This window comes from Opisthocomus hoazin, chromosome 8 (assembly GCF_030867145.1).
Source record: "Opisthocomus hoazin isolate bOpiHoa1 chromosome 8, bOpiHoa1.hap1, whole genome shotgun sequence".
Lineage (NCBI taxonomy): Eukaryota > Metazoa > Chordata > Aves > Opisthocomiformes > Opisthocomidae > Opisthocomus > Opisthocomus hoazin.
Genome location: NC_134421.1, coordinates 37,400,771 through 37,544,949, shown reverse-complemented (window position 1 = coordinate 37,544,949; position 144,179 = coordinate 37,400,771).

Here is a 144,179-nt window from a genome sequence, read left to right as displayed (position 1 = left end):
TTGGACAACTGATGCAGTGAAATAACTCACACTCCTAAAGTACTGATTATGCTTTCCTTTTTTTGGTGTATCAAGACCCATATAATTAAATAAATTAGTGGATCATTCTTTGGTTTTTTTTTTTCTTGCCTTTAAAAAACGGATACATAAAATTACGCTCTGCTAAATCCTATATAAGTTACAACCGGAGCTAGGAAGAAGAAGGGATTAATCTCTCAAAGGAATTAATTATGTTTTCTAGTTCAAACCCGTTTACACAATTATGACAGGATATGATTGCGTGCACAAACACATATTTTAAGGAAGTTGGATAAAGAGTCTATTCCATGCTTATCAAATTCTCACATGGAGTAGTAGTTATACTGTGAAGAATGAGTGTTTTTTTCTGTAGAACATTCACATGTCAAAATCAAGTTTGAGTAAGATATTCTTAACCATCAAGACTGGTCACATGTCAAAGACAAGTTTGAGTAAGATAATCTCAATCACCAAGATTGGTCACAGTGTATTAGTAGCAGTTCTTGTTATTAACTTTATTGCTAAGGATGAAAAGGGAGGAAAGAAAAAGAAGTATAGCCCTGTCCAGAATACAGAAGGAAATACAACAATGATAGTTGAACACAAGTGGCTGGAAAATCGAACTGTAAGCAAGTCGTTTGGGATATTGGACAAGAAATGGGCTGTACATGTGACTGGTCAAATGGAAGATATGATAGAAATAGCAGCAGTACAGAAACCACCACAAAACCAATTGTGATGGATGATAGAGGAAAATGAGCTATTCTCTGCTACCACACATCTGATTGATGCTGAAGTAGTGTAGGACAATAACCCTCGTCCTGTTTGCTCTATTTATGACATCATAAAGCATAGGTGCAACCAGGTTAGTAAGCCATAGACTTCCTATTTGGGGTCTATTAGCTTTTACTCATAAAGTAGTTCAGGTCATTAATATCAAAGCACTTGAGCAAAATATATATAAAAATCCGTCTTGGATTATGGCTGTAATAATAAAGAAACTAGTTTTAAATTCTGTTACAAAACAACACAAACCAAAACACAGAGTTTAATAAGCCAGATCCCCAAAACAATTCTTTCATTGACAACCTTGAAGAAAAAGGTTTCTTATTACTGCAAGGGGGATTTCAGAAGATCAAAGTATATCAGGAAGGATATTTTTTAGAGCATAGAATTTAGAACTTTAAACTACGTTACAAAAAAACAAAAAAATCGGTGAGCTCTACTCCAAATCCACGACATCAGTGAGGCATAGTGGTGAATACAGATCGACGCCTGAGCATCAGAAAGAAAATATCTATGTCCCTGAAGAGGGAAGTTGAGTTAAAATTGTTGGAAAACATTGAGGTTACATCTTAGAAAGCAGAGAGTTTAAGGAAATGACATCAAAAGCAAGATGAAAATATTCAAAAATTAGATGAAAGCTGAGGAACTTACACAGGCATACAAGAATAACACGTTACTGCAGTGTAGGAAAAATAGTAAAATATAAGAAACATACAGACAGAAAAAACTCCTGAAGACCAATGAAAACATCTAAAAAAAACAAACCCAGAACTGTGAAAGATAAGTAAAAACACGCATACTGTTTCAGGGCACAGAAGACTTCATTTTCTAGAGAACAAATCTAATACGGTCTGATTAAGCACACTAATTATGTTGCATGAATTAAAGAAATTTTAAAAAATATTCAGCAATGGAACTGGGAAAGAGAACTCTGAAAAAATGATGAAGACTGGATGTATCTTGTAGCAAAGATAAACATAACACCTTCACGTGATCTTATCAAGAGAAACCACACAGGAAAACAATGTTAATTACAAAAAAATAGTTAGATCATAAGAAAATTTCTAGCTCTTGACTGACCACATTTCCCAGTGTTTCTGTTATCTGAGATAACTCAAATCCACATCAATGAATGAGGGACTCAGATCAACTGGAGTACTTCTAGCTATTTGGTTTGGATTTTTTTTTGTGTGTGTGTATTTTAAAATTCTATTTTGAAATCTATATATACTGTAGAATACAGATCAGTATTACCTGAACTGCCTAGCTGAGTCTGACTATATTGTTTGTTATTCTTTGACCCCAGATCTATGGCTCCATTATAGCCATGCTTCAATAAGACAAGTAAAAATTATTTTCTATCGTCAAAATGCTAGTCAGTTTAAGTGCCTTCTGAAACACGGTAACTGAGACACCCCAGAGTTCTCATCTGCCCTTCTTTGGCAATGTTTTTGGTCTTAGAACTATTATAGCAAGAAATGGGTTCCACCCTCTCTTCTATAGATCTCTTCTAAAGAATGCTAAATGTGCTCTCAGTGTCCTATCAGACTGGGTTATTCTGAGGTCTGACACATGTATGTAACAGGCACATGCATACCTAAGCATTGTAGAGGACCTGGAGCAAGGGCATATCTTGGTGCACATCTTTCCATATAAAAAGTGTCTAAAAATATATGTCCTTAAAATTAGAAACTTACAAAAACTTCCAGGAAGGCAGATACTCAGTGTACCTGGATAGTCCAGCAGTATTGTGAAGAAGGCACTTAAATTCTACCTGAGTCCCACGCTGGTGGTCTGGAACATACCACAAATCTTTCAGTGAATCAGGAAGACTGTTTTATTGATCCTATAAACTATATTGTTCTATATGAACAGTTATGGTGTTGTTGGGAAAAAAATCTGGCCAAAAAGAAGTTAGAATTGATTAAACTATGATCTCAGAATGACAGATTTAACAAAGCACAATGAATACCTTTTATTTTTTTTCTGGATTTTCAACAGATTACTGTGGTAAAATCTGACTATTTTTGTTTGTTTGGATAATAATCTGAAACTTGGAACGAAATTTCCCATCTAAAAATGAAGGATCCTGGTTCAATATATTTTCATTTAGATTGTTCTTGTACTTGACCAGACTTCTGACACCTGACAGGCTGCAGAGACCTAGTAGCTCAGCAGGTCAGAAGAGAAGCATTAACTGTAGAATCAAGCCCAAATATTTTCAGGACTGATTTTCTGTAGGTAGATGAGATGCTCTTAGCTGAATGAACTGAAGCTGGGTGAGGAATTCATGTCTTTTTTTTGTTGTAAATGAAAAAGAATTAAGAAAAAAAATATATTCTTTTTAAAAATACTTTTGCACATCATTTAAGGTCTGGAGGACCTCCCTTTCCTTATCTGCCTTTACGTTGTTACATTGATGTGATCTGTGATGGGTGTTGTCTTCGTACAGAAACAAAGTTACCCAGAAAGGTAGTATGTGGAGTCCTGGTTGGACGAGAGGGGACATAGCTTGGTGCCACTGAGCAACCCAGGCTCTGTACCGGAGATAAGCCTGGAAAGCAGTGAACGCGGAACACTGCTGAGAAAGTAAAATGGCGAACACGGAACGCTGGCGCAGGGGGACTGCCGCACTGTCGCTTCCTTCCTCCTCGCCGCTTTCTGCCTTATCTTCGCTTCCGCATGGAGATGACGCTCTGCACCAATAGTAGTGAGTAACGGCAATTTTGCCTTGTATGGTTGGGAGTGACTGACCAATAAGAGGCTGTAATTGTTTTGCTATATAAACCCTGTTTTGCTGACTAATAAAGGAGAACGATTTTTACTCATATTGGGACAATATCGTTACTGCTGATCCGGCTTCCCACTCCAACAGTAGTAAATGCCCCATCCCTGGAAACATTCAAGGTCAGCTGGAACAGGGTTCTGAGCAACCTGTTTTAGTTGATCATGTCCCTGCTCACTGAAAGGGGGTTGGACTAGCTGACATTTAAATGTCCTTTCCAACCCAAACTTTTCTATAATTCTGCATTATTTCTTCTGATCAGTCTACATTGCAGTGACAGAATAACTTTCCATCTTAACTCTGGCATTGTCAACTCAACATCAGGTAAAGTAGGAGTAACCCATCAGTTATATTATCTCTTGTCAGATGCTCTAATAGAAAGTCTTTCGTTACTGTCTGATCAGAAACCTAGTGTACATAAAATGATTGATTTACATCTCACTACTTATGGTTGTTCCAAAGGACGAAACAGCTGTTGCTTGAGTGGAACAGTGAAGATTCTAATGATGCTTATATATGCTAAATACCAGGCTCAACTCTTATCAGACAATACATGGGATTAAACCAAAATATTTGAAAGATCCAGATACATTTTTCTTCTGAATGTTAAATATGAGATTAAATTTGAAAAATAAAGGTTTTGTGGAAAAAAAGACATATTTTTTCTTATTCCACTCCAAATTACACAGTTTGCCTCTTATGGAGTTCTCCTACTGGTGTGTAGTTATATCTTTTTTGAGCATTACTAGTACCATAATTATATCATCATAGAGATCACCAGCTTCATTTTTCCCTCCTTTGTTTCATTCCATTATTACTACTTGAAGCTTCACTCCTTTATTGAGATATTGGGGTACTTAAATTTATTTAAAGTCTCCCCTTTAAATGTTGGGAATTTCTTACTAGGATTGTTAAAAACTTTTCTGCTTGTACTCCTCTTGTGCTTGTCTTGAGTGTATAATACCTGCACTTCATTCTTTTTCGTGTTCAAGAAATTTTTAACGTGAATCACAGAATCACAGAATCACAGAATAGTAGGGGTTGGAAGGGACCTCTGTGGGTCATCTAGTCCAACCCCCCTGCCGAAGCAGGGTCACCTACAGTAGGCTGCACAGGACCTTGTCCAGGCGGGTCTTGAATATCTCCAGAGAAGGAGACTCCACAACCTCCCTGGGCAGCCTGTTCCAGTGCTCCGTCACCCTCAGAGGGAAGAAGTTCTTCCTCATGTTCACAAGGAACTTCCTCTGCCTCAGTTTGTGCCCATTGCCCCTTGTCCTGTCACTGGGCACCATTGAAAAGAGCTTGGCCCCATCCTCCTGACACCCACCCTTCAGATATTTGTAGGCATTTATAAGGTCCCCTCGCAGCCTTCTCTTCTTCAGGCTGAACAAGCCCAGTTCCCTCAACCTCTCCTCGTAGGGGAGATGCTCCAGTCCCCTCACCATCCTTGTAGCCCTCCGCTGGACTCTCTCCAGTAGCTCTTCATCTTTCTTGACCTGGGGAGCCCAGAACTGGACACAGTACTCCAGATGGGGCCTCACCAGGGCAGTGTAGAGGGGAAGGAGAACCTCCCTGGACCTGCTGGCCACACTCTTCTTGATGCACCCCAGGATCCCATTGGCTTTCTTGGCAGCCAGGGCACACTGCTGGCTCATGGTTAACCTGTCGTCCACCAGGACACCCAGGTCCCTCTCCGCAGAGCTGCTCTCCAGCAGGTCCACACCAAGCCTGTACTGGTGCATGAGGTTGTTCCTCCCCAGGTGCAGGACCCTGCATTTGCCCTTGTTGAACCTCATCAGGTTCCTCTCTGCCCAGCTTTCCAGCCTGTCCAGGTCTTGCTGAATGGCAGCACAGCCTTCTGGTGTATCTACCACACCTCCCAGTTTCGTGTCGTCAGCAAACTTGCTGAGGGTACATTCTAACTCTTCATCCAGGTCGTTGATGAAGAAGTTAAACAAGACTGGGCCCAGTACTGACCCCTGAGGGACACCACTTGTCACCAGCCTCCAACTAGACTCAGCGCCGCTGATGACAACCCTCTGAGTTCTGCCATTCAGCCAGTTCTCTATCCACTTCACCGACCACTCATCCAGCCCACACTTCCTCAGCTTCCCTAGGAGGATATCATGGGAGACTGTGTCGAAAGCCTTGCTGAAGTCAAGGTAGACAACATCCACGGCTCTCCCTTCGTCTACCCAGCCAGTCATGTCATCGTAGAAAGCTATCAGATTGGTCAGGCATGATTTCCCCTTGGTGAATCCATGATGACTACTGCTGATAATCTTCTTTTCTTCCACTTGCTTGATGATGGCCTCCAGGATAAGCTGCTCCATCACCTTACCCGGGATGGAGGTGAGGCTGACCGGCCTGTAGTTCCCTGGGTCCTCCTTCTTGCCCTTTTTGAAGATTGGAGTGACATTGGCCTTTCTCCAGTCCTCGGGCATCTCTCCTGTCCTCCAGGACCTCTCAAAGATGATGGAGAGTGGCTCAGCAATGACATCCGCCAGCTCCCTCAGCACTCGTGGGTGCATTCCATCGGGGTCCATGGATTTGTGGACATCCAGATCACTTAAGCGATCCCTCACACAGTCCTGCTCGACCAAGGGAAAGTCGTCCTCTTTGTAGGCTTCTTCTCTTACCTCCGGGGCCTGGGATTCCTGAGGGCCAGTCTTAGCACTGAAGACTGAAGCAAAGAAGGCATTCATTAGCTCTGCCTTCTCCGCATCCTCCGTCACCAGGACACCCACCTCATTCAGCAGCGGCCCCACATTGTCCCTAGCCTTCCTTTTGCTGCTGATGTAGTTGAAGAAGCCCTTCTTGTTGTTTTTGACATCCCTTGCCAGCTTCAATTCCAGGTGAGCCTTGGCCTTCCTCGTCGCATCCCTGCATGCTCTCACTACGTTTCTGTACTCTTCCCAAGTGGCCTGTCCCTCTTTCCACATTCCATGGACCTTTCTCTTCTGCCTGATCTCCACTAGAAGCTCCTTGTTTAACCATGCAGGTCTCCTGCCTCCTTTGCTAAATTTCTTTCTCAGGGGGATGCATTGCTCCTGAGCATGGAAGAAGTGTTGTTTAAAGAGCGACCAGCACTCATGGACTCCCCTGCCTTCGAGAGCCCTGGCCCACGGGATTCCTCCCAGTAGCTCCTTGAAGAGGGCAAAGTCAGCCCTCCTGAGGTCCAGGGTTTTGATCCTGCTTATCGCCCTGCTTCCTCCACGCAGGATCCTGAACTCGACCATTTCATGGTCACTGCAGCCGAGTCTACCTCCAACCTTCACATCCTCCACCAGTCCCTCCTTGTTTGTTAACACAAGGTCCAGCAGCGCACCTTTCCTTGTTGGTTCCTCCACCACTTGCATCAGAAAGTTATCATCGATGCTCTGTAGGAACCTCCTGGATGGCGCCTGCCTAGCTGTATGGTCTTCCCAGCTGATGTCAGGGTGGTTGAAGTCCCCCATGAGAACCAGGGCTTGTGACTGTGAGGCTGCTTGCAGCTGCCTGTAGAAGGCCTCATCAACCTCCTCCTCCTGGTCAGGTGGCCTGTAGTAGACACCCACCGTAATGTCACCCATGTGAGCCTGTCCCTTAATTCTAACCCACAAGCTTTCAACTCGTTCCTCATTTCTCCCCAGGCCAAGCTCAATGCATTCCAGTTGCTCCCTCACATACAGAGCAACTCCCCCACCTCTCCTTGTTGGTCTGTCTTTCCTAAAGAGTCTGTAGCCATCTATGACAGCATGCCAGTCATGCGAGTTGTCCCACCACGTTTCTGTGATGGCGACCAAGTCGTAGGCGTCCTGCTGTATAATGGCTTCCAGCTCCTCCTGTTTATTGGCCATACTACGTGCATTGGTGTAAACACACTTGAGCTGGGCTGTCAATCTCACCCCTGGCCTTGGCACTCCAAGCCTAGGCTCATCCCTAGTGAGCTGGGCAATATCCCCTTCCCCCTTCGAACCTAGTTTAAAGCCCTCTCAATGAGCCCTGCCAGCTCGTGGCCAAGAATTCTTTTTCCCCTTTGTGATAGCTGAGTTCCACTTGTTGCCAGCAGGCCCGGTGCTGTGTACACCTCCCCATGATCAAAGAAGCCAAAATTCGACCGATGGCACCAGTCCCTGAGCCACCTGTTAACCAGGTGAGTTTTCCTGCCCCTTTCAGTGCTGTCCCCTGCCACTGATGGGATGGAGGAAAACACCACCTGCGCCCCTGATCCCTCAACCAGTCGCCCCAGTGCCCTGAAGTCTCTTTTGATGGCCTTGGGACTTCTTTCTGCTACCTCGTCCCCGCCAACCTGCATTACCAAGAGGGGGTAGTAATCAGAAGGCCGCACCAGACCAGGGAGTTTCTTCGCAACATCCCTAACCCGGGCCCCAGGGAGGCAGCAGACTTCCCTGTGGGATGGGTCCGGTCGGCAGATCGGGCCCTCTGATCCCCTCAGAAAGGAATCACCTATGACAATGACCCTCCTTTTTTTCTTAGTTGAGGCAGTCGTAATCCTTGGGGCTGTCTGATTCGTTCTAGGCAACCCCCTGGATGGAGCCTCACCTTCACCCACATCCTCTGTGGCCGGTCCCTCACATTCCAGAGCCCCGCATCTGTTGCTGAAGGGCAACTGGGCAGGTGAGGGAGGCCGGGGGGAGATTCGCTTGCCACCCCGAGCAGGGACCCGTTTCCAGTCCCCCCCATCTCTTAGGCCCCCTCTTTCTGCTCGGTGGCAACAGGGTAGGGGGTTCTCTGCTTTCTGTGGAGCCGCCTCCTGCTGCCTCTGCCTCAGGGAGGGCAGGGTGCAGCTCCACCAGTCGATCTCCCTCTCACACTCCCGGATGCCTCTCAGCCTCTCCACTTCCTCCTTCAGCTCTGCCACCAGGCTGAGCAGATCATTCACCTGCTCGAACCGAACACAGCCGTTGTCTCTGCTGTCCTCTGGTACGAGCGCCAGGCTCAGGCACTCCCTGAAGCCAGAGACCTGGACACCCGCGTTCTTGCGTGGGGCCTCCGTCTGGGTCCCCACACTCCTTCGAGCAACAGCTTTACCACGGTGGTAACCATGGCTAGAATATCTCCTGGAAGAGCGATGCCCACTACTTAAGTTGCCAGAAGGGGCGGCTGTACCCTGCCAGTCGCCTTCCCCTCTCGCCCTGCCCGCGCAAACTGCTGCGCCGCTCCCGGGCTGCTGCGCCGCCTCTGTTCGCCCGCGCTCCTGGTCGCTCGCGCTCCCTGGGAGCTGCTCTTATCCCTGAGGGGGTTTGGCTGCTGTCACACTCGACTCCGCCCCCGCTGAGTCAGAGCTGCTGCTGGTTGGCACTTCCCGCTTTCCCGCTGAGGGGGGGGGCTGGGGTCTCCTCTCTCTCTCTCTCTCTCTCTCTATCTCTCTCTCTCTCTCTCTCTCTCTCTCTCTCTCGGCGCTTTTTGCCGCCTCGCCGCTGCGGTTTTGCCACCGGAGAAAGGGTCCCTCGGCGCGAGCCTCTGCTCCAGAACCCTTCACCTTCAGTAGCTTCGCCGAAATCTTATAGGATAGTTTGTATTTTCCTTCTTTGCTCAAAATGTAGAAAAAACAACAGAGCAGAAAAATCCTTAAATATAGTAAGAAGAAATACTTTCTGCTTTCAGGAAAAGCCGAAATTTGTTACATCTTTTTCTTCATCTTCATTTCTTGTGTAGCATTTATCCAGTTGTGTGAAACATAGTTTCCTTTGAGTACCTTCTTGGTCACTGTTCAATATAGGTAAGTGAAGAATTGATTTTTTTTTTTCTAAATTGTACTTGATCGCACATAATAACCTTATGAGTCTGAAGCTACACGAGAAATACTGGTGCAGTACAATTTCTCCCTCTCTAAAGGGGCCAAGGTGTTAGTAGAGGCCCCTACCACAGAATCAAAATCTGCTGTTTTCAGTGTCCCACCCACATTGTGAATTTTGATGATTTGAGGTATTATATTCACTACCAGTAAATTTATAAATATTAAAAAATATGACCAAGCGGACACCGTAAACCTAGTTTCAATCCACAGGGACCCAAGTGAAGCTTGGTGTCTTAGCTGCTACACTGGCAAGTCCCCCATTGCCTTTTATGCTCTCAAATACATTGCGGTAGGAGCATTCCTAATCTCTATAACACAGCAAAAAAATTGAAAAGGAAATCAGAGTGTCCTTGGAGTAGTGATATCAGCTTGAGGTAGAAATCCTCACTGAGGGAAGACAGGTAGACATTAAAAACATAACCATATAATTCACACATCAAACTACAGAGAAAGCGTAATTTCCATTCTTTTGTAGTGAATAGGTGCTGAGCTCTTCGTTACGGCTATATTTCAAACCTCAGCCCAAGGTCCCCTAATGTCCAAACTGTGTGTATGCATGGCTTGGGGGAGAGTTAGAGTCTCCCAGAGATTTGCTTACATGCAAGCTCAGCCAAAGTAATGTCTACTCAGTTTATATCTATTGACATAAATCGTCTAATCTCTTATGGACATAACACCTAACGGGTCAGACAAATAGTACAAACTCCTTCACAGGAGGTTAGGTGCAGCGGACAGTATGGGACACACAGCCTTGTTGAGCTGCAGGCGCATTTGGGTCTGTGCTGCAAGTGAAGAAACTTCATCACTGTGAAAGCACTCCCATCTGTTGTCCACTAATGACTGTAACATTTAAGCAGAGCTTGTCTCTGTGAGATTACTCATTACTCCATAGAATCATGTCGCGCTTGTCACAAAGACAGGAAAAGAGGAAATGACAGTCAAAATCTTTTGCTCAGAGAGTCAGTAATTATTTGACTTCTCTTATTCCCTCTAGGTTTGACTGTTGTTTTTTTTAATCTTGTCCTCTACAGTGGTTTGTGATTACTTCATATTTTCAACTCTTCTTCATAATCACTAAAGCTAGAGACTGTTTGTCTTAAGAAAGAATTCAGAAATGAATGAATAGAACATCTTCTAAAAGAGGAGCTGTTATTCCAGTGTGACCTAATTTAATCTGAAATCTGTAGTTTATGTGCTGATGTCTCTTGGCAGATCTTGCATATATTTTGCTAATTTAAAACTCCACATATTAGTCTGAACATAGACTTTATCACCACCCACTTGTTATCATTTTTGTGCACTGATCCAGTCATATCTTCAGGACTGCAGTAGCATCTAATATTTCTACTCAAACTCTTAAGACAGAAATAAAACAGTTTTGTTCAATGCTGTTCTTCAGCATCTCCATTTTTGATTACATATTTTTTCATGTTTCATTAAAGATATTCAACACCTATTCTCAGTGACCAGCTTTGACATCTGACTATGTTGTTCATCAAAAGAAGTTATTAAATTAGCTTTGGTATTAATTTCGATTTGGGATGTCTAGCTTAGGCTGATCTTTCACTATTTCAAGCCAAATAGCTCAAATGTATTTGAAACACTATTCTGCCTAGATTAACTGTTTTGGTAAACTTTTCCTCAGTGGGTTTTCAATGTTTTTAAATTAAGCCTCAAACATTTACAAAATAATATTTTTATTAGGAATGTATCTTCTGTCTTTCTGCCACATTTTGGCCTCCTGAGAATAAGCAATCTCAAAGGAGAAAGAGACTGGACACAACCTTTAAAGATTCCTTCCAACCCAAACTAGTCTATGAACTTTCTGCAGCTTTTCTCAATTGCGTTTCTACAGTGTACTGGGTTTGCATCTACAACCAGGTCACTGAACTGAAAGCAAGTATTTCTCTCACATGCATTGATTCATTTGTTAGTGTCCAACCAATATGAGATGGAGGGATGACCAATTTGAATGGAACCAAATAAAAGACCAGAGGATAAGCATATTGCAACAGTGTTGGAAATTAGAATTTGAGATGAAGTTGGAGGCAAAAGGAGAAGCAAAATTGCAGACAGGATGTTGGGGCTGACTGTCAGGGAGGAAAAACTGGAAACTGGGCTAGATCAGTCTGTGTTTTAAAACTAGAAGTCTAAGGCTGATTATCACCTTTAAAGCATTCTGAAAGTGATTTCAATACTAATACTGTAAATTTCTTGTTTTCTTTTTATGTATCAATTTCTCAATTTTTCTTACACCAAAGCATATTCTTCTCACATGTTTAGGAGTCTTGAAGTTTGCTTATACTTTCATGGCCCCCATTTTGTGATTTCTTTTCTCCATTAAGGGATAAATTAGAACTTTGTGTGGGGTAATTTATACCATGTTAGTGTGGGTGACTAACAAAAGTGGGATGAATTGCCTTTAGGTATTTCTCTCCTCTTTGCTTGCAAAAGGACTTTAAATTATATACTGAGATCTCACACCTAACTCATAGATGGCTAAATGAGATTAATTCCATTCCTATTGTTGTTTTATTGTGCAGATCTGCAGGTGTGCTGAGATCTGGACCACAGAAGTCAAGTTTATGCCTAAGCCTGCAAATGGAATATTGCATAGTATCCTTCATCTCCTCTTGGCTGGTGTAGGTACCATGCTGCTGTGTTAAGTGATCAGACAAAAAGTCCCCAAAATCACGGCACAACAAAACAATGCGGAGGTTCAAAATCAGGAAGCAGACACTCTTGTTCTGTATAGAAGCAGTCAATGAGGTAAATGAAGCAATGTTTCTTCACGGTTTTCTCGGGATCCTGGTATTTGTTTTTGCGATCTGTTCATATGTTGCAGCAAAGCTTACTCCCTCTCTTGTGTGGTACATGCATTCAGTGACTGTGATGTTCAGATTCAACAGAAGATGCAAGGGCTTAGGTAAAAATTTAGAACGCATCCAAGGTTATGAGTGGCTTGTAAACATTACTTTCACTAATTCTGTTTTTTTCTTATGCTCAGGGCTATGATACATCTGCAATGGATGCACTTGGCAGGAGCAATCCTTTATAATACTCCAAAAGCAGACATACATGAAACAACACAAACCACATACATTTTTAATAATTGATGTTCATTCAGCATTGGCAAGCATTGATTATAGGCTTAAATGGAAGTTCTTTGCAATATTGATTTGGATGCTTTTGACTTGAAACTGAAAGCTGAGTGCACTTAATGGAAGTCAGTCACATTTCTTAAAAATTAAGCAGTCATTAAGTTTGTGTGATTCACTACCCTGTTTCTGTGGGATAGACTGTATGTCCTTGAGGAAATGTCAAAAACATGTTAAATGTTGCAACTTTTAGAAACAGACAAAGAGAACAAATAGTCACAAAAACTTGCAATGTGTTCTGAAATTCTTTTTGTAATATGTTGGGAAAGACAGATGATTTGCTGAAGAACTAGCTTTTTAAAGAAAAAAGGAAAGGAATGAAAGCAGGAAAGGAGGGAGAGAGGGAAAATTGGTTCTTAGTAGGGAAAGCATTGTTCCAATAGGTTTTTACTGCTGATGCTGCTGCTTTGTACCAGTGTCACAGCTGTTCTGAATCCTTGGCTGAAAAATGCAGAGTTACAAATGTGCCTAAAGACAGGGAAAACAGCTGGATGGAGCACTCAGGTAGTGGTTACTACATTATTGCAGCGCCATGTCTGATTGGAAGTGACTAGTGGCTTTTGGAGATTATTCTGTTTCCATGACATGTCTGAAATGTAAGCACAGATTTCACTTGACATTAAGCAGTGCTTCAAGAAGTTTTTTTTTTGTGCTAGTTTCAATAATAACACTGAGTTTCCTTTAAGAATGATCGCCACTTCACTCTCCAAAGTAATATTGAAAAATCTCAATGAGATGTCAATGTAGATTAATCCTTACTACTGGCTTCAAAATTGTTAATAGGAAAATGAATATTGCTTGATGTAACTTCACTTCATAGTTTATTTGTAACTGAATTTATTTTTAGAAGACATCTAAAAAGATTGGAAGAACGCACAAATACTAGAGTTGTTCAAATACTAAGAGAAAGCAATCAAAATTTATCAGAAGTAGTCAGCATGGATTCACCAATGGGAAATCATGCCTGACCAATCTGATAGCTTTCTACAATGACATGACTGGCTGGGTAGACGAAGGGAGAGCCGTGGATGTTGTCTACCTTGACTTCAGCAAGGCTTTCGACACAGTCTCCCATGATATCCTCCTAGGGAAGCTGAGGAAGTGTGGGCTGGATGAGTGGTCGGTGAAGTGGATAGAGAACTGGCTGAATGGCAGAACTCAGAGGGTTGTCATCAGCGGCGCTGAGTCTAATTGGAGGCTGGTAACAAGTGGTGTCCCCCAGGGGTCAGTACTGGGCCCAGTCTTGTTTAACTTCTTCATCAACGACCTGGATGAAGAGTTAGAATGTACCCTCAGCAAGTTTGCTGATGACACAAAACTGGGAGGTGTGGTAGACACACCGGTAGGCTGTGCTGCCATTCAGCGTGACCTGGATAGGCTGGAAAGCTGGGCAGAGAGGAACCTGATGAGGTTCAACAAGGGCAAGTGCAGGGTCCTGCACCTGGGGAGGAACAACCTCATGCACCAGTACAGGCTTGGGGTGGACCTGCTGGAGAGCAGCTCTGCGGAGAGGGACCTGGGCGTCCTGGTGGACGACAGGTTAACCATGAGGCAGCAATGTGCCCTGGCTGCCAAGAAAGCCAATGAGATCCTGGGGTGCATCAAGAGGAGTGTGGCCAGCAGGTCCAGGGAGGTTCTCCTTCCCCTCTACACTGCCCTGGTGAGGCCTCATCTGGAGTACTGTGTCCAGTTCTGGGCTCCCCAGTTCAAGAAAGATGAAGAGCTACTGGAGAGAGTCCAGCGGAGGGCTACGAGGATGATGGGGGGACTGGAACATCTCCCCTATGAGGAGAGGTTGAGGGAACTGGGCTTGTTCAGCCTGAAGAAGAGACCTTATAAATGCTTACAAATATCTGAAGGGTGGGTGTCAGGAGGATGGGGCCAAGCTCTTTTCAGTGGTGCCCAGTGACAGGACAAGGGGCAATGGGCACAAACTGAGGCACAGGAAGTTCCGTCTGAACATGAGGAAGAACTTCTTCCCTCTGAGGGTGACGGAGCACTGGAACAGGCTGCCCAGGGAGGTTGTGGAGTCTCCTTCTCTGGAGATATTCAAGACCCGCCTGGACAAGGTCCTGTGCAGCTTGCTGTAGGTGACCCTGCTTCGGCAGGGGGGTTGGACTAGATGACCCACAGAGGTCCCTTCCAACCCCTACTATTTTGTGATTCTGTGAAAACAGTTTTGCAGTTGTAATTAATCATTAAATCCTTCTTTACTCATTCAAATGAGGTTTTCAAAAGGAGATTTGACAGAGTACCTCTTTTCTACTGGTTAATGCACCCTGATGAAGTGTACATAAAAGCTGTATAGACACTTATTTTTGTTTGAAAGGTCACAGAGAGAAAACTGAAGAAATAATTTTAAAAATACATCTCATAAAAGGGGTAAAAAGCTGGTAGACTGTAACGCATATCTAGAAGCAGGAAGAAACCAGGGTGTAAGGAGATACAGTCACCATTTTCTACCTACCAGCTATTTAGTCCAGCCTTCCATTGTAGAGAGTTTGTTCTAATCTTTTCATCTTCTGTTGTGAATATGACAGATTGTATGAAAGTTTTCATCAAATGTGATGGAGTAAATAATTGAAAATATGAGAAGACTAGCACACTGAAAACTTGGTTAGGTAAGACATTAAGGGGTGACTGCCTTTGACAAAGAATAAAATTTTTGTCTTCAATTAACTGAATAAAAAAATTTGAAGGGTTTAGCTGTTCTGGTAACATGGGCTTTGCTAATATAAAGCCCATGTGACTCTCTAATGAAGTTACAAATGTGTAAGAGACAAAAATAAATTGCACTGATTTTAAACCCATGAAATAACCTGTCATACTTGTACTGCAGGGTACTTGCAAATGGCATACGAGTCAAATGTGTTTAATAAAAAGATGTACCTTCTACGTCCTTTGATCATATCATTTTGCCAGATAAGGCTTATGAAAACAACAGGAACTTCTTTTGCCTTGTTTTTTCGCGTTTTGACTTAAAAAATAAAAGAATTGTTAACTCCATGGCAGAGAATTTCCCTAATAACCCCAGCATGACAGGCAAAAGTCAAAATCAGCAACATTAATATATATTAATGAAACTTCATCTAATTTAAATCTAATCTGACGAGTAACCTTATTTCATGGTCATTAGTGTTTCAGTCCTGTAAAATGCTCCTAAGTAGGGCTCTAAATCTTAGAGATCCATTAAGTACTATTGATGTTGAATGCAAGAAAATTGCCACAAGTCAGCTGCTGAGTTTAAGTGATCCTTTTTTTCTCTCCCCAAATTTTGTGGAACAGCATTCTGGCTGCCAAGTGATGCAGCCAACTAGAACACCAAGTATAATATTTTACTAGAAAAGTGACATTTAAACCCATACCTGTTTTGCTGAGGGCTTAACAAATAGCCCAGAGTTATTTTCTGATTTTTTTTTTTTTGTAAAAGCCTGCTACTAAAATCCCTAATACAAGAGGAAGTGATATTTTCTGTGGTTTATTTTCCATACTAATATAATAAGTAGGCCAAGGTGATTAAGAATCCCAATGTAAAAGTATCTCTTACAGAGCAGAACTGTTTATTCTGTGCTTTTAGTGACTCCACTTGAAACATGTACAAAGGGACGCAGAAGGTCAAGAAACTGAGCGCCTTATCCACCCGGAGTTTAATGGCTGATTACTTCAGGTTGTTTCATTTTTTCAGTGGTTGGATGGTTGTCCTGTGAATCCAATGCTGGAGTGAGGTCTTTAATAAAACTGGATTAACACAGATTAATGTAATGGAACTGTTCTTCCTTTCCTGGCACCTATGGCTGTAAGATTTAAAACCTATCCAGCAGTAACTACATGTTCACTTTGGGCTCATATCTGATCTGGGGCCTGATTCACAGTAGGTTTATAAAAACTCATAGTTGGAATTGAAATGAGTTTGACACACTCATTTTGATGATGATACGGTGCTTCTGAAAGGCCAATTACTTTATGAAAGTACCTACACTTAACAGACAAACTTCCTGACAAGGCTGGCTTCATTCACCCTATGACTTAAATCTTCAGTTTGAAACAGAACTATTTGCACCTAATATCTGCACAAGGTAAAGCATTTTGTGCACAAGAATGGGGTTGCTGTGAGAGAAATTATCACAGAAATCTTCAAAATGAAATCACCGAGTAACACTAAGTAATAACAGTCGTCAGACCTCCTAGCTTTGCTGCTTACCTCTGCAATCATCACTCTTCTCCTTAAAATAGTTACATTGTAAATGAATGGATTAGATCTGAAAATAAGTTGCATGATTTTTTTCCAACAATAAAGGAATGTTGTAATAAATCATTCTATACCAAAACAGTTATTTTTTTCCTCTTATTTTGTTATACAATATTTTGTTACACTTTCTCAGTAAGTCCTAGAATTTTGAACAATATTCATTTGCTGCTATTTGTGTTTACAGTGAAATACTAGTGCTTCAATAAAGCCTTTCTATCTCAGTTGACAATGGAAACATCATTGCAATAAATGTATATATTAGGAAAACAGGAAAGATCCTAAATGATTTACTGTTAGTGGACAAGAAGGGAAACAGCACTAACAGTGAGGAAGAGAGGAACAATTGAGAATGAAGATCTTTATATCATCAATTTTAAAATTAATATTTTTAAAAAATTTAATTACAAATTAATGCAAAGAAACACACAACAATAGCAAAAACATATAACATGCTACTGCTATATGATTCTATGATTCTGTATCTGTTAATACGAAGGTTACTTCATAATTTGGATTTAGGACTTATACCTAAGAACATAAAATGTACCTAGCACAGTTTTGTAAGCATCACATCTAATTAAATTCCCTTCTGCAGTTTCAAATCTATGTGCTCTAGAAATGCTGAGCCTATGTGGCCATAAAAGGGAATTAAAAACTCAGTTCCCATTACTCTTATGGATAGCGATTTGAAGTAGACACAAGTAAGAGGAAGCATGCGGTGTACACAGCTTATTTTCTCTCCATTCTTTACCCCAAAGCAAGGAGTCCTGAAGGGAGACAGAATGGACAGTAAACTGGTCCTCATTTACTGAGCAGAGAGTTGAACTGGTACAAATAGTGTCACAGCCTTCAACTCCCGAGATCAGCCCAGTCCCTCCTACAACCTTAGGCTCTGTGCAAGCTGTTGTGAATGTCACCAGGTGTACATAGCCCTGAGGTACAACTGTTTCTTAATTATTTCAATGCAATTTGCTTAAGACAATGTTAGAAAACAGCAGTCATAAAATCTTGAGACCTTGTTTGAGGAGGCCACAGGGTGGATAAGAAAAGAAATGGAGTTCTCTATGCCTGCTCTAGGCTTCTGAAGGATTGCTTTTCTGAAGGACATTTACACAAAAATGCTGATGCCCTAAAAATCTGGCCTATGTGCCCACAGGCTAGGAATGAAGCAAACTAGAGAAAATTGCTCATAAGGAATTACTCTTCCTCTTCCTTCCCCTGTTGTTTTGGTTGTCTTAAAGACTGTATATGCGGTTTGAATTTAACAGTCTGGACTTATCTGGACTCAGCCAAATACAACATTTATGCACAACATAATCTTGCCTCCCCCTTCAGAACTTCAGAAATGACCTGCAATGACCATGCTGTTTTACAGCTGACATGTTGCCCACAGACGGTCCCTACCAATATATGGCAATGATAAGTTCATGAAGTAGACATATCATCAGCAAAGTTTATGTTTTTTCTAGTAATTTTGAAGAGTCTATGATGTGTGTGTCTGGTGCATTCTAGGGCAGACCATTTATGCCTGTTTTTTCCTGCTAAATACAGGTAACATTCAGTCTGGAAACCATGTAATATGACTCTGATTTTGATTTAATACACTGAAGTAGTCATGTAGGGTCATGTAGTCATAGAAGGACACGTAGGATCACATGAAGTCCAAATGAATGTGGGTGTAAGGGAGATAAAGACTCACCCATTACTATTTCTGTAGTAAATTTTTCACTACTGCCTTACCTATCAGCATGTTTGATTAACAGAGTTTAATTTCTTCCAATTCTCATAGTCTTTTCATGTTCAGAGCATCCATTTCAGATCAGACAGACAAAAACACAGTTGTCTTCATGCATCCATTCAGAAATACCCCAAGTTATTTTCGTGGAAAGAGTCAGGTCAACATTAGAAGCAAGGCTATCCAAATAGATCAGCCTGCAGTTTTATACTTTGAATGATAATTAATCCAATAACAATTGTTCTTAACAATGACAATGACATTGGTCTCCACAATAACTTGCATAGATGACTTTTCATTACTCAGCGTCTTTGATTCTCCTTTACTAGAAGGTAACTAAATGGAATACCTTCTAACACATCTCCACACAAATGCATTCACTTTCCCAATATATAAGGCTACTAATCAGTGTAGATTTATACTAGATTACCTAAATAACATTAATTATCTGAAACAGCAGAAACCCTGCCTACATTTCAGACAATTACTTACAAAGCTGAAGCCTGAAATTTCACTGCTATTAGATAACTTCAAGCAAGCTCATGTGAGATTCCATCAAACCTGTGTAACACGTGACAGAAAACATGTTATTGTTCTACTGAGGATTATGATTACTACATTGATTAGGAAAGAAATCACATTATCTCTATGCAATGATCTCTTCTGCTGTTTTTTCAAACTGATATCCTAACTGAACTCTGTCATGTTCATAATTTCATAGGCCTTTGGAAGAAATCTTGGACAGAATGCTGCGTGTATCTGATTTCATAACATTTTCCGAACCTGACATTCTTTTCATGTGGATTTAGTCCAATGAGAACCGATTAATCTTTTCAGACTGCCTAAGATTTCATTAAATTGCTAAACTAATAATTGCATCTGTGTCAGATTGTACTTTAGGGTAAAGTTAGCTGTTAAAGGACCTTGACCCTGAAGTCTCATCTATTTTAGATTCCAATTTAATGAACACATTCAAACTTCATTGCTTAATTACGTCACACATCAATGAATTTTGCATTTTGATTAGGTAATAATTCTGTGTTATTCTCTGGATCACTTGAGGATATGCCCATGAAACATTTAAACGATGCTGACAAGTTCCAAGAAGGGCATGTATATGTGCTTCAAACTCATTAACATTTGTTTTCTGTCTGCCCAGAGGTATTTGTATTTCATTTTGTAATAACATAGACATTCGTATTGTTAGTCTCTCTTCATGCTTTTCAGTATGTTTTATACTTCTCAAATATTGCTTTATCTTTTTCACTGTGCAATGGTGACCAGAGTACAGCTGTACCAGTCTGATAAAGCTTTGTAGGGGATGGGAAGATATTGGTCTCATAAGTCTCCAGTTTTTTATTTTATTTTGAAAAAAAAGACACTCAACGAATTTCAGTAGTTCTCTCTGTTATCTTGTTCTTAGTTGAGGGACTTCCCAGCTTCAGGCCTTTATATTTCTTGAACAATATATTATTTCTGGAACTTGCTCTACTTTTCATGTTGTTCTATGTGTTTCCACACATTATTTATTTGACGAATGGCATGCAGAAGGCCTCCAGCATAAAAATTTCAGTGAAGAAACAGTGCAATCAAAACAGTGGATGCTTCATAACTTTGCTTTTCTTCATCATAGAAACAGTCACAGCTAAAGACGAAACTTAAGATATATGGAATGTGGAAGAACACTGGCAAAAATGAGGTATCTTGGTTAAAAGTTAACTTGGAAAAAATGCTCACTGAGCCTGAAATTCAGATGGTAGGCTTGCCACACAGTTGGTGTGGATGGTCTTTTCATAAAAGCCACGTGCAGGAGCAGCATAAGCATAGAGAATTTCCTATAAAAATCAAAGTAGTCAACCTGTTTTGCTGATTTTCACTAGTTTAAAAAAGCTGTGAGGCCTAAAAAAGACATTCTATATCTTTTACTATAGATCTCTATTCCAGGAAAAGCAGCATCTGATGTGCCATACTGAGAAGAAATATTTCTGGTCAGCAAAGCAAATACACTTGCAACTTCATGGAAATAAATTATATTTGATTTGTTACAATTTATAGTTCATAGAAATTAATCTCTATAAAATAATTATATTAATTTTCCTACTGAAAAGAAGTTTTATGATTCCACATCTGCAGTTACAGTTGTTTCAAACTTTGTAATGTTTTCTATCCTAGCAACAGGTGGTTTACTTATTTGAATAGATCTTGTTTACATTTATAATCCATTTTTTTGCAGTGTGTCTTTAGCCTATCACGGTACCTTGGAGGATGTCAAGCTCTGTAATTACAGAATCTCTTAACTGAAGAACACTAATAGCAGTCATTGCAACTGTCAGCAGTTTTTCACTTTTCACATGAGGACACTGTTTTCTAATTGGATTAAGTCTGGTTCTGGCTGCAATCTCTGCAAGCAGTAGTTAAAGAAAGAACTGCCATGTCACACCTGGCTTGTGGGCTGGAAGGTGATGAACACAGCAAATAAAGTATCATTTAAAGCACAACCCATGCACATAATTAACTATGCCTTATTTCCTTGATTGAAAATCTGCTTATCAATGATAATAGCTCAACTAAAACACAAGGTAGTATTATAAGGTAGATACTGACATTACCTGAATAAGACACTGTTTAAATGTGCTGAGTGAGTTTCTTTTATGTGGCATTGCTGTCCCTTTTGACCAAACAGTCAGGTAACATTCAGGGCCTTGCAAGTTTTTTTCCTGCAGTGGAAAAATTGAACAGACTGAGATATTGTTCTGATACAACCCAGGCTACGTCTAAAGTTTCTGTTTTTCAGAGCAGTACCATCAAATCTCAAGAGGTAACTGCTCTGGCAATCTAAGACTGCCAACACCCTGCACAGAAAGTTTTAATTTCTCTTAATCTCAGGAGTCCTTTGTCAATGTTTAGCATCTCTTGATTTCTGTTGATTTTACAATTTCCTGTATCAGTACCTTTGTTCCCCATGCATGAATGCTGATAAATAGATACCACTAAATCAATTCTATTCCCTCAGCATTTGCAGTAGGAACAGCCTCTTGTCATGGTTACTGCTGCTTCAGTCATCATTAGCATTTAACTCCACCCTTATTGACCCTGAGGAGAAAGACAACATAAATAAGGTTTATGACAGTTCAGTGATCAAAGACAAGCTTTTGGTGAGCTATACAACCTCTGGGATAACAATATAGCTACACTGTTGGGTGATTTCTTGAATCTTTATAGTTCCTAATGAGACATGGATTCAAGGCTTATGTTCAATAGTACTGCAACGGAGGATAATCAAGAAGTGATGACTCTGCAGAGGTTTGGAAATTCAATCTAAAGAAAATTCAGGCTAAGGAACACTCACCTGACAAGGATAAAGAAAAAAGAAACAGATGACAGAGCCTAGAATTTGTAAAAATAGTTTTCTTACATCATGCAGTGGGAGTATTGGGAGAATTTCAAGATGGGTTGAGAGGTTACAGACAATAAGAGCTAAGCTTTATTTGCAACTAAAATTGTAATAGCTAAATTCTTGAGGAAGCCATAGAAGAGCTAAAGGAGAAGAATTTACACTTCCCTTTTCTAAACACTAAAAGGAAAAAAAAATGGTTTTCATCTTGGCTCTGTTTTGGTCTGTGTTTGCAGCCATCAAACATTTTGAAAGAGTAGCTGTATAATTTAAAATACTACCATATATTTTCCATAACTCATCCAGCTACTGAGGGGCTAAAAGCAAATCAGCTGAGGCTTGTTATTTGTCCAGCAACAGTTGAAGAAGATGTAGTTGAAGGAGGTGGCTACTCAAGAGCTTGAGAGCCACTGTGAGAAGCTCATCAACAGTGATTCAGTAAAGTCACTCTGAGGAAAACCATGAGGCTCTGGAAAGGCCTTGTCTTGCTGTCTAAAAGACTAAAATAATTTTCTGTTTCCTACTGCATTGCAGAAAAGTCACTTTCTGTCAAATATGAAAAGAATATGATGTAGAAAGCAAATGCAAAACTGGTTCATAAAGGGAGTAGTGTGCTCTCTCTGAATGCAGATGGAGCTTAACAGTCTCTGTGTAAGGGATAAAGTCTGTTGATGTAGTATGAGTTAGTGATTTGTCTTTATAATGCATTTTCACTTTCTGGAAATTTATGAATGTGTTTACACTGATAAGATTAAGCCTGACAGAAATACGCTGCCCTGTGATCTCCCATATTTTTGAATGTAAGAACAGTCTATGAAATAGTTTTGGCCCAGGCTAACAAATATCCTCCCAAACAGTTCCTAAACACAACTCAGAAGCAATGTCCAATAAGCATTTGCATCCAGTTTCTGTGCTCCAGGAAATTAGAGGGTTTAATACTGTGGACACAGGTCATTCTGTGTCAGCTATCCTCAGACACTGAGAATTATTCCAGGCACACTCAATTTTCTGGCAAGGTTATGTACCCACCTCTACATAATATTCAAAATCATATCTTCTTACTCATAAATTTCCTTTTAAAACTTTAAGCTTGAACTCTTAAGGAACTCTGGGATGTTTGCTTTTCAGTAGTTTCTCTGGAAGTACTAACACCTGACCACAGAAGAATTGCCATGTGTTGTTAAATTTGCATCTATAATATGAGCTTATGTATCATGTGTATAGGGTGTGTCAGCTATCTTGTCTGAAAAATTTTGTCCCTAATTTTTCACGTTAAATGCTAACATTTCTTTCTGCAATGCTCATCCCGGCGCCTCCTGAGTAGCTTCTGCTCCACTGCAGATTTGACTTCTGTGTATTTTGATAACTTTCACTGGTGATTCCTTGCAAACATTTTTTTTTTTTCATAAAATGACAAAATGGCTTTTTAGAGCCATGGACTAGGTCCTTTTGGTAACTCAGCTGTTGCAAGTGCTTTGTCTATAGACCATGACTTGCAATTTGCAATGTACTGTGTAGGCAGCAGTTTTACAGGTACTTGTCAATCTATTTTACTGTATTCCTTGCCCTTGCTATTTTTTGTCTCACATTGGTTGTATTCCGTCTTTTGTTTTATTTTCCTTGTATCTCCCAATGTTCTCTCCTTTATTTAAGAAAAAAAGGAGCTTTTACAGGTCAGACCCAACAGATTAAAGGGTTTCATACTCCGGTATTACACATATAATGAATTCTGTTAGACCACGTGAGTGTTGAAAGCTCTTAATTTCACTGTAATTTTATCACTGCAATAAAAGGTCCTCTAGTGTTGGACTACTAAAGTACTGCTGTAGAAGACTCCTTACATAACTTGATATGACGATGTGTATGATGTGCTTGGGGTGTTCAGTTAGGCTCTACTTAATATACTGAGATGCTGGTTTACATGGGCTACAAATTATAGATATATCTATGTATGCAAGTATACAAATACTTATACAGTCAAAGTTCAATATTCCTTTGCACAAAAGTCTCTGGTAAGATAGTCTGTATTTAGAAGATCAACAGTCCATGAAAGTATGCTATCCTCAATAATCATATTGTATCACATCCTCTTCATATTTCAGAAGATTTGTAGTGCTCCTACATATCAGGGGAAGAGCTGAAAAGAAGATGTATGCTTAGTTTATTTTTAGTTTGGAGGTTTTTTCAGGGGGGATGACCCATGGAATCATGAAAATGGCTTGAGTGGAAGTTGTTAAAATCTAATCTGGATAAAAAAAAACATCTTCCAGATACATGAGGACTATACTTTGAGGTGGTATTTTCAGCTGATATAGATAATAAACTTTTAAAAGCAGAGCTGTAGGAGATCGAAGACTACTTGCAATTTATGTTTCAACAACAAAATAGCTGCCGTAGAAGAAACAAGTGAATTCTGAAAATTGTCAGTGAAGTGTTTTGTCACTCTCTGAAGAGGAATCAGTTTGTATTGAAATTATGTTTTTGTTATTTTATCATGACTGAAACACTTTATGTTGATATACAAATTTATCTTCTTTTCTGCTTTTAAGAAGAAGAAAGCTCTCTAATAATTTATTTTTTGGTTCAAGGGAAAACTTGGCCAGGAAAATCATAACCCCTTTATCAACCAGTTTTAATGAAACAGAAAATCTTCCTGATTTATATATATATATACTGAGTAATGTAGTTATGCTTTGAAAAAATAAACAAATGGGGGGAAGTCTGTCATTATACCCTCTGATACTCTCTGCTTATGGTTATATGCATATTAAGTACAACAAATAGCTAAAATAAAGAAAAAAAGGTCAGCCCTTGAAAATTCTAGGTTCATTGATATATTGCAGGTACTGGTCATACAACATGAGGAAATCCAGCCCTTCAAGAGTTGGCAGTTCACCTGCAAAACAGCAAATAGGTACTTTAATTTTATCTCCAAAATGTATATAATTTCAATATCTTATTGTAGTAATAAAGTTTTAAATTAACTGAATACTAAGGAAAAGACTCTTACAAACCACAAAAACTAGATACGAAAAAGCAGAAATGTATTTCACAATAAGCTGATGGAGTTTTCAACACATAAGTATCTATTTCACCAGTAAGTGATACGAAACTATTGTTCTCAAACATCTATATTGATCCATATGATGTATACCAAGGAAAAGACTGACAGTTATTCAGACCTATCCAAAATTTTCAGCTATTTTCATATACAGACATCCAGGATGCTTAGAAAATTTTAAGTGACTAGTTCTAAATGTTCTGTTATCTTCAGTGGTTTCTTCTTTTGCTTTTCCTAAGAGTACTTTACTTTCTATCTTAAACTAATTTTTACATTTTTTTAATGCAAATCAGCTTTTAATGTCACTTTACAAAAGATCCACCATGACACTGCTGAGTGTGTTTGAATTTTTAAAGCATAATCTTTTAAATTATGCTCTTCATACAGGGAATTTTTTGCGTATTTTCTCCCCTAGTAAGTTTACTTCAAAACCGTATGAAACTTTCCATATCTGAAAATCCTCAAGAGAAGCTGACGAAGACTGATTTTTCATCTTAGTCCTCTCCTCTTTTCTCTGCATCCTCCTATTATCTATCCTGAAAAATGTCTAACGATCAAATTCTGGTTCAGCTCTGTAATGATCCAGTTCCTCAACTCCAGTGAAGCAAGATTTCTTGCTGGGAAAAAATACTGGGATTCAAGATATTCCTCTTTTGCAACCAGGAACTTATCTGGAGGTTTCCAGCCTTGAACTATGGCAAAGTTGTGTGTCAGGTCTCTCTCTCTCTCTCTCGCTTGCTCTGTTATAGCCCGGATGAAAACGCTTGCAGTATATTGAGCACTAAGAAATGTGAAGTGTGATGGAGTGGGAAGATTCCCTGAGAGTAAATTCAATGCCAAAGAATACAGTGAACAATTCTATTCTCTGTTCAACATAATAATATGTTTACATAGTATGTGAATACTTTAATTGGAAGGAAATGTTCCAAAGGCAGTATTATAAGTGGTTTCTTTACCTCATAAAACATTTTGTGCTTTTTCCATGAAAAACAACATCTTTCATACAAATAACAACTGAAACCATTAATTAGTCTCAATTTTCATTAAATTATGTTCCCTGTTTAACAGTGATTAAATTGCAATAGCTAGATAAATTAAGATACCAACATTTAATTTAATTAAATTAAGTATGGTGTTACTTCTTATTACCACTGTGAATGACTAACACAATGGAACTACAAATGTCTTTGCTTTATCATTTATTAAATTCTTTGTGCATGTAAGTGTACTTTATCACTAAAAGAAAATTATTAACAGGATATTAACATCATTTCATTTAAAAAAAAATATTCTTCATTTGAATTTCAAAATATTTTCATACCTGGAAAAGATTATGAGGAAAATACTTCACATTTTCAGTCTTGAACTCGGGACTCCTACATTTTTGTCAAGATACTCTTAAACCAAAGAGTATTATATACCTTTTAAAAAAATTAAATCTATTTGTTCTGGTACAGAATTCAGTTTCTTTGAATCTGACTTACTCTGATTCCATGAAAAAGTCCTTTAGCTTGAAATAAATATTATGTTTCAAAATTCCACTTTGGAAAATTTACCTTTAACTGTTTCTTACTATTCTGCTTTTCTTTCTGATAGCAGGAATGCAGTACTTTTCAAATTTGCATTTCACTGAGATGTTTCTTCTCAGAGATTACAGCTGAAGAAAGAGCACATCAGCTTGTTTGCATATATTCATGAAATCCAAATTTCACTTATAAAAGAGACAAATGGGGAAATAGTTCAGTTATAAAAGAGAAATGAAAGGAGCACAAAGAATTACCTTCATATTTGCCATTCTTTTATACAAGGATAAGACATTTTCAACAAGATTGAAACCCAAACTTAAAATATTTTCTTTTCATCAGTAATACTGTGCCTTTAAGAAAAACATATATGGTTTTTACTGCTACAAGTTAACACGGAAATCAAGGTATCACATTTTAGAATGAAAATCCACTTTAAATAAATACTCAAAACAGCAACATTTATACAGTCAAACAACATCAAGGTTTATTCTTACTGAGAAGGTGAGCACAGAGCTCAGCCTGTGCATTGCTTACTCCTTCAGTTGTCTTTTCCAAGTTCTGGTTATTGTCAGAGACACAGCACTGGCCTAGATGGGCCACTGAATTGAAACTGGGCTGGTATCGTAATTTTCATAAAGTTTTCGGGATTTCTTTCATTTTCGCCTTAAGGTTCTTTCTACTATTTTTGATTCTCTTCAGATCTCTTTAAAAAAAACACTATTTCTTTGGCAGCTTTCCAGACACCAGAGTAACAACACATATAGGTAGAAAAATGTGAGTGGAATGTACATTTTGCCAGAGGATACATCTAGATAAGCCCTGAAATCAAGGAACTAAGATCAGGAATTACACTTTTGAAGTTGATCATTCAATAGTCCCCATGTGAAGCATGAAAATAGAATTATTTTGGATTAAACTAAACTGGGAGATAAGCTCAACAAGATTGCCACTAATGGGCATTCTTTTCAGAGGATCAAGCTAGGGCTAGTCCAAGTTGGAGACACATCAAAACGCAAGTAAAGCAGATTCTGGGTCTCACACACAAAGTATTTGAGTTTACAAATTTGACCCAACTACACCACAAAGTTTACTAATGTAGACACGGTCATAAAAGTACCTAATTTTGTGCAACTCTCAAAGAGTGAGTAAAAAAACAATGCAGTGCCTGTGTGCATGCTAAGATTTCTAATATGGACAGTTTGGAAGATTTGAGCTACAGTTCAGAACTTTTGTTATATTTTCTCACTATATCAAGGTCTGATGTTCAGAGACATTTCAGAAGTGCAATAAGCATGATTAAGTCTTTCCTGGCAACAATAGGAATGGAAAAAAATATTTTTTTCTGTTTATTCATTTATTTTAGTAAACTGTCTCACGTTAATTTGGCAGAAAATAAAACCCCTTGCTTTCTAACGCTCTTCACCGAAGTGAGAGGCTAGGTGCGGCTAGATTTAAATTCTGAGTGATGTTCAATTTGCCACTACCAGTCCAGTCGCGTTTAATACGTATATTAAACTACCACAATTCTGGATACACTAATAGCAGTCTGCACCTTCAGTCCAGTCGCGCTCATGAACTAGCACGGCCACATTGGGTCACGTTCAGTGAGAAACTGTGACAACTGGCTACTGAAACAGTGCGGTTTTATTTGTGCAACAGATATATAGGTTTTTTGAATTGCCGGTGATACTGACTGTCTGCAAGAAAACACGTGCAAATATAAAACGCGTGAAAAGATTATAAATAATACAGCCTGGCTATAGAAAAGCGCTTAGTTTAAGTCTCACCCAAGGAGTCCCAAGGGGCGAAGAAGCAAGGCTTAGCCCATCGGCCAATCCCAGCTGTCGGAGGCAGTGTGAGGTGGAGTTTCCCTTGACTTGCTCACGGTGTTATCTTCTTTTCCTCCGAAGATCTTCTTCTCCGAAAATCCCCCATTTCCCTGGCTATTTTTACATCCTTTCTACCTTTAAAGTGGAGTTTGAGTGACTGTAGTCATACATACCTTTTATCATGATTGGTGTAAAATTTTCTCGCTTCACGTTTAAAGGTATAGTTTATGAAAAATCGAGAGCGCAGACTCAAAGAGGAGTGGTCGCACCTCGGAGGCGGGTAGCCTTCGGGATGGAGGTGTGTTTTGGTATTAAAATGATATTAAAACAAGCAAAGTTCACGAGAGGGTAGCACTTTGGCAAGGTTTCAAAAACCTGTTGACTCAGGGGGCCAGATAAGCTGCTTATCAGTTCTAGAGAACCATTTCTTCCCACTTTATTATCACAGAGCAGGGCCATGGAGTCTCTGCTACGTTCAGTCCTCTATGGTACATTGCAGGGAGTTGCTGTTTTAATGGATTCCTCGCATGCCTGCTGCAGCTGTGTCCCATCCTCAGAGCTCCTTTTGATTTCATGCTTTCCGTCAATGGGGGAACACTGCTACATTTTTCATATAAACCTTAATTCTCAGATCTAAAACCTTAATTTTACTAATAATTCCACAAACCGAGAGGACAAACATAGTACTAGAGTACGTTAGTCAAATTTTGGAAAAACGGTGTAATATTTTTTTAGAAGGGAAAGTTCAAAATTTCCTGCTAAACAGACTGGTGATTCCAAGCTCAGTCCCTAGCAAAAAACTGAGAATAAAAAGTAGTTTAAAATATTTTTTTAAATAATTAAATAAACAAATACTATTACAAAGTGAACTTTATTTAAAAAAACACAACATCTAACCAAATATCCCCCTCACCCTCTCATAAAAATCCTACTTCTGTGTGAGTTTTCAGCTTCTACAGGAGCTCCACATAAACCTCTCACACAGTTATTTCATTTTGAATTGCAAAGTTTGCACCATGCATTTACTTGCTTCTGAAAATAGATTTTACAGAATCACAGAATCACTGAATGGTAGGGGTTGGAAGGGACCTCTGTGGGTCATCCAGTACAACCCCCCTGCCGAAGCAGGGTCACCTACACCAGGCTGCACAGGACCTTGTCCAGGCGGGTCTTGAATATCTCCAGAGAAGGAGACTCCACAACTCCCCTGGGCAGCCTGTTCCAGTGCTCTGTTACCCTCACAGTAAAGAAGTTCTTCCTCATGTTCAGATGGAACTTCCTATGCTTCTGTTTGTCTCCGTTGCCCCTTGTCCTGTTGCTGGGCACCACTGAAAAGAGTTTGGCCCCATCCTCCTGACACACATCCTTGAAATATTTATAAGCATTTATTAGGTCCCCTCGCAGCCGTCTCTTCTTCAGGCTGAACAAGCCCACCTCCCTCAGCCTTTCCTCGTAGGAGAGATGCTTCAGTCCCCTCGTCATCCTCGTAGCCCTCCGCTGGACTCTCTCCAGTAGCTCCTCGTCTTTCCTGAAATGGGGAGCCCAGAACTGGACACAGTACTCCAGATGGGGCCTCACTAGGGCAGTGTAGAGGGGAAGGAGAACCTCCCTCGACCTGCTGGCCACACTCCTCTTGATGCACCCCAGGATCCCATTGGCCTTCTTGGCAACCAGGGCACATTGCTGCCTCATGGTCAACTTGTCATCCACCAGCACTCCCAGGTCCCTCTCCACAGAGCTGCTCTGAAGCAGGTCTGCCCCAAGCCTGTCCTGGTGCATGGGGTTGTTCCTCCCCAGGTGCAGGACCCTGCATTTGCCCTTGTTGAACTTCATCGGGTTCCTCTCTGCCCGACTCTCCAGCCTGTCCAAGTCTTGCTGAATGGCAGCACAGCCTTCTGGTGTATCTACCACTTCTCCCAGTTTTGTGTCATCAGCAAACTTGCTGAGGGTACATTCTAACTCTTCATCCAGGTCATTGATGAAGAAGTTGAACAAGACTGAGCCCAGTACTGAGCCCTGGGGGAAACCACTAGTTACAGGCCTCCAACTAGACTCAGTGCCACGGATGACAACTCTCTGAGTTTGGCCATTCAGCCAGTTCTCAGTCCACCTCACCGACCACTCATCCAGACCACTCTTCCTGAGCTTCCCTAGGAGGATGTTATGGGAGACAGTATCAAAATCCTTGCTGAAGTCAAGATAGACAACATCCACTGCTCTCCCCTCATCTACCCAGCCAGTCATGCCATCGTAGAAAGCTATCAGATTGGTCAGGCATGATTTCCCCTTGGTGAATCCATGATGACTACTCCTGATAACCTTCTTTTCTTTCACTTGCTTGATGATGACCTCTAGAATGAGCTGCTCCATCACCTTTCAAGGGATGGAGGTGAGGCTGACAGTCCTGTAGTTCCCTGGGTCCTCCTTCTTGCCCTTTTTTGTAGATTGGAGTGGCATTGGCTTTTCTCCAGTCCTCGGGCACCTCTTCCTGTCCTCCAGGATCTCTCAAAGATAATGGAGAGCGGCTCAGCAATGACATCCGCCAGCTCCCTCAGCACTCGTGGGTGCATTCCATCGGGGCCCATGGATTTGTGGGCGTTCAGATTGCTTAAGTGATCCCTCACACAGTCTTCCTCGACCAAGGGAAAGTCATCCTCTCTGTGGGCTTCTTCTCTTACCTCTGGGGCCTGGGATTCCTGAGAGCCTGCCTTGGCACTGAAGATGGAAGCAAAGAAAGCATTCAGTAGCTCTGCCTTTCTTTGAAAAAACCCAACAAACCTTTGGATTCTTGTGGTTTAACATGACACCATTAACTAAGCACTAGATAGCCGCTCACTCATCCGTCCCTTTCACCCCCAGTGGCATGGGGAGGAGAATGGACAAAAGGTAAAACTGGCAGGTTGAGATAAACACAATTAATAAGACAACAATGTAAATACTACTAGTGATAATACTAATACTACTAACAGCAATACTAATTATAGTAATAATGACAGGAATGAATATGCAAAGCAACAGAATGCAATTTTCTGATCACCCGATGACCGATTTGCAGCCAGTCCATGAGCAGTGATCGCAGAACCCCAAATGCACAGATACAGAGAAATTTGCAAAACTCACAAAAAGCACTGAACTGATAGAAAAGTTAGAACTTTTGTACCAAAGAAGATTTGAACTCATGGAAAATACATAGAAAGAAGGATTCCTGCCCCCAGGCCAACTCCCATTTATAAACAGAGCATGACGGCTATGGTATGGAATATTTCCATTGGTCAGCTTGGGCTAGCTCTGTGGCTATGCTTCCTCCCAGCTCCTGCACATCTGCTCATTAGCTAAACGTGGGAGACTGTAAAAAAACCTTGATTTTACAGCAACAACTAGAAACATCAGTGTTATCAAATTCTTCTCATACTAAATCCAAAACAAAACAGCTGCTGGGAGGAAAATTAACTCTATCCCAAATGAAACCAGGACACTGATACAGTGTAGAACTTACTTGAATTCTTTGGAAAATGCTGAGAAACTGTAGGTATTAAGTCCAGCCTTGGTGTCTCCTTCTTGACTTGGACTGCTTTCCACATTTTTAGCAATAACTGTAACAACTTTTTTAATTAAACTGTTTTTAGCTTCTATTTATTGAGTTATTTGATATGATATAGTAAAGCTATAATATTATTTCCACTTGCCTTACTACAAAGAACTCCCATTCTTGCAGTGTTTTATTCTATAATTGTTTGACTGAGTTTGATTTTGATACTGAAGTTGAAACTGTGTAAACAAGAATGAGCAGCAATTTGGGTTAAAATTGAATTTGATACAGTTGTGTTGCATTAGATAGCCAGAGATGGTCAACCTCCCACAAGTTTTGTGAAAATAGGTGGCCAGGAAGAAGAGTCATTTCAGTTTCTCTATGGAAAGGAGTCACAGAATCATAGAATGCTTTGGGTTGGCAGGGACCTTTAGAGGTCATCTAGCCCAAGCCCGCTGGAATGAGCAGGGACATTTTCAACTAGATCAGGTTGCTTAGAGTCCTGTCCAATGTGGCCTTGAATGTTTCTAAGCATGGGGACTAGAGGAAAGCAGTGGTGGTGGTCCATTCCTTCTTATCCTGTAAAGATCTGTCTGGAAATTAGAACCTGTAAGGGCTCTACCCAAGAAAATGTGTCTTTTACAGATCTGTTTTTGATATAAAAGCCAATTAATGATGGGACTGAAATTATTGGAATACTGTGCTTCATTAGTTTTGATGTCCATGGGTTTATCTATCTATTAATTTATGGGAAGCTTGTTCCAACTGATTCACCAAATAATAACAGAAATCTTTGGTGTTTTATACGTCTATGCTTAGAGGATTTCTCATCAGTTCTATGTGATGGTGGTTTTGTTAGAACTTTTAGATAAGAACTTGCTAGTCTAGGGTGTATTTTTTTCTTGGGATTTTGTACTTTTATGGCCAAATTCTACAAAAAGTAATATAACACATGGGAGATCTGGTTCCAAAACAAAAAAATGTTTCTTGATCCTGGAAAGAAGCTCCTTTTATCATATAAACTATTTTTTTAATCAACACTAAAGCCAGTTGCTGTTATTAATATGCAATTATAGTTTCAACAGCTGCAAAACCTAGACTTAATTATCACTTAAATATTTGATCTTACTTACATAGAGGAAGCTTTTCCTTTAGGTGTAGTCCATCTCTTTAGATGTTGTTCTGGGTTTGTTTGTTGTTTTTTGACTACTTCAGAGTTTGTTTATAAAAGAACAGGGGAAAGTGTTTCACTAAAGAAGGGAAAGTGTTTCACTAAAGCTGAAGAAAATGAATGCTGTTAATTTAGGCACGCATTTTTACACCTAACAGCATAAATTCTCTTTAAACTTTTTTAAGTTTTGAGAAAGATCAGTATTAATATTCTTCTCAGCACAGCGGAACTCTAACGAAAGAAGGGAAAGCATGTGTGCATTAAATCAGTGGCTAGACAAAGAACAGCTTCAGAAATGTAACTTAATTAATGCCTTAACGTTCTGAAACATCTGGAAATCTCATTGTGTACTGTTGTTCCTTAAGAATATTAGTGGGTTTATCTAGCTGTGTAGAAAACACCTATTCCTCTCTTTCTAGTCACAGACATTAAAAAAAGTGCTGAAGATATACAGTAAGAGATCTTGAATAATTATCTGCTTTTTGAAGGTCAAAGAATTCCTTGAATGTCTAGGGCAGTGTGTGACACAACATGTCAAGCAGATTCTCAAATCAGAAACTAAATAAAGCACTGCTGTTCCCATTGAAGTGAGATGCATTGAAGTGAAAAGTCGCAGCCTCTGTGGGCAGCAACATCCCAAATTAGCCACATATTACTGTGCCTAATGGGCCTACTACTCCAAATAATGCCAGCTACTTTACCCCATGGGACTGTAACAAAAGCAGAAAAGAGAAAGAGAAATGTTAGTTCTCCATTTTGCTGAGCAAGCGTAAAGTCAGTTAAAAGAGCTTTTAAGAAAAGTGAATGCTCCATATTCACAAAATCTGCATTTTGAGCTCTAGCATTGAACAGAACAGGTGTCCAGTCCCTCTCATTTCACTTTCATCAAACAGCCCACTAAAGCACTCCTATTTTTTGAAAGAAGGCTGTAGTCCGTTCTATGTTCAGGAGATGTTTGGAGGGATTATTTCAATATGATGCTGAAAGACAATGGACTGAGATGATGGGTACAAGCCTTGCTAAAGGCAAAAGAACACAGAGTATTAATGTCACTTACTACCATTTTTACTTTTTATGTAAGTGAAAATTACCATTGGCCTTGTGAAAGCACAAATGATATGAACCAGCAAAGCTGTTTTAACAGGTCATTGGCTAGTGTTGTGTAGCTGGCACTGTTTGTTTCAGTCAAAAAAAAATGATAATTGGACACTAAATTATATTCTTACCTTGAAGATGACAGTGAATATATCATGTTAGAGTCTGTATTGGGAAAGCAAAGTTGTAAGGCAGTAATAAAATAAGTACACATATTGAGTGCATATATTCACAAAACCAACACGTATTTCGTTCCAACATCTATCTGTTGGGTAGCACAGGTTTCCTAATGTAATCCTTTTTCACAGCAACTTTGTATAGTATCTTGTATCTTTATTAAGGACAGGGGTGGTTGGGTATCTTGCTAAAGAAGTGAAATTTCAACCTGATCTTGAGAGCTCTATGTGTTCCTCTGCAGTAATAAAAAAAAAACCTCACCACTCAACAAACAAATAAACCAACAGACAAACAAAGAAACAACACTGTTGTGTGTATGAAATTTTAACTGAAGCAAAGACGACTAAGGAATCAAGAATTCAGCAGTTCTTAATCTGGTTAATATTACCATTAAAAAAGCCCAAACCACTCTTGATAATAGAAACTAAAAAAAATTTTTATCTTCAGAACAGATTCAGAATAATTGATGTAATCAATCAAGCCTGATTATAGCAGTGGCAACAGAACTAAGTACTTTACTGTGTGGATAGTGCTTCTAAGATCAAAACAAAAGACCTGGACTCTATGCAGGTTTGAATTCAGCTCCAGATTCTTGACTTAATCCTGGAATGACTAGAGAAACTTTGTGCAAGGCAGCTTGCGAACAATGTGTCTCTATGTCATATGATACTGGGCAAGTAGCTCAAAGGAGTAATAGCAAAAGTCCGAAAGAGTTGTTGGTTTTCCTTACTTTCTGTGTTTACCAAATCCTTATCAAACTGATTCCTAGAAGGAAAAAAGCCCACTGGAAATTATTCCTCCTTTACCCCTTGTAACAACTCTGAATTCTTTGTAACACCTTGTTACGTCACCTCCAGCTCCTATGATAAATCTTCGGACATCTGATTGTGCAAAAATTGTTGTTTTCTTTTTGAATGTATCTCTGCAACACTTATAGCTGATGTGAAAGCATAAAGATGACCAAATAAAAGAAAAAAAGGTAAATCATTAAATACAAAGCACATTCATAATTTTTTATCCTTCATATAGTTACATGAAAATAATGTCTTTTAAAAGAAAGATTCAAGAGGTGTGAAGCTGTAAGATTTTATGACTTAAAAAGTAGTTAAAATTTGTCATAATTTTATCAACAGATAAATGGAGGGTATCCCAGCTTTTTGAAAATAAACTTCTTCCTCAGTATAGTACCTGGCAGGAGGCAAGTTCTTCAGATGAGAAGCAAAAAAAATATGGACGATTAGCACTGTAAATATAGATTACACATCTGCTGCCTGAAGACACCACACCTTGTGCTATGATCCTCTCCCTTTATGCAAAACAAACAAGTCTGTATGTGGATAATCCTGTGATGCAAAGGAGCTCTGCTGGAAGTGCTACTGTTGAATAAGAAGGCAGCATCCTTTGTAAAACAGAATTAAATGATCATCTCTGCATGATTTTAAAGTACTTCACATTTGTAGAATGTATAATTTATTGTATGGAATGTAAGTATTCTTATGGATAACATAGGATTAGAGTGCTCCCAAGTAGAAGAAAAATGTAGACTGCTGATCCACAATTCAAACATGACAATTGATCATAGCCTATACTTTCATCGGTCTTTCTAAGCTCATCTTGTCCCTGTTGTTGCCTTACTTCATTCACAAACTCTACAGATGAAATTCCACATGGACTGAAATGGTTGAGCTCTCTATTGGAGTTACTGAACCAGTCTATCCATTAGCATGCAGAAGTCCTAAACTACTGCCACTGTTTTTTCTAATGTGGTCCACTTCTGCTACAGAAGCCTTTAAGCCATTTGAGCACAGCTCTAAGGTAAACCGTCTCAGTAAGCCTGGCATACAGACCTGGTGAATACCTACTGGGCTTTACTGAGACTGAGCCTTCACGTGGAGGAAAGATTTTTTTTGTCATACGTCTATTTTCAAACCAGAGGTGCTTCAGTGGTCCACACAGTCATTTCCCTTGGGCCCACCCTCCCATTTGTTTTCTAGTTCAGTCTCCAGCCTTACAGCTGCCTCCATATTCGCTGCATTCATACTTCCAAAGCTGGGAATAATACGAACCTCACAGCCGCTTTTCCCTGGCAGTTCTCTGCCCTTTCACTTCTCAGCAATTATCACATATAAAATTTAGATTGTTCAAAAATGTAATCGGGATAAATTTCCTGGTCTTTTCCAAAATCCTAAACAGTTGCTGTAGCTGAAACTATGTTTAGTAAACAGCTTTTTGCCTTTTTCTTGCACATACATTTCATGCAGCTAATGCAAACCAATTCAAGGAGCTCAAGCAGGCTGACTTCATATCTTAGCAAGAAAATTTATCATAAATGGACTTTCTTCAAGTGTACTTTAAAAACCATATTGTGCCTTATTTGTCAACAGAAAATGAGTGGCTTGTTTGTTTCTAAAGACCAATAATGTAGTCCTCAACACACGGCGATATTATCTTACGGACCCACAAATTCAATCATAATCTCTATTGAATTTTCGTGATGATAGTGTTTAAGAAGAAAACATCCAAGACAGAAGATAATGGAATACAGAAGTTATGCTGAATAGATAGACTCAGAAATAATTCAGCTCTGTTTAGCTCCTTTGTTTTTTTAAATGTAAGTGTATATCAAACATTAAAAATGTATGTGTTTTCATGATAAAAATTGTGTCTAATTGCTAGCTAGAAGAGACGCACAGAGGACCAGGGCTATTATTATAAATATTGCAAGCCAGCATTACTGTTATACGGAGGCTGAATCTCAGAGTTGCTCAAGGTAATAAACATTCAGATCAACTTGTTTCACAAATTAGTTCTTAAACTCAGCAAATTTTAAGATGGAGAGGCAGAACTATTACATGGAAAATGTCAATTACTATCCAGGGAATCTGGTAAACTAGTCTGAAATGGGAAATAGGTCAATTTGTCATGAAGAAAATGTAGCCAAACTGGTAAACAAAACAAGAAAATTGTAGGCAAATTAATTTCTGAGGAGGACACTCTCCCTACCATTGAAACCTGGTGACAGCTGAAAAGCTCCTTAGAGTACACAGACCACCCGAACAGGACCTCCTCTAATGCTGATGGGCATGAAGATGTTGAATTCACAAGTATAAACGTAAATTTAAGGGTCTTGGGGTCAAATAAATACTCAGCCATGCTGACCAAAAGGATTCTGAGATACCACCTACTTCCCAAATAAAACCTATAATGCTATACATGTGGGCTTACTGATGCTTCTTTTTTTCACTCCAGAACTTCTTTCTATCTTTCTGTTCTTCTGTACTTTGTAAACAGTCTTGCCAGAAGGAAGTGGAATGGGAGTGTTTCTGTGGCAACAGCATGCACTGTAACATCCACAGCAACAACTTCAATCTATCTTAACTGGCTTTTTTAACTTTTCCCATTAGATATCATCTCTAATGATACTTAATATCATCCTATGTTGTGGTTTAACACTGGCCAGCAACAAAGAAGCACGTGGTCGCTCTATTCCCCCTCCCCCCACTGGGGTGGGGAGGAAAATGGGAAGAAAAAGGTAAAACTCGTGGGTCAGGATGAGAATAGTTTAACAGAACAGCAAAGGAAGAGAACATTAACAACAGTACTGAAGAGAAGAATACACAGAACAAGTGAATACACAGAGCAACTTTCATCTCCCGATGCCCAGTGCGCTCCCAAGAAACGATTATCCTCAGAATCACAGAATCACAGAATGGTAGGGGTTGGAAGGGACCTCTGTGGGTCATCCAGTACAACCCCCCTGCCGAAGCAGGGTCACCTACACCAGGCTGCACAGGACCTTGTCCAGGCGGGTCTTGAATATCTCCAGAGAAGGAGACTCCACAACTCCCCTGGGCAGCCTGTTCCAGTGCTCTGTCACCCTCACAGTAAAGAAGTTCTTCCTCATGTTCAGATGGAACTTCCTATGCTTCAGTTTGTCTCCGTTGCCCCTTGTCCTGTTGCTGGGCACCACTGAAAAGAGTTTGGCCCCATCCTCCTGACACACACCCTTCAGATATGTATAAGCATTTATAAGGTCCCCTCTCAGCCTTCTCTTCTTCAGGCTGAACAAGCCCACCTCCCTAGGCTTTTCCTCGTAGGACAGATGCTCCAGTCCCCTCATCATCCTCGTAGCCCTCCGCTGGACTCTCTCCAGTAGCTCTTCATCTTTCCTGAAATGGGGAGCCCAGAACTGGACACAGTACTCCAGATGGGGCCTCACTAGGGCAGTGTAGAGGGGAAGGAGAACCTCCCTCGACCTGCTGGCCACACTCCTCTTGATGCACCCCAGGATCCCATTGGCCTTCTTGGCAACCAGGGCACATTGCTGCCTCATGGTCAACTTGTCATCCACCAGCACTCCCAGGTCCCTCTCCACAGAGCTGCTCTGAAGCAGGTCTGCCCCAAGCCTGTCCTGGTGCATGGGGTTGTTCCTCCCCAGGTGCAGGACCCTGCATTTGCCCTTGTTGAACTTCATCGGGTTCCTCTCTGCCCGACTCTCCAGCCTGTCCAAGTCTTGCTGAATGGCAGCACAGCCTTCTGGTGTATCTACCACTTCTCCCAGTTTTGTGTCATCAGCAAACTTGCTGAGGGTACATTCTAACTCTTCATCCAGGTCATTGATGAAGAAGTTGAACAAGACTGAGCCCAGTACTGAGCCCTGGGGGACACCACTAGTTACAGGCTTCCAACTAGACTCAGTGCCACGGATGACAACTCTCTGAGTTTGGCCATTCAGCCAGTTCTCAGTCCACCTCACCGACCACTCATCCAGCCCACACTTCCTGAGCTTCCCTAGGAGGATGTTATGGGAGACAGTGTTGAAAGCCTTGCTGAAGTCAAGGTAGACAACATCCACTGCTCTCCCCTCATCTACCCAGCCAGTCATGCCATCGTAGAAAGCTATCAGATTGGTCAGGCATGATTTCCCCTTGGTGAATCCATGATGACTACTCCTGATAACCTTCTTTTCTTCCACTTGCTTGATGATGACCTCTAGAATGAGCTGCTCCATCACCTTTCAAGGGATGGAGGTGAGGCTGACAGCCCTATAGTTCCCTGGGTCCTCCTTCTTGCCCTTTTTTGTAGATTGGAGTGGTATTGGCTTTTCTCCAGTCTTCGGACACCTCTCCTGTCCTCCAGGATCTCTCAAAGATAATGGAGAGCGGCTCAGCAATGACATACGCCAGCTCCCTCAGCACTCGTGGGTGCATTCCATCGGGGCCCATGGATTTGTGGGCGTTCAGATTGCTTAAGTGATCCCTCACACAGTCTTCCTCGACCAAGGGAATGTCATCCTCTCTGTGGGCTTCTTCTCTTACCTCTGGGGCCTGGGGCTTCTGAGGGCCTGCCTTGGCACTGAAGATGGAAGTAAAGAAGGCATTCAGTAACTCTGCCTTCTCCGCATCCTCCATCACCAGGACACCCACCTCATTCAGCAGTGGCCCCACATTGTTCCTAGTCGTCCGTTTGCTACTAATGTAGTTGAAGAAGCCCTTCTTGTTGTTTCTGACATCCCTTGCCAGCTGCAATTCCAAGTAGGCCTTGGCCTTTTCCTCGTTGCATCTCTGCATGCTCTGACCACATTCCTGTACTCTTCCCAAATGGCCTGTCCCTCTTTCCACATTCCATGGACCTTTCTCTTCCGCCTGAGCTCTGGTAGAAGCTCCTTGTTCATCCATGCTGGTCTCTTGCCTTTTTTTCTAGATTTCTTGCTCAGGGGGATGCACTGCTCCTGAGTATGGAGGAAGTGATGTTTAAACCATGATCAGCACTCTTGGACCCCCATGCCTTCGAGAGCCCTGGCCCACGGGATTCCTCCAAGTAGCCCCTTGAAGAGACCAAAATTACCTCTCCTGAGGTCCAAGGTTTTGATTCTGCTTATCGCCCTGCTTCCTCCACGCAGAATCCTGAACTCCATCATTTCATGGTCGCTGCAGTTGAGTCTACCTCCAACCTTCACATTCTCTACCAGTCCCTCCTTGTCTGTTAGGACAGGGAAAACACCACCTGCGCCCCTGATCCTTCAACCGGTTGCCTCAGTGCCCTGAAGTCCCTTTTGATGGCCTTGGGACTTCTCTCTGCGATCTCGTCCCCGCCAACCTGCATTACCAAGAGGGGGTAATAATCAGAAGGCTGCACCAGACCAGTGAGCTTCCAAGCAACATCCCTAACCCGGGCCCCAGGGAGGCAGCAGACTTCCCTGTGGGATGGCTCTGGTCAGCGTATCGGGCCCTCTGTTCCCCTCAGAAGGGAATTGCCTATGACAATTACCCTCCTTTTTTTCTTAGCCATGGCAGTCATAATACATGGGGCTGACTGACTTGTCCTAGGCAACACCCTGAATGGACCTTCACCCGCATGCTAATTTGCCAGGTCCTCACAATTCCAGAGCCCTGTATCTGTTGCTTAAGGGCAACTGGGCAGGTGAGGGAGGCTGGGAGGGCATTCGCCTGCCACCCTGAGCAGGGACCCGTTTCCATTCCCCTCTGTCTCTTAGGTCCCCTCTTTCTGCTTGGTGGCAAGAGGGTAGGGGATCCTCTGCTTCTCATGGAGCCGCCTCCTGCTGCCTCGGCCTCAGGGAGGACAGGGTGCAGCTCCACCAGTCGATCTCGCTCTCACATTCCCAGATGCTCCTTAACCTCTCCACTTCCTCTTTCAGCTCTGCCACCAGGCTGAGCAGGTCATTTACCTGGTCCTCCCCCAGACAGCTCGCTCACTCAAAACTGAGCGTGACTTCACATGGTACCAAATACCCCAATTTGTTTGGCTAGTTTGGGTCAGTCATCCCGGCTGTGTCCCCACCCCGGCTTCTTGTGAAAATTAACCCTACCCCAGCAAAATCCAGGGCACTCTAAATTATCGAATCAGTTTTTCATTCTTGTAAAACTCTCCTTTCAATAGCAAAAAAGGGAAAAATGGGATGCTGTTACAGACATAACACTCCAGACTTCATATACTTTATTATCTTCATTTCTATCATTAATAACCAGTTAAGAAATAAATATATTTTTGCATTAATATAATGGTGGCTGTTTGCTTTGGCCACTGCTTAAAAATTCAAATCACTTTTAACTGTTAATAGTATAAAGGAGGTGATCTTTACCTATATAAGTTTATTTACTCCATCAAAGCTAGCTCTTTATTGTACTTATTATATCATATCTAATGTATTATTAAAATTAACATTCATGTTACTCTCTGGGCTTCAGGGAAAATTATCAAGTATTTATAAGTAAAAATCAGCTTGTATTCAAGAGGTGTTTTGGATAACGTTGCTAAAAGGAATTAAAATATTGGTAACCAACTGTCCTGGTTTCAGCTGGGATAGAGTTAATTGTCCTCCTTGTAGCTGCAGTGTTTTTGATTTAGCATAAGAAGAATGTAGAAAGCACTGATGCTTTCAGTTGTTGCTATGAAATCAAGAATTTTTTTCCAGTCTCCCAGATTCATCTAATGACCAGGTGTGCAGGAGCTGGGAGAGACCATAGCCACACATTCAGCCCAAGCTGGCCAGTGGAAATATTCCATACCATAGCCGTCATGCTCAGTTTATAAATGGAGTTTGGCCATGGTGCAGTTTGAACTTTTCTGTAAGTCTGGTCTTTTTTTGGGAGTTCCATGAAAATCATGGCATCCATGAATTTGGGGGTCTGCAATTGCTGCGTAAGGGCTGGTATGCAATTGGTCATCAGGCAGTGAGGAAAAAATTTAATTATGTATTGTTCAATTTGCATATTCATTGTTAGTACTAGTATTAGTATTTTCCCTTATTATTTTTTTAAACTGTCTTTACATCTACCCATGAGTTTTACCGTTTGTCCATTCTGCTCCTTATTCCACTGCAGGGGAACAGGAGGGGTGAGCAAGTGGCTGTCTGGTCCTAGCTGTCAACAACAACAACAACTTTATGTCTGATATCTTCATAACTCTGTATATTTCTAGTGTACAATATTCTAAAATCTTCATTATAAATTGAATGACTCAAAGCTAGAAGTTGTATTTGAAGTTAAAAATACATGAAAATACATGAATATTTTGTAGTAACATGTTACTATTCCTATGTATCTTACTAGCTTCAGGTAGCAGGAATCAGTATTTTCCAAACTTCAGGAATTTCCTAAAGGGTTGTTTTACAAGTTCTCTTTTAGTAAATATTTCTTACAGCCAAGTTCTTCTAAGTAAGTGCATTTTCTGAAGCTGGATGCATATTTTACAGAACATGTCTGCTCCAAAGCTGATAACATCTAATGTTTACAGTTACACTGAGCTAACAGTAGGAAAGGAACGCAGAAAAAGGCCCCTGTATATAATCATCGCTATAGCGGCCAAGGTTACTGACGAATCTCTTCAGTCCCACACGTGAGGCGTCAGAAGGGGTTGCAGTTGCGGAGAGGGGCAGACAGGACAGGTGAGCCAATATTGACCAACAAGGTATTCCATGACATGCACGTCATACTCAGTTTAAAGCTGGGGGATGGTGAGGGTCTCGCCCTCTTCGTCCTTGGCCACCTTCTGAAGAGGACCCTGCTTGTTGTTCTACCTATGATCGATCCTGATCCAGATTCCGATCTATGCATTCCTGGGTCCAGCTCCTGTCTGCTGCCAAGGCCAGTCTGGGGACTTCCTGGTGCTTCCTGGCAGCTGCTGGTGGGACTCCAGGGCCCCGGCACCCAACTCCGGGAAATTCAGTATCGGTATTGTATATTTTGCATTGTTTTTGTTATTATTATTAATATCATTAGTGTTATTTGTAAAACTTTTTATATTCAATTTGTAAGTCTGTCTCCCTTTTCCTTCTTTTCCCTTCCTCTGGTGGGAGAGTGGGGGTTAACAAAGAGCATCTGTCACTCAGTTTATTGATGCCTTACTTTAAACCGTGACAAGCCACTTCTCAAGCTTGCGCAGGTCCCTCTGAATGGCATCCCTTCTCTCAGGCATGTCAGCTGCACCACTCAGCTTGATGTCATCAGTAAACTTGCTCAGGGTGCACTTGGTCCCACTATCTAGGTCATTGATGAAGACATTGAACGGTACTGGTCCCAGTACAGACTCCCAAGGGACACCATGCATCACCAGTCTCCATTCAGACATTGAGTCGTTGACCACTACCCTCTGTATGTGACCATCAAACCAATTCCTCACCCACCAAACAGTCCACTCATCAAAGCCATTTCTCTCAAATTTGGAAAGAATGTTGTGTGTGACTGTGTAAAAAGCCTTATAGAAGTACAGAGAGATAACCTCTGTAACTCTTCCTTATCCACTGATGTAGTCACTCCACCATAGGCCACTAGGATGATCAGGCAGGACTTGCCCTTGGTGAAGCCATGCTGGCTGTCTAGAATCACCTCCCTGTCCTCCATGTGCCTGAGCATAGCTTCCAGGAGGATCTGTTCCATGACCTTTGCAGGCATAGAGGAGAGGCTGAGAGGTCAGTAGTTCCCAGGGTCCTCCTTTCTATCCCTTTTAAAAATGGGTGCAAGGTTTCCCTCCTTTGAGTCACCAGGGACTTCCCCTGACTGCCATGGCTTTTCAAATTTGGTGGAGAGTGGCCTGGCAACTACCTCAGCCTATTCCCTCAGGACTCTGGGCTGCATGTCATCAGGTCCCATAGACTTCTGTACATTCAGGTTCATCAGATGGTCAGGAACCTGATCTTCTCTTGCAGTGAGAGGGACTTTGTTCCCCCAGTCCCTGTCTTGCAGTCCATCCCCTCTAGAGTTGTGGGAAGAGAGACTACCAGTAAAGACTGAGGCAAAAATTAAGTACTTCAGCCTTCTCCTCATCTGTTGTCACCGGTTTGCCAGTTTTGCTCATCAAGAGGAGTATGCTTTCTTTGACCTTCCTTTTCTGTCTGACATGCTTGTAGAAGCCCTTCTTATTATTCTTTGCATCCCTTGCCATGTCCAGCATCAGCTGCACCTTGGCCTTCCTGATGTCATCTGTGCAAAACCAGACAGCATCCTTATACTCTTACCGGGATACCTGTCCCTGTTTCCACTGCCTGTGCATTTCCTTCTTGCCCTTTGGTTTTACCAGCAGATCTTGACTCAGCCATGCTGGTCTCTTCCCTTCCTTGCCTCATTTCTTACACCTGGGGATTGAGAGCTCTACGGAAAGCATCCTTAATTATCTGCCAGCTCTGTTCTTCTCCGTTGTCCCTGAGGGCAGCTTCCCAGGAGGTCCTACTGACTAATTCCTTGAACAGCTGGAAGTTTGCTTTCCTAAAATTCAGGGTCCTGACTTTACTCTTCACGTGACCCTTTGTCATGGTTTAACCTGGCAGCTGGCAACTAGACACCCGCCCGCTCACCCCTCCTCTTCCCCCCCTCCCCAGCAAGATGGGGAGGAGAGGTGGACAAAAGTTAAAACTGGAGAGTTGAGATAAAAAGAGTTTAATAAGACATCAAAGTAAATATTAATACTACTAATAATGCTACTAAGAATATGATAGTAACAATGACAATAATGAATATGTGAAACAAAATATATGCAATACAATTTTCCTCACCATCTGACCACCATTTTACAGACAGTTCCCGAGCAGTGATCTTGAAATGCTGAAGTAGCAGATTTTGTGAATTTCACAGAACTCTCAAAAAAGAGCAAACTTCTGTAAACAAGTTCAAACTCCTGGACAAGAGAAGATTAAAACTCACAGAAACCATAAAGGCAGATAGCGTCCTGCCCCTTGGCCATCTCCCCTTCATAAACTGAGCATGAGATCTAAGGTATGGAAGATTTCCATTGACCAGCTTGGGCTAGCTGTCCTGCTGTGCTTCCTCCCAGCTCCTGAGCACTTGCTCATTAGCTGAACATGAGAATCTGGAAAAAAAGTCCTTGATTTCATAGCAACAACTGAAAACATCAGAGTTCTCTACATTATTCTTGTACTAAATCCAAAACACAGCATCTACTGGGAGGACAATCAACTCTATCCCAGCCAAAACCAGCACACCCTTCTCCCTCAGGACTGTGAACTCCACCAGTGAACCATCACTGCAGCCCAGACTGCCTCCAGTCTAGACTTCACCAATTAGCTCACTTGCACTGATGACCAGCAGGTGCCTGTATCACAGCCCCGCTGGTAGGGCTGTCTGTAACCTGACTTAAGAAGTTATCCTCAGTGCACTCCAGGAGTCTCCTGGATTACCCTCAGATCACCGTGCTACTTTTCCAGCAGATATTGGTGTAGTTGAAGCCCCCCTGCAGGACAAGAGCCTGCGAGCATGATGCCTCCCGTAGTGGCAGTAAGAGGGCTTTGTCAATAGGTTCTCCTTGATTGGGCAACCTATGGTAGACACCATGTACAAGGTTCTCTTTGTTGCCTCAGTCTCTGATTCTTACACATAAGCTTTCAACATCCTTGTGGTTATTCTTCAGACACAATTCTTCACATTTTCTGTTGCTTGATGTACAGGGCAATGTCTGCACACCTCCTTCCTCACCTGTCCCTTCTGAACAACCTGCAGCCATCGATAGCCTCACTCCAGTCATGGGATTTACCCCACGAAGTTTCAGTAATGACAACTAGGTCATAGTGTTCTAGCAACATGGTGGCTTCCAGCTCCTATTTGTTGCCTGTGCTGCATGCAATGGTATAGAGGCACTTCAGCTGGGCGATCAGCCATTTCACTTTCTTAGAGAAACACTCTTGAATTCCTTTGAGATATTTCACTGGTCTTTCCTTTTGGCTGGTATGTCTCAGGATTCCCTGGGTCATCTCCATAGGACTTTAAGTGTGCTGCAGTGTAGTCAGCACGTCTCAGAGCAACAGGCTGAGGGCCCTCACTAACACCCTGTCCCTCTAACCTTGGCATGTCAACACACAGCTTGTCACAGGCAAGTCTGATATTATCCCCCTTCCCCTTCAAGTCCAGTTTAAAGCTCTGTCAACGAGCCCTGCCAACTTGTGATCAAAGACCTTCTTCCCCCTTTGAGAAAGGTGAATCCCATCTGACACCAGCAAGCCTGGTGCTGTATAAGCCATCCCATTATCAAAAAATCCAAAACTGTGGTGGAGACACCAGATACACAGCCATGTATTAATAGACTGGGCCCATCTGTTTCTTCCAATGTCACTTCCCACAAATGGAAAGAGAAAGGAGAAAACAACCTGTGCTACAGATTCCCTTGGCAACTGTCCCAAGGCTCTGAAGTCTCTTTTGATTGCCCTTGGACTAGGTTGTGGCTTCATCACCACCCACACAGAAGACCAGTAATGGGTAACAGTGTAAGGGCCATACCAGATTATGAAGTTTCCTAGTGATGTGCTTAACCCAGGCCACAGGGAGGCAGCTGACTTCCCTAAGAGAAGGATCTATATGGCATGTTGGACCTTCTGGTCCCCTCAGAAGGGAGTCACCTACGACTATAACTCATCTTTTCTTCCTTGTAGAAGTGTTCGTGATACAGGGGGTAGATCTTTCTGACCTTGGCAACACCTCTGATTTAGATATACCATCATCGACATCATCCATTGACTGACATTCCACATCCAGAGCCACATACCTGTTGTACAGAGGCACTTGGGAAGGCGAGGTGGGAATGGAGGGGGTGCACCTGCTGCCCTGAGCGTGGGCTTTCCCCCATTCACTCCTTTCCTTTAAGCCACTGCCTTCAACCTGGCAGGGGGAGGATACAGGATCCTCTTGATCATGTTTTTTTCTGGTGGCTGTTCCTGTTTCTGTGTCTGGGAGGGCAGTCTAGCTCTTGCTCAGACTCCCTGATGCTCCTTAACCTTTCTACTTCCTCTTGTAGCTCTGCCACCAGGCTGAGCAGATTATCCACCTGGTCACACCTGTAATCGATGGCCTTGCTGGACTTGTCAATGCAAGACAAAAGACATGCTCGGACAGAGGCGCCAAGAGCCGAAGAGTTAACAAAAGGAGCAATTGACTTGTGCTTATCTAATCAGGCAGAAGTAAGGGGGGATAGCCCATCACTGTAAACCAAGTGATTTGTGGGGTGCAGCGGAGGCCGCACAGCCAGAAATTCCTTCGGATAAAGAACAGACGGCCACCGGTAACGCATACCAAGATGCCCGGTCCGAAGGCGTGTCAAACTACTGAGTCCCACTTCTGACGACACGGCATGCCAAGAGCCAATCGATACACAATAATTAACTTACTTCCAGCTCGCAAAAATACTTTCAAACTTATAAAAACTAGCACTTGAAAACTCTCTTTGGGAGGAGAAGCCAAGTGAGAACTTTACCTGACGGACCTGATGGGCCTGAAGCTCTCTGCTCCCCTCAAGTAGGGACGCCTTTTTGGGAAGAGTCACGCCTCTGACTTTGGCAGGCGTGTCCCTAGGAACACATTGCTAACTAAAGTGCTAAATCATTACTTTGAGCTCAGTTTTTGTAGACAGTGCATTTATCAACAGCAATCCCGAATCTGTGATATCTGTTGCTTGAATAAATTACCTACAGTTTCAACTTTGCCAAACTTTTTCAGTGAAAGTCCTTGGAGGGGCTCTGACAGGCAAGTCGAATCTGACAAGTGGCTACACACTTAACCCTTTAGACATAAACCGTTGACCATGTCTGGGACTAGGATTAGATCCAGCCGCACCTAGACTCTCCTCTGAGAGAGAGTTTAGAACGCAAGGGGATCTGCTCTGAACATCATGACTCAATGGGAGGGCTCTCCTTTTGCCACTTATTAGACTTGCTTACCCCTTTTAAAGCGACAACACCTCACACAGCTGTTGTTATTACTACCATCTGTTAATAGTGAAAGTCTCTGGCACTTTCTGCAGCCTGAGACCTAGATGGCTGCATGGTTTTGTGGGAGGTCTGTCTGGGTTGCCACTTCTGGTGAGTACAGAGGACACGGCTTTCTGCCAGGTGGATGATGTAGCTAAGCGCCTTCTGAGAAGGTGATGACCACCAATTGGACCTACCTCTTCAACTGGTAGGGTGACTACACCCTTCCTGAGCACCCTTCCACACAAACTGCCACGCAAATGGCTGCATCACACCCTAGCTGATGTGCCATGCTCTGTTTGCCCTCTCTGTTCACAGCTGTCCTGGTCACCAACAAACAGACATACTGGTGTTGTCCTAAGCCAAAGCTACTGTACAGTCTCTCCAAACCAAGCATCTCAGTGGGATATAGTGTTGTATTAATGAAGAACATTTTTCTATGTACGTTATATTCCACTCTGCCAGTGATCTTCTCACAATAAAGACTACCAGCAGGGCTGCAAGGGTTGTGGAAGAATAAGACATTGCTAAATTCGCTGAAAAGCAAAACCCTGTTTTGCAATTTTCAAAGTAAAAATTACTCTGAAATAAGAAAATGAGGGTCTTTATCCCTTTTCAGGTCTGTGACCTGACTGTCACTCAGTAAGCGTGCGAAAGACTTTCTCATTCTTCTTCCTCTGCATATTTCCTGTGAAAGCTTCAACAACACACATATTTCAAGGAAATAAGGTTTATTGTTATTCCTTTAACAGGCTTTTAAATCATGTATGCATTAGGTTTTCATCAACAAAATTTCTGGGGTTTTTTTTGAAAAGTGTGATGTGCAATATATTAAGGTAGTTATGAGGTTTATTATTTCACCGTAACAATTTATAGTATAATAAATTAAATGCATTCTTTAAAGTTTTGCTCAGTTTTTGTTATGAACCATATAACTCCTGCAATAATGTGGAATGAATTCATGATGATTGGACACTTAAAATAATGAGAAACAATTCTTTTAAAGTTTTAAAACTTAATTAATCATTATGAATTGATTCTAATAATAATGGCAATATATTCAACAGACATCCCTGTAGATGTCATATACATTGAACTTGTGATAGATGTCAGTTTGTTGATCATCATATAATTTAATGGACGTTTTCTCTAACTTGATTCTGGTGAAAAGCATTATTTTAAAAAGAATTCAAGAAATATTTGCAAGTCTGCTTTTCAAATGATGCTTTGAATGTATTTCTTGACTGCAAGAATTTCAGAGTAGCTCACAGTTAATATAGAGTAAAGGTACTTAAGAGATTTTACCACAGTTTATTGCAATTAGGCCTACCAATTCTTGACTTCAACATCAAAGCAGGGATAGCAATTTCAGAATAATTTAGTTGCCAGACCCACTATTTCCATTCAGAAGAAATTACTTCAGAGGAGAAAGTTCAAGACCTTTGTGGGTAAATAAACACCCATGAATAAGAAGTTCTCTAATGTAAAAGATTAGTACACTGATTTCTTGGCAAGAGAGGCAAGTTCTTATCCAAGAACTGCATACTCAAAAAACCTTTCTTTGTTTAAACAACTGCTTGCAGTCCTAGACTACACTAGCAGTTTCTTAAAAGTGTGCATAAATAATGAAGGTGAGTTGAGTGTTAAAGGATAATTACATTGTGATTTGATTTACAAGACCTTTATCTCGCTGTGCTCAGAATGTCATTGTTGTCGCATGTAGGTAGCAATCTTATTTATCTGAAAATCTGAAGAAGATTAAAGGGCAGTATTAGGAATCCTGGTAATTAAAATAGTTCAATAGGACCAAGCCTTAGATGCACCCTGTATGTATGTGCTAACGTTTCATGTTCATTATGTGAATATCGGATAACACAAGTTCAGCAGATTATATATGACCCACTAAAGTGCCAAAGGAGCAATTACTGAAAGAGAAATTACCGAAAAGAGTACACTGAGGCTGAAGAGGGATGTCTGGGAGGGTGGTAATTCTCTGTGCTCTTCCTGACAGTGTAGCCAAGTAAAGAAAGAATGCTCAAGAATGCGTTTTCACAACACAAGTCAAAACAATTGCTCTAAAATGGATCAAAAGCCTTTCATTTTCTTCATAAAGCCACTTATTGTTTTAAAAGAATAAGTATTTGACCCAAGATATAATGTAGACAGCTTTCTTTTGAGAGGAAAACATAATGTACATGAATTAATTTATCACAAGATTACAGTAATTCAGGGCGTATGAATTAATGATTAGCTGATTAACAGGTATAGAACCCAGTCCAGGAGTACTGTGCTAAACACCATCACTGACAGCAGCAGGCTACTGTTTTTCTCTTTATGAATCTGAAAGGTTTTGGCAATTCCTATTTTAGATCAGTTTTTTTACTTCTATTTGAGTAGAGACAAACCAACAAATAAGTCTCACGCTTTCTAAAAGATCTTCAGCAGTTTGTATTCAAAGAATATGTTTATTACATATATGTGGTTTCATATATGTATCTGCAAGTACATACGCATTTTTCATGCAGTGTGTATATGCTATATGAATGGAATTTAAGCCATGCGCTAGAAAGTGATGGTTTTTAATATTTTCAAGTTTCTCACGTGAATAGTGTCTTCCATATAATCCACCATAATGCTTCTGCAGGAACACAAGATACTACCTGATATTATATTACTATAGAATTAATTATGTGCACACAATCTCTCTTTTATTAAGAATATTCACTTTGATTTTTATTTTTTAAAGTAAGCAAAGCAGTGGTTATAGCGAAATACAAAAGATCAAATTATTTTGATTTCTCATGCCTCTTGGTGTCTGCCTCTTAATTTGACAGTTCACGTGGCAGTACTTGACTGACTAGCACGGCTTCCCAATGCCAGTCACAATAAAAGACAAACACCAGTACCCTCCCTTAATGAAGCTTTCTACTTTCAAATTGTTGTCTCCCTTTAATGAGGAAGTAAGTCTTTACACCTGATATGATGCATCCACACATTGTCTAATCTGCAGGCATACAATATGTGAGCCAAGTTCACTGCTGATTTACATTCACGACTCCATTAGGTTCAGCAGCGTCACACAAAATTTGATTTTCTGTTCTTTTGTGTGGATGTGTAATTGCATGTATTTTCAAAGTCCCTCTGGGTGTTAAACTAGCATCAGCTGAAGCTAAGCTTTTGAGAGTGATTATTGGTACTTCACAGGGATACTAACAAAGTTTTTTGTGTACTGCACCGAATGTCCATGAACAATTTGTTAAATTCAATAGGTCAAACATACAAAGCAAAATGACACTTGTGGAATTTGCAATTCTGGATCTGAAGTTTTATAAACACCATAAAAAGGTGTTAAAACGCCCCACTGAGTTACTGTAGCTCGTACAACAAAGACCACAATAAAAACCTATCATTAAATTGTCAGAGCAGCAACAGTATTTGTAGCCTCCTTAATAAAGTATTAAAAGCTTTTGCATCTGTGTAGCAAAGACCTTTGTGATCTAAATTAATTCACACAGAGTTTGAAGTACATGCATCAGCCACAGCTGACCACATCTGCTATTCTGAAACTTGTTATCCTTTCCAAACTATTGCTGGTTACTTTCAATATAATATAAGAGAGGGTAAGTTATTTGCAAATAAAGTGTTAGCCATGAATATTTTCTTTCATTATGTAGAATGTATCCAATTTATATGCACAGATATATATATATCTACACATACATATATTCATTGTATGTTCAGGGTGTGTATGTGTGTATTAGTAAACACACGTTCATTTTTATATATACTCTAATTTGAATCAAATCAGAATATTGACCTCAATGCCAAGGAAGATTATGGAGCAGTTCATCTTGTGTGCGCTCACCGGGCATGTGAAGGACAACCAAGGGATCAGGCCCAGCCAGCATGGGTTCATGAAAGGCAGGTCCTGCTTGACCAACCTGATCTCTTTCTATGACAAGGTGACCCACCTAGTGGATGAGGGAAAGGCTGTGGACATCGTCTACCTGGACTTTAGTAAGATCTTTGACACTGTTCCCCACAGCATCCTCCTGGAGAAACTATGCTTATGGTTTGGATAGGTGCAGTCTTTGCTGGATGAAGAACTGGCTGAATGGCTGAACCCAGAGAGTGGTGGTGAAGGGAGTTAAATCCAGCTGGTGGAGAGTCACTAGTGGTGTTCCTCAGGGCTTACAGGGGATCAGGGTTACAGCTGGATCAGATGTGCAAAACAAAACAGACTTTAAAACATCTTCAAGCGAAGTCTGCAGGGTTTCCTGACTGTTTACAACCATTTTTCTTGGGCAGAAAACAGTTTTAGGCTGTGGACCAGCTGGGAGATGCATAATTCGTTTTGAAAATTAAGTCAGTGAAGAATGACTAAGGTCTTTTAGGACATTGGCATTTAGGAAGATGTTTTTGTTCATTCCCTACTGAGATATTTAATTTAAAGGAAGAACATAAAACTAAACCTAGGTGCCACTGTGATTGCCACTGTTTCTGCCACCTAGTTTCTCATCAAGCTTCTGCTTCTACAGCATTATTCCATTAAAACTGTTTTCTCTACTTCTCTTCCTCTTTCTGTTTTTTACCTGCATTTCTACTTGCCTAATTCTTCTGTCCTCCCAGTACAATACCAGGGTACTGATAACCACAGAAGCAAAGGTCACAGCCAGGTGTCACTTCCACTGGCATCCTGATGAAACAGTGTTACCTGTGCTCCACGGGAGAAAAATACTCCAGTCAAAGCTTCTATTCATGTAAGTAACCAACTTATTTAAATATAGAAAACTTCAGTGGAGATGTTTGCTTGAAAGTGCAAATACAATTTACAAGATTGGTCTGGAAAATGTATTATGTGGGGAATACAGCGAGCTAAAATTTTTGTTCCAACTAAACTGACTTCTTGGCCTTGTATGCCTCTGAAATATCTGATAATTCATTGTTCATTCTCTCGGTGTAACTGCTGTGAAGACGTGTGAGGATCTGAAAGACCTTGCTTGACTAAGGTGGATAGAAACACCTATGAGAGACATTCTGTGAACAGTTACTAAGTTCAGAAAGCTATGCAAAAAAAATGTTTTGTGTTTTACAGTTCTATTAACTTATAATTTAATATTCCATATTTTTCATATCCCACCTGACAGATATAAGTCCCTTTATTTTACAAATGATGTATAAATATGTTTTATGTTACTCCATTTTACATGTGATGAAGAGACCAACAAAATTTGCCTTTTCTCTTTACGTTCTGTATGGAAACTTTTGACCAGAATGGAAGTGAATGATCTTTAAGAAGTGAAAAAGACGTCTGACATCTTTAAAAATTACTCTGTTGCTGGCTAGTAATCAAAGACTTAGTCTATTTAATCATATGTTTTTCTTTTATGCAAATCTTTTTGTCAAATATTTTTTGCATGTATTGGTTAAGCACATGTGTTCTTGTATGACGTATATTTTTCATCTCCTGTTCCTCACCTCTCCAAAGCCCAATACTTCTAAATGAACCACAAGGAAATTGAGATGAGGTAGATTACAATCCGGTTTTCTTCTGTGGGAGCCCTATTAGACTGCATCAGAACAGGTAGATTTGACCTGCACTATTTCTTCTTGCAGATGAACTCAAATTACATAAATATCAGCTGACAAGTGCACCTACTGCTTGGCTTGAATGGCTAGATCATGTAGTCTACATTTTACGTGATGGAGTCTGGAGTCTTGCACGTCTTTGCAACTGTATTTACACAGTGCAAAGACTTCAAAAAATAGCAATGATTGTATGAGTATAGGGGTGATTTAGATTTCGCTTGTTCTCATTTGTTGGAGAGTCTGTTTTAAAGTAGAGGGGTGGAAGGAGATTCAAAAGAAGGACTACTTTTATAGTATGGTATACAAAACAAGGGACTGAAAGTACTTGGCTTCCTCAGCAGACACCAGGACAAACTTACTATTCGGTAATAAATCAGGCAGATAAACATCAAGTAGTGGAAAGAACTAGTTAAACTAATCGGCAGTGGTAGCACAAGATTAGGTGAAAACAAACTGTCAATTAGTAAACATAGGTTGAAAGTCCTAGGGAGAACATTACAGAACAATAGGATCATGAAACAGTTTTCTCAACAGGAATCAGAACATCTCTACCTGCCTTGAAGACAGCATTAATCTGGTGCTTGAAAAATGTTACGTAAGGTGGATACCAGTTGCATATCTGAAGACCGTGAGATTGGGTCTTTGCTAAGGCTCCAAAGAACTGAAGAATCCTGCAAATTCCAGCAACATTTTTATTTGTCTTGTGTATAAACAGCAGGTTTTAAGAGCTTCCATTAAATAAGACAGTGGTCAGTTTTCCCTTTTCAGCCACAGGTCGCGCAGTACTTATGCTGCTTCATAGTCTTCTAGAAATTTTTCCTCTGTATTTTTTCAGCATAGGTAATATGTACCCAGCTACAAAATAAAATAGGTCTCCATTCAGACAGAAGTCTCTAGCTATTTTTCTACATAATATTATTAAGCTTAATTATAAGATTTTCTGTTAAAATTAAAGACCTTTTCAAAACTATAGAAGTTTGTAGAAATACTCTTTGAATGAGTAGTTGTTATAGAAACTACTTAGACTGTATCTAGGATACTGGACATTCATGCACCTAGTCCCTCAACATTCATGGGAGTTATTTAAAATAATTCCACCATATTTACAAGATCAGATTGCACAATTTGAATCACTGTCTTTAGGCAAAAAGCACTTCCTCATCATGTGTGTAGTTTTCAACACACCATAAATAGTTACAACTTCTTTAAAAATATCATGTAGCATTAGCTGAAAAAAGGAAATGCAAGTGATTATTTGAAAGATATCTTTATATATATATTCATATTTTTTACATGTACGAATGTTGAAGAACCCACAGAAAATGTGCCTCTGAAGCTGAACTGCACCAGACGATGATCTAGGTTTTTTCTATTGAGAATATGATTACATTTAATGATATAAATATTAATTGAAAAAGTCTGATTTCAGAAGAGTTGTTTTCCAAACAGTATCTGACTAATGACCAGATACACACAGTGTAATGAAATAACATCTAATCAATATGAATCAAATATATATAGGCTAACAGGAAATATGACAGAAAAGTTGTTTGAAAAGGATCCCAACTTGAAGGAAAGGCTTTATTGGTTTTCACATAAATGCAGGGCCATTAGGCCATCTTATTAGAGACATAAAAGCAATGCATCTGAAGTAACATGGACTGAGCCAGGCTGGGTTTCAACTTCGTGGGTTTTCTGTACAACTACAGTCAAATCTAATAAATAAGTATTTCTGTACTGAGGTTAACCGGAAAATCTAAACCTCATTTTAAATTCCATTATTCAGTCCAAGAAACTGCCAAGTGTGATGTGTCTAATATTGTTAGCTCTACTATATATTGAAATACATAAATGCAAATGAACTGAGTAGTCATGAATTGCAAAACAGCTAGTAATATATTGCTAAGGGGGTGTTTTCCTTGTTATGCTTCCTATGAGAATCTCATTCCTTGGAATGCTATTCAGAGTATATGATATTTATATATCAACCCTACCTTAAAAAGGAGGTCTTTAAATTCTTAATCCTAGAGGTACTCAGAAGCACAGCATTGGTCTACTTTTTCCTAAAGCTTTTTACGCTCCTAACCAATAGAGCACCAAAGTAACTGAGAGTGCTGTAAGACAAAAAATCTAATGGTAGCATTTTTACTTGGAATATCAACGCACTAAGAGATTAAACGGACTCCCAAAGCCACACAGTAAGTCTCTTCCTCTTTAGGGGATTTCACCAAGATTCTTATTCCATGAAAACCATTGTGCCATCCTTCCTCTTGATTTAGAAGTTGATTCTGAAGTTAAATGTTCAACACAGCTGCAGGGTCTTTGGGGAAAAAAAGAAAGAAGGTGGGGGCACACAGCTGAAGGCATTTAGCTGGAATTTACAGTATCTGAATACAATCAAGACAATATAGAATTCAAGAAATTTTGAAAATTTTATCATGGAAATAACACATGCCATTTTGGAGGGACCCCAGTGGTCAAGTGTTCTTTGGTGATAGAGTTTCTCAGATCAGCACCTGCTCAGCCAAAACAGCTGCTGAAGTCACAGCTAGGCCCTGGCCCCCCTGGTATGGCAGTGTCCATCCAGCAAGCCCTGCACCCTGGGCACTTGCCACGCACATTCCAGCAGCTCTACCGCTTCTCTCTATTTCATTATGATTTTGCTCCTATCACCTCGGTGTGCACAGGACAGACCATCCCAGAACAGGGTGCACAGCCTTTATTCAGCAGTCCTCTGTCTTCCGTGGTCCCAAAAGGCCCTGGTCTCTGGGTGGGGGAGCAAGAGATTGGAAATACTCACCAGATGTATAAATAGAGTCAGCACTCGGATAATTTAGTAACCATAATAAATAACTTTAGAAGTTAGCCAAAACTGGTCCAAAAAAAAATACATGATTGAGTTTAATATTCTGGGTTACACAGGTGCTCACTCACCCTATTTACAGTGCCTATAATAACAGCATAGCTTTAGATATCTACACATCGTTTCTACATCAAAGCACTCCCCTTGGGCAGTGCTCAAAAGGAATAAAAATAGAATTCTTGTTTATTCTCACTCTGTCACTCTCAGGAGTTTTTTGCTTGTCAAAAGCTTTCATTTTTCTCTTTATATCTTCTGCTGACTAGCACTCTCCACTCTTCCTTCTTTTTGTCTTCTACCCTCTTCTAACCCCCCAAAAGCTATACTTTGCCACTGTCATAATTTCAAAGCCCTTCTGCGGTGTAAAATCATTGTCAGAGGTTTATACTTTGGCACTGCTGTAGTCATGCAGCTGAACTCTGCTAGAAGTTTAAAAAGGAAATAAATATTTACATCTTGGAAAATAAAAAGCTTTCAAAGGCATCCTATAAGAAAGGTACAGTTTCTCTGAGTGACAAGAAAGGATGTCAAATAAGCAGTTAAGAAAACAGAGCAACTAGCGTATTGGAACATCAGCTATTTTAAGCTTGTTTCAGAAATGAAAACCATCATGGGCGAAAGATCTCTTTGAGGTCTGATGTCAACTGAATATGGACTAACTGATCTAGTGGTTGCTCCATGACGGTGGTTTTATAATCGCCTTTTGAACTGGAAAGACATGAATGACCTTAAATGACCTTAATGAACCTCTGTCATTCAGGACCCGGTACAGTTTTGGCTTAGACAGACAGTGATTGTTTTTAAGTTTCATATTTGGAGCTCGGCTTCTTACAGGTAGATAGAAATAAACCTCAGGTATCTTGATATTCTCCACTTATTTAGCTCTGGGAAAACATTTTTCTCTTAATATCTATTTTGAAGTTGCTGTGAGTTTACATACATGCTCAAATTAGTATGGTCTAACAAGTTACTGTATAGCGGCTAAGGTGGACTAATTAGTGGGATACACAATCTTACCCAGTGGCAAATAACAACTAATTTTACCTGTAGAGAAAGATATTTTGTAATAGATACTTCTTCTCTTTTCCCCTATCAGTTATGTCCTTGGATTTTACTTTAAAGCCCCTAATTTTGAAAGTCATAAAACTTTTTTTTTTTTACCATATCTCCATCTTTAAACCTCTAACAGTAAATCTTGATTTATTACAGGAATTAAAAACAGAGACAAGGAAAACTCAATTCTAGTATTATTCTTTTCATAATTCCTACATGCATCCCTCTACCTCACTGTTGACAGGAGTGAGGTCTGCTGCTGCCATACAGAATTGAACGATGTCAGGCGGAAACTCCTGTTCTGTATAACATTAGCTTCTTTGAAGGCTCATTGAAAATATGGATGTAGATGCTTGTTGTTTCTTGAAATCAATGCCTATTTTTATCCCTCACAGTTAAAAACATGTGATGGGACATCATCGAGACAGATGGCCAGGGGAGAATAAAAAAATAGAAGGAAGATCAGGAAATTTGAAATAGAAACTTCCAAAAAGGCATCTAGAAATCCTTTTGCTAGCACCAGTGGTCAGCACAGATAACCACATTGGTGAGTACCTTGCTGTTGATCTAATAGAACTATGTGTTCTCATCACTGAGATGTGGCTGGGTGCTCTGACAGGGCATATCTGAACCACTGAATAAATAATAGATTCTCAACACTTTGGTGAATATAGAATAAGTGACCTGACACTGCAACCATAGATTTTCACAGTTCTCAAGTTCTGCAAGAACCGCTTTCTCAAAATGCTCTTTGTTCTAAAGTAAGAAAACTCACTTTCAAAGTGTGTGTTTTACTGTGAATCTTGTATTAATCTTTTCTTTTCTTTTTTCTTTTGCTTACACTTATATGTTTTTTCTGCGTATTATCTTTGAAGGCTCTTTACCTGTGAGAAGTATAAACTCAGAACACAAAAAGTGTTTGCTGATAAAGACTGTTCGATATACTTTACACATAGTGTAAAAAAGGGAGAGGAGAGCTTTATTAAGTGGTCTTGGATCTTTTCCCAATGATACTTCATTCTGCAGCCGAAAACATAGGCATTAGACCATTATGTCTTGGGTAAGAAATGAGAATATTGAGAATATTTTACGTCTGTTGAACACAGTGAATATTTCATGGTTGATTAGATTAAACTGCTGAAACGCAGGTGTTTTTGTATGCCAAGAAAATCCAGTGTTTAGTGGTCTTCAAATTCTTACTTTGACCTGTGCAGAGTGCTCATCTAGTGGATAAACGTGGAGACATTATAGCAATCTTCCAGTACCTGAAGGGGGCCTACATGAAAGCTGGAGAGGGACTTCTTACAAGGGCATGTAGTGATAAGACAAGGGGTAATGGCTTCCAGATGAAATAGGGTAGATTTAGATCAGATATAAGAAAGAAGTGCTTTACTGTGAGGGTGGTGAGGCACTGGCACAGGTTGCCCAGAGAAGCTGTGGATGCCCCCTCTCTGGAAGTATTCAAGGCTAGGTTGCATGGGGCTTTCAGCAATCTGGTCTAGTAGAAGGAGTCCCTGCCCATGGTAGGGGGTTTGGAACTAGATGATCTTTAAGCTCCTTTCCAACTCAAACCATTCTATGATTCTATGATAAAATAAACCACTCCAGTCAGCACATGACCTGCTAATACATGGTATCATTATGTTTACGCTGTTTTGTTTATAAGAAGATTCTGCTTTTCCTTTTTGCTTTTTTTTTTTTTTTTTTAAGGAAGCTATGTTTTAAACAGCTTGGTTAGGCACCTATTTAATTAGGATACTCCTGTGCTACATACACAAAAAGAACGTGTAACTAGTAGCAACGGTGATTGTGTGGAAGTCAGAAATACATTTGAAGAATAAGCTGAGTAAACCAACATAAATTTCTCATAGTCAATTCTTAGAACTATCAGGAAAGAAACAACTTCTCCAAATCTCTTTGAAGTGAACATAAATCTCTAAAGAAATAATTCACAGCTAAACTTGCTCTTTCAGGTTTCAGTTTTTACAGAGACAGTCCTATGTTGCTGACCTAATGGTGAGTAATATGACAGAAGAAAACTTCCTTTTCATCTTGTATTTTGAGATGTTAGGATAGCTTTTCATAGTCTGATGCACACAAATAATTGGAATAGTTCTAAGGGTAGTAGTTATGGTCTCCACTGTAATATCATCTTCTTCTGGAAGACGATTCTGTAGTCATAAATCTTGGACCGAAGGAGCCAGAAGGAAAGGGAGTGAAACTGATTCTGGGAAGAAAACAACTAAGCTTCCACATTGTATTATGGGGAATATATAAATATATTGGGTGACCATTGGATGATGAAAGCATGCTGACCACAAAGAATACATTCCTTGGAAAGGAACTTTTGTTTCCACTGCTCATAGTTACTTGCTGTACACACCATCCAGAATCAGTCTTTTTTTGCTTGGTTTCTCAGTAGCCTGATTCTTGCATTTTCAGCCTCACAGAAAGAATGCACTGTTTCTGAACCCATGAGCGTCTGTATTTAAGCACTCAGCTGGCGTTCAGGACAAGAAAGTAGAAAGTTGAGCAGTACAGAAGATTCAGCAGATAGAAGTGCTGTCAGTGTCAGCGTTGGTATTACGTGATCCTGGATTTAGGCAGCCTCAGGGCTGCTTGTTTTCTCTTACTAGCCAACTCTCAGTGATAACTGCTTTGCAAAGAGCATTTTTGGGAGATAATTTTTTCACTTTTTTTTTTCTGTTTTTCTGAAATTGACCTTCTGAGGTGGGTAAGAAATGTTTTTTGGTTAAAAAAATTTTTGGACTTAAAAATATCTATATTTTCCCCATTGTGCTATTACTCCTTCTGTTCTCATACCTGTAGAATATATGTCTAAACCTTAGACACAGGCATATTAACTACTGCCTGATACACATGTTTGTAAAACATAGTGATTTGTTACTATAAAGATGATAGGACAAGAATGTATAGTGTATAAGTAATACTGAAAGTAAAAAACACATTTTCCAGTCAGAGAGAGTGAAGACAACACTATCAAAGTTTTGATACTGTCGGTTTGTTTATTTCTATTTAGACAAATTTTTGTCATAATTAAAATAAGTATATATTCATGCTTGGCTGAAAAAGTAGGTGAACATCACCGGTCTGAAAGACAGGTAAGAAGATATATAAGACCATATATCTAAAAAATTATTAAATACTCTGTAAGGGTCAAAACATTGTGAATAGACTCAGATGCCCTTTTCAATAGTATTACTTCAGGTGTTATAAAAGCTCATAAAAATTCATAATGGATCAGTATCTTTATTCTGATCCATTCCAGGTGTGTTAGTAAGTATTTATAGATACAGAAACAGATCTGGTTATAGATCTGGAAACTGTTGCTTCATATAATTGGGATAAATGTTTCAAAGGAAAATTTTAGTATTGCTTGTTTCACCCACAAATTCCTAAACAATATTCATTACTGTGCTGAGTTATCATATCCGGTAATACTGACCAAAAATTACTATGGGGTGAAAGAGGCTAAAGTATTATCCATAGAATTCTTTAGATAGTTTTAGGCATTGTTACTAAATAGCATGGAAGGCCAAGCCACTTTTCTATAACCTATGTCAGTACCCAAATGGCAGGAACATAAATAAAGTTACTGCTTCATTTCTGATAACGTTCAGAGACACTTTCAATAGATTGACTACTCTTTCATCACCATTCAGACACCATTCTTCAACTACAGGCCACAGATCAAATTGTTTTATTTTTGGCTGAGTCAATGAAGAAGACATCAAACCATATACTTTAATTTCTCACAGTACTTGGACCCCATTGGGTTTAGAAATGACTTTCAGCTTTTACATTAACTCCAAATATTGCATTCAACATTCATTACTGTAGTGACTGTATTTTGTACATGACCTGTATCACTACACTCCTGCCACTTAGAAATTTATTTTTATTTTTCATTTGTAAGAAAGCCTTGAAGTAGCTTTTAATATTCCCAGAGGACTGCAATTTAAACCCAGAAGCTTGTTGTTAGCAAGTTGTGCCTTGAGGAAAAATGAATACCTATGTTTGGGTGTTAAATTATTTCTCTCTTGAAAGCACAGTGATTCACTTGAGCTTTTGGTAGTAGATTTTGGGGGAGGAGATGCTAGCTCCATGCCTGAACATGCATTTTGCTTTGCTCCTAGGAAAAAGAACATCAGGTGTGCAGAACAAATTAAAGCAACTGATCTCATGGAGAGCTTAACAAATAAAATACTGTTAAAATAATATTTCTTTTGCCTAAATATACCAACGAAATGAATACCCAGCTCTGGGCTTCTGCCATTGTGTGAGACAGAATATGATGATCATCCAGGTAATTAATTTCTATTACTCACCAGTATCTACTGATCAGAAAAAAAATCCATTTACTGCTTAGCACCATGGTATTTTATTAGAACCCATGCTGTCAACAAGCACGGATTAAAAAGATGAGAACCAGACAAGGGAAAAGAGAGAAGAAAATTTAGCTGGAAGTTTGAATGTGAATGTTTAAAAGATGTTTGCTGCAGGAGTTTGAGCCACTCACACGAACCTTTGAAAACAGTCTCTTCTGTCAGAAGCAATTGCAGTCAGGGAGGAATACAAATATGCCAACCGCCGAGGAACAAGATGGACATTGGTTTGGCCGACCTAGAAAAGGTCGCCATGGAATAAGACATCTACACTGGAGTTTCTGCTGGTGGGCCATGAAACTGATTATGGTGTTGACTCAAAAGTTTTCCAATATGACATGTTTTTTTATAGAGTACATTTCAAACTACTTCGTCACTGTCATGTGCTTGGTATGCTGCTTACTTATCTTTATGTGTGCTTTCATGCATATATTATGTGCCATCTAGTGTATGAATCCAAATAATTTATCCTACTTTTTACCTAAGCCTGCAATGTCTCTATGTTATGGTAGGTTAACACATGATTCAGAGATGTCTAGTATGAAATTTTTTGTGTTTAATGTTAGACAGACATAGAGCAAAGTAAGATGTACCATTGGCATTTTAAGGTTCAGGATATTCTACAGCAGACTGGGAAAAGTACATGTTCTTAGCTCAGGGTGGTTCATGTGGTTCAGTTAACCAAGTATAAAACAAGTCAAATAGAAAGAATTGGTTGAGTGTCAGGTCCAATTAGAAGTTCACATTCAATTTACGATTGCTCTAAAATTTTAACTCAGGTTAAAGTAGCGTTTGGTTGTTTCTACTAATGGATTAACTTAATTAGATTAACCAAATTGAAGTTTTTCTACGTAATGGATATAACTCTACTTCAAATCTACTCCATAACTAGGAACAAGGAAAGTGGCCTGCAGGAAAAAAAGAAAATCTGCTTTATTTGAAAGAATCCGGAGGAAAACCTAGTCTGAGATACTCAAGTGTACACTAATCATTGCTGGAGAGCTAGGAGGGGAAACACTTCCAAAATCAAAATATTTGCACAAAATTCTGATCTGTGGGGAAATACAAGTGTAAATAGCTATAGTTGTAATGAGGCAATAAGAAGAGAGAAATAACTGGGGGCAAGGATTTGTGACTTTATGCATTAGATATTAGATGTTACATTGTACAAGGAATCGATAGGCTTGGTAGGGTCCACAGAGCCTCTTATTTCACAACCACTGAATAAAATTTTACCAAAAACATAATGTTGACATCAGCAACGTGTTTTCTTTGTGAATTTTGTTTAAACACTTTCCAGATAGAGATGTGAATGTACTGAAATTCAGAAAATTAAAAGAATCATTATGAAGTAAAAGAAGTCAAAATTTTAAGATTATACTGATATTGAAAGATAAAAATTATTTTAAATTTTAATGGTTTTTGGCACCAGACCAAAAGCTAGAAATATCTTATCTTCTCATGACATGAAAACCAGTTTTCTGAACAGCTTTTCTAACAGGACTTGGAGATACACTTGGGTATATGTGGACATGTGTGTACTTCATAAACTTTCCTTTGCTCCCTCAACCTTTGTTATATACTGTTCAGAATCACCAGCTGAAATAAAATGTGTGAGCTATGGTAAACCACCAGAGAGGACAAGGTGTTAAAAATGTTTTGTGAGTGTTTTTGTTATGAATGATATGGCTATTTGTGGCAGATAGTTTCCAGTTTGCTTAAGATAAGAATCTCTCTCCAGCTGGCACTTGTCAGAGGACCAGAGAACAAACTAGTGAATTTGCTGCTTACAAATGACAATTGTGAAGTTATATATACAATTTTAGCTATTCCTTGGACATGTAACTCATGCTAATTTTCTAAGGATGATACAAGAGTAAATTAAATTTAACCATGGCAGTTTAAATCAATCTAATTCAGTTCCAGTTCTTATGAAACTCTGCTCTGTATGCAGTACCCTGATAATCATGAAACAGTTCTGCTCTCTGGACTGCTTCATTGCAAAGGTGGATGATCCCCAAGATAGTTCTTGCAAGTGCCATCCTAAATGAGTGACAGGATAAACCAGCTGAAGGAGGGTGAAAGTAGCAATGACAGTCTAGAGCAGCTTTTAGACTTTGCCCATGGAAAAGTTAGAATCATAGAATCACAGAATAGTTTGAGTTGGAAGGGGTCTTTAAAGGCTGTCCAGTCCAACACCCCTCCAATTATAAGGGACATCTTCAAGTACATCAGGTTGCTCAGAGCCCTGTGTAAATTGACCTTGAATGTTTCCAGGGAAGGGACATCTACCACCTCTCTGGGCAACCTCTTCAGTGTTACAGTGTTTGTTTTAAAAGATCATTTTAAGGGCAAGAAAAAGGTTTAATTTTAAGAAAATTGAAGTGCCATGTTTTGATTTTAATCCCTCTGGAGGAAAAATATTTTGAAATACATAAATTTATTTTGAAAAGACATATCAAGTTAAAGCATCCAAATACTCCTCTATCAGAAGGGAGAGGTTAGGGAAACTGAAACATGAAGAAGACATTTGCTCAAGGGCATACCCAGGAGATAACAGAAAAATGAAGAATAAACTAATTTTTCCCAACTTCTCAGTATGAAATCTGTTGCCTGTCCACTTCAAATGGTAACTCCTTACAGTGCTAACTTCAGTGCCTCCAACTTGCAATATTTTCAAGCTCCAGTTACAGCCTATTTATTCATTAGGAGACTTCAAAATGCCAAGCTTCTAACACAAAGATATTTATGACTGATACGTATTCTTTAGCTGCTTTCATTCATCATAGCAAAGATGAATCGCAAAACCGTGCTTACATCATCTTTCCAAATGACAATTCACTGTAATCAGGTTTCCCTTGCAAGATTTGCTCCTTTTTTTCAAATCTGTTGGTGAGATTTCCATTGAAGCCACAGGAAAACTATTTAGTATCATTAGCATTTCATTTTGAAAATACAGCTAAAATATTTGAGTAGAGTTATTTTTTAGATTTTATTATCCAGGTGTTCCTTCATTACTTCATCACAAACAGCTATAACACAATACAAAAGAACACTGGTATCTTATTTTTTAAAATGAAAAATAGTCACATTTATTTTTTAAATGACTTTGGAAAAATATGACCAGTTATTTGCTAATACATACTGATTTGCTAAAGAGAAGAAATATTTTGGTACTTTGATTAAATGAATAAATCATCATAAATTGACCAGAGATGCAGTTTCTGTGTCTAAGGCAATTATCGGTCTTCTTTCCAGAGTCTAATGAATATATCTTTTTTGGCAGCCAGCCCTCTTTTTGTCATCATAAATATATTTTTTTTAATAGAGGAATTGAAGAGAACAATAGTAATTAATTTTGAAGCACAAAGGTACATTCACAACATGAGGTTCTCTTTTTGAGACTGACACAGGATTCATGAATAGTCTAACCATGACAGAATTAAAATTTAATAAAAATAAAAGTGATTGACAGTGCATGCTCAGCATTATATATAGGAAGAAATAGTCCCTGCTACAGTGCCTTGCAATTTGATGCATTATCTTATCACTTTAGGACATAATGGCTGTATATCTACTGTCGCTCAAACTCCCACTTAAACCTAAACTGCTCACACACTGGCTTGCCTTGCACGTTGGCTCAAATTACAAACAAATACCAGCATTTTTTTCAGTTCTTTTGGGCTACCGGTAGATTAATTCTGTCATGAGCTTGAAAATATTTTGAGCTCTAGTCTCTGTCCTGTCTCTGCCTTGTTGGAGTCTTCTGTATCATTCAGGAGAATGAAAGTCAACAGGACTGCATTGGCCATCACTAGCCCAGACAAATGCAAAACATGCAAATCGTTTTACTAGAGTTCTGGTTAAATTAGACTTCAAGGTATAGAAACTGTCTCTAGACTCTCACTACCAAATCTGAGGAAAAACAGAGAATTCTTGAAGAACACTGTATATTGGTTTCATAGACATTTGAGAAGGGACAATACTGTGAAAGCAAACATTGCTTGAATGGCTTTGACTAAAATCTAGTGATTCAGAAATTGAAAACATTTTGTTTTTCCGTTGTAGGTTGATACAGGCTTCATACTGCCTTCCTGTTGTAGTGTAAGACCAAATGGAAGTGAGGAGGCTAAAGAGATTTGGATATTAAAGCACTTTATTCACAGATACATTCAATGTTATTAATCACACAATATCCCTGTCACATGCACAAGATGGTGCAGTGAGGGAGAGAAGTAAGGTGGCTTAGCATGACAGTTTCTTATATGACCACCCTGTCCCTTGGGAAAAATGGTGTGGTCCCAGAGAGAGACTGGACAGGTCATTGTGGTGGTTCCTCCCAACTGCACCTGGTCCAGTGCTGGATCATGAGGTTTCTCTGGGCTCTTTTCCACTCCCTGGGCTCCCTGTAGACTGGAGAGAAAGTCTCAGATCCTGATGTAGAGTCATGGGTCTTCCCTCCTCAGAGTCTTTCCAGAAACTCTCAGTCAGCTCAGTTGTCTTAAGTTTCCTTAGTTAAAAAGACTGGGTAGGTATACTTTGCTAGTGGTTAGTCTGTTCAAGTCACACAGTTGTTTTCTGATTTGCTGCTGTCTTTGTTGGTGCTTACAATCTGCGTTTTTTTGGTACTTCTGGACACTTTTACATTTTTTGATCACCAAGTAGGTTGTTTGCATGGCTTGGCTATCTACTTGCTTGAGCACACCAAACTATTCTGTTTGTGAGAGATGGTTCATCATATTTCAGCTACTGTGGCTATAGCAAAAGTTGGTTAAAGTTCACAGGATTATGTTAGCAGCTGTGTTAACTAGGCTGCTGTACCCTCTGACTGAAAATCAGAATCGGTGATTCTAGTGGCACAGGCTGGAAAATGGTAGCTTCGTATGTCCAGTCACATTTGGCACAATTATTACAGAAAGTTTTCCCCTGTTTTCTCACAGAGTCTGTGAAATGCGTGGGAAATCAGGATAATGTACAAAGGTATCCAGATCCAGAGAATAGGGAGTAATTATTGAAGGTGTAAACATCAGGCTCACAGCCTAAACAGGTGTCCATAAAGCCGTTCTGATCTTTAGATAGGGGTGTTTCTCAGATTCACCACATTGCAAAAGACAATATGATTCTGCCTCAGCCTTGAAGATGAAATGGCTGTAGGCACTAAGGAAAAAATTGAAATGGAATAACTACCAGCGTGCTGAAGGTACCAATGGTTTTGAGCTGTTGAGCTGTTCCCAGACTTGCTATGTGTTCACATGTTGCTGTCCAAGCTACACGAATATTGATGGTTTAACGTTGGAAAAAAAGACTCTATTACAGGGTAAGCTGGAGGTTCATCTAGGTTCATGGTGCATATGAGTTTATTAAGTGTCTGAAAGAGCAGGATACAACTTCAGTTGAGGTAACTAAACTAAGGGGTCTACATGTAAGTTGTTTACTGCAGATCCTATTCTTAAGACCTGGTTAAAAGAGTCAAAAGAGTCTAGAAAGAAATTTAGCTGATTAGCCAGGAGAAGTATTTTTCTGGTAATCTGAATGACTGTTTAAACTCTGCTGATCAGATCCCTGTTGACTGTAGTTGGACCTTAAGCTCATTAACAGGCACCTCAACCTAAATGCCTTAATCCTGACTTGATTCCCACTCTGGGGACTAGGTTCACTTACCTACAGAAAGACATCTGTGTTTGTAAGATATTTAAGAGACATGACTGTTGATAAAGATGATAAGGGACCCATGGAAGACCTGTGCTCTTCTGAACAGGCATTTGGAAGCCATGACATGATACCCAGGACATCTCAAAGGACACTGTCCTTGTATTTAAGCAGCAAAATCAAGCCCTGACTTCCATGAGTTGAACACCATGCAGAAGCATGGGATACCTAACAGGCCTATATTCAGCACACAAGCACGGAAAGGCAAAGGAATAAAAGCTGTTAAAGTGAACTTGAATAGTTCCGGCTACCTGATTCGTGAAATCAAACCTATATTTCACACAACCAGAAAAATCTTAAGCAATGATTCCACTGCAGTGGTAAAGATACCAACATAGTACTCAAGCATATCAACCATGATACATTTCATGGTATTCCCACTGTTAGACAACAATGGCAATGTCTAAATAACCAAGGAATGAAAAGTGATAATGTGGTTCAAAATGATCATAAAACTGGTTTTGCAGTATTTGGGATGAAGAGGGAGAGCAGGCATGATGGAAAAAAGTAGCATCTAACTAAATTATATTTCTACTGACAAACCATGCACTAGGCAGGCATCTTATGGCTGGGGTGTAATTTCCGGAGAAAAGTGAATTCTTCACAAAGAGTAACCGCATCCAAAAATCAGAACATTAGCTGGGAAGAGTGATTCAAGTGCTGATTTGTTCAAACTCAGAGCAGAGATCTGAATCTCATCCACGCAAATGACTCAGCTAAACCATTAGCTATTTAGTATTCTCTCCTGACTACCAACAACCAGATCTATATTTGTAACACTTCTTAAATGAAATGCAATTTTTTTTTCCCCAATCAGCCTCTTAATCCTCCTCTTCAGCAAATTGTCCTTTAACATTTGTTGATAATTGGAGACGGCAAGACAAGCACTTGCAAAGCTGTTGTAATGGTAACTAATGTTACCAAGAGAAAAGAATAACAATACATTCTCAAGAAATATTCTAGAGTGAGTTCAGCAAAGCCAGATTCTGTGAACAGAGTTGGCTGAATGAAGGGTACAGAGTACAAAGGGAGTCAGCTGTGCTGTTCAGAAGCCGCTTATTCTCAAAACTTTTCTTTCAAATAGATCAGGATAAAAGGAAATATTCTGAAGATTGGGTTCTCACACAATGGAGATTTATAGCTAACCTGAAAATGTTTCATTAGGGAGAGAAGGCTGTCCTATACTTTTCTGGGACTTTTATTGTCAAATTCTTCTGTAAGTAGACCAGAATGAATCAGCACTGAACATTTATTTAATTTTTTTTTTTAGTTTTTACTTACCTATTGGAAGATGTTTAAATGTAATTAACTTGTACTATAATAAAGGAGAAAGTTAATGTGGCCACCTTGAAAGTACAGTATTTGATATGTAAACCGAAATTGGAAGTAACTACCAAAGCCTGGAGGTCTATGAAACGTTTTTTTCCTTTAAATAGCACACTTGTGAACACTTATATTATTTTACTCTTCACTGCAGAAATGTTGTACCAAATTACACCATAGAGAGTGTTTAGGATTTGTTGCATTAATGTCTTTTCTTGATGCAGTAGCATTTCTGTGTGGCATTTATCATAATAACAGACACAAAAAAAATATGATCATTCTACCACTTCATGTATTTTAACTCTCGATTTCACAAGCCAGTTTAATATATTTCTGAAACTTTTAACTTGTAGCCTCCAAGAGTTGTTGCTATATAAAAACACTTGACAGAAATGTTTTTGCATTATCCAGTTGCTTGAGTTTTAAAATACTAATTAATCACTGATTTTGACAGGATGTACAGGTTCCTAAATTGAAGACCTAATCCACTGTACCGTAAAGTGCTTAGAGTTGATGCCTTGACAAATGCAGGTAGCGTTGCCCCTATTAAATTAAAGCCATTGTAAGCATTTCTTTTAGCCATTACTGCTGGGTTAAGTCTCAAAATAAAGCTGTAACTGCATAAATAGTCAGAAGTTATTTTTATTTTTTGCTTGGCTGAGAGTCTTATTATTCTTTTGTGTATAACATGATGCTTCTTATCAGATACACACAAAATGTGCTCTTTTCAATATTTTCCACAAAATACTCTTTTGTTACAATATATATAAACACTTTTCCCAGTTCCGTTTTACAGATGAGGCTTTTGTTATAAAACATTTTATATGTTTATATGTTATAAAACATCAAATTTTAATATTTGCTTTAAATAATGATTCAGCATTTCAGTCTTTTCGACAGTGATTTGAAAAGCTTGCTAGCTGCAGAGTCTCCAGACAAGGCAAGGTAAAAGAAGTTGTTAGAAAGGGAGCTCAGCATTTGTCGCGTAGGAATGGTATGAAGAAGAGCCCTTGGACTGTTAAACTGGATCTTTTAATACCCAGTTTAAGTACTTAATTTTAGAATTTGAGGCTTATTATTTAAAATAGATTTTTAAGGGATTTGTTAGTTATCCTAAGGTTATAACTATAAAAGCAATTTACCAAACTAAGCCCCTCCAGCTATTTTCACTGACTGTATAAGAACCAAAATTCTTTTGAAGCAAGAGTTTGCAGAGAATGAGTCTGAAAAAGTAAGACCATTGTTGGAACAGATGTGATACAAAGAACTGGGCCTTGAGGATTCAGAGTCGAAAACATCAGTGGAGTACTGGCCCACTGATGTCATCCTAGGTGTTTCTACTTGACAATCAAAGAACATCTAGCTGCAAATCTCTAGTTGATCTCACATTACCCAATGAATTTCTGTCACATAGTGACTGATGTATTGAAAGAAGATACATAGTAAAGATACAATCTGATAATGATACAGGAATCATTATAAACCATTGATATGATACAGGGTGGAGTCTCTTGTTAAACATACGACTTCCAATCCTCCATGTCTGTACAGGAAATCAGATGTAAAGACAAATCTTTGACAGCAGGTGATGAAAAAACAAAGTATTAAGGATGTCTGTGTAAATTCATGAAGCTGGGGGGGGGAATGTCATGATGTGAGCGATGCATAGCAAGCTATTGATGTTCAAACTCTTAAGAGAGAAAGCCATATATTAAAAATTATGAATGTAAATCCAATATTATGCAACTAAAATGTTTTATTAAACCCCTATGAGCTCTGTAAGTCTGGATGAGTTGTTGAACAACAATTTGAGATATCAAAATAAGTTAGCCTAAGGTACCAATGGGATGTTGTATCTTGGATTAAACTGTAAGGAATTTAAGCTAAGAGTAATACAGACTAAAAGACAAATGATCTAATTTCACTCTCCTCCAGCCTCAGTTTGGTCACTAAAATCTTCAGAATTTTTTTTTATTCTGTATCAAAAGGAGTCATTTGAAGGAACTGCTGCATTCAATGCAACATACAGTAGCATCCATAATGGTTTTGGAAGAAGCTCCCTCTTCAAAAAAAAAAAAAGCTGCCAACAAAACAAAAAAAACCCAGCCAAAAATCTAAAGGAAGACATCAGGCAAATTATATTACCATTGTTACTGTCAGCAATCACCAAGTCTATACATCTTATAGGAAACCAAAAAACAGGTACAATAAGAACGTCCTTTTACATTAGAAAGAGCTGTTTTCTCATAAGGTGTTAAGATGGAATGTAAATTGGAAAGCTTCAAGCTAATAATAGATTTTTTTTTTAATTTAAAAGAAATAGAACATTTGACTTTGAAATTATCCTCTAGTAAGATTTCTTCAACACCCTTTTGCAATGACTTTAGGATACTGAACTGAATTTAAGAACCCCTATTTTTTGCAGAAGCTTCTATGTTAGGTAAAACCTGAGTAAGTATCATAACATGTATTTGAGATATTTCACCGTCTGTAAGAAATTAGTACATACATTTTAAAAAGCAGGTTTTTTGTATATATGTATATGTACATGTGTGGTCATCATACATGTGTGTTTGGCTGGTTTGAAATGAAAGAAAATTAGTATTAAACACACCTCAGGACACACTATATAGACACTGTAAATTGACTGTTACGTTATGCACTATGACACCATACAAATTAATTCTTGCATTATGGCAGCTCTGATGGCTGTCAGCAGGTCATGACTTCTCTGTTCTAAAACCTGCCTTTGATATTAATATTAAAATCCATAATTTAAAATAATATCAAATTTTAAAATTAAACTTCTCACATTATCTCTTACGGCTTAAAGACAGAAGTAAATTTTCTTACCATTGCAGATCATGATTTTCAAGAAAGTAAGAATCATCCTGTCTATACAGCAGTATCATAGGCAAGTGATGACAGGATATCTTTGAACACATGGCTGAAATCGAGTCTGAACAACAAACATCGTATTTCGTTTCACCTGTAGACAACCCTGCTGGACTCTAAATTTCATGAACTCATATTCAGATTCACCACTCAACTCTTCTGCCTTATGGTGATCATTAGTTTTAGTTGCATATATTTGCATATTTTCCAGCTCTTTCAAATATGTCTGAATTGAAACCAGAATCAAAATCAGGGGTGGAATAGCCCAGAATATTCAAGAAAAGCAGCAAAGCAAATTCTAACAACATTAAATCTATCCACTATATATTCTGATTTTCGACCTATCTAAAGAAAACAAATATTTGTTCTCCAGTATGTTTTAAAAATAAGGATCTAGTCAGGGAAGTGGTTTAGTTTAATTTTCCCTTTGGTCTCACGCAGGTATTCTGAATTATGGTCTTTTCTTCTGTTGTCTCTATAACTGGTTTCTGTCTCAGACAATGAGACTACCGGAATATACTGAAACTCTATACACATATGACTATTTTTTATAAACCTGAAGTACACATGTAGGGCTCAATGAAAAACAACGATTCCATTTTGCCAGAACATAACTTGTCAGGCTTAGTTTTCATGTGCGCTAGGAAAAAACTGAGATCTTCTGAATTGTTCATATTGCACAGACACAAGGAAAAGATACAATACACAAATGTTAATTTCAAAACTATTTTTTAAGAAAGATAGTTACTCCAGATATGGGAGACCTTGATTCAGCTATCTCTCCTCTACCATGAAGGGATTTGAACGATTATCTACTGCCATCATATTGCAATTATCACCATATGAGATATTCCCAAATAGGAGTGTCACACCCATCTTATGGACTCCACACTAGTTTGAGCAGTGGGCCTAAAGTTCTGCGAGACACCATCAGTATTGTCCTCTTGACCCTTCCCATGATTTTTCGAGAACAGTTTATGTTGGAGATGTATTTTCACTCTCTACTCCATTCAAACTGCAAAACTGAGCCAACAAATCGTTCAACTACAGTCTCAGTAATTGGTCAGGGACCGCATATCACCATATTTGTTATTAACTTCAAGATATGTTGGAAAGATTTTTATGTTAGTTTACTCAGTTTCACCTCTTTTCCAATAAATATCCACTTTATAATTCTTTTTTTTTTTTCAAAAAATGAAGAAATTGCCATATGCTATTCTCTTCTTATTTCTCTATGAATCTCAGAGGCTGATGAATCAGGACCCTTTTTTTTAACCGGACAAGCTGTGTCTTACTAGATGTCTATCTGTAGTCCAAAATGTCTCTAGGGAACAGGCAATAGGAGTAGACCAGTGGTAAATTGTGCTTGTGGTTATCTTATGGGAGGAGATCAGACATTATTACAGGAATCACTGGAAGAATACAGATAAGAGAGTTTGACCCTACTTCCCCTTAGGCTTTTGCTAACCACTTCCCCTAATGTTTTGCTTTCTTTCCTTTTCATCCACTGGTTGCTATTTTCAATTGTATAACTATATTTTATAAAAATATATAATATATAATTCAAGATAATTTATAACTATTTTTTATAATTTTAATTTTTAGTAACAGTAACAACTGCTAGAATCTTCTGGCACTCAAAGAAAAATGAAAAAAAAACAGGTTGACACTGATTTTCAATTTAATCAATTCATTGCATTAGTGTATTTTATGACTGTAAAATGGGGTTAGAATATCTTTAACCAACTACTACTCAGATATTGTTTTTGGTCTTATTCTCTGACAAATAGTACAAGTTGTCAAATACAAGTGTTTATTTTATCCTGTCAAAAGTAGAGATGAAGACAGAAAATCAAAATAAACTTCTTCATTTTTATCCACTGAAAGAAACCAAATTTTTATAAAAATCTGAAAACTAAAAAACTTCTGTCAAAAAAAATCTAATTTCCACTGGGAAATGTGAAGTTTAATACTCTGATACAAGTCAAAGCCTGAAATATTTTGTTTACTGAGCCCCATTGAACTGCTTGTTTTGAAACAATTTGGCTCAGGCAAAGTCAGTCTATGTCAGAATCCCACAGAGCACTGTACAACTTCTTCATGTTTGCATTCTCAATTACATATCAAACTTGCTGTTTTGGCTACACTTGCACTAATACACTTTGCTGTCTCTTATCTTGCCGACCTTGGTGTTACACTTAAAACAGCAGTGACAGGACAGTGATTAACAACAAGAGTGTCAGGACACAGTCATTAGATGTGCTCAGTGCATGACAAACAGCTTTTCATGAGGGGCTGTAGGTGTTACAGGAAAAAAATGAATAATGACTTGGAAAAAAAATTTCCCTAGAATCACAATTTTATTTTATGAGCTTGGCATTTAAAATGTAAATAAAATACCTGGATGTATATTTCTCATGTACCCAAATTCCTCAAGATAGCAGGGGAATTTCAGATGAGAAAAGACTGTGGAAATGTTTTGCCTCATACAATTACTCTATGTTTTGCTACATGCAAAATAAACATAAATACAACACCATCTATGGTTGAAATTTTTTTAAAATTTTGATTGTTTCTACACAGGAAAGAACTTCTTTTATCACACAAAAGCTACAAATCTTCTTTTTCGTATAACGTCTTCTCAACACCTTATGTAAGTCACGGTATACTATGGAACTAATATCCATTTCGTATGACTATGCAAAAAGATGCAGAAACTGTATCAGATGTCAGTTGTTTTAACTGTATGAAGCCATAGGTCTGAGACCACTGGAAAATATTTTTTCTCCTAAAACACAAGCACCTCTGAGATTTCCAGAATGTTTCTGTTCCACATCAGATAAACTCCTCACTTTCATACTGGTATTAAAATGTGAGTCTACCTTGTCATTCCTTGCAGAGTACAGTAAACCAAACAAAACTCAACAGAAAATACTACAGACTAAGCAGTAGATTTATGAAGATGAATCTCACATTGGTTACAGGATGCTCATATTCGGTGTCCTACTCTCTTCATCTCCTATGTCCTGCAGAAGATCTGACCTACTGAGCTGGCCTCTGTTTTGGAACTACTCCTTTGTCAGGGAATTCTATTTCAGGCCTGAGAAATGAAATTTAAATGAAGATTTTAAAACAACTCTTGGTTGTTGCAGAGAAAATTTTCAATTTTAAGAGTAACAGATTTTTTACAAAAAATTCCTAATTTATTTCTCCTTGAGACAACAAATAATGTCATACATCTCCAGAAAAGAAGGCATGAAATGGCAGGTAGAATATCAAGAAATGAATGCTTAGCATTTTGAGAGTGTTAATTAGATGCCTTCTTGCTTTCTGTGTGACGAATATTTTGCCAATGGTTGCTAATTATTATAGCAATTAGGTTTAATAAGTTGGGAATTTCACAAGCTTAGGTCTTCTGGGTTACACTTTAGCCAAGAGGGAACGGGTGTTAATTAAGGACAAAGAAGAGAAGAATTAAGAAGATTTGATGGGTTTAAAGAAACAGCAATTAAGCAAAGTGATAGAGTGATTTGCATATTTTAATAAGTCAAGAACTCTTGGATGTTCAGAAAAAAAGTTGTGTTTTCATTACTCAGAACAATTTTTCCAAAAGTTCTTTTCAGATTTTAACACTTTGTCTCCAGAATCATAACGTTTTGGGTAATGAATGTCAGTTTTAAAGTCTTTATTAGTGCTTGGAAGCTGGTTCTAGACATCAGATAGATACTGTTGATATAAATATGAGCATTAATAGCGCTTGCTCTTATTTACAGAAAGCAATTTATTCTTCTGAGTATGGTATCTTATATGAAGGGACTGCACAGGCTACCTCACCTGCATCCATGACATACTACCGAGCACCCAGAAACTCCATGTCCTGTAATGAGCAGACACGTAAACATCGAGAAAAAACCATTTTTTTCCTAGTGAAAATGACAACAGAAAAGATTTGTAGGGAGGCAAATTTATCTCCTTCAATAAAAAAAGAGTTAGATCACTGTATTCATTAACATTCAGCAACAGGACACTAAATCCTATTGATACTGTCCTGATTTTCTATAGAAGGAATAAGCAATCCAACTATAGGTGTTAGGAAAAATCACTTCAAATTACTTCTAATGCATTAGAAATCGCTCTGAACAGACTAGAAAGCACAGTGATGTGGACAAAGAGTAGTTTTACATAGGACCCAACCTTCTTGTTGCATGAAACAGTTGATTACACCTGGGCATTTTAATTGTTTAAGACTGCAGTTTAGGAAAAGGTCTTACAAAGATCTTTGTAAGGAAAACTCAAATAGTACACTCTGTTAATAGTATACGTTCAGAACCAGCTGATCACCACTGAAATGTTAACAAGTAGAAGCTGATCTGGATGAAATTCATGCCAGAATCACCAGCACCTTAACGATTGTGCTCTTGTAAGGCATCTTAACATTCACAGCATTAGATTTGCATGAGGCAAGAAGAGTGTAACCTGTTGAGTTCTTCATCAGCTAGTGAGGAGTTGATGTGAGGAGCTGTTCATTAGTGTCCCAAGAATTACAGGTCTATTGCAACCAACTGAAAGTTCAAATATCAAATTGTTCAAAATATCTCATACGTGCCTGGCTAGGGTGTAGAACAGTGCTTCCATGGAGCTCAATATGAACTGTTTTTTTGGAGTGGGTGGTCAGGCTAATTCACTAAGAGGTGAGAGTTAAATGAGAAGGAGTAAGATATGAGGAAAGACAGTAGGTAGGTGTGAAGAGGTTTCCGTATCTATGGATTAGAGAAATGAGAATCCTAGTACAGTGTTTAGATAGTTATACACAGTGTTCAGTGAGCAGAAGGGGAGGAGTGACAGCTGCCTGTGCTCCCAACAAGCCCAATGCCAGTTCCACCACCAAAAATAAACAAGAATGTAATTTTGTGTGTGATTATATTTGTAGTCATAATAACAGAAGAATTCTCATTTTCAGTAATAATCCAGGCAGCAAACACCTCACCTTCTACTGCCATAGCTATTAAATTGCCACTTATCATGGAAGAGACTGTCATAGGAAGTTTCAGAGTACCAGCACAATAAGAACAGGCATGACCAAAATAGAACTGCACAAAGTTAAAAGTTATCACTGATTGATAGAAATAATAACACAAACCCACTGCTAGTCACGCAGGCTTAGCCATCTGCTGCTACAGTTACTATATCTTTCTTTAGTGGGGCTTGGGCACTAGCAAATATAATAAAACATGTGTTCCATTTAGAAAGCTGCAGTTACAGTAATGTTGCCATAGGAAAAATAGAAATAAAACCAAGTTCCATCTCTCCAGTTGCTCTTTAGCTACTCATAAAGTAATTTCTATGCATGTGTTACGATTTCAAAAGTGATAGCCAAAAATTCAGACTCCAGCTGAAGTATTCTTCATTTCTGAATCCCACTTCTCATAAAAAATATCTTATAAATAAGAATTTATACATAAGTTACCACATTTTTGAGGTAGCAAGTGAGAATATCTTCTGCTGACCTACCTGATCAATTGGGAGATGCTTAATCAAAGAAAGACATAAAAGAAATACCACAGGTCCTTATACAGTGAAGATGGTCTGAAATAGAAATGTACTGCCTAATCAGATAAAATTTTAAGATCTATAAATAGAGTATATGGAAAGCAGACCTGGTTTTCATTTTCAGTGAAACCTTTTCATTGTGGAATGTAAAAAATATCTCCTTTAAGACCACTTTATAATACCTGATTTCAATCTTCTTTGAATACCACTGTTGTTTTGTATTTCCCTTTTGCAGAGCTTCTGTGAATAGTTCAGTGTTCCCTCTAGGAACTGAGAATTTGGACACCATTGCTGACCTGAGAGAAGTCTTCTCTGTCATCTCATCTCACTATTTCTTTTTCCTCTAAGTTCTCCCATCGCATCACAGGTGAAGTCACTGATACAAGTGCTGGCCTGTGGAGTGAAAGGGAGGTTTATCAGAACATCTCTGTGCTCAGCATAGAGTGGAGCATGCCGTTATCAGTGTGACGCTTTGAGTAGAAGAAGGAAAAGACAGCCCTTTCTTTTATAGCTATCCAAACTGTGAATCCCCCAAGATGTCATTACACTGGGCTGAGAGTCTGTTTAGATAAAATGCAAGTTGAAATGAACATAAATGTAAGAGCAAGATTACAGCATCAGAGCCATGGAGTTCTTTGAACAGGTAGCTTTAGAAATATATTAGCTCTTCTTGTTAAATAACATAATATAAATTACATTATTACTAATATTGCACTTCTGCTTGTATGAACTAAATTATTGTTCTATGATCTCATAAGAGATGATGGGAGGATAGCCAACGTAACACCCATCTACAAGAAGGGCCGGAAGGAGCATCCTGGGAACTACAGGCCTGTCATTCTGACCTCGGTGCCGGGCAAGATTATGGAGCGATTCATCTTGAGTGCCCTCACCGGGCATGTGAAGGACAACCAGGGGATCAGGCCCAGCCAGAGTGGGGTCATGAAAGGCAGGTCCTGCTTGACCAACTGGATCTCCTTCTGTGACCAGGTGACCCGCCTAGTGGATGAAGGAAAAGCTGTGGACATCATCTACCCGTATTTTAGTAAGCACTTTGACACTGTTCCCCACAGCATCCTCCTGGAGAAACTAGCTGCCCATGGTTTGAATGGGTGTAGGCTCTGATGGATAAAGAACTGGCTGAAAGGCAGAGAGTGGTGGTGAATGGAGTTAAATCCAGCTGGCAGCTGGCAGCTGGAGTGATGTTCCCCAGGGCTCCATTTTGGGGCCAGTCTTCTTTAACATCTTTATTGATGATCTGCATGAGGAGATTGAGTGCTCGCTCAGGAATGTTACACATGATATCATGCTGGGTGGGAGTGTCGATCTGCTTGAGGGTAGGAAGGCTCTGCAGAGGGATCTGGACAGACTGGATCAATGGACCGAGGCCAGCTATATGAGGTTCAACAAGGCCAAGTGCCATGTCCTGCACTTGGGTCACAACAACCCCATGCAACTTTGCAGGTTTGGGGAAGAGTGGCTGGAAAGCTGCCCGGCGGAAAAGGACATTAGGGTGTTGGTTGACAGCCAGCTGAACATGAGACAGCAGTGTGCCCAGGTGGCCAAGAAGGCCAACAGCATCCTGGTTTGTATCAGGAATAGCATGGCCAGCAGAAGTAGGGAGGTGATTATGCCCCTGTACTCGGCACTGATGAGGCTGCACCTGGAGTACTGTGTTCACTTTTGGGCCCCTCACTACAAGAAAGACACTGAGTTGCTGGAGAGTGTCCAGAGAACGGCAATGAGGCTGTTGAGGGGTCTCGAGAACAAGTCTTACAAGGAGCCACTGAAGGAACTGGGGCTGTTTAGTCTGGAGAAGAGGAGGCTGAGGGGGAACCTGATTGCTCTCTACAACTACTTGAATGGACGTTGTAGTGAGGCAGGTGTTGGTCTCTTCTCCCGTGTAACTAGCGATAGGACAAAAGGCAATGGCTTTAAGTTTCATCAGGGGAGGTTTAGATTAGACATTAGGTACAATTTCTTCACTGAAAGAGTGGTCAGGCATTGGAACAGGCTGCCCAGGGAAGTGGTTGTGTCACCATCCCTGGAGGTGTTTAAAAAACGTGTAGATACGGCACTTCAGGATATGGTTTAGTAGGCAAGGTGTTGTTGGGCAGAAGGTTGGATCTGATGATCTTGGAGGTCTTTTCCAACCTACAATTCTACAATCCTATGATTCTAAGAAATCAGTGAAATCAAGGAAATATTGGATGAATGACAGTGTCAGAGCAAAACTATAAAAATAATGTATTTATGGCCAGGGCGCATGCCCTCAGTAAAGAATTAGATATCCACTTCCAAGCCTTGAAAATCAGCTTTCCCTTTGATCCACTCAAACATCGCTCTCTAATATACCTAGAGCACAGATCACATAAACAGCATGTCTACATAGTGTTTGATGGCAGATTTTATCTATGTGATTAATAAATGCCTGTCATACATTGTTTGGTAAATTATTGTGCTTAAGATATTGAGTAGACAGAGTGTGATTATTAGTGACACGGTTGCTCAGTCCTTTAAAATTATTTAGTGATAATAAATGTGCTCATGACTTCAGGCTGAGGAGTTCTTACTTCTGACTACTTCCTGCTTGATATCACACATTGCTGGAGAAAAGACCTTTAATGACCTATGATAAAAGTGTCAAATGTCATGTTTCTTCTGTCCTAAAGTCGATAGTCCATGCTTAATGTTCTAAATCTCAAGACAGCAGCTCAAAAGGGCACTTGAATGGAGGAAATATAACAAGGGAGACCGAAGATGTCTTGATAACTTCTTATAGAAGGGTCAAATGCAGAAACTGTTAATTTCTGTGTAGTGGTTCATAGTGACTGGGATTTTTGCTGTGTAAGGATTATCTCTGTAAGAAAATTACATTAGTTCATTTAGTGATTTACAGTTCTTCCAAATGAGAACATGTAACTCCTGTCAAGAAAGACAATCTCCATCCTCCCTCATTATACTTTTAACTTTTTTGAAATCTGCAATTTCCTTTGGTCATCTGTCTTTCTGACAAATGCCTTGTGGTCCTACTCTGATATTAAAGGCAGACTTGAATTAAGATATGGATGTTGTGTTTTAAAGATGACAAGATTTGGGCACACTGTGATCATCAAGGAAAAGAACTTACACAGTCATAAACCTTCATATAATTTGTCATTTAGATATAACTTCTCTGAGAAACACCTCTGTTGGAGGAGATGGAGCTACTAAAAAATATGTGAATACTCTAGTCCAAATAGCAATTCCAAAACACAGGAAATGTTTCACTGTTCTTATCTTTATAACTGTACTCTAAAACAACCCATATTCAACTGAACTGTTCATCTTATTTGTTAAATGACACCTGCCAAATAAAATTGTTTGGGCTCTCTTTTCCAAAAATGACAATACAAACAAATGTCTGAAACAAAGGACCAGAAACGATAGTAGGGAGGAGGCAGAAAAGGCACCTTTGTTTTGTCCATGGAGAGACCAAATTACTACAGTGCATATACCAAGGTTCAGTTGTTAAGTCTTACCTCTGAGCTCCCCATCCTTGACATCCAGAGCACGTGCTCCTAACAGGAGAGGACTGACAACTCCATTTGTATCCCATGGCTCTAAATTACAAGCATGCCACCTGAAAAGACCTTGAGTGGTCCAGAGTGCCCCAGACCAGTTATTTCTGTATCAGTCCATCAAATTCTTATTATCCACAGCATTCATATTTACCTCAGTTCTTTGTCAATCTTGCTGAAATCTGAAGCACTGACTCAGCAGTCAGAGGGTTTTTTTGTATTTTGCTTTAAGAAGGATGTCATGTATGTGGTTTGGCATTTTATTGACTGAGAAAATGTAGTCATATGATCAGTGACAAAGCTGCACTAAAATGTGAGATTAATTGTCTGATCAGTACAAATACAGAAGTAGAGGAAAAGGTCATTGAAAGAATTTAACTTTATACAAGTTGAATAAATACATACTAAGTCTATGGCAACAATGAAATATTGCTATAACAGAAGAAAATTAAAAATTTATCCAAACAAATTAAAAGATAAATCTTACAAAAGAGCAGAACTGTGTAGGGGGAAGTACTGGACTTCAAGTGATCTCTTAAAAGAACATAATTTCTTTTGGTTTCTAAAGATCCCAACAGCATCAGAAACCAATATGTGCAATGGAGGTAAAACATCAATCTACCCACTCCTGAAGTAGAGCAACTCCAGTGAGAAACCTCTAAGCTCTGTGTACAATGCAATGCTACAGAAAAGGTTTATTCAGGAAAAAAAAATCCTGTATTTGAGATAGCAAAAAGACTTTTTTTGACAAATGATTGTTTATTGTGCAGATTAATATTCTGTCACTCTTTAACAAGCTGCTTTAAGATAGAAGATATCTGAGGATATTTTATGCTACCAGTAATAAATGGCTGGCTAGGAGAGTATTTTTACCTTAATTTTCAATATCTAAAGTATATTCCAGCAATGTGAATATTCCAGGACATTTATCCACTGCTGTTACAGATGCAAAACTATTTCATAGCTAATTTTCTAGCTTGATTTTTTCCCTTGAAGACATTTCAACTAATTATTGACAAACCACGCGTAGCTTGTAAGATGTGATGCAGTAAGACTACAGCAGTGTGTTTGCTCTGCCATTGTGTCTTGTCTATAGTCTCACTTCCTTTATAATCTGCTGTCCATCACACTTTAAACTAGAACTTCAGAGTATACTTAAGGTCCAGTTCAGTGAAATACAGAAGCCTTTCCTTGCCTAGAAGTCTGTAGCATGAAAAACCATGACTGATGCTTTCTTTTCCTTGAAGAGGAAGATCTGAGGAGTTGCAAGAAAGGAAACCAGTGAAAAAACATTGCTTCCAAGAGAGCAGTACTTAGAGAGACAGTAGGAAACTGCATTAAAAAGAAAGAAAAAACAAATGATGCAGATGAGAGCAACAATTTAAAAAACAAAAAAATTATGTCCTATTTCAGTCATGTAGGTTTTGGAGGGATATTCTTTGAGTATGGCACTTCTGATAACTGCATATAGCGGCAATGGATTAAGAGCTCATGGATATGTATACCCAACTGACGGGCTCTGTAGTATCCCTAGCATGACCATATCATCTCTCCACTCCATATAGACCCTTTCAACTCACAACACATCCTGCCACAACAGGCACTGCTTAACTGCTATTATTCTTCAGGGACTTGAAGCAAAAGTAAAAGAAGAAAGTTGGGTCAGAGCCTTCCTCTATAGGATAAGAGGACTTCACATGCCTTATTCATCATCTGTCCCCATAGTTGTGTATACGAGTAGCGAAAAACTAAAGCAAGCACAGAAAATAGTGGTAACACATGGGGAACATCTATACACTGAGAATTCCTCTTTGACATTTCTGTGCATGCACACCTGAATTTTCAATGTTACTGCATAGTTCAAAATGATGCATTGTCAAGTTAAGATTTTGCTATGTGCAGGAACCAACAAGGAAAGGCGCTCTGCTGGACCTTGTACTAACAAACAAGGAGGGACTGGTAGAGGACGTGAAGGTTGGAGGTAGACTTGGCTGCAGTGACGATGAAATTGTGGAGTTCAGGATCCTGTGTGGAGGAAGCAGGGCGATAAGTAGGATCAAAACCTTAGACATCAGGAGACCTAATTTTGGCCTCTTCAAGGAGCTACTTGGAGGAATCCCGTGGGCCAGGGCTCTCGAAGGCAGGGGGGTCCAAGAGTGCTGGTCGCAGTTTAAATGTCACTTCCTCCATGCTAAGGAGCAATGCATCCCCCTGAGAAAGAAATCTGGAAAAGGGGGCAAGAGAGCAGCATGGATGAACAAGGAGCTTCTACCAGAGCTCAGGCCGAAGAGAAAGGTCCATGGAATGTGGAAAGAGGGACAGGCCATTTGGGAAGAGTACAGGAATGTTGCCAGAGGATGCAGAGACGCAACGAGGAAAAGGCCAAGGCCCACCTGGAATTGAAGCTGGCAAGGGATGTCAGAAACAACAAGAAGGGCTTCTTCAACTACATCAGTAGCAAAAGGAAGGCTAGGGACAATGTGGGGCCACTGCTGAATGAGGTGGGTGTCCTGGTGATGGAGGATGCGGAGAAGGCAGAGCTACTGAATGCCTTTGCTTCAGTCTTCAGTATCAAGGCAGGCCCTCAGGAATCCCAGGCCCCGGAGGTAAGAGAAGAAGCCCACAGAGAGGATGACTTTCCCTTGGTTGAGGAGGACTGCGTGAGGGATCACTTAAGCAATCTGAACGCCCACAAATCCATGGGCCCCGATGGAATGCACCCACGAGTGCTGAGGGAGCTGGCGGATGTCATTGCTGAGCCACTCTCCATCAGCTTTGAGAGGTCCTGGAGGACAGGAGAGGTTCCCGAGGACTGGAGAAAGGCCAATGTCACTCCAATCCTCAAAAAGGGCAAGAAGGAGGACCCAGGGAACTATAGGGCTGTCAGCCTCACCTCCATCCCGGGAAAGGTGATGGAGCAGCTCATTCTAGAGGTCATCATCAAGCAAGTGGAGGAAAAGAAGGTTATCAGGAGTAGTCATCATGGATTCACCAAGGGGAAATCATGCGTGACCAATCTGATAGCTTTCTACGATGTCATGACTGGCTGGGTAGATGAAGGGAGAGCAGTGGATGTCGTCTACCTCGACTTCAGCAAGGCTTTCGACACTGTCTCTCATAACTTCCTCCTAGGGAACCTCAGGAAAAGTGGGCTGGAGGAATGGTCGGTGAGGTGGATTGAGAACTGGCTGAATGGCCGAGCTCAAAGGGTTGTCATCCGTGGCACTGAGTCTAGTTGGAGGCCTGTAACTAGTGGTGTCCCCCAAGGGTCAGTACTGGGCTCAGTCTTGTTCAACTTCTTCATCAATGACCTGGATGAAGAGTTAGAATGTACCCTCAGCAAGTTTGCTGATGACACTGAACTGGGGGGTGTGGTGGATACACTAGCAGGCTGTGCTGCCATTCAGCATGACCTGGACAGGCTGGAGGGTCGGGCAGAGAGGAACCCGATGAAGTTCAACAAGGGCAAGTGCAGGGTCCTGCACCTGGGGAGGAACAACCCCATGAACCAGTACAGGCTTGGGGTGGACTTGCTTCAGAGCAGCTCTGTGGAGAGGGACCTGGGAGTGCTGGTGGATGACAAGTTGACCATGAGGCAGCAATGTGCCCTGGCTGCCAAGAAGGCCAATGGCATCCTGGGATGCATTAGGAGGAGTGTGGCCAGCAGGTTGAGGGAGGTTCTCCTCCTCCTCTACTCTGCCCTAGTGAGGCCCCATCTGGAGTACTGTGTCCACTTCTGAGCTCCCCATTTCAAGAAAGATGAAGAGCTACTGGAGAGAGTCCAGCGAAGGGCTACGAGGATGATGAGGGGACTGGAGCATCTGTCCTATGAGGAAAGGCTGAGGGAGCTGGGCTTGTTCAGCCTGAAAAAGAGAAGGCTGCAAGGGGACCTAATAAATGCTTATAAATATCTGAAGGGTGTGTGTCAGGAGGATGGAGCCAAACTCTTTTCACTAGTGCCCAGCAACAGGACAAGGGGCAATGGGCACAAACTGAAGCACAGGAAGTTCCATCTGAACATGAGGAAGAACTTCTTTACTGTGAGGGTGACAGAGCACTGGAACAGGCTGCCCAGGGAGGTTGTGGAGTCTCCTTCTCTGGAGATATTCAAGACCCGCCTGGAACAGGTCTTGTGCAGCCTACTGCAGGTGACCCTGCTTCGGCAGGAGGGTTGGACTAGATGACCCACAGAGGTCCCTTCCAACCCCTACCATTCTGTGATTCTGTGATTCTGTGATTCTGTGATTCTGTAAAATCTGTTTTCAGAAACAAGTAAATGCTTGGTGCAAACTTTGCAATGCAAAATGAAATAACTCTGTAAGAAGTGAACCTAGGTTTATGTGGAGCTCCTGTAGAAGCTGAAAACTCACACAGAGGTAGAATTTTTATGGGAGGGTGAGGGGAATTGTTGGTTAGATGTTGTGATTTTTAAATGAATTTCACTTTGTAATAGTCCCTTCCAACCCTGAACATTCTGTGATTCTTTAATTCTGTGCACATATGCAGTTCTGATGCAGCTGGTTCCCTGGACTTCCTGGCAACTCTGTGTCTCACTTTTAGTTTCCAGACGGAACCTAAGGATCTTGGTTGCGTGGAAAAAATAGGACACTGGTAAATAAGTGTGTTTGGTTCTGCAGACATTCTCTTATACTTGAGAAGGTCTCCTTTTGCTTGTATGAGCACAGGACACTTTTGATTGATTAGCCTTTACTGCTGCTGCATCATCCCTAGCTGCAGCATCCCAAGTGGATTGAAATGCCTCATATTAGAAATAGAATGATTACATAAGTATAGAGACTTTCTGTTAAACATACTAAAATATAAAAAGCTGTTTTATTAAATGATTGTTAATTTTCAGTTCTGAAATAACTTATTACTATGACAATATGTGAAACAGGTGGAATTCCTGTCATTAAGCATGTTCAGGAATCTCACTTAAAAAGGTCTTTTCAGGTGCATCTATATTGTTATGTCAGTTTGGACTCCCAAATTCCCTTATCAGAGAAACTAGATTGTTTTTAGCTCTTACTTTGGCTCTGGGTTAAAGCAAGCTAGCTACTTATTTGAGAGCCAGGAAATCTAAGACTGAAAATGAACGGTGTCTCATTCAGTTCTATTGGCTTTAGACCTAATGATGGGTTCAGAGACTCAACTTAGGCTTCAGTCTAAGATTCTACTTGCGAGATAAGAAAATCCCAGAGAGGTGAGGATCCCTAGACTCCTGTAAGGAGATGTTAACCTCATGTTTTGGTTTCGGCTGCCGCCGGCAACAAAAGCGCCACGCGGCCGCCCCTCCCCCCGCCGGCGTGCGGAGAAGAATGGAAAGAAAGAGGCAGAAACCGGTGGGTCGGGATAAGGGCAGTTTAACAGAACAGCAAACAGAGGGAAACAGGAACAACAACGATACAAATAAGGAGAAAACACAACCACGAACCGTACAACAGCCGCTCTCCCGAAACCGGACCGGCGCTGCACCCGCCCAAGCCGCGAGTGCCTTCCCGCCGCACCGCCCCCCCCCCCCACCGGAACCCAGCGTGACGTCACATGGTATGGAATACCGGGCTCTGTTTGGCCAGGTGGGGTCAGCCCCCACCCCCCGGCTGTGCCCCTTCCTGGATTCCAGTGAAAATTAACCCTGTTCTGGCCAAACCCAGGACATTATCCACCCCTTATTCCATACCATCTACGTCATGCCCACGTCCCCCATTGTCCAGTTGATCACCACCACTTCTCCTGTCTCCAGATATCATTCCTTTAGTCTATGGATCATCACTCTAAAGTGTCCGTTGAGTTCATTTAATCCATGACTTCAGGTTCCATCTGTCGTTATGGTCTTCCGTGGCAGGGGAGGTGATGTGTGGTGATGGGCGGTCACTTGCTGCATCCGGAGCTCACGGCTGATGTATCTGGTGCGGCCCGTGCCCACAGTCTGCAGGAGATGTTGATCTTGATGAAGTTGCTGGATGCCAGTTGTTGAAAACCAGGTCCAGTTCCATCATCGCTGTGCTCTGCTAGGTTTTCATCGAAAAAGTCCATCCTTCTTTAATCTGGACGATTCTTACTATGCTACTACTGGTACAAAATATAACAATTATAACAGTGATAACAGACAGTGACACGGTTATTTAACAACTAACTTTATACAATTTATTTATGGACTATTCTCGCCCAAAATTAAATCCCCATGAGGTACACATCGGACTTCCCCATCCTTCCGCATTACCCACCAGGTACACCCAGGTCCTTGAGCAAAGGCAATCCCGCGGACGGGCTTGCCTTTGCCCGAGGCAGGACTAACCCAAACCATCTTCCCTAACATGTTCCGCATGTGCACTACAGGGACTTTATCCCCTTCTACTGGGCGCTGAGGTTTTGACTGGGCAGGACCAGTCCGGTTGGTGGACCCTCTGGTGTTAACCAACCAGGTGGCCTTTGCTAAATGGGTATCCCAATTTTTGAAAGTCCCACCCCCCATTGCCCTCAAAGTGGTTTTTAGCAGCCCATTGTAACGTTCAATCTTTCCAGAGGCTGGTGCATGGTAGGGGATGTGATACACCCACTCAATACCGTGTTCTTTGGCCCAGGTGTCTATGAGGCTGTTGCGAAAGTGAGTCCCGTTGTCCGACTCAATTCTTTCGGGAGTGCCATGTCGCCACAGGACTTGTTTTTCCAGGCCCAGGATGGTATTCCGGGCAGTGGCATGGGGCACAGGGTAGGTTTCCAGCCATCCGGTGGTGGCCTCTACCATTGTGAGCACATAGCGCTTGCCTTGGCGGGTTTGTGGCAGTGTGATATAGTCAATCTGCCAAGCCTCCCCATATTTATATTTTAGCCATCGTCCTCCATACCACTGAGGCTTTACCCGCTTGGCTTGCTTGATTGCAGCGCATGTCTCACATTCATGGATAACCTGTGCGATAGTGTCCATGGTCAAGTCCACCCCTCGGTCACGAGCCCATCTGTATGTCGCGTCTCTTCCTTGGTGGCCCGAGGTGTCATGGGCCCACCGAGCTATAAAGAGTTCACCCTTATGTTGCCAGTCCAGATCCACCTGAGCCACTTCAATCTTAGCAGCCTGATCTACCTGGTGGTTGTTTTGATGTTCTTCAGTGGCCCGACTCTTAGGGACGTGGGCGTCCACGTGACGGACTTTTACAGCCAACTGCTCTAGCCGGGCAGCAATATCTTGCCACAATGGGGCAGCCCAGATAGGTTTGCCTCTGCGCTGCCAATTGTTCTTCTTCCATTGCTGCAGCCACCCCCACAAGGCATTGGCCACCATCCAAGAGTCAGTGTAAAGATAGAGCACTGGCCACTTCTCTCGACTGGCAATGTCTAAAGCCAGCTGGATGGCTTTCACCTCTGCAAACTGGCTGGACTCACCTTCTCCCTCGGCAGTTTCCGCGACTTGTCATCTAGGGCTCCATACAGCAGCCTTCCACCTCCGCTGCTTCCCCACAATGCGACAGGACCCATCCGTGAACAGGGCATACTCTTTCTTATCTTCTGGCAGCTGGTTATACAGTGGGGCCTCTTCAGCACGTGTCACCTCCTCCTCTGGCGATGCTCCAAAATCTTTGCCTTCTGGCCAGTCCATTATTACCTCCAGAATTCCTGGGCGACTGGGGTTTCCCATTCGGGCGCGCTGGGTGATCAGCGCGACCCACTTACTCCACGTAGCATCGGTGGCATGATGCGTAGAGGGGACCCTCTCTTTGAACATCCAGCCCAGGACCGGCAATCGTGGAGCTAGGAGGAGCTGTGCTTCAGTGCCGACCACTTCTGAAGCAGCTCGAACGCCTTCATATGCTGCCAGAATCTCTTTTTCAGTGGGAGTATAGCGGGCCTCGGATCCTTTGTATCCCCGGCTCCAGAACCCCAGGGGTCGACCTCGAGTCTCCCCTGGTGCTTTCTGCCAGAGACTCCAGGTTGGGCCATTCTCCCCGGCTGCGGTGTAGAGCACGTTTTTAACATCTTGCCCTGACCGGACTGGACCAAGGGCTACGGCATGAACTATCTCCCGTTTAATCTGTTCAAATGCCTGTCGTTGCTCAGGGCCCCATTCAAAATCATTCTTCTTCCGGGTCACGTGGTACAGAGGACTCACAATTTGGCTGTAATTTGGGATGTGCATCCTCCAAAAACCCACAACACCCAGGAAGGCCTGTGCTTCCTTTTTGCTGGTTGGTGGAGACATAGCTGCTATTTTGTTGATGACATCCATTGGGATTTGACGGCGCCCATCCTGCCATTTTATTCCCAAAAACTGGATCTCTTGCGCAGGTCCCTTGACTTTACTTCGCTTAATGGCGAAACCGGCTTTCAGAAGGATCTGAACTATTTTCTCCCCTTTCTCGAAAACCTCCTCCGCTGTGTCGCCCCATATAATGATGTCGTCGATGTACTGCAGATGTTCTGGGGCTTCACCCTTTTCCAGTGCAGTCTGGATTAGTCCATGGCAAATGGTGGGACTGTGTTTCCACCCCTGGGGCAGTCGATTCCAGGTGTACTGGATGCCCCTCCAGGTGAAAGCAAACTGTGGCCTGCACTCTGCTGCCAAAGGGATGGAGAAGAATGCATTAGCGATGTCAATTGTAGCGTACCACTTGGCTGCCTTTGACTCCAGCTGATACTGAAGTTCTAGCATGTCTGGCACGGCAGCACTCAGCGGTGGTGTGACTTCATTCAGGCCACGGTAGTCTATTGTCAGTCTCCACTCTCCAGTAGATTTTCTTACTGGCCATATGGGACTATTAAAGGGTGAGCGAGTTTTGGTGATCACTCCTTGACTCTCCAGCTGGCGGATCAGCTGATGAATGGGGAGAAGGGAGTCTCGGTTGGTACGATACTGTCGCCGGTGCACCGTTGTGGTCGCGATTGGCACCTGTTGTTCTTCAACCCTCAGCAACCCCACAACGGAAGGATCCTCCGAGAGACCAGGCAAAATGGACAGCTGTTTAATTTCTTCCGTCTCCACAGCAGCTATGCCAAAAGCCCACCGATACCCCTTTGGGTCCTTGAAATAGCCTCTCCTAAGATAGTCTATCCCAAGGATGCACGGAGCCTCGGGGCCAGTCACAATGGGGTGCTTCTGCCAGTCCTGCCCAGTGAGGCTCACTTCAGCCTCCAGTAGACTCAGCTCTTGGGACCCCCCTGTCACTCCCGAAATGCAAATGGGCTCTGACCCTTTGAACTCTGATGGCATTAAAGTACACTGTGCACCAGTGTCCACTAGAGCTTTATACTCTTGTGGATCTGACGTGCCAGGCCACCGAATCCACACCGTCCAATAGACACGGTTGTCCCTTTCCTCCACCTGGCTGGAGGCAGGGCCCCTCTAATCCTCGTCAGAGAAATTGCTGCTCACCTGCTGTAAAAATGACTTGGAGGTCCCCTCCAGAGGATCGGAATCAAGGTCAAACTGTCTACCTGGTCTGGAGAGCTGGCTTTTGGAAACTGGAGCGGCATTTTTCCTAACAGAGTCCCCTTTTGTGATTGTTTTACCTCGCAACTCACGTACTCGGGCCTCTAGACTTGAGGTGGGTTTTCCATCCCACTTCCTCATGTCCTCTCCGTGGTCACGCAGGTACAACCACAGGGTGCCCCGGGGTGTATAGCCTCTGTATTCCCTCTCCTGAGCAGAGAAACGCCTGCCCCTAATAGCTGAGATGCGGGCCCGCACAGGTGGGGAGTAGGACATATCCTCTTTGAATTGCTGGAACTGTCGGGACAGTTTATTCACAGCTGAGACAAGGGAGGAAGAGAGACTTTCCTCATATTGGCGGAGTCTGACAGCCACCTCATCCACTGTTGGTGCGTCTTTACCTTTCCAGTTTACAACTGCCAGTGAGTTGGCATGCAAGGAGGGTGCGCTCCGCACAAACTTCCTCCACATGGATTGTGAGCACTGGAGTTCATCTGGGTCTGTGGGTACCTGCTCATCGTCTGTGTCACAGTAAACCAGCTCCCGCACAGCTAATTCCCTCAAGTACTGAATACCCCTTTCCATATTGGTCCACTTGCCAGGATAGCATACAAAATCGTCACTGAAGGGGTACCTCTCCCTCACGCCTGACAGAAGTCTCCTCCAGAGGCTGAGGACTTGTTCCTTTTTCCCAATGGCCTTGTCAATGCCCCCATCCCTGGCCAGGGATCCCAGCTGCTTGGCTTCCTTGCCCTCTAATTCCAAGCTGCTGGCCCCATTATCCCAGCACCGCAGCAGCCAGGTGGCAATGTGCTCACCTGGGTGGCGGCTGAAATCTTTCCGCATGTCTCGCAGCTCGCCCAGGGACAGGGACCGGGTGATGATCTCTGTCTCTATCTCCTGTGATGACCCTGGCTCATCATCATCCCTCCCGGAGCGATCTGCTCTCTTTGCGTCTTTCTTTAGTTTTACGGGGGCGACTGCTACCTGCACAGGTTGGTCATTGGGCTCAGTCACTGTGCCTGTGGCTGGAGCTGGGGCTGGAGCAGCTGCTGTGCCTGCCAGGGAAACCGAGGCAGACCCTGCAGCTGTGGCAGCGGTGGTGCTGGCTGGGGGGGCTGTGACTGCCTGCTGGGCTGGAGGTGCTGCAGGGCCGGCTGGGGGGGCAGCGCCAGCTGCAGTGCCTGCTGCTTCATTCCCCCCCCTTTCCCCTTTAGGGCTCTGAACAGTGTTGAACAGGGCAGCTCGGTAGGCGTGGGCCAGACCCCAGCACATTGTGGTGATCTGTGTCTCTCTGGAGTTCCCAGGGTGGCAGCACACTTTTTTCAGATATTTTACCAGATTGTCCGGATTCTGTATTTGTTCAGGGGTGAGTTTAAAACACACCGCAGGTGCCCACTGCTCTAGACACCTGCCCATGCTGTCCCACACACCCAGCCACTCACAGCTATCCGGCCCCGGGACAGGTCTCTGCACGATGTTCTTAACGACTTGCTTAACCCTAAACAAAAACCAAAACCCATTCAGGAGGCATAACAAAAGGAGAGTGCTGCCCTGAGCATCCCACGGGTACTCGAAATTATCAAAAGCCGTTAGGACTGGCCTGAAGGAGAGAGGGGGGGCGAAAGAGTGGGGGAGGGTATCCCCTTCGGTTTTCCCCACAGACTGGGTTTGATTATTCACAAATTCTAAGACATAGGATCCGAGGTATGGAAATGACCGCAGTGCCGCATGCAAATACAAGCCTAATTTCACACACAGTGATGCTATCATGTCATAAGTCGACATCGTACAGTACAGCAAAATTATCATCCTGATCTTTTTCCCAGCGATGATGAACAGCACGGCATTGAATACATACTGCAAATAAGGATTCAAAAACCACAGCCATCTGATCAAAGACAGAAACATTTTTACCGGCGACTATTTAACACAGAAAAACGCGTATAACAAAATTTAACAAAACGTAAGAAGGCAGTTTTAACACCCGCTGCTCAGCCCTGCCGTTATCCGTGCCCCACGTCTGGGCGCCAAATTTAATGTTTTGGTTTCGGCTGCCGCCGGCAACAAAAGCGCCACGCGGCCGCCCCTCCCCCCGCCGGCGTGCGGAGAAGAATGGAAAGAAAGAGGCAGAAACCGGTGGGTCGGGATAAGGGCAGTTTAACAGAACAGCAAACAGAGGGAAACAGGAACAACAACGATACAAATAAGGAGAAAACACAACCACGAACCGTACAACAGCCACTCTCCCGAAACAGGACCGGCGCTGCGCCCGCCCAAGCCGCGAGTGCCTTCCCGCCGCACCGCCCCCCCCCCCCCCCCCCCCCCGGAACCCAGCGTGACGTCACATGGTATGGAATACCGGGCTCTGTTTGGCCAGGTGGGGTCAGCCCCCACCCCCCGGCTGTGCCCCTTCCTGGATTCCAGTGAAAATTAACCCTGTTCTGGCCAAACCCAGGACACCTCAGCTCCAAGAACCCTTCATAGTAGAAACCTTGGAGTAAGAATGGTTATGTTTAATTTCATATTTATGCATCTTGTGAATGCTGATGGAAGAAGAGCCACCAAAACTGGTGTAAACACAATGCTAATGATCAAATACTGTCTTGCACATAATGTACAAAGAGATTGTAGACAAATATTTTTGCAGTTCTAAGTTCTTAATTCATATAACTCAAGCCTGTTTCATTGTTTTTTAACAAGACCCATAACATCTAACTGCATTTACATTTATTTATTTATTTATATTCTGCCATCTGAATGTGCTGTGTCACATGGACATACTAAAAAATCAGAAGAACCTGACTTCAGAATTGTTTCATTTCCTCTGACCTTACTAGAAAATTTCTAGCCATCCACCCTAATCATCATTCATTTGTCCTTATTTTAAAGAATTATGAAATCAGATTCTGTCTTTAGGTGCATTTTTTACATCACTATATTTTTTTTGACTGTAGTCAGAATCTGATTTCTACCATGCCTGGGTAACAAACCAGAGGAACCTGAAAGTCTTCCATCCCTAGCAAATTTTCAAAATGTGATGGGAATTTTCATTTTATGTGTGTAAAAAATTTACTGCTAACAGCACAGCATGCTTCCCAGCAACAACACCTATCCAGAAATGTACCAAAGTATATGTGTGACTTTAATTACTCACACAAGTCAGAATTATGTTGAAGGGTAGGCACAAACCCTTGCTGAATGTGAACTGATGTGTCTTGATTAACATTTGTTTTCTAGTTTCCTTTTCCCTTTTTTTTTGTGCTGGGCTGTTGGCTGTCTCTTGATGGAATAGATTATTTTATCCACCTTTCCCTCAATAATCCTCTTTGATATGGAGCTGTCAACCTAATCCACATGAATCTTTCTGGTTTTTGTCTATCAGCCTCATCTCATGGGAGGGAAACAGGTTGGATATTCATGAGTTGAGGTTTTAAAACTAAAGAAAAGATGTCTGACTCTGATCTCTTAATATGCAAAGACCTTTCAAGATGGCTAATGTGCTGTCTACCAAATGCATTGCAACATCTCTATTAATCATTCAGATGAAATTACGAGGTTAAGGTAAGCACTGTGGTTAATGATACAGGTGTGATCTCATCTGAAGATTTTAGAGGAATTACACATGTTCAGTGTGGCATGGTTTCTGGAACCCACATGCATAGTTCTTGAATTGTGCTTGATACCGGGAACGTGTCACTAAGTCTCTGATCTCCTTGCTACTTTGTGGGCTTGAATTCCCATTTTTGTATTTCTGTAGATTTGACAATTACAGAGGTGGCAATACTGGAATACTACGTGAGGGTGACAACAAGGGTGTTTAAACCTCAATGAGGCTGTCTTCACAAGGAAGCACCTTTCATGTGGACAAATAAATTTTTTCAAATCTACTGAATTGAATACTGATATAGAAGGTAAGAAAGAATCCAATGTATAATGAAGAAAAAATTGCCATCAGATTAGAAAGAACAACTATTTTAAAAGTTCATTTGTGATGTCACAGCTCTCAGAAAGGGCTGCCAGACAGAAGATTTACATCTCTCTGTAGTGTACCTAAAAGCTAGCATCTCTAATTACAATTTGGAAGCCTCAAGGAGATTGAAAAGACATTTTTTTATCTAATCACAACTTCCACAAGTTTCTGCAAAGGGAAAACATATTTCAACAGTATTTACCCATGTATTCCATCTTTTCATGTTTCTTTCTGGAAATATATGGTCTAACATATAACATTTAGTGTTCTGAATTGATTTAGCATCTTAATATTGTAGGGAAATAACAGAAGGAACTATGTAGAATAACTGTTTGGTAATGCTTCTTAACGTTTTCTTGGCACTGATGAAGCGGTTCCATAAGATCTTGTCAGTAAGATATTACAAAACAAACTTTGTTTCTTCAGCCTCATTTTTCAAAGAGAGAGGGAAATAACATACAAAACTGCATTGAGAAAACATCATTTTTGTGGTCTGAAAATGAAGCGCTTAAAATTTTAAATATGTCTGCATAAAGATGGCTTCCGAAAATTAACTTCTTTCCCTAGAGAACCCCAGTCTTATTCATGACTCCAGGACATGAACTAGTGTTGTGTTGCTTCTGTAGTAGATTGTCACAGAAGTTAAAGAACAAGGGCAGGACTGCAAGGAACTAGGGTTACTACCCTAATGTGGAAATTCAAGGGAGAATTCACTCCATCTGACTCATCCAGCCTATGCATCTCCAAGCCGAAGTTCAGTTTTACTGAGTTGCAAACACACAGACTGCCTGAACTAGAAAATACAGGCATTTACACTGCCTACAGCTCCACCTCCACCTACACTATGTAAACAGTCATTTAAATGTCATCAAAGGCATCACAACACTCTCCCAGACAGAGCAGAAGATCTGGTTTTGAACCGTTCAGTCTGTGACTCACTGACTCACACTGACAATCCAGGAGAGTGCCTGATCTCTGGGTTATGCCATTATTTGATATGAGAGCACAGTCCCCAACCCCTGGATATAGAGTTGAACTGCTGTACTGTTGTAAGACCAGAAACAGAGCAGGCAAGAGGGAGCATAGTTATGTTAATGCCCGCTGTTGGAGGGGCATGCCCTGCAGTACACTCCTGAGATATGGGAAATTTGGATTCAAATTTTCTCAAGCTGAAGAAGGTTTTCTACCCTCATATTCACTTTTCAGATAAAAGCACTCTTGAGTAAGTCATTCTGAAAAATGTGGAATAGATCCCAAGAGGATATGAACATTAAAGAATTCCTATTTCTTCGCTTCCCGGTCAAGAGGCAGACAACTAGACTGAACTTTAAAATGGGATGTTTCAGATGTGAAGCACTTTGTATCCCACACTAACCTTTTTATGCTTTTTTCCCCGTCCCTTTTAAATTCATTCAGTCTTACCTCTGGAAATTGTTATGTTGAGATTCTTCCATAGAAATTATTTCCTAGCCCAGCTAACCTGTTTCTGTGGTTTCCTGAAGAGGAAAAAATTTACATGATTTTAAAAAGCCAATTCACATGATTTAGTCCTAGAAATGAGTATTAGTGTAGAGAACTATGTCATAATTAGTAGGCATGGTGCTGTTGGGTGGATGGTTGGACTTGACAATCTTAGAGGTCTTTTCCAACCTGTGATTCTATGATTCTATGATAAATAACTTGTAAAAAAAAGCTATTGGATTGTCTGATATCTGCTCCTAAAGTGAATATTATTTGTCATATTGACTTTCAGTAAGAAAAACAAATATTTATAATTATAGAGCCAAGGACAATGCAACAACGTTCTGGTCAACCACACATTTTTACAAGATTCTGAGATTCAAATCCATTCTGACAGGGAGCAGGACTTATATCATGGTATTCTCCCATAACAAATTGTTCCAAACACTTACTTAATCCTGGACATCCTGGGACTGGATTCTCTCTAGATGACATTGTTCACATTTATGTTTAAAATAGCAATTGGTGAAACTAGAAGGAGTAATCTTGCCCCTAAAGAATGATCGATAGAGCACTCTTTTAGAACAGTTGGATTCTGATCTCTACTTTAGTGAATACACTTTAAGAAAAAAATAGAAGAGTTTTAAGAGGGTACAATGAAGAAAACTAAGATCATAATAAGGTCTATACTTATGGTCCAGTAATGAATTATTTAGCTTTTATTTAGCTTTGTCTCATTTTTGGAGGAATATGAAGTACTGCTTTGTGGATAGCCAGATAAATAATGTTGTCTGTGCATGTAGATTGTGCTATTTTAGGTTTAAAAAAATTGGATTGTTAAAAATCTCTTCTGTCACGAAACTGCGATCAGTTTATTTATTATAATTTTTAGAGAACTATGTCATACAGTGTCCTGAAATGTTGAACCATTTAGAGTCTTCATATTTTTTTCTTTATAAAACAAAACATTGTAAGATTTCAAGTGTGGGTCTTTTTCTGCTGTGTCAATATAAGGATAAGATGATTCACCCTCTCGTTCAAGGATTGTTGATTGTTAGTAGTTATGACTCTATTCTGAAAATAAACGGGACACCAGTGTTTTAACAAGTAGAGATACGATTGCATTGGAGGGGACGGGAGGAAGTAAGAAAGCCATAGCTCCATCAATAGCACCTAAGTATGTCACACATATTTATCATCACATTATAGATGCTGTCGATATTTAAACAATATACCTGAAGATCATCTTTTTCTTCTTGATCTATATTTTAATTGAGATTGCTTTTATAACAATACATTTTTTTATAAGTAGAGGATGCTTTGGAAAATCCAGATGCTTGAGACTCCAAGACACCAAAAACATTTAATTTCTGATTGCACATAATTATTCTATTTCCTTTATACATTGGATTTTGTTTTGAAAAAATCTTTGTATGTCCTTAGGTTTTGTCCACGTACAAAATGTAAAAAAATACTGAAATTTCAAAACATATTGAAGTTTGCAAAGCTTTCCTATTTTGCATCCGCCTATACTCCCTTAGTGTCGTCTGTTTAACTTTGGAATTTGCACATCCTCGGATGTACTGTTATTAAACATCTGTGGATCAACGATATTTCCTGCAAGCAATAAAATGATCTAGACCTGTCATTGCTGAAAATGTCTCCTGCGTTCTAGTCTCCTCCTTCTAGTCTCTTGCAGCAGTGAAAACTGTGTGCATGTGTTTCTAAAAGAAATCTATATCTGCAGTGCCATTGAAAAAGGATCTATCTGGTTAGAAAAACACAATGCAAATTCAAGCAAAATCTAGAGATTTTGTTGAAATATAGTCTGAATATTATGAGACATAATAAATCCACAAGAGGAGGCAACACTCAAATCCTCATAGTAATCTTAATGAAATCATGGTGTATAAAACCTAAAGATACTCCACTTGGTGGCCAGTACAGTAGTTTCTAAATAACAGAATGAAAAATATACCCTGTGGCTGAAATAGAGAATAACAAATGGCTGATAACCTGTGGCTGTTGATGTTACTGTCATTTACTGGGATATGCATTATGATACTATTTCTATCAGCTCTGTTTACAAAAGATGATATTTTACTATTGACATTAAAGAAGCAGCGACTCTGTGTCTCTGTTCCTGAAAATATTGTCAAATATGTTCTCAAAAAGCTTGGAACTTTTTCTTCTTATTCTAACATGTCTTATTGTATTCCATATTTATTTGACTTTAATATGATAAATTAATGTACCATTAAAATAATTGGTTTTCTCAGAAATGTCAGATGTTATGTTAGGGTCAACTTTAACCATTCATAGTTCACTTAATTGCAGTTGCTTCAGTAATTAAGAAGTTCACACTACTAGTAAATATAAATCAAAGTAATTATTTTAGTTGCAATGGTTGCTGATATAAAATATTCTGTATGGATTTCAGAGATGTTAATTTTCAAATTTAATTTATACCTCTCAAAATGGTGTTTGTATTTGAATAATAAAAACAATCTACACAAAGTATGTTCATAGGTGTCTCTTAAGCAAAATCCAAGATGTTATTTAGTACCTCTTAAGCAGTGTGTTCAAATTTACATTTTAGTTTCATTCTCAAGTTTTCTTCTTCTTCCTCTGATTTCCTACATGTGCCTAGGAATACTAAATTTTTGGTCATGATTCAGCAATTTACAAGCAAGTTAGTACCACGATACACAAATGCCTGTAGAATTCCATTAGTGAGTCATAGAAACCAATTATTTCAGGCAATAGAATTCTACTTTTTATAGTAAACTTCACTGGATGGAGCCTTCAGAAATATTATTTTTCCATTATGAATTCAAGAAACTACAAGGAAGAACTCTTGTGATATAGTCAGATGTATCATGACACATGTTAACCTTTTTCGATATTGCTTTCAATTTTAGGTGTATCCATGAGAATAAGAAAGGAAAATTAGATTATGTTCAGGGCAAAGAGGGATATGCAAATTGTTTTCTGTGTCATAAAGTGAAAAGATGATTTCAGGGAATATTCTTCACAACAGAAAGAGCCCTTTCCAATCAATAAATGGGAATGCCAGAAGACGTTTCTAGAAGACATGAAGAAAAGACTGCAATTCAGACAACCGAGTCAGCTATGTACTAGATCTATATGGGACCTTGCTTGCAAGTGGTAGCATCCAACAGGTCTCATAATTCCAAACTTTGGTCCAGGCATTGTCTGTTTTGGGAGCATAAATCAAACAGTGTCAAAAGGTTTAGAAAATTATACCTGTTATCATGCAATTTGGACAGGTTCTTTTAAGTAGCAAGAAAGAATAATTTCGTGATAACAAATGTACTTCGTCTTAGGTCTGAATCACACACTGCGGTACACTTTGCTAATTATGGAAAATTTAGGACTATAATATTGCTAATTTAGCTACTAACTGATTTAAGCCAGTGCAATTCATCTGACTCTCTGTGCCAAAGAAGACTTCCTGGTCTATAGCAAAAAAAGCCTTTGTAGACCATAGGGAGTTTGTGAATTTGGCATGGTGAGACTGGCTAACAGCAATCTGGTTATTTGTCTTTGGACAAAACTGTACTTTGATATCTTGTACAACGATAAATTCTTTGGGAAAGGTCCTGGGGGGAACAACCCCATTCATATATCCTGGATCCATTTTTTGTTTCTGCAAAATATACACGCTCTTCCTAATTAACCATTTAGATTTAACATTCTAAAACCAATAAACGTTTTCATTACAATCTTGCCTCTAACATGAGTAACAACATAAACACAGAGTAAACTCTTGAGTACTACTGCTTTTCACTTGGATCACCAGTTGTTGGCTGTTTATTGTTCTTCTGTTTTAAACTTTATCTTGCTAATTTTCCTTATTATTCTTGGACTAGTATTCCCTACTTTACATGAAACTTGAAACTTTTTATCCTCCAGAAAACAGTAAATAACTCAGCCAGTCTTGCTGCTCTGAAAATAAACACTTTTGCTTATCATACATGTAAGAGAAGAGAAAGAATATTTAGTCTACTTCTGTGGGTGGCTAAAAAGAAATAAAAAAAATAATCTGCTCCCCCAATTCTAATTCTGGGTGAGTGTTCAGCCAGTTGTATATGTTAGCTTCATTATAATTTAGCACTTTAAAAAATCAAAAAAATTGCAATATTTCATTAGAATGTGACTTTCATATAAACCTTTAGAAAGGGAAGCTCTTGCACTTGGATAGCTTTAACACTATCACAGAAAGACTATATGAGTATTGCTCTGCTTTTTCATAATCTTTTAATTGATAGATTTCCTAAAGTTGCTGTCATTCTAACTTGTTATATTATATCTGAAGATTTTTTAAAAATGTATTTTGTTTTAAACAGTCATTACCTCTGCCAAGACTATAGCTACCACCTTAGGAAGTCCTCTCAATTCAGGTTACCCTTAGCCACTTTCTGGGTGGGATAAGTCTCACATAAGTTTAGACACCTAGAATCTGCTATCTTAAAATTATTCCAATTTGATTCCAACCTGAATGAGTTACAACCGTAAAGTTATTCAGTCCTGAAACATATACCTATTTACATACTCTAATACAAATTTAGCCAAGTAGAATTTAAAAAGTGAATTCATTATTTTAAACGGAAGTCTTCCCACTACATGAGGTTTCTTGCCTACCTTGACTAGATATGTAGTCTGTGGCTGACATAAATTCTACAGCCAAGTCTTCTCACAGGTGATTTCTCCATAGAAAAAAAACTTTCCAAAATTTCCATTTCCCCTCATACATTTTAACAGCACACACAAATTAATAGAGAAAAAAACCCAGTTGTTGCACTGAGAGCTCACTTGGTGCTACAAGACATGCTAAAGGAAACGTTGCTTTAAACAGAACTGTAACCATCTGTTGTACAGTCTATTTTTAAAAAATCGTAATTTACAGTTCCTTGAAATGTAAGCTATAAATGATCAAATTACTTTTTCTTTTTTTACCAATGCAACATGCATTTGTATTATCTAACAATCTCAAAGGAAATTTTTCCGCATGGACACGTCATCCATAGGAAATATTTTCTAACAAGAACTTCATTGCGTATTAAAAAGTGCCACTAATTCTAAAAAATAAATTCACACCTTTTTGAGGTATTGAATAAAATGCTTCCAGTATTTTCAAATTTATCCATAGAAATAATATTTTAGGACATCTAAATTATGAACAGTGAGGTTGTCATCTTTAATGAATTAACTGTTTGCAATCCATGCTGGCAAGCAACCTTTTCTACATTTCTGTCTATCAGTAAACACTCCTGGAAAGTGTGATGTGCACTCACTTAGGATAAAGCCTACTATATAATCGACAACGTGACTAAGGATCAGACAAAAATGGAGTAAACAAATGGTGTGGGAGGCTCACAGCTGGACATTTCTTTAAGCCAGTTTGAATGCAAATAAAAAATGAGAAGTAAATTGCAATCTGCAAAAGGCTTACAACTTTTTTTGTTTTCACCCTAGGAGAAGAAAGAGAGCTCAGAAGAAATGATAATTCTCTGACTGAGCAGAGTTCGGCATTGTCCTTTGCTAAAGATTGGACTGTACAGATCATTTTATCTCTCAAGGAAAAAAGAGGAAATTTTGTCTGTTAAGCAGTAGGAGACCATCAACCCACCCTTTTCATAAAAGCCTGTGTTTAATGCCATGTCCCAATAAGCTCCGAGGTCTACAACTGATTTCTTTGGCAATCTGAGGAGTAAATTCTGGTGGAAGAAAACCCAGCTGACTTAAAATCAGCTTGGTATTCTATGCATGATATTCTGTGATATGAGTGTCTGGAACAGGCCTTATTTGAATAACACAGGAAGTCTTTTTGCCCTATGTACTTTTATTCTGACGTAGCATGCTTAGTCAGCACAGAACATTACACAGTAAAATACCTTCTTCCCACAGATTTCAGTAACCAGGCTGGCAGCTGCACACTGAAGCAGACTGAGTGCCTGAATTACTTAGACGTGGGTACCCCATGCGCATCACCTTATAGAGATCTACTCCAAGCACAGCATAAATAAAGCACCTTGTCCAAAATTAATCGCTGTAGCCTCTCTTAAAAGAAGATGTGTATGCAGTGAGAAAGTGAATTTAATGCAGCCTAGCGGTACTTTATTAACTGCTCCATATTCCAAACTGTGATTATCTTTATGAGGTTTAAATGAGTATACTGCAGAACTGGATTGACTAAACTGCAAAGAGCATTTATCTTTCAGACTGAGTGCACTCGGCACAGGATATGTATTAGAAATGCTGCTGCGCAGCTGTGCAGTTTCAAAGTGTATGGACTGGGAATTGCTGTCAACTTGCATACTTTTCAGCAGGTGATTCATGTCTGCTGACAGATAAATTGATGAGGATTACATTTACTATAATATGGATCCTAGACTGGGATCCATTGTCCATGACTTTCTAGACTACTCATTGACTTCCATTTAGCATTTGTCGCAAATCTAGGCATTGTTTTGATTTTTGCTTTCTTTCTAAATTCTTCTAAGTTGTCTATTCTTCTGTTATCTGTATTAATAAGCCAGATTGTTGTCTGGAAGCATCTTTTTAAAATCATCTGTTCTTCTTTCTGAAGCAAAAAATAGAAAGCACTGAATCGAAGAAGCTGATGGTCTCTCCACTCTAGTTTTGTGAAACACTGTTCTATTATCAGCAAGATTTTTTTTATAGGTCATGACTCATCTACTGATCCTCCGAGGTGAAGAAAACAAATTCTTTGATTCAGTGTACAGAATTAGTTTTCTCCTAGAAGATATCAGGTTAATATAGTTTTATACAAAAACTATGGGAGGAAAAAAAAACCACCAAACTACTGAGAAAAAAATGCCAATGCCACAGCAAATGGTTTATTTTGTGTGTTCCATTTCCCCAAGGTCAATGTTTTACTTTTTTGGAAAAAGTTTGATTTTTATTGTGTTCACTTCATATTTTTAACATCTTTCTCAGAACAGATTCTTATTGTAACTGATTCAGCTGTCACTGACTTCAAAATTGTAGATGGATAAATTTTACTGGTATTTTAATGTTCTATTAAAAAGGCAACCTATCAGCTTCCATAGTTTTTTTTCCAAAGTAGTTTTCCAAAGTAACTTTTCAGATGAGGCAAAACTTCACTCAAGCCACCTGTTGATTAACAGGCATAGCTTTTCTATGGAAATAATTATTGCTACATGTCCTGCAGTCCACAAATGAAGATGGCGTCTTTATCCTTTTTGCCTCAGTCTTCACTGACAACCTCTCTCCTCACCCCTCCCCAGCTGAAGGACTGCAAGATGGGGACCAGGGGGGTAAAGCTTCTCCCACTGTAAAGGAAGACCAGGTTCAGGACTACCTGAGGAACCTGAACATACAAACTTCTATGGGACCTGATGAGATGCATCCCAGAGTCCTGAGGGAACTGGCTGATGTAGTTGCCAAGACACTCTCCATCATATTTGAAAAATCGTGGCAGTCAGGTGAAGTTCCTGGTGACTGTAAAAAGGGAAACATTGTGTCCAGTTTTAAAAAGGGTAGGAAGGAGGACCCTGGGAACTACTGACCTCTCAGCCTCACATCTGTGCCTGGGAAGATCACGGAGAAGATTCTCCTAGCAGCTATGCTAAGACACATGGAGGACAGGGAGGTGATTAGAGACAGGCAGCATGGCTTCACCAAGGGCAAGTCCTGCCTGACCAACCCAGTGGCTTTCCATGATGTCGTGACTAGATCAGTAGACGATGGAAGAGCTATGGATGTGATCTACCTGGAGTTCTGTAAAGCCTTTGACACAGTCCCCCACAGCATCCTTCTCTCTGAATTGGAGAAATACAGATTTGATGGGTGGACTGTCAGGTGGCTAAGGAATTAGTTGGAAGGTCTCAGCCAGAGGGTAGTGGTCAATGGCTCGATGTCCAAATGGATGTCAGTGACAAGTGGTGTCCCTCAGGGGTCCATACTGGGACTGGTGCTGTTTAACATTTTCATCAATGACTTAGTGAGATCGAGTGCACCCTCAGCAAGTCTGCAGATGACACCAAGCTGAGTGGTGCGGTCAACATGCTTGAGAGATGGGATGCCATCCAGAGGGATCTGGACAAACTCAAGAAGTGGGCCTGTGTGAACCTCATCAGATTTAACAAGGCCAAGTGCAAGGTCCTCCACCTGGGTCGGGGCAACCCCTGCTATCAATACAGGCTGGTGGATGAAAGGATTGAGAGCAGCACTGCTGAGAAGGACCTGGGAGTACTCGTGGATGAAAAGGTTAACATGAGCCAACAATGTGTGCTCACAGCCCAGAAGACCACCTGTGTCCTGGGCTGCAACAAAAGAAGCGTGGCCAGCAGGTCAAGGGAGGTGATTCTGCCCCTCTACTCTGCTCTGGGGAGACCCCACCTGGAGTCCTTCATCCAGCTCCGGAGCCCTCAGCACAAGAAGGACGTTGATCTGTTGGAGTGGATCCAGACGAGGGGCACAAAAATAATCCAAGGGCTGGACCGCGTCCCCTACGATGACAAGCTGAAAGAGCCCTGGGGCTGTTCAGCCTGGAGAAGAGAAGGCTGCTGGGAGACCTTATAACAGCCTTTCAGTACTTAAAGGGCACCTACGGGAAAGATGGGGAAAATATTTTCAGTAGGGCTTGTTGTGATAGGACAAGGAGTAATGGCTTTAAACTGAGGAAGGATAGACTTAGACTAGATATAAGCAAGAAATTTTTTACCGTAAGAGTGGTGAAACACTGGAACAGATTGCCCAGAGAGGTAGTGGAGTCCCCATCCCTGCACACATTCAAAGCCAGGTTGGACAGGGCTTTGAGCAACCTGGTCTAGTTGAAAATATCCCTGCTCACAGAAGGGGGTTGGACTAGGTGACCTCTAAAGGTGCCTTCCAACCCAAAGCGTTTTATGATTCTATGATTCTATGATCTCAGAGAATAAAATATAGTTTCTTCATAATTTGACTTTCTTTTGGTTCAGTTCAGATTAGTATGTGGTTAGAATCATGGTTTCTATTATAATTATGTATGACAGTAAAAAAAGACAAAGAAGTAGACACTGCAGAGCAGTGAGACACTCACCACAAAGCTCAGGAACAATTACAATGTTACAGTAAAAGAAATTTTGATTTGAGGAAATTCATAGAATTGTAAAGAATATCTGTCTTCAGTAGAGTAGGAACGAACTCAAACAGAAATATGCCAGGCAAAATTTTCCCCTACGTGAAGGGCATATATGGTAAAGTAAAGCACAATCTCACAAACTGAGGTACCTTTTTCCATATTCGACTATTCAGGACCAGTGTCATCAAATGAGGGTGGAAGAATTAATCTCTGAAGCTGGAAATAGTATATGATTGTGCCAGCTGAAATTTGGTTGGATATCACAGGAGGAAAATAAGGTGAAAGTGTTCGGTTTTAATGTTTGGGGTTTGAAATACATACGTGTATATGCATATACATATATGCATGTGTGATGCATATTGATACTCTGGGTATCAGTTCTGGCAGAAAAAGTTTTGTAGATGAGTCTGTTTACTGAAGAGAAATAACATGCTGGTCCAGATCTGTGAGAGTATTTTGTCAATGCCTTGTGCAGACTTAAAAGGCAAATCACATCTACATCTAGGAACCCAAGGATTGCTTTGCTCTTGGGGAAGAGTTTTGAGCTTTTGTATGCCTTCCTAAAGTCATACTCACTGCAAAGATTGTTCTGGCTGTGGGAAATATTGAAACACTATTTTTTACAGGTGGAGATGGATCTCGAGAGCTGAAAATGGACAAGATAGTGTGGACCTCACAGAATTGAGACAAATGAGCTTTCCATTCCTTCACTGCAATGTAGAATATCACCTCTGTCTAAGCCAGCGTTCCATCTGCGTCTGTGGCTTTAATATGGGGATGAAAGAAAAGCCTGTTTGACCTACTGTTTCCATTTTAGAGGAAATGGAACTAACCTGACAAGGTAAGTTGGCTGCTTAATATTTCTTGACTCCTGCTAACATCCCTCTATAGTGTTCTTCATTTCTTTCTTCACATAGAAGACACTAACAATATTTCAAAATTGTTAGTGGGTGGAAATCAAGAACTGTCTACTTCTAAGTCTAAACAGGAATTTTTAAAGGCAAAGTTTACAGAGAAACATAGCAAGTTAAAAACTATAACGATCCTATAATCAGACAATAAATAACATTGGTGAGATCTGTGAGATAAATATCTTAGCTATTCTTTGCAAGCAAAAAGCAAACTTCTCAGCAGTCCAAAGTTCACAATTGCTCTCCCTTCCCTTTCTCCCAGGCAAAAGGTAGAAAAGAATCTCAACTTTGAAGTCCACAGAAACAAAAAAATTTAAGCATATAGTCTGAAGTGAACCACCGGTTAGAGTAAATTGTTTCTGTACCACTGCAAGCAATGAGCACTGGAATTTTCTCTGATTCCCTCAGTGTGATAGCTCTGAATGCCATACAACACTTACTACAGTCTTTCTAATATCTAGTTCTTTTTGAATATGTGTGCTGCTTCAACTTCTTCAGCAATTCAAAGTCAGTTAGGTATGCTTACATACTTCCTCTGTTTCAGTTTATCCTATACTTACATTGAATAAGACAGTTATATGATTTGCAGACTGATAAGCTGAAATACTTTCTACAGTCATTTAAATATATTACATCTCTAATTTTATATGTTTTCATTATTTGAGTGTTTTCCTCCCCCCCTCTAAACTGGCAGCATCTTCCTCTTCCCAGAAACAACTCAAAGAATAACCTCTGCATCCTCTTCTTTCCCATGGTCTTAATGCCTGAGGAAAAATAAATAGGAATGCTTAGAAATACGTATCAGTACCCCTATTTGGCTGCAGGGTACTGCTGAGAAATGCAAAATTTAACTGTAAGTAAACTATAGCAACCATGTTGATCATGGAAGGCTTGTTAATTACGAGTTTCCCTTAGGTATTTGCTGGTGGAAAATATGTCATCTCTATGGTGTCACCTGCTAAGAGGAGAACGTGTCACCTCTGTGGCAAATCCTGCAGAGATACTGTGTACCAGTATTCATACTCTAAATTATACCACAAAGACACAGACTCATAGTGAGAGTAAAGCAGGAAGAGAATTTAATCCTGTCTAAATGAAGTAAAAATCTTTCTTCAGAAGCTGCACTAGAGAATTTACCAAACTGTAGAACCCACCTTCGTGCATTTGCTTGACTGAATTGTAATTATTTTTCCAAAGCAACAGCTGGAAAAACATAGCAGTTAACCAACATATAGAATGAAAAGCCATACTAGAATACAAATGTCTATTGAACTGTGTACATTAAAAAAAGAAAAGAATAAGACACTAAATTCCTTGTATCTTGGATGTAAGAAGCCACATTTCTGAGTAACCTCATAAAACTAACTGACATCACAAAAGCTTTTATTTGTTTCTTCCATCTTTCCCATCTATCTTTAACTGATAAAATGTCAACATGTTGCAAATTTTAACTCCTGTTTAATTGTACTGTTAGAAGAGAAGTGACAGTATATGTGGTATTTAATTAGACTGGCTCTACAGCTGTTCCATGGTTTTGCTTCCTAAATCTATGACACTGCAAAGCACAAAAGCAAGCTAAAAGGATATAAGAGGTAATGGAAAATTTAGATTCCCATGGGTACATTACCCTGCCAATGTGCAGGAGCGCAACTGTGCATTTCCCACTCAAAGACGGGCAGCTGAACACTTTGCACTTAGTTGAATGTGTATCTGCTCACCAGAAAGATGACGGCCCAGAGTTGGTCTTAGGTGCCTGAAAATTCCCTAGGAGCCTTGAATGAAATACTCCTGATTTTTAACCAACTTATGGTTGAAAGTAAGGTGTGCTCTGCACTCTAAGCAAAAAGTCATTTGAGCACTTGGAGCTACATAATAGGATAAGTGCTGAAGACATGGATGAGTAGTAACCCACTCTTCCTGTGCCCAGAAGAATACCCTATAAACTCTTGTTATGAATGTGTTTCTGTTTAAAAAACAGCTGAAAGAGGAATATTGTTTTATGAAATTATCTAAAGGCAACAATTTCATTGGGAAAACCTGTGTCAAATAAAAGAATAGGCTTTGTTACCCAAAAGGATTCAAACACACTTTTCCTATACCTTGTGTCTTTTCTTTTTTTTTTGCCTCATGCTGCAGTTTGTGGTTGTTTCCTAGGTCATCCCCTGATGTGGCTGTATTTTATATAAGCACACATTAGTCAAAAATCAAGGGAGGTATTAAAGAGCAGGAACAAATTTCTCTAGGATAAGGCTCCCTCTCAGAAGAGCATCTTCACTCTTTCACATCAATTCAACTCCATCTGTGGCATCCTCCTTCTGCTGGCCAATGAGCCCTAAACTTTGTGGCTAGCACATGCAGCCACACAATGACACACAAAAGGCCAGCACAAACAACATAACATATGTACGCTTGAACTTGAAAAGTGGGGATTTAAAAATCACCAGACACAGGCAGAACTATACTATCCTTTGGGCAGGAGGGAATGCTGTCTCTTCTCCTCAAGACTACAGAGAAAGCAACAGCCTCTATCGCAGTACGTAAAACAACATTATTTGCCCTCTGAGAAGACACATCTGACTTTGCCACTCAAGGTAGATACATAGGCATTGGGTAGAAATCAGTTGCTCAGTCATATTAGAACTGGCAAGCTCCAGGCATGTGTGTAGAAACACTTGTCCTCAGTAAAGGCATCTTCATGGGATGACTGTTAAATGGATCTAAATTTCTGTATGCTACCTTTAAGCTCTTGCTTCCTGTCCACAGAGAGGCCTATAACTCATTCAAAACCAAATCTTCAGAGAAATAAGTGAATATTATTCCTGTTGCTACCATTTGGCAAGTGAAATTGACAATATATAGCGATGTGTTGCAGTTTTAGGACTTCAAACGGAAAAAGTAATATGTTTGCACCATGATAAGACAAACTGTTTATATTCTGTAATATGACCAGTGATGTTGAAAAAAATTAATAACTTAGAAAATAAATCATCTCTGTTAGATTCAGCACTTTATTTTGGGAAATGGCAAGAAGAAGACTGAAGTTTAAAGTAGTCAATTCTGTGAAGTCAGGACAACAGATGAACAATATTTGCCCTTAAAATTTAGAGGACCTTTAAAGAAAGTAGTTACAGCACATTCCTTTTGTATGTCTTTTACCAGTACCGTACCATGATTCATTAATCTTGGGTCATTAATCTACGAGATCAATGTATGCTCTCATTATTTCTGTTATACCCTTTTGCAATAACAATGCACACTCGTTTTGTGCAGAGAATCAGAATTTGCTGGTGAAGCAGGCAGTGGACTGAGAGTCAGTTCTGGCACATGGGCATGATAAATAGTTACAAAAGACAACAAAGCCTTTTAAGAACACTCTTTAAAAGAGAGCAACAAGCAATTTTGGGTGCATCAGAATCTAAGTCTTTAACTTGAGTACTTGAGATCAGGGTATGTTTTAGTAGCAAAGAATTTGTGGATCAGCTGTAAGTGGATCAAATTATTTAAAGTGTTCAAATAAGAAAGTACAACAAGGATTATAAGTCAGCATGTGGTAATGGTGTTACATGCAAAGGCATGGCCAGCGACTGAAGAACAGAAATAAAAACCCCAACTATTTCCATTTCTAATAGCTAATCACTCTTCTTTGCCTGATATTTTTAAACTCAAACTTAAGCACTGGAACACATCACTGACAGAGTATACACAGAATTATTGATCAATCCTTTCCTGATATCACATTGAAACAAGAAATCTTTGAACTCTGCCATGTATACAGTGCAAAAAAAGAACAGAATTGTGAAAGTAAGCACCAAGAAACTCTTTAAGTTATATCTGAAACAGTGTGTAGTGTTCCCATTTTTGTGTGTATCATTTCTGACCACATTGCTCATTTTAGATTGCTCTTAAGAGGAATGAGCTGATATTACAAGCAGAAACAACTTTTGCCATCCCTATTCTGCACTGGTGCTGGTTTACATGAAGTATTGCACAGACACATAGCAATGTTCTCTTAATTTACATCTTAACAGATAAAAAAGCTAATGGAAAACTAGTACTTAATGAAATATAACATTCTCAAGGGCAGTTCACTCTGACTGATAGACAAGCTGGGAACTGAACTCCAATTGCGAGTCACAATTCTGTGTCTTTTGTATGTGACTGTTCTGTCTCCAGAAGCAGTTAAAATCATTCAACAAAACAGTGTAGATCTCAACGCATTGGTATGTGAATCACACTACATTGCACTGTGGGGACAGAATTGTAATGAAAGATCTCAGTCACGCTTTCTTGACCAAAATGGATTCATTGAACATCAACTGTGAGTTCGTTTGATAACTTTCGCAGCTCTGTAATCCAGCCAAATGGGTATTGGCCTCAATTTTCTTGTTTTTCGCCAAACAGTAGCTCACCAAATGTTAGATGTGTTTCTGGGTAACTGAGAAAAGAGTAGATCATTGGTGGGATGTTCCAATAGACCTTCCAGGGAACCTCCATATTCTGACAGAAGGTGAAGAATCCAAAGGCTTGTTTTCAAAATCCCAGAAAGGGACTAAGCTCCTGAAAGGGAAAAAAAAAAATCCAAGTTCCTCACTCTTCATTTTAACCCTCCAAGATTAAGTGTACAGGAAACCCAAATAAAGCGTTCTTTTATCACAGAATCACAGAATGTTAGTGGTTGGAAGGGACCTCTGTGGGTCATCTAGTTCAACCCCCCTGCCGAAGCAGGGTCACCTACAGCAGGCTGCATAGGACCTTGTCCAGGCGGGTCTTGAATATCTCCAGAGAAGGAGACTCCACAACCTCCCCGGGCAGCCTGTGCCAGTGCTCTTTCACCCTCAGAGTAAAGAAGTTCTTCCTCATGTTCAGACAGAACTTCCTGTGCTTCAGTTTGTGCCCATTGCCCTTTGTCCTGTCGCTGGGCACCACTGAAAAGAGTCTGGCCCCATCCTTCTGACACCCACCCTGAAGATATTTATAAGCATTTATAAGGTCCCAAAGAGTAATGAACTTCCAGCATTTTTATAGAGTACAGTGTGTACCCTTTTCTAAACTCTATTTTGACTTTCCAGGTATGCAAAATAGAGTCAGGCACTACATGCTCTAGGTAATTATTGATTTCCAGTTTATATTACTACCTAGATTTTAGAAGGCCCATTAGCACTTGGTTTTCAGCAGGTCCTCAGCATGACATCCTGTTAACAAGTTCTGAATGCCTTCCCAGCTCTCTGGATGCACCCACCCTGAACCCCTGTGGCACTGAGGGGACAAATCCTTATCATTAATTGTATGAATTTGTGTCTGCTATGTGTCAGGAATACGAATGTAGAAGGAAAGAGCGTAGGCAGATCTAGAAGTCTAAACATATGTATTTCAAAATTAAAAGAATCTTTTCAGGAGTATGAAGTAAGACAACCCCGCAACAATAACAAAAAAAACAACCCCAAAAGGTAACACCATCTTGTATAAGATGTTTCCCACCACTTTCATAATATCTAAATTGGTTTCCTAGATTATCAGTACAGTGTTAATTTGTCTTCATATGCTAATGCGTTGGGTATTACAGATATAATTGCCTTACTGTGATTTAAAGAAGTCTTTAACGGATGTACTGGCTATGACATCTGCCTAGTCCTTGCTAATCCTGAAAATTAGTATCTGGTCTGTCATTCCATTGGGCAAAAATTTCAAGTAGTTATTCCAACTGTTTTCCAATTGCCTTTAACCTGGGAATTTCTCCCAGTCTGTGACCTTTGTAATTTATTCACTCTTAGGTTTACAGAAGGAGTCACGGTTCCAGTCACCCTCCTGTATGTTGACCGTCATGCAATACCATAAACGAGGAATGTACATTTCTTCTTAAATACTGTCTTAAACCCGGCTGTCATACTTGAGCATTTCATTCAGCATACGGATGCACCTGATGTAGTATGGAGCAATAACCACCTGCTTTACTGCGCTATAATCACAGTCTGCACAGCTGCTAACTTCTAGAAACAAATGTTCTCAAGAAAAACACCACTTCAGTAAGGAGAGCTGACATGGAAAAAGTGCAAGCAGCATGCTACATATTACATGCTCATTGCAGGGGGATTGGACTAGATGATCTTTGGAGGTCCCTTCCAACCCAAACTATTCTATAATTCTATAATTCTATGATTCTATGTACCTGTGTTGATAAGGCCTCCATATGAACACTTTCTTTGCAGACATTTATATACCTATTGATATGGAATTGAATGTTTTTGTTCACACAATTTTCCTTATCCATTACATCACTGGAACACTACAGAGGTAATATTCTGTTAGCTTTTGCACATCACTTATTTATGTCAAATCTGTGTAGATCTGAATCCTGAGGTAGAAAGATACTGAAGGACAGATATCAGGGCACAACCCATTTGTACAGAGCAGAGCACTGGACTTTGAATCTTTTCCATTGTTCAGTTTCGCAGACCAACTGATAAAAGATTTATATTTATTTCCTCTAAGAAAGTTTACCATATAGAAAATACAGAGTTGTGGTTTTACCTTGGCCTCAGTCAAGAGAAACAGACTTTTTTTTTGATTGATTGTGATTGCACACAGTGCTGATACTCCAAGAGACAGCTCAAATCAGTAGCATCTTAATGAGCAAAATCCTGATGCAACAAACAGTACGCTGCAAAATGAACTTGCCTCTGTCTCTTCTCCAATGGTATATTTCTGATCCAAATCTGTAAAATCTTAATTGATTTGAGGCTCAGCTATTTAGAGACCATTTATCTAACTATAGTATTCCAAAGCAGTTGCATTCATTGAGCAATCAAACTCTCCTCTCTTTCCTCCAGCTGCATCATATGATTCTCAGCTGCTCAAGTTAAGTTAAACTCCAGAATAAATGTTAGCCTGCTTTATCAAAATTTAAGACAAAACTTTTCAGATTTGCTTCCAAATAAATTAGCTACAACAAGAAATCTTCTAACAATGTATCAGACAAAAGAAAGAAAACTTTGGATTTTATTTTGCTTTCTTGTCACTGGAGGAACCTAGGCAAGAAACTTCAACGTTTAAGCATTCACAAGCCCTCCCTCAACTTTAGGATAATCCCATAAGCATCTGAATCCCTTTGTGTCTCCATTTCTGCTCTGGGCATGCAGTCAGCTGCCTGAGGCTGTGGTTACACGGGCAGCCAAGCTCTTCTAATGGCTTGTGGCTGCCAAGAAAGGGAAGCTTTGCACTTCTCTTGCTTTATCTCAGTTGTTCCCACTCTCCCCTCTTCCCCTCCCCACTTGTTTCTAAAACAGACAAACAATGGATGTGAAACTGAATTTATCGCTTTCCACATAACAGCTGCTAGGGAGATGAATGGCTGTTACCCCTTCATCACATTTAGAGGAAAGAAAGTGCTAGTCTCATGTTAGCTGCAAGCCAGTTCAGGACTGTTTCATGTAGCTTTCCACATTCAAAGTATTAACAAGTTCAGTGTGGTTGTTTTGTCTGTACCTTAATGGGAGCAACTCCAAATTATGTCTATCAGAAGTGTCAGAAATTTGTGGGCCACTTAGTGTATTTACTATTTTGAAACACCTGATAACCCTTTCAGACAAATATAAAACATACTCTTTGTCAGGCATATTTGCATTTCAAAAGTCTTCATTAATCCAAAACTCAACCAATGGTTTTTACCTCCTATATTTAAGGTTGGATACATATCTACTCTGATGTGGCATTCTTTACCATTTAACTGTATTGTTACTTTGTTCTCACGTTCTTATAATTAATACAGATACCTTTGAGTCCACAGGTCTTATAATGATTTCATTCTCTTCAGAAAAATTACATTCTTGTACAGTTCTTACTATCACTGTTTGCTTTCACTCTTAAATACATTACATACATTAATAAATACATTCTTTCCTCTTTTTTTTCTGATCTATTAATATCTCAACTTATTGACCATATGCTCCTATCAGTGGAATGAGATGAACTAACCTGTAAATTTATGGATTTGATAAACACACATTACTTTCTTTCTGAGGTTTTCCTACTATTTCTGTGAAGACAGTAAGGCTTGTAAAATGTAGGGGATGGAGTCTACTTAGTGATCATAAATTTTGGTCATTTCAAGCAAATGAAAAAGTGCAGTCGTAATATTATATTTTATCATTCTTCTTTTAGAGATGGCAGGGATCTGGATCTACAGGTAAGTGATTTTGTTTTCTTGCGGCATTTCTATTCATTGAACATTTTATTTTTGTTTATCCTTAAGCTATTTAACAATTTGAAGTGGACAAAAAGATTTGGATTAAAAGAAATGTTAGAGTACAGATTGACAGAAACTGCAGCTTGGCTTTAGTAGTTCAGAAAGCTCGGGATGTGGCAGATATGGATCCTATCACTATGGAGTTTTGATCTACCATTTGATCTAAAGTACCTTAATACTGAGTTAAGACAGATGATGGGTAGAATCTTTATTCCTCCTCTTGAATCTGTCCCACTTTGTATAAAATACTTACGTGGTCATTGATTAGAGAATGAGATCTACCTGTTAGACAAGTTGTAAGACTGCCCTTTACTTTTAACCCCTGTGATTGCCTCATCAGGTACTCAGACAAGAACAATGATCACATGAAAACCAGCATCAAATCCCAGATGGCAGCCCAGCTCCAGCATTTCAAAATTTCTATTCAATATTCGTCATCAGCAGCTGGAGAATAAAGTTGCAAATCTTGTCAGACAGATAACACTCAGGTAGCTAGAATCTCAGCAATATCCCTATGACCATTTTGCTGTTCTAAGAACCAATTTTCCTTTTACTTTCCTTGCAAATACACAAAACTAAATGTGCTTATAGCAAAGTACAAACAAATGTGCATATAGGAAAATATTACATAATTCAGAGAAACTCCACAAACGAACCAAACCAAACCAAACCCGGACACCCACGTTTAAATTTAGGTCATTGATAGTTATAGTCCTTACTATATTATGAACCACAGACTGAACAGATGAAGGTTGTATTCACACTGATTTGCCTAGGAATTCATTTACTAGAATTCAATTTCTTTGAAAGGTATTGGTTTTAAATAGAGGTAAATTAAATATTGCTTTCTTTCAGCTCCATCAAGTAGCTACGCATGTGCATACATAGTCACAAAATCTCCACTCATATTTTTTAATTATTTGATTGATTGCTTTTAGAAACAACCACTGCAGGAAAAAACCCACTCTATGCACATGGTGTAAGTAAAATAAAAAACAAAGATGTTTGATTTATTAATAACATGTAACTAACCAGCCATCAGTGAACTATGCATTCATGACAGGTAAACCAAAATATTAGACACTTAAAACATCTAGACATTTCTAAACCACCTTCTATAACAAACCCCAAGACAGTTACACGCACACACATACACACGCACGTGCACCCCCTCTCACAGGCCACCTCCACATCACATACACCCCTTTCTGGTAGTATGGATTCCTCTGTTTCTGTACCCTCCTGTTGGAGATGTTGGTGCTCTAGGCTTATGCGTGTTTGCCACTGTCCCTGCAAACCAACAGAACATATTCTCACGAGAAAGCCCCTATCTCGAGTTCACACATGTACATCGTGTCGCCTTCGTTGGCGTGGCGACCTGGTTCAGGGACGGCTCGGCGACCCACCCCTCGGCCGCTCGGGTCATCAGCACGCAGACACCAATGTGGTGGACGACAAATGGCGTTTATTGATAAATAACACAGCGTTATATAGCCTAGGTTTACAGCATCACTTCCGTCTGCTTACTTCACGGGTTAAATGCTATTGGCTATTAGGAGAGGGGGAGGACACTACCTTTCCGTACAGCGCGACATCTTCAGACCGCCAAGCCTTAACTACCCACATTTCCCCCCTCCTTATGCTTAACTAAATAGGCTAATATAAAATATAAAGTTGTAATACTTAACTTAACTTAACTTAGTATCTAACTTAAGACTTAAACTTAATATTATGTTAGACTTAACCTTAATTAATCTGAACTATAACTTACAAATATAAATATTAAGATCTTACGATAACAAATATAAGGCGCCTTGAACAAATGCATTTGTAAATTAGCTAAAATATAATCTGAAATATAATCTTAAAATATAATCTTAAAGTCTTAAAAATTCTATTGATATTCTTATTTTATATTTATTCTATATTTTACAATAGTTTTAAAAAGGATATGCTATAAACCTGAAAAAGTATAAGGCACAGTAAACAGGTAAAAGTTGAGGTAAATTTTAGGATAACACTGGGTAGGTACGTTTTTAAAGCAGCTGACGGTGTTCTACGAACATAATGTTAACTTTCTCTAGCCGACTCTTGACGAACGACACGATTCCATTCAGTATACAGGGTCCAAAAATTAGTGCTATTACAATCATCGCGATCGGTCCTATCAAGGTGGATAGCAAGGTGGTTAACCATGGGATTAAACACTGCCAGAGATATGCATGGAGTAAGGCCTGTTTTTGGAACAGATCCATTGAGCTTCTTTAGAGGGAATAGCCCATTTTTCTTTGGTTTTTCCCACTGTGGACGAGACAGAACTACAGAGCTTTCGTTTTTGTCCCCACACATTGCCTATACAGGTCCCAGATCCAGAAACATATTGCATGGTTATCCTCCTTTTCTTCTCTCCCCAAGAACACCGAAGTGATATGGATCGAGTATCTAGGCTATATGTTGTTTTTACCCCTATAGCCTCATAAAAAGGGGGTTTCAGGTCATAGCACAACCAACAGTGTGCAGTTAGTTTTGGGTTGGTTTGGTTCAAGGTGTCATAGGTAGCTCGCATTAGTTTCCATAAGGGGGGTTCCCTCGTCCCATCGAGGGAGGACATTACATCACTTTGGGTGGTCTCCAGGGGGCTAGCAGTTATCTGTGGTCCACTAACAATTGGATTGGGGCCAGTTCCATGAGGAGGGTTTTTTATTATTTCCTCCTTCCTTATATGTATCAATCCACCTCGATCTTGTCCTGGTTCCCAATACCTAATTCCCCAAGTTCTTCCCGTTACCCATCTTGAGTCTTCTGGATGAATTACTTGGAGGATTATAGCGTCACCATTACTGTACCCTACAGATCCTCCAGACCAATCAAGTCGTGGATGTTTGCAACCTAGTGGTCCCCATGTTGTCGTTAAATATTTGTCTTGGATTGGGGTTGTCCAAGCGGAAGCGATAGTGACACAGTCCCAATATGCGCAATAATATTGATTAGGAGAATTACAATATCCCTTTCCTGGGTTAGATTGTGGACATAAGTAATAAGGCCGCTGGTTTAGGCAGGGCTGTATGGGTGCTAATTCACACAGGTGAGCAGCAAATCTAGGAGGTCCTGCTGTTATGACTTCCCTTACTACTCGACCATTTACAAGGTTCCGTAGGACCCACCTATGTGGCTGATGGTGATGGTAACTTGATTCTGCCTGTCCTACAGTGACAAGCTCCAAGATTAGGATCACACAAGGGCATCGTAGCCCCCCCTTTGCGGACGCTATTCTGCCGTTGTCTGGATTCTGTCCGTGAGGAGGTTTCAGGCTCGGACAGGACGTTTGCCGACTTGTCGTCTTCTCTTGTCACCGGGGTGTACGGGTTACGGGGGTGTCCGATGATCCGGTCCTGTGGACAAAAACTCACAGTTTTCATTAGTTTTATTCTGGCTAGTATGGTGCGAACAGCCACCTGGATAGGGGTTAGATGCTCTTCCTTCGAGACATGTTCAATCATGTCTGCGATACTCGACCCCGCTGATAGTGATCGCAGGATTTCTTTGGTTGTCGAATTACACTGCTGATGTAAACATTCCGCTATGACCGGGCCTTTTGCCTCTGCAGGCAAGGCCGAAGAATCGACCGCTGCTTGGAGACGATCCACGAATTTTGTGAAGCTCTCACTTTCACTTTGCTTTATTGTGGACCATGGCGATGGTTTGGTAATGACTCTAGAGGTTGCACGAATAGCTTCTCTGGCCGCACGAGTGGTTGCCATAACTTCATGGGCCCGCAGGGCTTGGGCTTGTGCCTGGGGAGTAATCATTGTGGGATCTGTGCCCATTAACCGCTGCAGGCTGGAACCATGCAGTGGATGGTCTGCCCCAGTTACTTGGGCTAGTTGCTTTGTACAGTTGTCCTCCCATTCTTGTTTAAAACGATCATCCCTGCCCCGTCAAAGATCAATCTACAAGTTTGTTTTATATCGAATGGGAGCATATCGTCTCCCCCGAATACACCATCTATGAGGGTAGAGACCATGGCAGAATTAAGGCCTTTATCTGCGATTGCCTTAACAATCGCTTGTATATCCTTAGGGTTTATCGGTGTGTGGACCCTCTGTCCCCCGTCCGTCACCCGGACCGGGAACGCTAGCGCGGCCGATGGGGCCCAGTCGGCGCACGCAATCTTTATTCTCCTCCAGTCCGTGAGAGGGATTTCTCCCCCTCGCGGTTTCTCTTTAATTTGGATGGGGATATTTTGGCTCTTGACTTTATTTATCTCTGTTTCCTCCTCTACTACGTTTAAATCAGTTGCGAGCCACTCGTCCCCGCTGGTGTTTGAATCGGAGTCGGAACTCGACTGACTGGTTACTTCCGGTCTCCAGTACCTTTTTGCCGAGCTCCGGCCCCCTCCCCTATGGGCGGGCCGCTCCTCCCCCCCGGGCCCGCCCCGCCCTCCGCTCGGCGGGGTGCCCACCTCACAGGCGCACCTTTTGAAATGCACGCTCTGGTTGGCTCTATGGCCCCCGCTCACCCCCCTGTTCTCTTCCACCTCCCGCTTGATAACTTGTGCGCTTGATAACTTTAGCGCTTCCTCTCTGTTATCATCAAAGGAATTTTCATCCCGCCTTTCCCCTTTGTGCTCGGTGCCATCTTGCAGCGCATAGGGCGGTGGTGTAGCCCAGACTTCCTCAGACCCTGTTTTTTCCGCGGCGCTCCCAGCCTCCTCGGCTAACCCGCTCCAGAAGGATTTAGCCTGTTTCTCTCCCTCCGTAAGCGGGTCGGAGTCCGGGAGTTGAGGGGATGTACCGCCCTCTTGCTGATCTTTAGGCTCAGCAGAGCCGTTATCGTCTGGGGGGTGCAAAGTCTGTGTGGCTGCCCCGATTCCCAATTTTGGGGTAGCAAACAAACAGCTCCTTGCCGCCTTCCAGGTCTCCTGCTCTTGTCTAGCTTTCTGCAGGGCCTGTACGACTTTCCCCCACGACTTAAGGTTTTTCCCACAACCCGAGAACATCATCTCCTCGGCTAACACTTTAGTGCACTTATCCCACACCTCAGGGTGGAGAATATCCACCGGCTGGTCAATGACCCCAATATGCAAAAGTCTCGCAACTGCGAGCGTAAAATCTTTGGGCTTACAATCAATCCCCCACTGCTTATGTAATTGCGATACGACCTTCACAAGGGCTTCCATCCTCCTTGCTAGTCCGGGAGCGTCCTCCCCGCGGGGCTGGTCCTGCCGCTCCGGCCGCCGTTTACCCGATTCCAGGCGAGTCTTTCCCGGGTTTCGGCACCACTTGTCGCCTTCGTTGGCGTGGCGACCTGGTTCAGGGACAGCTCGGCGACCCACCCCTCGGCCGCTCGGGTCATCAGCACGCAGACACCAATGTGGTGGACGGCAAATGGCGTTTATTGATAAATAACACAGCGTTATATAGCCTAGGTTTACAGCATCACTTCCGTCTGTTTACTTCACGGGTTAAATGCTATTGGCTATTAGGAGAGGGGGAGGACACTACCTTTCCGTACAGCGCGACATCTTCAGACCGCCAAGCCTTAACTACCCACAACATCGGAAGTGTGGAACGCTACTTGCTGCACCCACTCTGTCCCTCCTTGAGCTAGATGCACACCTGCAAAGGCATCTGATGGAAGGATGCTCAGTAAGGTTGATGTAAAAGTTGCAGTGTCTCTGGCGTAATTTCTTACAGTTTCAAACCAGGTTTTGACTGCTTCTCTGCTGCTTTCTTCTCTCTCACTATTACAAATTTTCAAGCTTCTCTTGTACTTCTTCTCAAGTTGTCTTCTTTGATTTTAAGCTGTTTAGTGAATGGATGTATTCTTTTTTATCATTGTCAACCTGGGACAAATTGCCTCTTAGTTCTGGATGTTCTGTTGACATTCACTGTTATACTCACTTCCCTGCCTTAGCAACTGTTGATATCCTGGCCACCTTGCAGAGGGGACGCTGAGCAGGCACCCCCACAAACATTGTGGAGCACAAAGAATTCTCTCCTCTCTTACTGTTTCTTGTGATTTTCAATCACATATAAAATTTGTCTTGCAGTGAAAATCACAAGTGATTACACTGCATAATTTGTGAATAACATTAAGGTGTTAGTGGTCTCCCAAAGTCATTAGGCATAAATAGTGTTATGACAACTGGTTTTTTGGAGGAAGATGGAGAATTCAAAGTAACTGCAAGAATATTTGAAACTCTCAATTAATGAAGTTCAACTTTACTGTAGCATTCCAATTATTGAATGCAAAATTTACATAGACATTAATAAAGTTTTCTGTATTAATCTTATCACCATCTCTCTTAAAAATAATAACATATACCATACATACTAGCACGAAAGGACTAACTTCGCTCATCAAAGATCTCTTTCTTCCAGATTTCTCCTTTTTCTTTCATTTTTGATTAAACATATTTAATTATTTTTTCAGCTTGCTGGAAGAATATGCTTCTTTTCTTCCTGTCTATCCTTTAGTAAAAGCAAGAAATTACAGTTCACTGTCAAAATAAAGAACAAACTCAGATTGTTCAAATTCCAAAACAAAATAAAAACATAATATTGTTCACATGGTACATTGGTGTTAATATTTTGACGAAAAATGTGCATGTCATTTGTGATTGGAGCACACCCTCTCACTAGACGGGAAGGGGTCCATGCTTAATCAATAACTGAAGGAGGTTAAAATGAAAATAATATCTTTCCAGAAAAAAAAAAAAAGCATGGTAATATTTTCTGCACACCAATAAATTTTTTATTAATTCAGATTTTAATTACCATTTATTTTTACACAACAAAATACTATTCAGCTAGTAGCTTATTTTAAACACATTTCATGTTTCTCATGTGGGAATTTTATTTTGTTACTTAGAACTAGATGTACCTTTTCACATTGATTACATTTAGAAATAAGTTCTCTTTAATCTCTAGTAATTTTTATCAACATTAACCCAGACAGTGGAGTAAAAAAATGGATTCATACAGTTAATGCTGAACAGAATTGCTGCCAGGAATCTGAGAGAAACAAAGAATTTGTATTCAGTTTCGTGGTTCAGCTGCCACCATTCTGTAAACTACTCATTCTTTCTATCAATTTCTTTATTCTAAAGGTAATGAAATATTGCTGCTCATGAAATATGCTAGTATTAATTTTTCACTTAAGCTACATATATTGTAAGGAAACAACCTTCTTAAAACAATGGACTTTTTAACGATTCTGAATAGAAGCAAGATATAAACTATAATATTACACAAATTATTAGCAGTTACCCATGAAATGTTTGACATGTATATATGGTGATATTAACTTGTGGAGCAGAGTTTGTAAGGGTTGGATATTTTTTCTACAAACTTGGTGAAGTTTTTTCCAACATGTTGATGATCATTGTTTAGGCAAATACTCTTTCACCCTCAAAAGAACTCAGAGTTGAAGATACCTCTTTTCATATGTAATATTCATGTGAGAACATTTTTGGATAATGCATGCAGGACTGGATACTCCTTTTACAGTATATAAACCATGGATTAAGTCTTCTTCAAACCAAATAGCAGTAACATAGAAACTAAAGAAGATTCAAGGTATTACTCATACAGCTGTGGAACATATAACAGGAAATAACCCGGGGAAGAAAATGAAAAATGCCATAGACGTCACTTTCTCCTATTTTTACAGTCACTGTGGAAGTAGTAGTTGGGGGAGAAAAAAGGTTCTATGAATTATGCATTTTTGATAATGCCTAGAAGGTGCAGTGAGTTTAAGAAGCACAAGGAATTTACGTTATGCTGGTAATTTGTTACTTGTACATTAGCAAATATTATAAAGACGTCTGAGAAACAGAAATATGCGGTTGGACAGACATTTGGCAGATCAAGAGTATAGACAGAGACCTGTGAATCACAAAAAAATACTAGTATAAGTCAATTTCACAATAGGGTAGACAATTTCATAAGAAAGAATTTCCCAGGAATATATAGGCAGAAAGTGAAGCATCTCTTGACAACCCTCTTAAAAGTGAGAAAGAGAATAAATGGCAGGAACAAAAAGGAAAATGAAGAACATAGAGTTAATAATCTGAGTGACAAGGGAACCCCAACATCAGTAGCAGCTGGGATGTCAGTAACTCTGACACTTGCCTGGAAGTTTTGATCAGAAGGATGACTGTGACTTTCATGGTGACTAGCTGTATCTAAATGGCTGACTCCACAATTGGGAGGCCACATTCAAATTGCCTATGTGAAGTGTCCTGGTTTTGTCCAGGCCATTCTGCGGCACTGTCTGGACCAGTGTTAGTTGACACTGGCCAAACCAATACAAGGAGATATGCTAACAGACAAACAGCAGAGAAAATACATTGTCCCTGTTTTTTGCACTCGTTGAGATGCAGACAATTTTTTGCAGCCACTTAGAAAAGAACTGGTCTGCTACTGGAAGATAAAAATTCAGAACAATATCCATATTTTGAATTACATTTCTATGGCAAAGAAAAGGTAAAGCAATAGACGAAAGAAGATGAAGATTAATATCTGTGAAGAATACATAAATGGAAAAAATGCTAGAAGTAGTTGAAAATTAAAAAATTATTAAGAAGGACAGAACAACTACAGAAAAAGACATTTTTTTTGCAAATAAACTGCCTGATTTAATCAGACCATGCAAAGCAATGAAAATTAATTTCACCAACTGGAACTGGTACTTTCCTTTATATTATAGTCTTGTATTTTTTTAAATTTTCTTTGATCATTTCTGATACTGTGTAGAATTTTTCCTTCTGTCATTCTTCCAAATCCCATGTATGTTTGAAATTCTTACTCTTATCATTCACGTACCATACTGAAATATGTTTAAATGAGATTTGACTTAAGCTTCAAATCTAACACTCAGCACTATGTTGTTGAGTAGTTACTGGCCCATTTGCTCTAAGACATACTTATTTGAAAAATTCAAGTCTGTGGGGAAAGCAAACTTGAACTGTTTGACATTGGTCGATAGATAACAGTTGCATGAGCACGTTGGCAGCCATCCACAGAATTAGTCAGGATGTCCTGTTGACCCAGTTTGAATCCTATGTTGAGAATATACATAGTGTATTATTTGGATTCAGCTTTGGTTTGGGGATTACCATTTCCAATTTATGCAAGTTTTAATTCTGTTCTCACAGCTGTTGACTAGCTGTGTCCCTACTGCTTTTATCTTGAGGAATTTACCGTGTTCTGTTCCCCTTTGATGCTTTTATATGGTGTTAGGAATAGGTTTACATTTCTTTGCCAGTACTAGGTTTTAAGCCTCACACAAAATCCTCTCACAGGCCTTCTGAGAACCCAGCACGGAGGCTACTGAGGCATTTTAGGACCATGTCAATCCTCCTTCTAATACAACAGGGCTGGATTTTCTCTCTGTTCTTTAGCCTCTGTGCTATTCATTCTTTTTTTCTTCACCAGTCTAAACACCTTCTCAGTTAGTCATGGTGTAATTCAACTGCAGTTTAATAGCAGCAGCAGCGACTGATACTACACTAGGAAGTATGTGAAACAAGGGCATATTTTGTCCTTCAGTGTCCTCAATATCAGTTTAAAATCCAGTATTAATTAAGCCCTGGAAGAAGTACAGAAGGATCTGGTAAATTTTTTGTTGGGCACAGCTTAAACGTTTCACATATTTACTCCTTGCTATAGCCATGCAGACAAAGAATTCTTAAGTCAAAATACAGTTATTAAAGAACATTAGCTATTTATGAATGTGGTGCAACCAGATTTGCTTATGTTGAATAAATACTTTAAAGTGAAATCTAGTAGAAATCTATTAACAGTTAAGTGTCAAAGAAAGTAAGTAAATGCAACATTCTGGGGACATGCATCACAATGAAGACGTTACTGCTAAGGTAGTGGAAGAAGTAAGACTGACTTGTAAATAAAGGTGTAGCCTCTCAGCCAAATATGCGCAAAAAAATAGCGCTTGGAAAAAATAATTCTACTTTTGCAAACAGATTTGATTTTATAGCAACATATGGATGTGTTTCAGAATATAATGATCGTATTACTGATGAAGAAAGTTGGTGCTTTTTGAGTAGTAGTTCTGGACAGAAAATAAATTTAGCTCTTATGCTGGAAAATTGTTGGAGAAAAGCTGTTTGTGTTATCTATAATTGGTTTATTTCAGCTTATGCACTGTGATGATATCAAGATATAGAGATGGGTCTAACCTAGAAGAAGAAAGAAAGGAGTGAACAAGGGTCCGGAAGGGAAGATAAATTAAATAGGCACTGCTAAACCTGAGAGCGCTATAATTCTGGGTGTGCAAAGATTACAATGATTAACAAGGATCCTGAAATATCTACAAAGACGTCATCAGTCCTCAGACATATTTAAATAGTGTTTGCTCTGTCCTGGTGTTTTGGATCCCCAGCCATGCAGAAGTAGTCATATTTCCACACAGGTCCAAGTAGTTCGTGGAAGAATATCACCAGATTTGTAATTGTTCTCTTCTTTACTTCAGAGCTGGTATCTGTAAGAAGTATATACCAACAGTTCCTGGGCTACAAGGTCAAGAGTAAGATTCTATTCCCAACTGGTTGGACTATAAAAAAAAATTAAGGAGGGACAAACTTGAGAACTCTTTTTATGAGCAATAAAACTATTGCCTGTTTCCTAGGGATTTCTGACATATTTTCCCCTAATATTCCAGTCATGTTTATTCCTTTTTCATACAATCATAGGTTGGAAAAGACCTCTAAGATCACCATGTCCAACTGTCATACCAACACCACCATGCCTACTAAACCATATCCTGAAGTGCCACATCTATTTTTTTTAACACCTCCAGGGATGGTGACTCCACCACTTCCCTGCGCAGCCTATTCCAATGTTTTTCTGCCTAAATGCATATTTTAATATTTGTGCCTAAATGTATGTTGACAACTCAACCACTCTATTCCCAAAGCCATGCTTCAAGCCCTAGTCCCCTTTACATACTTCTATTTTGTCCCCGGATCTCTATCTACTTCTTTTGTCTGTACACAGACCAAAAGACAACACATATTGGAGCCACCCAGAATACACAGCTATGTATAGTGAGTCCTTAACAGTAGTGTCTGAGTTCTCCCCACTTCTGTGTGCAGTTGAGGAAATAAATAAGTCTTTCTGCTTCTAGCAAGCTACCAATATTCAGGAAACCTGTAAGTATTTATTATCCTTGAAATATCTTCTACAAAATTTTGACTGAAACAGGCTGACAGGTTCAAGAAGTATATCGAGGCACATAAACTTTCACTGTAATAATGAGGTGAACTGTTAACTTTTAGAAAGCCAGCCTAAATACACTTTGATTTTTTAATATAAATTATTTATGTAGAAATATACAGTAGTGAAAAAATATAGTTCTATTTGTTAGTTAACAAATGCAAACAATTCCTGGGATATAAAGATTTAATTGAATTCTACTTGGCTTGCACATGATCAGATCAATAAATCTTCTCTTATATGAACTAATTTAAAATTTCTCCTGAAGTTTTAAATGCCATAATCCAAGTCCGTTATCTTGCAGTGATAGTGCAGTGCTGGACGTCCAAAAAATGACAATAACAGATTTTTGATCACTAAAACTGCCTCTAGCTCAGTGAATGCAAATAACAATGTGGTACACTGAGGAAATTGTTCTTCTGACCACAGCCAAACTGTGGTTGATTTGACTTTCACTTTTTCCTTCTAGCTGTCACTTATATAAACTTCAGAAGAGAAAACAGAAAACATTGACTTCAATGGACCAAGCATATGCTTAACTGCTTTTCTAAATAAGTTTATATCTGAAAATACATTTTAAAATATCCTAGAGGCATCCTTGACTTTTGCTGAATTGGGGTTTTGATCAGTAGAGTTGCTTAAATGTAACTGAAATTTGCACTGCAAATACGTTATTATTTAAGTACATCTTCCAAGGAATGAAAGTTCATGCAGTTTTGTGCTGAGTTTTCATCTGTGTGTGTGTCTGCCCCTCCCTCTTCTTTTCTCACCTTTCAAAAAACTTCCTATTCAATGGCCCGGTTGAACTGCACATGTGAAAGGACAAATAAATTTAGTTCCTAGAAATTTCATTAAAATCAGCAGCTGTGTAGGGGGACAAACCTGCAGTAGTGCTCTCTGTGAGACAAAGGCTCCAGTCTTATTAGATATGAGAAACTACATCTAGCTGATCACAGAATCATAGAATGTTAGGGGTTGGAAGGGACCCCTGTGGGTCATCTAGTCCAACCCCCCTGCCAGAGCAGGGTCTCCTACAGAAGTTTGTGGAGAACTGTCTCCCATGAGAGGAACCTCACGCTGGGTCAGAGGCAGAGTATGAGGAGTCCTCCCCCTGAGGATGAAGGAGTGACAGATGAACTGATCACAACACCCATTCCCCATCCCCCAGTGATGCTCAGGGGGAGGAGATAGAGAAATCAGAATGAAGTTGAGTCGAGGAATGAAGAGAGGGGTGGGGAAAATGTGTTTTAAGATATAGTTTTATTGCTCATTATCCTACTCGGGTTTGATTGGTGATAAATTAAACTTTCTTTTCTACCCAAGTTCAATCTGTTTTGTCCACAATGATAATTGGTGAGTGATCTCTCCCTGTCCCTATCTTGACCGTCGAGCCTTTCATCATATTTCCTCTCCCCTGTCCAGATGAGGAGGGGGAGTAATAGAGTGGTTTTGGTGGGGACCTAGCATTTATCTAGGCCAAACCAAAACAGTGGCCTTGGGCGTCTGGCATTGAAAGTATCAGAAGAAAATACTGAGATTCAGAAGAGGTGAATACCTTAATGATTTATTGTGTATACAGTAAACATATGCTATTTTATTTAGGACAGATCAAAGCAGGTATGTTGTACTTTCATGTAAAGAAGAGGTAGCAGTAGTCCCTGAGAAATGCTTGTCAGACAGGACAAAAAATTCTGATCTTTTGTCAGAATGAAGGCAATCGGAACATATTATTTTTCTCTGGCTGTTCTAGAAGGAGCCAGGGCAAGTCAAGAAAAATGGTTAGGTATTTACAAATGTACCTAATATTTTACAAAAATAATGACATTGAAAAATCATTTTGTTAAAATTGTTGAGTTTTAACAAAAAAGAAAAAATATGGGAAGTTCTGAACGAGGAATAACTGAAAAAATCCTTGAAATGTGTCACCTACGTCATGGAAGGAGCTGAAATGGATGCTGTAAGGAAACATTTCAAGCTTTAAAGCATTACCGCTGCAACGACAGAATCACTGACTGATTCGATATACAAAAGATAACCTTGAGAAGGAAAAAAACCTTTGTTGTGGGAAGAGTTTAAAAAGGAGTTATCAAATATTTTCAGTGCCTACAAGACCATTTTTTTATAATGCAAGCCTTTTACTTATTTTATCTAACTTGAAGAAATATTGCTAATACTCAACACCACTATTCTAACCAAGGATGAAGCTGGGGAACCAACGGTAGACAAAAGAGATGTAAATGGAAAATGGAAGGCTAGGAAAACAAAACTGTGTTTGAAGATATATTAATATCAAATCTGAGCAACCACAGCTGTGGGTTTAGAATTGGTTTTCTCAGTTCTCGTTAAAACAATTATAGCAAGCCTGGTGAATGGTAACTGATTCAAGATTTGACAGTTCCCAGCTCAGGAACACTCTTGAAGCCAGCCACTGGTGCAGCATCCTTCCCTGTGAGGTAGTGCCTCACTTTTCGACAACATTCGGCTCCAAGTTCACTGCTGAGACCTAGAAAATCTCCCCAACAATCTATTTATACTCCTTTACTGGTCCTTCTCCCTTTCTGTCGCGAGTAATCCATTGAGCACACAATTATTTACACATAGATTTCCTTGCCATGGGACCTTTTACTTCTCATAAAGTCATAGGGAAAAGAATAGGCACATCTGGTCTGTTCCTAAGTCCTGCTCTAAGTAAGGCTTTGATACAATTGGACATCACAGGTCATCGAGAAAACCAATAGACCCAAAATGATATGTTTGCCCTTCCTCAAGAATTCTGGGCTAATTTGCACAACAGCTTTTTCCAGAAATCCTTACAAGGTCTGTAAATTTGTCATTGAGAAAAAACATGCTAGATCAGATTCTGTATGTAAAGATTTCTCTCTGCTTGATGCTATGACCAATGTATTCGGCTTTTAGCACTTCTCAGTGATGAATCAGTAAGGCCCCGCTTCAGCTGTCAGTTCCAAGAAAAAAAATCTCTGCATCAAAATCATATTTTGTGTAGAACCTTTTCAGAAGGAGCATAGAAGATGGAGACTTGCATGCTAAGCCTGTAGGAAATTGCTAGTGTTGATATTAACCGTCCCAGTCTTGCCCTTGAAATCTCTCAGCACCCTCTCAAAAGTTAGGTTGCATTCTTCAAACTGGTGACAGGTTAATGGACAGTCACAGTAAAGTGGAGACATTATACCAGTTCATCCATTATTTTCCTCAAGCCACAGATAGTAAATTTAAGTGTGCTAATAGTTGATAAAATTATCTAATAGGTGAAAGTAAAACCAATACTGGAAATAGAAAACTATCAAGACCGTTATTGAATCAAACAACAGATTTATTTGAGGACCTTAATATATTAATTTGAAAAAGCTTATGAGAACATTCATTCCTTCTAATATAATCTCCAATCTTCACAGAGCATTCCTAAACAATGTAAAAAAAATAATTAAAAAAAATAATTCTCTAACTTGGACATTTTGACCACCTCACCCTCTTTCCATTTCCTCAGAGGACTACAGGGAAAATTCTAATTCTTCTGCTAATAAAAATCACTTCAGCTTGCATCATTCAGTATTCGAGAGCTCTGAGGGGCAGAGTCTGTGGCTACTGTGTTAGGCAAGATTTTGTTTGACCTCATAAAGGCATTCTTACTCTTTTCCAAAATTTTGCAGAGCACATACACAACCAGTCCGTAATAGTTCTGAATATCAGTGTTTCCTCTGTTGAGTACTTACCTACTGTGCTCCAGGAATACCATCAGGAATGCAGCTGACTCTCTAAGCTGAGTCTCTCAGGTAACAATGATTTAGGTTTTATCAGTCAGCCTTGCTCCTGCTGAAGGGTACCTCCTCAGCAAGTACAGCATGAGCTAACTTACTGCCATTCATTAACTTATTGTTAAAGAGAAAAGTTACTTCTCTGATATATTTACACTCTATTTTTTTTTTTTTAAGCTGTGAGGCCGCTACATCCCTGTTCCCCAAGCCTAGTGTCCAGCTTGCCAACATATAAAGTCTGTATCACCTTACTCACCAGCTTAGAATTTCTGTTTATCACCCTTTTTACACTATGGCAAGGTTAAAAAATCCCATTATTTCCTCTTGAAAATCTTTATGAACCCCTGTTGTAAATGGTACACTGTGCTATGCAAAAGGCAGATCTCCAGAGGAAAGATAAAACTTCTCTATTTGGACTTCTAACAAAGAGCAGGAGGAAACAGTCTCAAAAAGAAATGTAATCATGAGACAAATCAGTATCAGCTGTAATGAACACCTGAGACACTTAAATCCTACAGAATGAAAATGGCTTTTTGGCTGCTTTAACAAAGTGAAAATGGGGATTTTGAGGGGCGGTACTATCTAACCTTAATTTGATTACATCTGCAGCATACTAATTCACTGGACAGTAACTCAAAGCTACATCATGTTGTCCTTTATTTCCTTTCTAGCTATACTAATACTAACAGCTGGTTATTGAAGGATTATTTTAATTCTTTTTGGTGCATGAACACCACAGTCCATTATGAAACCAGTGCATTAGTCTACTTTTGGGGTTTAGATATTCATTTTCATTGCAAGAAAAACTGTAAATTTTTTTCTGTAGGCACTGTATTATTCTTACTTCATTCACTGCCATAGTACTGACTAACTATCCATGGTTTTCTTACACCTTTTTATTTGTTTTCCCTACATCTGTCATTGACCCTAAAACACAATATGAAAAATTGGAACTTGCTACCAGTAAAAATACAGTGAAAAAATTATTTTTTTTTGTTCCCTCTCACTCATTCAACTTAAATGGAGTTGCTTCAAATTCACAAAGTAGTATGAGAAGTGAATTTTAAGCTTATCCTTTTTTCCCTTGAGTTTTGTTGTTAGCCTCACTGCTTCTTCTGTACTAGACTAGAGAAAAGCAAATCAGCAAACTGAATAGCTAAGGAAAAACTCCTAAACTTCTTAATCATGATGTAATTACTGACAGACAAAACGTAAAAATTGCTACCACTTCTTCTCCCTTGTGTTGTAGTGTAGCAGGCTTCCATTTCAATCTCTAGAATGAGAAAGAAGCATAACAGAAATTGTGTATGACCTGAGGACGGGGCTCAGAGCCAAGAATTGATGGCAATAATTACAGATCCGATGCCCTATAGGACTTTCCCTCTCTGCTAAAAAGAAAAAGATACTAAATTAATTTAATTACAATTTAGTCATTGCGTGTGGTTGCAAGAGAATTTCTGAGATGCTTCAAAAGATATGCGGTCTTTTGGAGACCAAGGAGAGGAACTTGACAAGAGAAGAGTGAATAATATCTTGGTTTTCAGTTTGCCTGCAGGTTTTCCATTTTTCTTTTTGAGATGAATCTAGCCTTTAACTTTTTCAAGTGGACTTTTGTTAAAGGAAGATCAATGAGGGAAGAGAGATCAGTCAGATAGGAGAGAAGAGAAATAGAAAGGAAGAAAAGAGTGGAGAATGGCATCAGTGGGAGTAAGACCGAAGCAATGACTCCAGACAGAATGGTGTGAGCTGGAACAAATAGCTAAGCGATACCAAGGGTATTCAGTCTGAAAATTATATGTACCATGGATAAAGTCCATGCACAAAGGTCCCTGGCTCAGCAGTAAGCTCCAGGCAACTGAATTATATTTCCAATGTTAAGATTTTTCTCTCTTACACAGTCTCTGATAAGCATGGAAGTTTAAGGGAAAGGGAAAAGTGAGATGTGATTGCATAAAGTTTGCCTTTAAGTATTATTCTCAGGGCTCACTGAATGTATCCTGAACAGGACTGGGCTTTACTTCACAGTTTACATAAAATGTAAAACCAGCTGTCCCTTAGGTTTCCCTGTCCCTTAGGTTTCCCTTACCCTTTCTTTTTTTACATCACATAATGATTTTAACAGTTACAGAGAGAAGGAAAAGCAAAGTAAACAAATGTCTATAACCTGAGCACAGGATTTGGTGTTAAGGATTTATGGCAAAAATCCCAGTTCCAATGCCCCCCCATTCTTAGAGTTGAATCCTTTGCTAATAAAGAAAATGGAAGTAACAGACTGTCAGAGCAGAACTGAAGAGATAGCCTTGATCCCAACATCTTTAGATTAATTAAGGCAGATCCTGCTATATGTGTTGATCTTTGGCTGGCCATTGTGGATCTTATTTTGCAATACCCTGGGTATAGCACTGGCTGTCTTCTACAATCTTTATGGAATACTTTTTTGCTCTTTCTCTGTATGTCTTTGAGAAGAAACCTCTTACTTCTTTTGAGCTGTCTGTCTCAAAGGCCTAGCTCAGATACACATGCCCGCACCACAATACAAACACAGTCCTTGCATTGTTACAAACGTCTGACTTGTAGGACTAGATGGAGCATCTAGGCAGGACAGGAAATCATCTTATTAGGCAGAATTAAAGGAGAGCAAGAGCAGGGTTTGTTCCAAAGTATTTGCAACTTCTGATGTTATACAAGAGAAGGCAAAAAAACAAAGAATATTTTACTGGTCTCATTTGCTTACACCTGTCCCTAGCAGATAGGTCTACTTCATACACTGAGCTGAATTAATGAATTTTTTTTTTCCCTAAATATCAATCAAGTACAGACATTTCTCAAGTGCGAAAAATAAGTCTTTACCTCTCCTGTTAAAAAAGTTAAACTTGCATAATTAAAAAAGGCTAGAAATTTCAGAGATATCTAGCTTTGTAGATCACACCAAAATCTGAATTTCAAGACAGCTGCAGAAAAAAAATCATCAAATTATTTAAGTATTAAGGATTTTGATGAAACTTACTGTACGTTTTCTTGCATTTAAGATTGTCCAGGTCCAAGAATCTTTTACTTGCTTTGCTTATTCAACTTTCAAACCTTATAAACTGACATAAAACACATAGCCTGATTGCTAGAGGCCTGGATCATCTCCCAGCAACACATAAGCAAAGCAAATATTATAGTGAACACTGAAAGTCAGGCATATATGAAAGTAACACAAACTCCTCAAAACTGAATAGAATGCAAATTCCAGACCTATTTGTCATTCAGACCATTTGTTTTCAAAAATTAAATTTGGGTAATACAAATCAGATAGCGAGAGTAGAGCCACTAAATTTGAGCTCATACGGTTTATGAAATTCAAATAACTGTGATTTGTTTTCATTTGCTGTTAAGTTCTTTTTTCCTACTGTGGTATATGGTAAATTCTGTATACACATACATCAATGAATAATAGAATACAGTTGTGTCTACAGCAGAAAGTTTATGAAGAATACATGTGAAAAGAGAAGGTATGTATGTTTATGTACTAGGCTGTATTAGAGAAGAAGAAATAGTCTTTAAGAGATGGTGTACATTTTGTTTTCATCATATTACTTTCAATGTGTTAGCAGCTTTGTTGCCTCTACAAGAAAATGAAACCTGAAAATGAAAAAGAAAATATTTTTTTTTTTTTGCTTAAGAACATATGAAATTTTTCTCTCTTAAAGCTGTGATAACTATCTTGCTGCTGTGTCAGGTTTCTCACCTTGTTTTCGTAATAGAGTTAGCTTGAATAATGTCCTTACTTTTAAGCCATTCCTGATTTATGGTTTCTTGAGCACTTCTCATGAACTTGCTCACTTACACTTGGCATTTAATAGTGACAACATCACTTTGAAGACTGTGAATAGATTTTGCTGAAAAATCAAATTCTTCAGACACGTTAGACCTATTAGTTTTTTCCCTGTAACAGATATCTGTATTAGATACTTTTTTGTTATTTCTATGTATCTTTCGTTTAGTGATTCTAAGTAACACAAAACTCAGTACAAAGTAGAAAATTAGTAGATAGTTTCATTTAAAAATCTAAGAAGGCTACAAAAATGTTTACCAACTTGAAATTCTATTCTGGAAATGTTTAAAAAATAGTTTGTTCATGTGAGCTCAAGGATAAAAGATACCTAATGGGAAAACAACGAAGTGCAGTGAGGAAATTTCTTTGCAAATCGAAGTGCGGCAATGGTTTAAGAAATAAAAAACGGGCATGTGTTTCACAATTCAGCAATATACCCAAGTTCCTTCTAAACAAGCTCTAAATGAAGTACCAGGAGTGGTTACAGACCAGGGCAAATTTATTCAGCTGACAGTAGCTAACCTTGTGTGTTGTAAATATAGCCAAAAACGAGAAATAAAAGATTTCTGCAAAGTATCTATGAAATTTCTCATTTTCAATGTTGAGAAGTTTATAATTGCTCAAAAAATACCGTATTTTCTTTCCTTTTAAATGTGATTTACTTATCTGATTTCAGCAAATCTCTTCAGTGCGATGTAAGTGGTATTTTGCCTCAGTATCAGTGAGAAAGAGAAACAATAATCTAACAATTAAAAGACAGTGAAGAATATGACTTATCCAAGCATTTGTCATGACCATATTTATTGATATTTCTCTTTTATTCTCCCCAGTCAAAAGACCTTCCACATAGAAACACTTAATCTGACAAGCATTTGAAAACACAATGAAAATACATGTTAGAAAGGAAGTTGGGGGTTCAATTTCTACTGCATACAGGTTCCTCTGTGAAGAAGAATACCTACATTTGAGCAAGGCATATTTAGCCTTTTGCCTAATGAATATATTTTAAGGAAAAAAAAAATATTGTAAGTATCATGTAAAATAATTCAATATGAGAGTAACAAAAAGCTTGATGCTGTTGTGGAACCACATAAGACTCATGACAGAATTAGGGTCAAATGTATATCTTCCCTTCCTAACCTTCTTTTTTTCTTTTTAATTTTTTTTTTATAAAGTAGCCTTTACTCTTTGGTTAGAATTGAATGTCCTTTATAATAAATTCCTTAACATATAATGTATTTTTCAACCTTGGGTCTGCTATCAATTTTTGTGTATCTCCTCCAGCACCCTTCCAAACAGTAGTAGTGTTGTTTGATGCCCAGCCTATATTTCTTATTCTTTTCAAAAAAGTACAAAGCAATCTTCACAGGACACAAATCTCTGCAAGCAATATCTCTATGTTACACTGTGCGTACAATATTCCCAGTGTCCCTCCCAAAATTACTTGTTCTCTCTTTCTTTCCATCCACTCTCACTCCCCTTTCCTCTCTCTTAATTTCCTTCCTCCTTGAAATGGGATTTTTTCTTTTTCTACTTTATAACTCTACTTTCATGTAAATGGTGAGCAGCAACTCTTTCATTTATATCAGCTGTTACAGAAAACTTTCTTTAAACACAGTGCTTCTGAAAGGAAAGCACGTATTTAAACAGAACTGGAATTTTTCTTCTTTCCCTTTCCTATCCATAAACCAGGTCTGATGTTGTACCATGTTCTATAAAATACGTATATAAATATAGTTTTAGAATCTTTTTTCATCACCTTTTGAAGAGTTTAACTCATGTAGTACTTGAATTGAAAGACACCAAGCCATGCAGCTAAAATGAGTATTCTCAAAACTAATATTCTTGCAGGGAGATTCTTATCCCTGGACTGGCTGGGATGAGTTAAATGATTCAGACCAGAAGCACATCTCTATGAATTGTGAATTGTTAAGAAGCCGCATAAGATTCCAGTTTATCCTTAAGAAGCCAGGACGCCCAGGACAATACATGTATACACAAAGTTGTGCACAAGAACATCAAACAAGGTGGGGCCTCTACTTTGTGTTTGTCTGGGCTTGCTTCTAACACCTGCAATGTAGAAACTTCAGTCTGATATGACGTGCGAATCAAACTTCACAACTCAGAGAGTTATAAAGCAGGTATGTTTATTGCGGCGCCGGGTGCAAGGGGGATCGCTCCTCCTAACTTGCACACCGAGTCATGAAGCATGCACCTATTTGTTACAAAGCTTATCTAAGTAGGCTGCACTATTGTAATTATTTCTAGGAATTCATTATCATACTCCACCCCCTTTTAGCACTTGCGCAGTGTCGTCTGGTGGTCATCTGTGGGGGTCTTCTGGATGAAGGCTCGTAGTCTTCCTCGCTGTGTACTTTCACCTTTGGCTCAAAAATTCCTGAGTTGTCTGTGCTGGCTGAGTCCCAAACCATAGAACCAGTTTCAGCTAGAGAGTTGCTTCTTACAAAGTTCTGGTTATCAGTCCTTGTTTCTCTTCGTCTGTCTTGCAGGCAGTCCTTGTTAGCTACATTTGAGCCACAACAGTCCTTGTTAGCAAGATTACAAAGAGCAGAACTAAATTAATTAACAGTGTTTAACTCTTACCTTAACATAGATGCAAAGTTATATAACGAAATTAAACTAAAGCTATAGCAAAATTGAACTAATTGTCAATTTCCCAAATCAGATATATGCTGACAGTACTCTAGAACATACCTGTAACAGTTTGATCTACCCTTGCTCTTGTCCTAATGCCTGTGGCTTGGCACCACTTAATTAAAGCAAGGGCACATGTAGCAAACACATTTCGCATGTGCAGCAATTTAAACCTGTTTCTCCAGTTGATGTTAACATATAAAACTGAAACGTGAGAAACCACATTGCTAATAGAGTCAACGAGAAGACAGCTACCACTTGTGTATGGACAAGGCTAAGGAATTAATTGAAGAGAAAAAAAATCCATCCAAGCTAAAGCCAAGCTGGTACAAAATCACACCTCTACAGAAACTCCTTGACTGTCAGGACACATACTGAGACCCTGCTTGACCACTTGACCCTGCTTGAGTCATTATCACCTGGGCTAGAGGTACAGATATCAGAGCACAGGCACAATGAGATCTGAAAAAGAAAAGCATAATTGTGGATAAAGTGTATTTCTCTTGTGCTGGGAGCCTGATATGTTCAGATTAGTTGCACTTGCAAAGCTGAGTACATAAACACAGACCCCCTGCACATGAGCAACTAACTCTTGGATTCTCCTTGCAAACTGGTTCCTAAGGTCTATAAGCCCATGCCTTGAAACAGCACCAGAGAGATTAACATTCCTAGGCTAACATTAGTCAGCCTGACTACTTCCATGGCTTGTATTGTGGATAACGTAGCGGGATTGTTTAACAGTTCTATTTAGACCCTCAGATCACTCCAAGAGGGAAAACTAATATCACACTGCTCTCATGAACAGGATTCGAAACATTTCTACACTGTCACAGTTATGTAGATAGAGCAGTAATGTCAGTTAGTAGACAAAGGGATTATTTTAGAATAAATACAAGAAAAAATTCTGCTTTTAAATCAAACTCTCTTGGGAAAACACAAAAATACACTATTTAAAAAATTTGTTTTGAGGGTGTATATTGATTTGAGGACATCTGGTACATCCCCAGGGAGACGCTAAAATCCCAGATTCTGAGCCAGAACAGCTAATGTGCTGGGGAAATCATATGTATAAAATCAACAGGAAATCCAAAGAAGTGGCTGGGGAGTTAGCCACATAACGAGACACTTCTGCTCATTTCATATTCAGAGGCTAGAACTCTCTCTTGAGACAGATCCTTTCAAACACCAAAGCTTTTTCTTTTAAAATAAAGCTATGACACAATGTCATCTACCACCAAACTCATGTAATTTTCCCCTTGAAGAATGCTCTAACAAATTATAGGCCATTTTTGTTCGGAAACCTTCTTTGTCTGCCAGACGAAGATTCACAACCACACAAAGCAGAATTCAAGACCCATTAGAAACACCCAGCACATGACTCCGTAACCTTGTGGGGTGGGTACTCATCAGGGAAATAGTCAATTATGTGTTTCTTGTCAAGTCTGTTCATCCTTTTTGCCCCAGAAGGTTGCTTACTAAAAAGTATAAAAGAGCCTCTTGAAGCAAAGACAGAATTTATGAACATTGTAAATGATGAAATATAGCATAATGTACTCTCTAGTGCTTCTCACTCCCCACCAATTTCTTCTTTCACCTCTCTATATATTCCTATGAATCACATAGTATTTCCTGCAGAGGAGCAGAAGAAGTAAGGAGTGCTTCCCCTTGCTAACTTTAGCCCACAGTATACATTAGAATTAAAAACACCTTCAGGAATGTGTGAATTTTAACCCCTTAGCCTGAGGAAGACATTGAACCGGAGTGCATGAATGCTATAAATCTAGAACATATGTTTAGTTCACTGAGAGCTCTACTGTCAATGTCAGTCAGTTGTTCTTATGAAATGTATACTAAATGTCCTTTGGAGACCTTTGGTACTTGGCTGTTCTTAAGCATGTGGTAGCTGCTGAGCTGCGTAGACTGCAGCATTTTTGGTGATCTTAAGTGAGAAAGTCATACTAGGCATTGGGGAAGTTTCAGTCAAAAGAGGAGATACTTGTGAGGTTTAAACACCTTCAACATTAGACTCTTTGTTGTCATTCGTAACTTCAGTCTGTAAAATCTGCCTGTCTACTTCGTTTGGTATACATCTTCCTGTCCTTGGGATACACAGATATAACAATTTACAATCCACTGCAGCAGAGTAAAGAAAGAAAATAGAAAGAAAAAGCCTTTGAGGTAGCAGTAAAAACAAAATAAAAATATAATCTGTTTTTTCAAGGCAAAGTAATACATGATTTTTATTCTCTAGCTTAGTAGCAAGTTATTTTGTTTACCTAAATTGTTCAATCATTTTTTTAGAACAAGGCAGAATTTAGTCTGTTTCTTCTGCCTAAGACAAGCAGTCAATTTTAATTAACTCAATGTGCAGGAGTCTTTGGCATTTGTGGAAACCGGGCACACAGCCAATCCCCAAAGCAACTCTGATCAGTTAGCCTGGAAAGAAGTAAAGGAAAGGAAGATGTTTGCTTACAGAACTTAGAATTATAGTCTGAAATCTCAAGAGCTGGAAATAAAATTAATTACACAGTCCTGCTTCTTTACCTATCAGTGTAGTACCACTAACATCCCTGAAACTACTCACATGAGTAAGTACAAGGGAGCCTCTGCTCTAGAGATACTGCTTACTATATGGAAATGTTGGTATACCAGTTCAGCATTCATGTTTCTGTTGAAGTTCAGTATGCCTAGAGCGTTTAACATAATAATAACAACAACAACAAAAACAGCAACAATAGTAATACCTATGTTATATAAATTCATGCATGTCTCTTTGTGTGCTCATGTATACAGCATTTATAAGGTTTAGTAGAATAATTTTTGAGGTGCTAGTGAAAAAAAGTCAAATATTTTCTTTTATACATTTTGGACTAACTCCAAGAGACATCATTATGGTGGTAGGAGATGTGCATTAAATTTTCAAAGAGCCAGCATCTTTTATTCTTTTCTCAAATTTGAAATACAGAATCCTTAGTATGTGCAACCTTTCCTCCACTCCTATTATAAAGCAGCATGTGTATGAATGATAAACCAGCATGTGAGTGAATATAGGTAATTTATTTTACAATTGACTAAACTTAGAAATAACAAGGTAACCTTTTAAGATTTGCAGTGAGACTTTCTCAAGAAAAAAAAAAGTTGCAATTTATCTAACTAATCAAATAGTCATACTTGGCCCATTGCAGCATATTCTAGTCAAAGAAAATTAAAGTTTATTTTTCTCCTCCAAAAGCGGAAATCAGTTGAAAATGTGCTGTGTACAGAACATTTCTTGCATTATTCAAATCCTTTTTTAGACAACAAAATGTTTACAGCATTAAAATTTAATGCAAAAAAAAAAAAAATTGTCCGTTGGTACTATTAACTGGAAACTTTTACAGGAATTTTGTAAAGTATTAAAGGACATTTTAAAAAGAAAAAAACCCACCACTATTAAAGCAGATCTGAATGAACTTAAGTTTAGCCATTATTCTCAATAGTCGGAGTGTCAAACCCTGCTCCCGAGATGTTTAAATATTTATCTTGATTTTGCAAAATTGCTTTTGATAAAGAAGATTTTCATTAAGATACAAACGGAAAAAGTGTGAAATGGAAAAATATTAACCCTGTATGTGAACATGGCAAATGCAGACCCTCAAAGCCTAAAACATTAGTGGTCTGCTTCTGGGTAGAAGGTTCACTGTTAAATTGCTCATTGCAGAGCTGGAACCCCAGGTTTTAGCAGTAAACTTGCACAGAAGCTTCAAGATCCAATGTTTGGCACTTCTGCCATGTGTGTAATCAGTGAGAAAATTTTCCACAGACTGCTTTAACGTCTTCACTTTAAAATGAAGCTGCACTGAAACTTGTAAAAGGTATAAAATTTATTTCTTTCTGACAGAGAAAGGGAAGAGAATCTTCAGTCATAGGCTAGCCTAGCTAGTTAAGAGGGTTTCAAACTAAAGCTGCTGGGGGAGGCGAACCTCAGTCCATCCCACTGTTACCAGTTTGATGCCAGTGCCAGCAGTAGATGCCCAGAGCATGGAGAGCACCCGAAAGGCAGCACAAAAGAACACCAGCCACTCCAGCCAGGAAGTTAGCTTCATCAGGGGCCCAACCTAAATGCCTCTATGCAAACGCATGCAGGATTGGGAATAAACAAGAGGAGTTAGAGACGTGCGTATGCCTGCAGGGCTATGGTTGTATTGGCATCACGGAGACTTGGTGGGATGGCTTCTATAACTGGAGTGTTGGAATGGAAGGATATAGGTCCTTTAGGAAGGACAGACAGGGATTGTCACCCTCTATGTCAATGATCAGCTGGAGTGCATGGAGCTCTGCCTCAGGATGGATGCAGACCTGACTGAGACCTTATGGGTCAGGATTAAAGGGGGGCAGGGACAGGTGACACTGTAAGGGGGTGCTGATGCAGGACATCCGACCAGGAAGACTGAGTGGATGAGGCACTCTATAGACAGATAGGATCAGCCTCATGTTCACAAGCTATGGTCCTCATGGGGGACTTCAGCCACCACAGTATCTCTTTGTGGGACAACACAGGAGGGCATAAACAATCCCGGAGGCTCCTGGACTGCGTTGATGACAACTTCCTTCTCCAAGTGATAGAGGAGCCCACGAGGAGAGGTGCTATGCTGGACCTTGTTCTCACCAACAAGGAGGGGCTGGTGTGGAATGTGAAGCTCCAGGGCAGCCTTGGCTGCATTGACCATGAAATGGTGAAGTTCAAGATCCTTAGGGCGGTGAGGAGGGTGCACAGCAAGCTCACTACCCTGGACTTCACGAGAGCAGACTTTGGCCTCTTCAGGGATCTGCTTGGTAGATTACCAATGGGATAAAGCCCTGGACAGAAGAGGAGCCCATGAAAGCTGCTTAATATTCAAGGATCACCTCCTCCAAGTTCGGGAGTGATGTATCCCAAGAAAGAGGAAGGCAGGCAAAAACACCGGGAGGCCTGCATGGATGAACAAGGAGTTCCTGGACAAACTCAAGCACAAAAAGAAGGCCTACAGAGGGTGGAAGCAAGGAGACGTAGCCCGGGGGAAATACAGAGAAAGTGTCCGAGGAGCCAAGGATCGGGTTGGGAAAGCTAAAGCCCGAACAGAAGTCAGTCTGTCCAGGGACATCGAGGGCAACAAGAAAAGCTTCTTTAGGTACACCAGTGGCAAAAAGCAGGCTAAGGAAAATGTGAGCCCTCTTAGAAGGAAGCAGGAGACACGGGTACCTGGGATATGGAGAAGACTGTGGTACTCAATGACATTTTTGCCTCAATCTTTGCCGGCAAGTGCTCCAGCCATGCAACCCAATTCACAGAAGACAATGGAAGGGACTAGGGGAATGAAGAACTGCCCACTGTAGGAGAAGATCAAGTTCGAGATCATCTAAGGAACCTGAAGGTGTACAAGTCCATGGGATCTGATGAGGTGTGTCAACGACAGGCGTGGCATTCTCTGGTGGCGGGTGCTCACCAGGCTCTTTGCAGATGTGTCTTTTATCACTTAGTAGCTGCCCTTAATCACACCTGTTGGTGAGTTATATGACAGTTGTTCTAGAAAGTTCATGATCTTCTGCGCAGGCCCCAGTGGAGGGAAGACATTGTGAGGGGTCTCTTAGGTGATCTTAAGCCCTTTCCTCAAATGAACTTTATATGACCTCTGCCCATATTTCGGTAAGGCACATCAGAAACACGGAACTGCATATCCTCCGATCCACCCTGCCTATCCTGTGTTACCTTGCTCCTTCTTTGCAGTCTGCTGTTGCTGGGCAGACTCCCCACTGCGGGTGGGCACTGTCCTGCCTGCTCAGAACAGCCTTTTGCAGGACAGCCCCAGGGGCTGAGGCAGCTATTTTACCACAATTTTTGAGGCATTAACACGTTACCCCTTTCAGTCTCTGACAAGGTGCATCTGCAGGTCCTGAGGGAACTGGCAGGTGAAGTTGCTAAGGCACTACAGATCATACTGGAGAAGTTCTGGCAGTACAGTGAAGTTCCCAGTGACTGGAAAAGGGGAAACACAACCCCCATTTCTAAAAAGTGTAAAAATGATGATGCAGGGAACTACAGGCCAGCCACCTCTGTGCCCAGCAAGATCACGGAACAGATCGTCCTGGAAAATATGCTAAGGCACATGGAAAATAAGGAAGTCATTGGTGACAGCCAACATGGCTTCACTAAGAGCAAATTGTGCCTGACAAATTTGGTGGCTGCCTACAGCCGGGTTACAACATTGATGGATAAGGGAAGCACAAGTGATGTCATCTACCCAGACTTGAGCAAAGCATTTGACACTGTCCCACATGACATCCTTGTCTCCAAATTGGAGAGACATGGATTTGATGGATGGACAACTTGATGGATAAGAAATTGGCTGGATGGTTATACTCAAAGAGTTGCGGTCAAAGGCTCAATGTCCAAGTGGGAGATCAGTCACAGCTGGTGTTCCTCAGGGGTCGGTATTTGGACTAGCACTGTTTAACATCTTTGTCATCAACATGGACAGTGTAATTGAGTGCATCCTCAGCAAGTTTGCAGATGACACCAAGCTGAGTGGTGCAGTCAACATGCTTGAGGGATGGGATGCCATCCAGAGGGACCTGGACAAGCTCAAGAAGTGGGTCTGTGTGAACCTCATGAGTTTCAACAAGTCCTAGTGCAAGGTCCTGCACAAGGGCCAGGGCAATCCCAAGCACAAATACAGGCTGGGCAGAGAATGGATAGAGAGCAGCCCTGAGGAGAAGGACTTAGGCGTGCTGGTTGACCAGAAGCTCAACATGACCTGACAATGTGTGCTCGCAGCCCAGAAGGCCAACAATATAATGGGCTGCATCAAAAGCTGCATGGCCAGCAGGTTAAGAGAGGGGATTCTGCCCCTCTACTACACTCTGGTGAGACCCCACTTGGAGTCTTGCATCCAAGTCTGGAGCCCTCAGCACAGGAAAGACATGGAGCTGTTAGAGCGAGTCCAGAGGAGGGCCACAAAAATGATCAGAAGAATTGAACACCTCCCCTACAAGGACAGACTGAGAGAGTTGGGGCTGTTCAACCTGGAGAAGAGAAGGCTCTGGGGAGACCTAGTAGCAGCCTTTCAGTACCTGAAGGGGCCTACAAGCAAGCTGGAGAAGGACTTTTTACAAAGGCATGTAGTGGACGAGGGGTAATGGCTTCAAGCTGAAAGAGGGTATGTTTAGATTAGATAAAAGAAAGATGTTCTTTACTAAGAGGGTTGTGAGGCACTGGAACAGGTTGCCCAGAGAAGCTGTGGATGCCCACTCCCTGGAAGTGTTTAAGGCCAGGCTGCATGTGCCTTTGAGCAACCTGGTCTGGTGGAAGATGTCCCTGCCCATGATAGAGGGATTGGAACTAGATGATATATAAGGTCCCTTCCAACCCAAACCATTCTACGATTCTGATTCTTTTCTTGGTCTGAGCCCAGAAAAATCAAAGCAAAGTCTGGCTTCTCTTTTGTTGTCCTTGTATCCTCTAAGAGTTATAATCCTTAACTGTAATTTTTTTACTCCATTTTTCTCCAACTTTTTTACCAGACTTCATTCTTTGATAAATCTGAGACATATATAATCAAAGTACACTTTTGCTTCTTCAATTAAAAAACATATTATGAATTTCATAGTCATGAAACATGCATGGTAAATTTAAATGGTAGACCCTTCTCTTTCTGTGCAACTCTGTAAGACACATAGCACTTTGTAGAATAATATAAATCATAAAAAGAATACTTTTTTTAAGTTTTGTAAAGAATCTTAGACTTTCTGTGAAATGGTGGTGTTACAGTTTCCAAAATGGGTAGATGACAGTTTAAAACACACAACAGCTCTGAAGCCCTGACTGAGGTCTTGTGTTCTAAAAGAATTGGGGTGTATTGACTTTTATTTCATGATCCATTATGCTACAGATTTTCTTGAGATTCCAGCTGAAAGTAGTGGTATACTTTTTATTACTGAAAGCTACTTATTGAGCCTACTCTTTTCAGCATTCTTCTGATACCATCTTTCTCTATAAATTCAAAATGTCAGGTATTTCTAGTGTGTATCAGATGATACAGACATCTAATGTAAAATGTGTGTTCTGTTTCAAAACCTTTGGCCACATCACTATTTAATAAACTGTGTTAGAAAAGCTATGCAGTTGTATCTCGTGCTGCTTTGTCCTGGCTGACTTAACACTGGAAGGCTATATTCACTTTTGAAGTAGAAAAGAGTGCTGGTAGCAGTCTTTTGAGAGATGGAGTGTATTGGTAAGGTCACAAAGCATTACTAACATTGCTAGCAGAGTCAGCATGACACAGTCTGGCACATATTTCACGTACATCTTACTCAAAGCACAGACAGGGTGAATACATGAATGTTTGCATACGTCCATGTAGATTTTTTTCTCCGTCTTCCAGGATATCTTGTCCTATTTCAGCAACATGAGACACTGCAAGTTCTGCAGAGTAGGGACTGTCTTGCAGCATGCAAGTTTTGGTCATTCACAACCAGCTGATGAGTTAGACATAAAGCAAGCTTATAGGTCCATGTGGAGATTTATAACAGGAGATCCACTGCGATTCATGCATATAGCAGCAGA